This window comes from Rhinopithecus roxellana, chromosome 4 (genome assembly GCF_007565055.1).
Source record: "Rhinopithecus roxellana isolate Shanxi Qingling chromosome 4, ASM756505v1, whole genome shotgun sequence".
In the NCBI taxonomy this organism is placed as follows: Eukaryota; Metazoa; Chordata; class Mammalia; order Primates; family Cercopithecidae; genus Rhinopithecus; species Rhinopithecus roxellana.
The window spans coordinates 100,256,781-100,400,959 of record NC_044552.1 but is presented as its reverse complement, the minus strand read 5'-3'; the positions used below and the strand labels follow the sequence as shown (position 1 = coordinate 100,400,959).

The 144,179-nt window shown below is 38.4% G+C and overlaps 1 protein-coding gene and 1 pseudogene across 1 annotated transcript; one reads left to right on the top strand and one right to left on the bottom strand.

Moving 5' to 3' along the window:
* Positions 1-1,404: 1,404 nt before the first annotated feature.
* On the bottom strand, positions 1,405-2,384 carry LOC104681606 (annotated as a pseudogene).
* Positions 2,385-35,624: 33,240 nt separating this feature from the next.
* Positions 35,625-141,979, top strand: ZNF292 (zinc finger protein 292). Its single transcript, XM_010387954.2, has 9 exons — positions 35,625-36,127; positions 36,328-36,524; positions 95,366-95,520; positions 95,715-95,793; positions 98,003-98,138; positions 112,859-113,061; positions 121,558-121,694; positions 123,574-123,715; positions 132,928-141,979. The coding sequence occupies exons 2-9, from the start codon at positions 36,357-36,359 to the stop codon at positions 140,080-140,082; spliced, it is 8,175 nt and encodes a 2,724-aa protein (XP_010386256.2). The 5' UTR covers positions 35,625-36,127; positions 36,328-36,356; the 3' UTR covers positions 140,083-141,979.
* The last annotated feature ends 2,200 nt before the right edge of the window (positions 141,980-144,179 follow it).

Sequence of the window (144,179 nt, the reverse complement as noted above, 5' to 3'; positions counted from 1 at the left end):
GTCTCCATCTCCTGACGTCATGATCCGCCCACCTCGGCCTTCCAAAGTGCTGGGATTACAGGCGTGAGCCACCGCGCCCTGCCGAAATTTTCATCTGATAGATTGTGTCTGCCAATTCAGTCCATGGCTCAGAATATCACCTTGTCCTCATTCCATAGCATAAGCTGTTCTGGGGGAAGAGGCCAAGGGTCATGGATTCACTGGACTGGATGGGACATGATCCAGAACTTGACTACATTTGGCTTCCCAAGGATCCCACCACCTCCTTCTAATCAGTGATCATGGAGGAAACACATTGTATTCCTATTCACTGTTTCAAAGATCAGGCCTACCTCACTGGCATACCAAGAAAGTTTCCTCAAGTATATTTAGTGTTTATCATTTTCCTATAGTTCTTCAAATATCTGACATTCATCTTTTTCCCTACCTCTATATTCCTTTCTTTTTCACATTATCTTTCTTGATTGCTTTTTAGTAGAAAAACAAAGACATGGATTTATTGTGCATATTAGCACGTCCGTCCTGGAAAATGGATGGAAGTTTCATACACACCACTTACAGTAACAGCTCAGAGTATAAAGTCGAGAAGGAAGAATCTGAAATATTAGACTTATTCTGAAATAAGCTTACCTAGGATGATACCACTTTTGATCAGAATTTGCACTTTGCAACTAGTTAACAGTGGTGAATATATAAAATCTGGTAGTTACAATACATGGCAGTCACTTCATATTAATGCCTCCCCCAACTCACCCAACTTCTGAAGAACAGAGCTTTGTCAAGTTTTGTTCTCCTTTAAGTTTTAATGTAAAAAAATAAAAATTGAGACAAAGTCTTGCTGTGTCGCCCAGGCTGGAGTGCAGTGGCGCAATCTCGGATCACTGCAATCTCTGACTCCCAGGTTCAAGAGATTCTCTTGCCTTAGCCTCCCAAGTAGCTGGGACTACAGGTGCCTGCCACCACGCCTGGCTTTTTTTTATTTTTTTATTTTTATTTTTTGTATTTTTTTAGTAGAGACAGGGTTTCACTATGTTGGCCAGGCTGGTCTTGAACTCCTAACTTCATGATCTGCCCGCCTTGGCCTCCTAAAGTACTGGGATTACAGGCTTGAGCCAGGGCGCCCAGCCAAAAAAAAAAAAAACTTTTAAAAAGTCGTGTTGTACAAACATATCCCCAGAGAGAACTGCAATTTACCAAGGTTTTCAAGTGTTTTGAGAGAAATCTTACTGAAAGAATAGTGGTGTCCATGTTCCAGTAAATACTGAGTGAAAAACAATTTTTATACCCCAATCTGAGATATAAACTTGTTTTTTGTAGGAACACAACTGCTGTAAATTAGACAATTGAAGCAACCATCCAAGACAATAACAACGCCTATGACAGTCTGCCATATTCTGGTGTCTATCAAAGCTCATGATGATTCTTTGTGAGATCTTCCCCCATAATTGGTAGCCTGGCTTCCAACAAACATGTTCCAGTTCTCCAATATTTCCTCTTTAGCCTCTCATCCTTGTTTTTGTCTGACTCATATACCAGATGCCTGGCCTCAGCCTGTGCATGATCATAATCTTGAGGGAGGATCCAGTGACGAATCTCGTCTTTGTTCAACTTCCGGTCCTTGTTCGATCCCAGAATTTGTTAAATTGCTCCCGTTCTGATAAAACCCAGTCTGGCTCAGGGTCATTCTCCTCATGGGAAAACATATCCGCAATATATTCATCCTGATCCACAAACCCATCCCTGTTCTTGTCGATGTCCTCCAGGGTTTTCAAAACCACAATTTCCTTCATATGCTCAAACTCTTCAGGATGCAGAAAGGCAGTGAACTCCTCCCGAGTGGCTGTCAGGGCACCATCAAGGTCTGCAGAATCTTCTCTCGTCACGTGGCAGCATCTTTTTAAAAGTGTAATGATCTGAAGAATCATGAAACTCCGCGGGGTTTCCTAGGTGGTAACCATAGGTGGCTTGTTTGTATTCTTCCTAGGAAATTTTGTCATCCTTGTCCCTATCATAATCCTGCCAGACTTTGGCGACATTATCGAAGATGTGTCTTTTCTGCATCCGTTTGATCCAGGTTTTCAGCTCCTCAGTAGTGACAAAGCCGTCTCCATCATTGTCGATTCGATCAACAATCTTCCCCAGCCTCTCCTCGCTCTTGTCCGGGATGAGCTGGTCCAAGGTCTTGGAGTCCTCCTTGCCCAGGAAGGCCTCCTGGCCGTACTGGAAGCTCTGGTCGTGCCCTGGAGGCTGCTTGCCCAGCTCGGATTTGGGCCGCACCACGCGCTCCTTGCGCACTGTGGAATTGGCCCGCAGCGCCCGCGGGCCAGCAGCAGCGCCAGGAGCAGCCCCAGGACTAGCCCCAGGCGGCGGACGCCGCGCGCCATCGTCCCGAGGAGAGGGCGTCCGGGAGAGAGGCGCCGAGTGAGCGACGACAGCGGCAGCTAGGGAACGGGGGCTCGGAGTGCGGCGCCAGCCGCGGGGCTGGGGCCGGCGCGGAGGAAGGGACCGGCCAGTCCCTCCGCCACGGCCTGACCAGCGCCAGAGCAGAGGTGCGCGTCCCCCGGTCCTGGGACTGGGAAACTGCGGGCGGCCAATCTACTTCTATTCATAGTGAACCATAGATGTATGCTTGGGTAGGGCAGCAAAAATCATGGCAGTTTCGCTCAACAACCTCATCTCTTCCAACTTCTACACATGATCACAAAATGCATTATCCCTGACAATAGATTCTTCTCGAAGGAAAACAAAAGAGACTCAGACAAGTGGCAGTCCCCTATTTCATTCTGTAACAAACTCCTGCCAAAGCTTCATGACTGACATAAATATTTATCTTAGCCTTAGAATTAGGAAGGAAGATTACAATTATTGGGATGTATATTAACTCAAAAATGAAGTCTTTTTTTTTATTCTGATGGAAAGTAAGTGTGAATCTCCACACAGTGACTCATATCTGTAATCCAGCACTTTGGGAGGCTGAGGTGGAATGATCGCTTCAGTCCAGGAGTTTAAGACCAGTCTAGGTTACACTTCTAAAATGAATGAATGAATGAATGAATGAATGAATGAATGAATAAATAAATAAATGTCTGTAGTCCCAGCTACTCAGAAGGCTGAGATGGGAGGATCGCTTGAGCCTGAGAGATAAGGCTACAGTGAATTGTGATCGCACCACTTCATTCCAGCCTGGGCAACAGAGCGATACCCATTCTCAAAAAAAAAAAAAAAGAAAAAAAAGAAAAAAGAAAGTATGATTTGGCTCATTAGTTTGACAAAACGATGGTTTGGCCAATTATTTTACACTTTGGACGTTTTCCATACATTGAATGAAGTAATCCTGAAGCTCCAAGAATTTTTTTAAGATAAATAAATCACGTATCAGGTGAAATATTATATTTGCAAAGGTGAACTAACAACTTTTAGATTTTCCTAGCATTTTCTGTGTATATTGAGATGCCTCTAAGTGAAAGAGTGAGAGTTAACTAAAAATCATCTGATAACTCTTAGTGAAGCCTCTTTGGGAGACTTCCCAGAAATGAAATTACTCTAATGACCGAGCAACAAATATACTTGCAAGTTAGGTAGTTTCTAATTCCACGATTTCAACAGAATTGAAGGAGCACCTAATTGTGTTGTCAATGAGATAATTTAAAATAAAAATGTGGCCTGGTTCAGTGGCTCACGCCTATAATCCCAACACCCTGGGAGGCCGAGGTGGATAGATTGCTTGAGCCCAGGAGTTTGAGACCAGCTTGGGCAATGTGGTGAAACCCTTATCTCTACACAAAAATAAAATAAAAATTAGCCGGGCATGGTGGCATGTACCTTTAGACCCAGCTATTCAGGAAGCTGAGGTGAGGGTATTGCTTGAGCCTGAGAGTTTGAGACTGCAGTGAGCCATGATTGTGCCATTGCACCCCAGCCTGAGTAATAGAGTGAGACCCTGTCTCAAAAAAAATAAAAATAAAAAAATTAAAACTAAACAATAAATAAAATACAAATACAAATTTTTAGCATGTAACTTGAACGAAGTTTAAAAAATTGAGTAAAACTGCCACAATAAAACCTTCTATTCCCATTAGTTACTTATGGGAGTAAAGATTTCTCAGATTGTACATCATTAAAATTAAAAAATAGAATCGATACTAAAAATTCCATTTTCTTCTAGTGATAAGTAATCGTAAGTAATAGTAATCCACAGACAAACTTAAAATGTGGGTAGTAAGAGTCGCCACATCATAGTGTTGCTGTGAAGAGTAAGTAAACTAAAAGGAAAAGGGTTTAGAGAATGCCTGGCACATAATAAAATTCAATATATGTTAACCACTACTATTATTATTCTTATTATCATTATTACCACCGCAGGTGGCATAGAGGTGTTAACCACTCCTATTATTATTCCTATTATCATTATTACCACTGCAGGTGGCATAAAGGTGACAATGATATAACTAACAGCTATGTCCACATGCATTTCTAAAATGGTTTGTATTAATAATTAGTTACCAAATCGTAACATATATACCTTGTTTTGGTATATTGGTACTGAAAATCATTTTAATACCTCAATCTAGAAAAGGATTTTTAGCATACAGCCCTATAATCACAGAAAATAAAAGTGCCTTAGGTTCAGTTTTTATGCATACTTTTATGGCAGAGAAGTATAAAATTATTTATTAAAGATTTCTAAGCATTAAAATATATTACTTTAGGGTAAAATACTTTAGGGAAATATAATTGAAATGAGTTCAAGAAAAAAGCTGACGATGTGCATTTCTATGTTAAAGAAGAGTTTGTGCATGTATTTTTTAATGGTTTATGATAAATATTAAATTGGTACAGCTATTGGATTTCATATATTTAAAAGAATGATATAACCATTTTACTTTAAAATGTCAGAATATGCAGGAAATTATACACTTCGCAACCACTTAAGCCAACATTGGAAAATTTTCTTAAAAATTTTATTGACCGGGCACATGTATTTTGAAAATATTAAGAAGAACACTTCCCTGGAGCTCTGTCTTTGATTTTTCACTCAACTGTACAACCACCTGAATTGTAGAGTTAACTCACACTCATTGTTCAATTAGTCTCTTTATAATCAACTCTAACTGCTGAAGGAGTCTCTGAACAGGCATCTCTGCATGTGACCTTTCATTTAGTTTATATTCCCAAGTATCTATGAAACATCTCCAGTTATTGTTTTACTGACAACCTCAAGCATGATTTGTTGAAACCAACCTTATTTCTCTTCCAAACTCTTACTCTGTATTTGTTAGTACATTTTTTAATGACAAAGAACCCGATACAAATGAGGTTTGTTAAAGAGAATCTATTGCCTCACACAACTAAAACTTTGAGTAAGAGAGAGAGTTTGGACATGACTGGATTCAAGGCTCAAGTCTTATTTTCAGAGTTTGGCCTCTCTCCACACCCTGACTTTTTCTTCTATCGTGGTGGTAGCAGGCAAAATGTCCATGTGATAGCAAGTGGCTGCCACTACTCCAGATTTAACAGTCTCTGAGCTCTAAACTCAGCAGGCAAGAATATCAACCTCCATCTTTCATCAAAAGGGACCAGGTGCAGTGGCTCATGCGTGTAATCCCAGCACTTTGGGAGGCCAAGGTGGGTGAATTGCTTGAGACTAGGAGTTCGAGACCAGGCTGGCCAACATGGTGAAACCCCATCTCAACTAAAAATACAAAAATTAGCCAAGCGTGGTGCACGCGCCTGTAATCCCAGCTACCTGGGAGGCTGAGGTGGGAGAATCACTGGAACCTGGGAGGTGGATGTTGCAGTGAGCCGAGATGGTGCCACTGCACTCCAGCCTGGGCAACAGAGCAAGACTCCATCTCAAAAAAAAAAAAAAAAAAATCCACTAGACATTCTCACTTCTGCTCCAACCTAGTTCTACAATGAGTCTTTCTCTAGTTGGTCCCCACACTTATTTTGTCACTGGAATATGATGGTTGTTAACAGTGAAGACAGTAGAAGCTATCTGGGCTTAAATTCCACCTCCATGCTTTCCTAGCTCTGCAAAATTTGAGCAGGTTTACTGAACTACTCTGTGCTTTAGTCCCTTCGCCTATAAAATGAGGGTAGTACTAGTACCCTCTTCATAAAGTTGCTGTAGGAAGTAAATAAGCTAATTTACATAAAACACCCGGATAATATCTGGCACATAAAAACTGCCCTATGTACATTAGCTATTGCTATCAAAAAATATTATTCCCCCTACATTTATCACAGAGGTGACAAAGATTAGCAATGGGAGCATTTTAGCCCATGCACATCAGTTCACACCTAGTCTTACACTGCTTTTCCATCTTTATTTTCTGTTATGAGCCAATATTCAGTTACTCTAGGAGGCTGTCATCCATTTTTCCTCACATTCCCTGTGTTTACTAGTTTCTGTTTCTCTGTTTTGTTCAGTCTATTGATTTTTCCTGAAATGCTTCTGCTTTGTATATCTAGGATGCCGTGGTTTGGTGTCGATGTTTATGTTTCTTTTGATTTGGTTTGTGCTAAAATAATGGCAGGCTGAGTTGCTATTTTCGAACCAATAAAGGGTGAAATAGTCAAAAGCATACCTGTTCCTAGTCTGACACTTGGTAATAGCCAATGCAACCTTTTTTTCTAGCAGCAAAATTGGGAAATTGTTGAGAAAGAGAGATAGATTGAGAAAGAGATATTGAGAGAGAGATATAGAGAAAGGGAGCAATACTGAAAGAGAGAAATTGAGAGAATGCTACTGGTAAACAGATACATACACACGCGCGCGCATGCACACACACACACACACACACTTCATTATGAAACCTGAGCAGAACATGCTGTTAACTGTTTGGGAGCAAACTGGAGTTTGATGGAGTGAGTTAATATCCTGGAATGAATAGGCTAAGCATCCCATAATTGAACTACTCTGATCTCCTGACAATCTGTGGGACCAAAAGTGTGTGCTAATAGGATTACTTACTTCTTCTACTTTGTCAAAAACAAGGACACTTGAAAAAGTTGTGGAAATTTTGAGTGTGTTCCTATGACCAGCTTCACAAGACAAGATTGTCCCAATGGTTCTGTACCTAGAGTTACTCTGGGGGAATATCTACATAACTCCTTTTGGAGATACCATAACTGTTCATTTGTACTCTATATTTTGTGTAAAACAGATTGTATGACCTCAATTATAGTTGAAAAAGTATTACTTGGCACAACTCTATAATTCTTAGCCAAAACTGAGTTTTGGCATTTAAAAACAAGTAATATAGGTTTGCAATCCCACGATTCTACATCTGAAGTCTAAAACTCTCCTAAAACTGAAAGTGCGTTCATAACTCACTTGGCAGCAAAACCTGACCTGACCTGGACTCATTTAGCAGTAAATCCTGTCTGAAATTGAGATCATTTATAATGTTTATCCTGCTTTATATCAATATGTTTAGGTAAACTTGTCTAATTTTTATATATATATATCATATATATATTTTATGTATATATATCTTATATATATATATGTAGTGAAACTGAACAGATGTGAAAACGTCTATCAAATACAGTCTTCCTTTCACTGTGCATTTAATCTATTAGATAGCGGCTGAGGTTAAAGCTGGATTTTAAAACATTTCAAATGGATAATGATGAGCACCATAAATTAATTTACATTTACGTTTCCAGATTATGAGAAACTTTTTAGAATCTGCTTTCCTTGTAGTTTCAAGGAAATGCTGATAAACTTGTTAAACTTTTCTATAGGTTAATAGACATCCTAAAAGTTATTCTTTTTGTGTGCCTGCTTCTTCATTCAAATATTTAAACCTTTTCTGTGTTTGTGACCCAGTACTGCTTACTATTGGCCCCCAGAATCCCATCATAGGCCTAAAGGCAGCCCCCAGTTCACCTGCGCTTTCAGAGGTGTCTCAGTTCCTTGTTTCTAACAGATGTAGCCAGGTGATTCCCATAGTTGGATTTGTTTTCATCTTTCTTTCTCTAGCTTAATTTCTAAACTTTTCTTCTCCTAATATGCCATCAATATTTTTATCGTGTTCCTATTTTCTATTTCTAATTATCTTTTTATTTTTAATTAAATGTAATTAATTAATTAATTAATTTTTGAGATAGCGTTTCACTCTTGTCCCCCAGGCTGGAGTGCAATGGCATGATATCGGCTCACTGCAACCTCTGCCTCCCAAGTTCAAGCCATTCTCCTGCCCCAGCCTCCCAAGCAGCGGGAATTACAGGCATACACCACCACTCCCTGCCAATTTTTATACTTTTAGTAGAGACGGGGTTTCACCACGTTGGCCAGGCTGGTCCTCAAGCTCCTGACCCCAAGTGATCTGCTTGCCTCGGCCTCCCAAAGTACTGGGATTACAGATGTGAGCCACTGTGCCCAGACTATTTATTTATTTTTTTTTGAGACTCCATCTCCGTCTGTCACTTGGTTTGTAGTGCAGTGGTGCAATTATGGCTCGCTGAACCCTCAACTACCCTGGGCTCAAGTGATCCTCCTGCCTCAGTCTCCTGAGTAGCTGGGACTACAGGCATGTGCCAACATGCTTGGCTAAATTTTGTATTTTTTTGTAGAGACAGGATTTTGCCATGTTGCCCAAGCTGGTCTCGAGCTCCTGGGCTCAAGTCATCTGCCTGTCTTGACCTCCCAAAGTGCTGGGATTACAGGCCTGAGCCACCACACCAGCACTCTTTTCTTAATTGCCCCCCAAAATAGTAACCTATCTTAGAAATAAAATTTTCTTGCTTACCAAAACACATATAGAAATGAGGTTAAGTATACCAGAATTTCATATAAAGGGAACTTGTACTTGAGGAAAAATTACTGTTCTTACAAGTCTTCAAAAGTAGCTTCTAGTCATTACTTTCATGCAGACATCCCCTGATTCTGTGTATATAGCACAGTCACCATAATTTATGAGATAATGTCACTCTCCCCAAAAGGTGGGGCTGATAATTTATGTTCCTGGCTTAGGAATGGCTTAGATAACTCGAGCAGTTTCTTTCCTACACATGCCCTCATACCTGATTCAAGCCATTGAACCAACCTGGGATTCATTGAGTCATTCAGTCTGAACATCCTGAAGGTTCTCCACACTACACTTTCCAAGAAGGCATTGCTATAGAGTCTGCTATTGCAGCTCAAATCATAAGCATTAGAGTGCTTTTCGGGTTTATACTTATTCAACTAGACATACATATCAAGCAAAAACATCTTGAGCTCTGTATAGATGGTAATAAGTAAAGGTTATCATAAACAGAAAGTTTGTGATATATCCAAATTGTAAAAGCATGGCCCTTACACAGGAAGATGTGAGGCTTCCTAATCTCTGAGCTAACATTAAGGGCTTCTTTTTCATTTGTGCCTAGTTCTACTGTCTAGTAGTGTAACTACTCTCTTAAACAGTAACAGTTAGTGTCTCTTTGCCACTGGCATTTTGTAATTAGACTCAGCTCCAGCACTGACATGATGATATATAAGTTGTAAGCGGCAGTAGTTTATGTTCATGATAATGCATTCCGGTAGACTAAAAGTCAATAACCACTTGACATTCAGAAAGCATCTTCATGCTGGCAAATGCAATGCTTCTTAGTCAGTTTGGGCTGCCATAACAAAATACTGTTGTTGTGGCTTAAACAACAGAAATTCATTTTCTTGAAGTTCTGGAGGCTGGAAGTCCAAGATCAGGATGCTGGTATGATCGGGTTCCGGTAAGAACCTTTTTCCCGGCTTGCAGAAGATGCTTTCTTGCTGTATCCTCATATGGCAGGGAGAGAAAGAGCGCAAGTTATCTGGCATCTCTTCTTATAAGGGCACTAATCCCATCATGGGGCCCCAGCCCTATGACCTCATCTAAACCTAATTACTGTCCAAAGCTTCATTCCAAATACTATCATACTGAGGGTTAAGGCTTCACATAAGAATTTCAAAGGGACATAATTTATTCCATAGCAGCTTCACAATACCCTTTCAGAGTAAGTAATGAAATAGTTATGTCTTCTGGGAAAAGCATCTGCAAGAAGTAATGAAACAACAGAGGCTTAGGCAAGAGGTACAGGTGAAAGGGTTTTTCTCAAAAAACTCTCTCTCTCTTTCACACACACACACACACACACAAACACACAGACACCCACACACAATGATTTCACAATTTAGCACCCAAGAAATTCCCTCAAACTGCAGCACTTGGTCCTTAACATAAGGACTTGATTCTTTAGGGAAGTTTACTTTTCAGAATAATTTTGGTGCTTTTTAACATTGCTGCCTGAAGACTAACCAGGGAACAAAAACAAAAAGCTGTAATTCCCTTTTGCCTGCTGAAGTGAAGTCGTTTAGTATATCTACATCCACAATTAATCCTTAACAAAGAGCATTTCTTTACTCATTGTTGGATTGAACAATTCAAGAGGAACAGGAGTTGTCATTTATTATTGGTTTTCAATTCTTTTGCATTTTTATATTTTCATGCTTTGGTGATTGAGTTTAGCCTAGAGGGGATTCCAGAAATAAAAGATCATCCTTTTGAAGACCTATTCCTTCCTTGACTGCTTTTTTTTTTTTTTTTGGAGGGAGTTGTTTTATTTTTACTAAATAGGTTGCCACCTCCCACCCAAGACCTGCTTTCTCCATGAGTCTTACTTCATTCCACTCTGAATTTTTCCTTTCTACGACTCTTAAAAGATTGATTGTATGGGCTGCATATTACTCTCTCTATAGTTCTCTAAAATGATTACACATAACATTCAATAAATATTTGTTTAATTCATTGATTTTTTTTTTTTTTTTTTTTTTTTTTGAGATAGAGTTTTGCTCTTGTTGTCCAGACTGGCACGATCTCGGCTCACTGCAACCTCCACCTCCTGGGTTCAAGGGGGATTCTCCTGTCTCAGCCTCCCAAGTAGCTGGGATTACAGGTGCCTGCCACCAGGCCCTGGCTAATTTTTATATTTTTAGTAGAGACAGGGTTTCACCATGTTGAGCAGGCTGGTCTCGAACTCCTGACCTCAAGTAATCCACCTGCCTCGGCCTCCTGAAGCACTGGGATTACAAGTGTGAGCCACCGTGTCCGGCCTCATTGATATTTTTAAAAATAGCTCTAGCTCATTAATTATGTATCTGCTATGTACAGTTTTTAAAAGAGTTAAGGATGAAAGAGAGAACAAGTTGTGTGCAACTGAACTTCTTTCTGGAAGTCTCTTTATTGTTTACCCCAAACATCTCATCTGATCCATAGGGCCACCTGGCAAAACGCAGGACACTAGACACACACACTCTTGGATGCCTAAATTTATCTCAATAGTCTATCAGATCATCCCTCTCCCTATCCAGGGATTGCTTTGGACAGGTGCAGGCCTCTTTTCTAGGGGTCTCTTTTGTTTTATTTCCAATGTTCTCTCGCTCTTTCAGCACAGGAAGAGGATTTTTGGTTTTTAATTTGCTCTCAGGTAGGAATTGACAAAGATTTCTTGCTTTAGCCAGGCTCCTGAACCTTCTCTTAGGCCCATCTGTGTACTTCCTTCCAAAATCCAGTTTTAGCAAAGAACCCTAAGCCAGCTTAGCAAGAACCCTCCACTGTTGACATGTGATCACCCTTGTTATCTGATCAGTTTCTCATCTCCTATCATCACCCAGGTGATGTTGAGTCACCCTGGCCTATCTTCAGCAAGAATCTTGTTTAGGTCTATTTAGTCAGAATCCCTCTCACCACCCTGATATTTCCTCTTACAGTAATTTTTTATCCACTGACCCCATCCTGCTCTTTGGCTATAAATTCTCACTTGTCCATGCTGTCTTTACAGTTAAGACCAATCTGTCTCCAGTGCAAAATCACAGTGCCATGGTCCCAATACCTATCATCACGGTCCTGAATAACATCTTTAACATGCTTTAACAAGTGTCATTGAATAGTTTATTTCTTTAACAAAATGAAGGGAGATGGGGGCAGAGTGAAACTCACTTAGGTGTTTTGTCAAATGTTATACTGCCTATATTTTCTGTATTATACTTGGACTTGAACATTTGAACTTAAAAAGCAAGCAAGCAAGCAAACTGTATTAGACAGGGTTCTCTAGAGGGGCAGAACTAATACAATAGATATATATATAAAGGAGAGTTTATTAAGGAGTACTGACTTGGCTGGGCACGTGGCTCACACCTGTATACCTACCACTTTGGGAGGCCGAGGCGGGCAGATCACAAGGTCAGGAGATCGAGACCATCCTGGCTAACACGGTGAAGCCCCATCTCTACTAAAAATACAAAAAAATTAGCTGGGACTACAGGTTGTGGCAGGCACCTGTAGTCCCAGCTACTCGGGAGGTTGAGGCAGGAGAATGGTGTGAACCCAGGAGGCAGAGCTTGCAGTGAGCCAAGATCACACCACTGCACTCCAGCCTGGGTGACAGAGCGAGATTCCATCTCAAAAAAAAGGGAGTATTGACTCACATGATTACAATGTGAGGTCCCACAGTAGGCCATCTATAAACTGAGGAGCAAAGAAGCCAATCTGAGTCTCAAAGCTGAAGAACTTGGAGTCCAGTGTTCAAGAGCAGGAAGCATCCAGCACATGAGAAAGATGTAGGATGGAAGGCTAAGCCAGTCTAGTCTTTCACGTTCTTCTGTCTGCTTTTATGCTGATCATGCTGGCAGCTGATTAGATTGTGCCAACCCAGATTAAGGGTGGGTCTGTCTTTCCCAGTCCACTTACTCAAATGTTAATCTCCATGGCAACACCTTCACCGACACACCCAGGATCGCTATTTTGCATCCTTCAATCCAATCAAGTAGACACTCAGGATTAATACTTACACAAACAGAAACAGGCAGTCGCTACCTTGGTTCTTTGGTTCTGTTGTGATGAACTTTGGGGCAATGGTGGCCTAACTACTGGGAAGGGTTATGGGAACAAAAGAAAATGGAGAAGGACCACATCCATCAATATGGTTATGTCTCAGTATCCATGGGGTATTGGGTTCAGGACAACCCCCACCTCTGAGGATACCAAAATCCACAGATGCTTGTCCATTATATAAAATGGTGTATGCACATTGACCACTGTTCTAATAAAAAATTTTAAAATATATTTTTAATTAAAAAATAAAATAGTGTTGTATTTCCATATAACCTATGCACATCCTCCAGAATATTTTAAACTATCTTTAGATTAATTGTAATACCTAATACAATGTAAATGCTGTGTAAATGGTTGTGTTGTTACAGGAATGATAAGAAAAAATGTCTGCACATATTCAGTACAGACACAACCATTCTTTTTTAAAAAAAATATTTTCAATCCATGGTTGGTTGAATCTACAGATGTGGGATTCACAGATGCAGGGGGCTGACTGTGTTTGGAAACATCATGCAGTCACAGATTATGGCAATTTGGTTCAATATTGAAGGTAGTCTAAAAATCATTGGAGGAATTATTAAAATGATACTTCTGAGAAACAAGATTTAGCAATACATTTAAATCCTTATTTTTGAATGAGTCACAAAATTGTTTGTCCTAGATTCCTTCAGTTTTCCCTCATTCATAACTCACAACTTTTTTCTACAAAAATCCATTAACAATTTATATCTGTAAAGTGAAATTTTGATCATTTGATTGCTGTCAAAGCAGTGGTTTGCTTTCAGCAAAAGTGATATTTTGTCCTTGATCAAGTAGGAGGATAGCTGTGTAAGGAGCCTATCTTGGTGTTAAAAAGTGGAGACGGCATCTCTGACAAAGCATCCATTTGCAAGTCGTTAATCTCAGGGGTGATTTAGAGAAGGAAGTTAATATTTTCTTGCTAAATTCTCCATCATCATAATACCATGAATTAGTTGTAAATAATACAAAGGTTTGTGTGAATGAAAAGTATCTATATATGAAGAGCTGGAGGAAAGTAAATTTAGCTGCTGAAGATATATGTTATAAGGCTTTGTATTAGAAAGCGGTTAATGTTACATTCTTCTCCTAATATTTCCTACATTCATCTTATTGCTAGTCAACTATGTTACAAGAGGAATTTATTACATTCATTGTATTCTTATTAATATTTTTAAAAGAAATATTATGTTTTTCATTTTACCATTTAACACCTATTATTTTTCCACTAAGCAATGATTCTTAACATAAGGCTGAAATCAATAGACATTTAACAAAGAATATATATACGTTTATCATCAGTTGAAAACCCCGAGGACCTAATACAGCACATACTAAAATTGAGTTTCAGTTCATCCTTGATTTTGTATTTTTGGGAAATTTTTTTTAGAGGTTTTGGTTTATTTCACTGAGAAAATAACACAATTCTCAATATCAATTGACTAAAATATTTAAAATATTTAAGGAAATATAATAGAGAAAAAGGTATTTATTGCATATTGCTAGAACATGAACATTTAGAACACTTTCTCACATGTTCACTCTGCCTCTGGTATTATAGTACAGCAAGCTAATTTGGATTTTGTGTGATTTTTACACAGAAAACCTTCACTTTAAAAAGGAGTTCAAAGTAGGGAGTTTTCTTTCCTGGAAAGCAGTACCAAACTAATATCTTTACAAAAAGCTGCATGAAGCATAAAGTTGCATTCGGTTATCTGATTACAATTGCCTGCATCCAAGTCAAGAAATCAAAATGAGAAAAGGTAAAAACTTGAATGTCAAGTTATTAAATCAATTATAACGCCAGAATTAGAATATGCTACTAATTGATATTAGGAGTGCAAGGGAAAATGTATAGCTAAAATTAAGAAAAATTGAAAATATGGCTATAGATGGGCCCAAACATTAAAAGAATCTGACTATTAATTACAGATTCTGTTATGAAAATCAGGCAATTCCATGTACAGGGAATATGCAGAGATGTTAGAAATGAGCCATTGCCATACCAGGACCTCAAACTTTTTACAGATCAGCTTCTTTATTTGCAGAGTGCTTGGGAATTCCTGCTTTTTCTATATGGCATAATCCTCTTTAATATGGGTACTTATTCTGTTATCATCCCATCATAGTCCAACTGCACTACTTCTTTGGGTTCTGGAACCCATCTGACAGGAGGAATTTCATGGTTGAGTTTTAAACAAAGAATTATGCTTGCATATATTGACATGGTACCATATCAACATTGCTAGAAGCACTCTCTCTGACTTTAAAGAAACATGCAGCAATTATTTTTATACATTATCCTTGTTGAATTGAACTCAGTATTATTTGAAATTCTAGCGCTGTATATATATGCATATATGAGGTCATAAAGGAAACATTCCAGGGAATGTTTTGATAATAGGGTAAAGGAAAAGAAAAGAAGGGACTAAACAATTTGCATAGAATGAAATTTTACAGTTTAGAAAGAAATCTCTACAAGAAATTGAAAATTCTGTAGGACTAACAATAAACTTTATGGGCTCATAAACTGTAATTATTTTAACCTCTCCATAAAAGTTCTTGGAGAGCTATCCTCCCCACCCAACCCTGCTTCTCCTGTCCTTTGGTATGTAAATTAGAGTTAGAGGTATCTTGTTGAAAGACCAACAGACCAAAAGGGGATAAGGCCCACTTGAAATCTGCAGTTTATAAAAAGTCAGGGCCTCTATTCATGGCCAAGGATTACTTCTTCTTCCTTCTTCTTCATCTTCATCTTTGTCTTCTTTCTTCTCCCCCTTCTTCTTATTTCTTCTTTCTTCTTTCTTCTTCCTCTTTCTTCTTTCCTGCTCCTACTCCTCCTTCCTCTTCTTCTTCTGCTTCTTCTTACTCTCCTTCTTCTTCTCCTCCTCCTCCTCCTCCACCTCCTTCTGCTTCTTTCCTCCTCCTCCTTCTCTTCCTCCTTTTTCTCCTTCCCTTTTCCCCTCCTTCTTCCCTTCCCCTCCTTCCCCCCTTCCCCTCCTTCCCCCTTCCCTTCCTTTCCCCTCCTCCTCCCCCTCTTCCTCCCTCCTCCTCCTCCCTCCTCCCTCTTCCTTCTCCTCCTCCTCCCCTCCTCCTCCCCTCCTCCTCCTCCCCTCCTCCTCCCCTCCTCCTCCCCTTCTCCTCCCCTCCTCCTCCCCCCTCCTCCTCCCCCCTCCTCCTCCTCCTTCTTCTTCTTCTTCCTCCTCCTCCTCCTCCTCCTCCTTTTTTGAGACAGGATCTCACTCTGTTCCCCAGGCTGGAGTGCTATGGCTCAATCTCAACTCACTGCAGCTGTTACTTCCTGGGATAAAACAATCCGCTCACCTCAGCCTCCCAAGTACATGATGGACCAGAACTTCTTGACCTCTCTATGGCTAATATGACTTTTGCAGAATATGACACAACTTTAATATATGGCAATCTATAAAAAGTTAGATGCCAAATTAGGTTAAAAATCATCACGCCAAACCTTAGTTAATAGTCCCTTAAAAGAAGGTGATTTTTCAGAACCTTACATGCTTACAACTAAAAACAGCTTTCATGAATAAGAATAAGGTAGATTCTTACCAGATCAATACCTTGTTTTCAAGAGGCCAGGTTCTCATTCTATGTAACTATGGCAATCAAATTACATAGGAAGGCAGTATTCCCCAGGGGAAGCTGGTTATACAGGTGAACTTTCTGATACAGCTAGTGATATTCAAATTCTTAATACAGCTATGTTGATTGAATTTCACACACTCTGATGGGCATATACATCATTCCAGTAAGTTTTGTTTTAGTAAGGGAAACAAAGCACAAATAATTTGATACAAAGGCTTATTTGCCTTCCAACTATGACACTCAACAAATTTGGAAATATTCTCCAAATCAAGGATCTCTTGTGTATTTCATATGGCATCCTTTAATTACCTTCAGCAGTAACATATTAGCAGCTAATTTTGATAAAGTATTATATGAATCAAATTATTCTTATTTTTTTTCTTTTTTCTTGCTTTCTGTTTTTTTTTTTTGAGACAGGGTTTTGCCCTTGTTGCCCAGGCTAGAGTGCGATAGCGCAATCTCAGCTCACTGCAACCTCTGCCTCCCGGGTTCAAGTGATCCTTTTGCCTCAGCTTCCCAAGTACCTAGGATTACAGGCATGCACCACCATGCCCGGCTAATTTTGCATTTTTAGTAGAGACAGCGTTTCACCATGTTGGCCAGGCTGTTCTCGAACTCCTCACCTCAGGTGATCCACCCACCTCAGGCTCCCAAAAGTGCTAGGATTACAGATGTAAGCCACCATGCCCAGCCCAAATTATTCTTATTTTTCTAACATCTGCCTTGAATATGTCCATTTTAAAGTTTCCTAATTTTACTAAAATAAACCAGTTTAGAGAATATCTTCCTTCCTTTTATGACACTAGCACTTACTTTCCTATGACTGCTGTAACAAATTTCTCCAAACTTAGTGGCTTAAAACAATACAAGTTTATCCTATAGCTTAGGAGATCAGAAGTCCCAAATGGGTCTTACTGTGCTAAAATCAAGGTTTTGGCAGACTTGCATTCCTTCTGGAGGCTCTAGGAGAAAATTTTCTTGCATTTTCAAGTTTCTAGAGGTTGCAGTATTCCTTAATGTGTGGCCACACTTCATCTGCAAAGCCAGTAATGATTGGTCTAGTCCTTCTGATATGGAATGATTCTGACCTCCTTTACTGCCTACCTCTGCCATATTTAAAGGATACTTGCGATTACATTATACGCACACAGATATTCTGGAATAATCACCTTAATTCCACTGCAACACTAATTCTCCCTTGCCATATAAGCTAACATATTTATAGGTTCTAGGGATTAGGATATAGACATCTATGGGGACCATTAATCGGACTTCCACATAACTCCAGTATTTAGTGTAATTTATCATATCCTCCCAGGCTAATTTTTGGACTAAAATATATTTCAACTTTAAAAGATGTCATGGTAGGAAGAGCCAGAAGATAAAGACAAACATGAAGAAAACTTTCCTTAGGAGAGATCCAGAGAACTACTTGGGGTTGACACTGGGAATGGGGAAGAGAAGTAACACAAAGATTTCATTGGCAAATCTGAACAACTGATGGCATATGAAGAAAAGGAAAAGGAGTCAAAGCTGTACTTAAGACTTGGTACCTAAAACTTGGAAAGATAGCAGTGCCCTGAACAGAAACAGGAAAGTCAGGAGAAAGCTTAGCTTGAGTGAGGGCAAGGGTAGGAAGGGATTTTGATAAATTCACTGGCAAAACATCTAGGTGGAGCTGTCCAACAGGTGATTAGATATGTGAAGTTGCAGATCAGGCAAAAGTTCAGACTGGAGATCTGAGATTGAGATGTGATTTGGAGTCACAGTCATAGGAATAAAATCAAAGCCATAAAGATGGATGAAATTGCCAAAGTAGAAAGTAAAATGAGAAGATTGACAGCAGAAACTTAGAAAAACATTAACAGCCTGAAGGAGTTTATAGTGAAATCAAAGATCCAATATAATATAACCATACTGATTCCATTCCAAGATGGCCAAATAGGAACAGCTCTGGTCTGCAGCTCCCAGCGTGACGGATGCAGAAGACGGTGATTTCTGCATTTCCAACTGAGGTACCTGGTTTGTCTCATTGGGACTGGTTGGACAGTGGGTGTGGCCCACAGAGGGTGAGCCAAAGCAGTTGAGGCATCCCCTCACCCTGGAAGCGCAAGGGGTGGGGGGATTTCCCTTTCCTAGCCAAGGGAAGCTGTACCTGGAAAATCAGGACAATACTGCCCAAATACTGTGCTTTTCCAACGATCTTAGCAAACGGCACACCAGGAGATTATATCCCGCACCTGGCTTGGTGGGTCCCGCACCCACGGACCCTTGCTCATTGCTAGTGCAGCAGTCTGAGATCAACCTGCGAGGCAGCAGCTTGGCAGGGGGAGGGGCGTCCACCATTGCTGAGGCTTGAGTAGGTAAACAAAGTGGCCAGGGAAGCTCGAACTGGGCGGAGCCCACTGCAAGTCTGCAAGGCCTGCTGCCTCTGTAGACCCCACCTCTAGGGGCAGGGCATAGCTGAACAAAAGGCAGCAGAAACTTCTGCAGACTTAAACGTCCCTGTCTGACAGCTCTGAAGAGAGCAGTGGTTCTCCCAGCATGGTGTTTGAGCTCTGAGAACGGACAGACTGCCTCCTCAAGTGAGTCCCTGACCCCCATGTAGCCTAACTGGGCAACACCTCCCAGTACGGGCCGACTGACACCTCATACAGGTGGGTGCCTGTCTGGGACGAACCTTCCAGAGGAAAGATCAGGCAGCAATATTTGCTGTTCTGCAATATTTGCTATTCTGCAGCCTCCGCTGGTGATACCCAGACAAACAGGGCCTGGAGTGGACCTCCGGCAAACTCCAACAGACCTGCAGCTGAGGGACCTGACTCTTAGAAAGAAAACTAACAAAGAGAAAGGAATAGCATCAACATCAACAAAAGGGACATCCACAACAAAACCCCATCTTTATGTCACCAGCACCAAAGACCAAAGGTAGATAAAACCACAAAAATGGGGAGAAACCAGAGCAGGACAGCTGAACATTCTAAAAACCAGAGCATCTCTTCTCCTCCAAAGGCTCACAGCTCCTCGCCAGCAATGGAACAAAGCTGGACGGAGAATGAGTTTGACAAGCTGAAGTAGGCTTCAGAAGGTTGGTAATAACAAACTTCTCCGAGCTAAAGGAGGATATTCAAACCCATCGCAATGAAGCTAAAAACCTTGAAAAAAGATGAGACGAATGGTTAACTAGAATAAACACTGTAGAAAAGACCTTAAATTACCTGATGGAGCTGAAAAACATGGCACAAGAACTACGTGACACACTACAGCACTTCATACTAAAAACTCTCAATAAACTAGGTATTCATGGAATGTATCTCAAAATAATAAGAGTATTGATCACCAGCTTCAATAACTGATTTGATCAACTGGAAGAAAGGATATCAGTGATTGAAGATCAAATTAATGAAATAAAGTGAGAGGAGAAGTTTAAAGGAAAAAAAGGAAAAAGAAATGAACAAAGCCTCCAAGAAATATGCGACTACGTGAAAAAGACCAAATCTACATTTGATTGGTGTACCTGAAAGTGACGGGGAGAATGGAACCCAGTTGGAAAACACTCTTCAGGATATTACACAGGAGAACTTCCCCAATCTAGCAAGACAGGCCAGCATTCAAATTCAGGAAATACAGAGGACACCACAAAGATACTCCTCGAGAAGAGCAACCCCAAGACACATAGTTGTCAGATTCACCAAGGTTGAAATGAAGGAATAAATGTTAAGGGCAGCCAGAGAGAATGGTTGGGCTACCCACAAAGGGAAGAACATCAGACTAACAGTGGATCTCTCGGCAGAAACTCTATAAGTCAGAAGAGAGTGGGGGCCAATATTCAACATTCTTAAAGAAAAGAATTTTCAACCCAAAATTTCATATCCAGCCAAACTAAGCTTCATAAGTGAAGGAGAAATAAGATCCTTTACAGACAAGCAAATGCTGAGAGATTTTGTCACCACCAGGCCTGCCTTACAAGAGCTCCTGAAGGAAGCACTAAACATGGAAAGGAACAGCTAGTACCAGCCACTGCAAAAACATGCCAAAGTGTAAAGGCCATCGATGCTAGGAAGAAATTGCATCAACTAATGGGCAAAATAACCAGCTACCATCATAATGACAGGATCAAATTCACACATAACAATATTAACCTTAAATGTAAATGGGCTAAATGCCCCAATTAAAAGACACAAACTGGCAAATCAGATAGAATCAAGACCCATCAGTGTGCTGTGTTCAGGAGACTCATCTCACACACAGAGACCCAAATAGGCTCAAAATAAAGGGACGGAGGAAGAATTACCAAGCAAATGGAAAACAAAAAAATCAGAGGTTGCAATCCTAGTCTCTGATAAAACAGACTTTAAGCCAACAAAGATCAAAAGAGACAACAAAGGCCATTATATAATGATAATGGGATCAATTCAACAAGAAAACTATCCTAAATATATATGCACCCAATACAGGAGCACCCAGATTCATAAAGCAAGTTCTTAGAGACCTAGAAAGAGACTTAAACTCCCACATAATAACAATGGGAGACTTTAACACCCCACTGTCAATATTAGACAGATCAATGAGACAGAAGGTTAACAAGGATATCCAGAACTTGAACACAGCTCTGCACCAAGTGGCCCTAACAGACATTTACAGAACTCTTCATCCCAAATCAACAGAATATAGATTCTTCCCAGCACCACGTCACACTTATTCCAAAACTGACCGCATAGTTGGAAGTAAAGCACTCCTCAGCAAATGCAAAAGAAAAGAAATCACAACAAACTTTCTCTCAGACCACAGTGCAATCAAATTAGAACTCAGGATTAAGAAACTCACTCAAAACTGCACAACTATATGGAAGCTGAACAACCTGATCCTGAATGACTACTGGGTAAATAACGAAATGAAGGCAGAAATAAAGATGTTCTTTGAAACCAATGAGAACAAAGACAACATACTAGAATCTCTGGGATACATTTAAAGCAGTGTGTAGAGGGAAATTTACAGCACTAAATGTTCACAACAGAAAGCAGGAAAGATCTAAAATCGACACCCTAACATTACAATGAAAAGAACTAGAGAAGCAAGAGCAAACAAATTCAAAACCTAGCAAAAGGCAAGAAATAACCAAGATCAAACCAAGATCAGAGCAGAACTGAAAGAGACAGAGACACAAAAAACCCTTCAGAGAAAAAAACCAGTGAATCAGTGAATCCAGGAGCTGTTTTTTTTGAAAAGATCAACAAAATTGATAGGCCGCTAGCAAGACTAATAAAGAAAAGAGAAAGAATCAAATAGATAAAATAAAAAATGATAAAGGGGATATCACCACCAATCCCACAAAAATACAAACTACCATCAGAAAATACTATAAACGCCTCTATGCAAATAAACTAGAACATCCAGAAGAAATGGATAAATTCCTGGACACATATACCCTCCCAAGACTAAACCAGGAAAAAGGTGAATCTCTGAATAGACCAATAACAGGTTCTGAAATTCAGGCAATAATTAATAGCCTACCAACTAAAAAAAGTCCAGGACCAGAAGGATTCACAGCCGAATTCTATCAGAGGTACAAAGAGGAGCTGGTACCATTCCTTCTGAAACTATTCCAAACAATAGAGAAAGAGGGAATCCTCCCTAACTCATTTTATGAGCCCAGCATCATCCTGATACAAAAGCCTGGCAGAGAGACAACAAAAAAAGAGAATTTTAGATGAATATCCCTGATGAACATCGATGCAAAAATCCTCAGTAAAATACTGGCAAACCAAATCCAGCAGCACATCAAAAAGCTTATCCACCATGATCAAGTCAGCTCCATCCCTGGAATGCAGGGCTGGTTCAACATACACAAATCAATAAAGATATTCTGTCACACAAACAAACAATGACAAAAATCACATGATTATTTAAATAGATGTAGAAAAGGCGTTCAACAAAATTCAACAGCACTTCATACTAAAAACTCTCAATAAACTAGGTATTCATGGAATGTATCTCAAAATAATAAGAGCTATTTATGACAAACCCACAGCCAATATCATACTGAATGGGCAAAAACTGGAAGCATTCCCTTTCAAAACTGGCACAAGACAGGGATGCCCTCTCCCACCACTCCAATTCAACATATTGTTGGAAGTTCTGGCCAGGCCAATCAGGCAAGAGAAAGAAATAAAGGGTATTCAATTAGGAAAAGAGAAAAATCAGACTGTCCCTGTTTGCAGATGACATGATTGTATATTTAGAAAACCCCATCGTCTCAGCCCAAAATCTCCTTAAGCTGAGAAGCAACTTCAGCAAAGTCTCAGGATACAAAATCAATGTGCAAAAATCACAAGCATTCCTATACACCAACAAGAGAGCCAAATCATGGGTGAACTCCCATTCATAATTGCTACAAAGAGAATAAAATACCTAGGAATCCAGCTTACAAGGGATGTGAAGGACCTCTTCAAGGAGAACTACAAACCACTGCTCAATGAAATAAAAGAGGACACAAACAAATGGAAGAATATTCCATGCTCATGTATAGGAAGAATCAATATCATGAAAATGGCCAAACTGCCCAAGGTAATGTATAGATTCAATGCCATCCCCATCAAGCTACCAATGACTTTCTTCACAGAATTGGAAAAAACTGCTTTAAAGTTCATATGGAACCAAAAAAGAGCCTGCATTGCCAAGACAATCCTAAGTCAAAAGAACACAACTGGAGGCATCACACTACCTGACTTCAAACTATACTACAAGGCTACAGTAACCAAAACAGCATGGTACTGGTACCAAAACAAATATATAGACCAATGGAACAGAACAGAGTCCTCAGAAATAACACCACACATCTAAAACCATCTGATCTTTGACAAACCTGACAAAAACAAGAAATGGAGAAAGGATTCCCTATTTAATAAATGGTACTGGGAAAACTGGCTAGCCATATGTAGAAAGGTTAAACTGGATCCCTTCCTTACAGCTTATACAAAAATTAATTCAAGATGGATTAAAGACTTAAATGTTAGACCTAAAACCATAAAAACCCTAGAAGAAAACCTAGGCAATAGCATTCAGGACATAGGCATGGGCAAAGACTTCATGACTAAAACACCAAAAGCCATGACAACAAAAGTCAAAATAGACAAGTGGAATCTAATTAAACTAAAGAGCTTCTGCACAGCAAAAGAAACTACCATCAGAGTGAACAGGCAACCTACAGAATGGGAGAAAATATCTGCAAGCTACCCATCTGACAAAGGGCTAATATCCAGAATCTACAAAGAACTCAAACAAATTTACAAGAAAAAAACAAACAACCCCATCAAAAAGTGGACAAAGGATATGAATAGACACTTCTCAAAAGAAGACATTTATGCAGCCATCAGACACACGAAAACATGCTAATCATCACTGGCCATCAGAGAAATGCAAGTCAAAACCACAATGAGATACCATCTCACACCAGTTAGAATGCCAATCATTAAGAAGTCAGGAAACAACAGGTGCTGGAGAGAATGTGGAGAAATAGGAACACTTTTACACTGTTGGGGGGACTGTAAACTAGTTCAACCATTGGGGAAGACAGTGTGGTAATTCCTCAAGGATCTAGAACTAGAAATACTATTTGACCCAGTGACTGCATTACTGAGTATATACCCAAAGGATTATAAATCATGCTGCTATAAAGACACATGCACATGTATGTTTATTGTGGCACTATTCACTGCAGGAAAAACTTGAAACCAACCCAAATGTCCATCAATGATAGACTGGATTAACAAAATGTAGCACCTATACACCATGGAATACTATGAGGCCATATAAAAGGATGAGTTCATGTCCATTGCAAGAACATGGATGCAGCTGGAAACCATCATTCTGAGCAAACTATCACAAGGACAGAAAGCCAAACACAGCATGTTCTCACGCATACGTAGGAATTGAACAATGAGAACACTTGGACACAGGGCAGGGAACATCACACATGGGGCCTGCGTGGGGTGGGGGACAGGGAGAGGGATAGCTTTAGGAGAAATTTCTAATGTAAATGACGAGTTAACGGGTGCAGCAAACCAACATGGCACATGTATACCTATGTAACAAACCTGCACATTGTGCACACATACACCAGAACTTAAGGTATAACAAAAAATAGAACCATATCATGGTACTACAGACAAAAACAAGGAAAAAATCACTCAGTATCTTTAGCAACCAAGACACAAATTCAGGTCTTAAGAGTCTTAGAAGACATACCCCCCAAATAGAAACTTAACACTTCTACAACGCAATAGTAAATGTTTCACCAAGAAGTTATTTTCCAAAGTAATTGTACAGAAAACGGTCTTATGAAATCAGAGGTACAAATGACGAGCCTGGGCTTCAATTCATGAAAGCACTCACTGCAAACTTTCAGGCATCCTGCACAGCACACCTCAAACCCAAATGTATTAACACATAGATCTCTTTAACACAATGATGTGCTTTGTTTTTATTATGCTTTGCAGGCAGCGTATTTGGAGTAATCGTGAAAGTTCACAGTGCAAAAAACTTATACACAGAAGTAACGGTAGTCAGTTACTCTTTTTAAAAACAGTCTTTTGGCCGGGCGCGGTGGCTCAAGCCTGTAATCCCAGCACTTTGGGAGGCTGAGACGGGCGGATCACGAGGTCAGGAGATCGAGACTATCCTGGCTAACACGGTGAAACCCCGTCTCTACTAAAAAAATACAAAAAGCTAGCTGGGCGAGGTGGCGGCGTCTGTAGTCCTAGCTACTCAGGAGGCTGAGGCAGGAGAATGGCGTAAAACCGGGAGGCGGAGCTTGCAGTGAGCTGAGATCCGGCCACTGCACTCCAGCCCAGGGGACAGAGCGAGACTCCGTCTCAAAAAAAAAAAAAAAAAGTCTTGCTTTCCATAAAAATAGTTTAACTGAATGAAAGATGCAAAATTCTCCAAAAGGCTGAGTTCATCATAAAACTAGTTTTCACAGTCATGTCTCTGGATTCGTGGGTTCTTGGTCTCGCTGACTTCAAGAACGAAGCCATGGACCCTCACGGTGAGTGTTACAGCTCTTAAAAATGATGCGTCTGAAGTTGTTCTTTCTTCCCGGTGCGTTCGTGATGTTCCCGGCTGTAGAAATGAAGCTGCAGACCTTTGGAGTGAATGTTACAGCTCTTAAAGGTGGCATCAACCCAAAGAGTGAGCCGCCGCAAAAATCTGTTTTAAAGAAAGAAAGAACAAAACTTCCTCAGGATGGAATCGCACTCGACTGAGTTGCTGCTGTGTGGCTCAGGCAGCCTGCTTTGATTTTCTTAACTGGTACCCCCCCACCTCCTGCTGATTGGTCCATTTTACAGAGAGCTGATTGGTCTATTTTACAGAGAGCTGATTGGTCCATTTTACAGAGAGCTGATTGGTCCGTTTTGACAGAGTGCTGATTGGTGCGTTTACAATCCTTGAGCTAGACACAGAGTGCTAGACAGTAAAGTTCTCCAAGTCCACACTAAGTTAGCTAGATACAGAGTACCAATTAGTGTATTTACAAACCTTGAGCTAGACACAGAGTACTGATTGGTGTATTTTACAAACCCTGAGCTAGACACAGAGTGCTGACTGGTGTATTTACAATCCCTTAGCTAGATATAAAGGGTTCCAAGTGCCCACTAGACTCCGAAGCCCAGCTGGGTTCACCTAGTGGATCCTGCACCAGGGCTGCAGGCAGAGCTGCCCGCCAGTCCCCAGCCGCGCCTGCACTCCTCAGCCCTTGGGCGGTGGATGGGACCCTGCGCCACGGAACAGCGGGTGTTACCTGTCCTCGGGCCACACAGTAGCCCACCGTGGAGTGAGGACTTCAACATGGCGGGCTACAGGTCCGGAGCCCTGTCCCACGGGGAGGCGGCTGAGGCCTGGTGAGAATTCGAGCGTGGTGCACGCGGGCCATCAGTGCTGGGGTATCCTGCACAACCTCCGCAGCTGCTGGCCCAGGTGCTAAGCCCCTCACTGCCTTGGGCTGGGGGCGCCGGCAGGCCGCTCCCTGTGCGGGGCCGCCAAGCCCGCGCCCGCGCCCGCGGGAACTTGCGCTGGCCCGCCAGCGCCAGGCGCAGCCTTGGTTCCCGCCAGGGCCTCTCCCTCCACACCTCCCCTCAAGCAGTGGGAGGCGGCTCCGGCCTCAGCCAGCCCAGAGCGGGGCTCACACAGTGCGTGGCGGGCTGAAAGGCTCCTCAAGCGCCACCAAAGTGGATGCCAGGTCGAGGAGGCACCAAGAGTGAGGGCTGCTAGCACGTTGTCACTTCTGTTATAGCCTTACAACTTTAAATAAATATGTACAGAGCAGTTTCTAATCATTCTGTGAGGAGCAACATATACTGATCTTTGCAAGTTACAAAAAGTTTTGATTTTAATCTTGAAAATTCATTTGAAGCACATGTGGTTCATTTTGAAGTCCTAGTTTTATGCATTTCACAGAAAAGGGAAACATAAATTTCTCATGGCTTCTCCGTTCAGCTTTACACCCCTGCTGTGTGGTGCCAGTCAGTGCTTGGCAAAAAATGATTTTTGCTTTTTAAATGACATACCAATGTTACAGACAGTTGAGTGCTTATAAGTGTTCTGCTCCTTTCTACGACTTGAAATAGTGCAAAGCACCAAAGAAAGAAATCTTACAGTAGAATGAAAATGACAGCAAGATATGGGCATCCTAAAGCAGAAGTAAAAGAAATTGCCTCCTTGTTTCACTGTTTATTTTCTGTATAAAATAAGTACCCCATTTTACCTTTTGTCACTAATTTATATGGAGAAAAATATACCCAAAGGCTATTTTATTGGTGGAAATATTTAAAAAGGAAAGAAACATTAGCCCTATCTTCATATTCCTCTATTGACTTAGGTCAATAAGTTATCTAGGCCAGACATGGTGTCTCATGCTTGTAATCCCAGCACTTTGGGAGGCTAAGGCGGGAGGATCACCTGAGGTCAGCAGTTTGAGACCAGCCTGGTCAACATGGCGAAACCCTGTCTCTACTTAAAAAGGAATACAGAAATTAGCCAGGCATGGTGGTACACGTCTGTAATCCCAGCTACTCAGGAAGCTGAGGCACAAGAATCGCTTGGACCCAGAAGGTGGAGGTTGTGATGAGCTGAGATTCTGCCACTGCACTACAACCTGGGCGACAGAGTGAAACTGTGTTTCAGAAAGAAGAAGAAGAAGGAGGAGAAGGAAGAGAGGGAGAAAGAAGGAGGAGGAGGAGAGGAAGAAGTTCTCCTTTTAAAGATACATTTTAACATCAAAGGTAATAAACAATTTCAAGCACAGTATATTCATGTAATTTTATATTAATGTTAACAGTTACTTAAAATAGTATCTGATTTTAATTATGTATACATTTCAAAAATTAGTAGTAGCAGTGAACAAGTCAAAAGATGCTCAATTTGGTCCAAAATTTGAGAAACATTCATCAAAATGTGATATTTTAAAACTGAAATTATTTTTAAAGTTGATAAGTCACAGTTTTATTAAGGGTTTCTGGAAAAATCAGCTCTCTTAATATAGGTTGGTGCAACATTTTGGAAGGGCAATTTGGCCATCTAACAATTAAAATCACACCTTGCAACTGGGAGAGGTGGCTCACACCTATAAACCCAGCACACTGGGAGACCAAGGAGGGAAGATCCTTGAGCACAGGAGTTCAGACCAGTCTGGGTAACATAGTGAGACCCTGCCTCTAGAAAAAAATAAACAAAATTAGCCAGGCATGGTGACACACATCTGTAGTCCCAGCTACTCAGGAGACTGAGGTGGAAGATTGCTTGAGCCTGGCAGATCCAGGCTGTAGTGAGCTGTGATCATGATATTGCACTCCAGCCTGGGTGACAGAGCAGGACCTTGTATCAAAAAAAAAAAAAAAAAAAAAAAATTACACACTGCTCTTGATCTAACAACTCCTCTTTAGGGAATTTGTTCCATGGATATAATCACGTATGTGCACAAGGAAGGTCACTGCATCTACATCCTTTTTAATAGTTAAAAAAAATGAAATTAACCTAATTGCTCACCAATAAAATAATTAAATTATCTTGCGTTATACTGTGGAATACTACACAGCCATTAGAAAGAATACTGACATGAAAAGATTTCTTTTTTTTTTTTTGAGACGGAGTCTCGCTCTGTCGCCCAGGCTGGAGTGCAATGGCCGGATCTCAGCTCACTGCAAGCTCCGCCTCCCGGGTTTACGCCATTCTCCTGCCTCAGCCACCGGGTAGCTGGGACTACAGGCGCCCGCCACCGCGCCTGACTAGTTTTTTGTATTTTTTTTAGTAGAGAAGGGGTTTCACCATGTTAGCCAGAATGGTCTTGATCTCCTGACCTCATGATCCGCCCGTCTCGGCCTCTCAAAGTGCTGGGATTACAGGCTTGAGCCACCGCGCCCGGCCGAAAAGATTTCTAAATTAACTATTAAGGGAAAAAAGAAAGGTGAAGAGCTGCCCAAAGGGGATGTATGAGCTGATTTGTTTCAGAAAGTGAGAAGCTGATATAACCATAAATGTTTATATATGAAGAAAAAAATTATTAAAGGACAAGGAAGCAACTGTTAATATTCCTGAGTGTAGTGAATGGGATGGAACTAGAGGTCAGAAATGGAGGAAGAAAATCTTTACTTTTTATTTTATGTCTTCCTTTGCTGCTTGAAATTTTTACCACAAATAGAGATTATGTTTATAATTTAAAAAGTAATAGCACCTGATTCTCAATCATAGGGACTATTGAAACCATGGACATTTGAAACTCACAGATGAAAATTTTAAATGGCTCTCTTCCCTCTCCATTTACCCTTACATGTATAAAACGAAAAATGCCTTTTGTCATAGCAGATAAATACAGGAAAAGTTTTGAACCGTCTTCCTTCTATCCCTGCATACCTCTTCTGATACAGCTGTTAATAAGTAATTATCCTCAGCAAGTAATCTTGCTAGAGTATGCACAAGGAAGGGATTGGAAAATGCACATTTGTTGAAAACATAACCACTATGTGCCAGGCATTGAACTAGGGTTTAGGGTCCAAATGATTCACAAAACAAATGCTTGGGATAATTGGGATGATGTGAAGAAATTATGAAGAGTTAGCTCTAATTGTTTTAAAGTTGTGTATGCCCATTGCTGGATGGAGCCAGAAGGAAGCTATTCAGGCATTTTTTATGAAGTTGGTGAAAGAGACATAAGTTGAAGAAAAAAAGAGAAGACAGAATTAGACAACCACAGGTCTAGAACTGTATAATCTGAAGGGCCCTGGAGTGATAGTTAGAAATTCAGGTTTCCAATGCTCAACCTCAGTCTACTGAATAAGACTTTCTAGAGGTGTGTCCTGAGAATCTGCATTGAAGTCAGATTGTCTAAGTACACTTTATAAGACTAAGTTTGAGAAACTCTGCTCTAAGGTTATTTCCACTCTGAAGAATAAGTCCTATCTGGAGATACTCTCCTTGTGTTTATTTTCTCCTTAGATTTCTAGGACGGTGTTAGGGCCCATATTAGGGAGTGAGCTAGATGTTAGGGAAAAAACTCAATCTGTGCTTTTTAAAATTTTGCCATCTCTCTTACATTTTGTCACAATATAGATTTTTAAAATCATCTCAAAGGATTCTAAATTTCCATCCAATTGGTTCCTTAACATGATTATTTTCTCAGTAGCTTCATCATGAGTTTTTCCCTTAAGTTTGTGAAAGAGAAAGCTAGAGACCATGTATTTGCAGTTCATCTGTTATAATGTAATAACTGAGCATACATCTTGTCTTCTTTTGATTTTACTTGTGTTATAACTTTGATTATAGATAATTTTGTTGATAAATCACAGGTCTCCTAAAATATTTGAAAGACCATTATGAATAAGGTCCTAAAGTTTAGAAGGCATCTGATCTCTCTGTAGAGTCTAGAATATTTTAGATAATAATGAGGATAAGTATAAATCAATATATGACTGCCAAGTATAAACAGAATTGAATCTAGTTCAATGTGCATTTATCAATTACTTATTATACTGCAATTTGCCAAAGGGTATTAGAGGAGGTAAGCTGGTTATAAGATACAGTTCTACCCTCAAAGGGCTTACAGGATGATGAACAAGGCTCATCCATAGACTAACTTTAATAAAAGGCAAAATGACAGATTCCAAATAATAATGCAGTAAGTAGTAAATCTAAACAATAGGAACTTTGGAGAGTGACTATTTGTGGTAACCTAAGGAAAAGCAGAACAAATAAGTCAAATCTACTCTGTTTAGAGGTGTTGCATCCAGATTTTACTCCACCAGAGCACACCAAGCACACCAGAGAAGACTTCACAGAGGAGCCTGGTTACAGAGAAATTCACAAGGATGAGGATTTGATGAGAGGAACAATGAGTAAGACAATATTTTTGTAAGGCTGGGGGCAGTGGCTCACGCCTGTAATCCCAGCACTTTGGGAGGCCGAGTGGGGTGGATCACCTGAGTTCAAGAGTTTCAGGCCAGCCTGATCAACATGGTGAAACCCGATCTCTACTAAAAATACAAAAATTAGCCCAGCTTGGTGGTGGGCGCCTGTAGTCCCAGTTACTCGGGAGGCTGGGGCAGGAGAATTGCTTGAACCTGGGAGGCAGAGATTGCAGTGAGCCGAGATGGAGCCACTGCACTCCAGCCTGGGTGACAGAGCGAGACTCCGTCTCAAAAAAAAAAAAAGAAAGAAAGAATATTTTTGTAAAGATGTGATAATGTGATAGAGGGTAAGCACTTGGTGGGAACAACAATTCTGGCCTGATACATGAGTAGAATACTACTCAAAATGATATTATTTACATTATTATTATTGTTGTTATATTGAAGAACGTACCTATAAGAATCACAGAAACCAGCAAAACTAAGAAGGTGATGTCCTAAAATGGGAAGAGACCTGGGAATTTCCAAGTTTGTCACATCTGCACAGTATTATTTCTTTAAAAAGCCAAATGCCACAAAAGTTGTATCCTCTAATTTTTTAAATAACCTTGAATTTCTGATGAGGTAAATGAAACACAGTGATTAAAATTTAGAAATATAGGAAAAGAAAGGCACTTTAAAATATTTCTCTTTGAATCTTCGGAGAAATGCTGTGAACCAACTCCAGTATTCTCTACAGAAACAGGCTGGGCATGGTGGCTCATGCCTGTAATCCCAACACTTTGGGAGGCTGAGGCGGGCTGATCATTTGAGGTCAGGAGTTTGAAACTAGCCTGGTCAACATGGTGAAACCCTGTCTCTACTAAAAATACAAAAATTAGCCTGGTATGATGGTGGGTGCCTGTAATCCCAGCTACTTGGGAGGCTGAGGCAGGAGAATCGCTTGAGCCTGGAAGACAGAAGTTGCAGTGAGCAGAGATCAGGCCACTGCACTCCAGCCTAGGGAGACAGAGTGAGACTCCATCTCAAAGAAGAAAAAAAAAAAAAAAGAAAAAAAAAAAAGTATACCACATTTATGCTTCCAAGATTTTATTTTGCTTTATTTCACAATTATTTTCATCTTGGTTAAATTAGAAGTTAGGATAATTGAGGCTCTATTAAAAGCATTTTCTTTAAATGTTATTCTCCTTATTTGCATTTGGCTTTTCCTCAAATGGAAAGGAAAAAGACACTCAAATAGACAATTTTTAAAAATCCTTCCTTATTTAATTAACTGTTCATATAAATATATATAAATATATATGCTATCCTTTTTTGTTTTCTGGGAAAAACTCAAGGGCTACAACTAATTCTCTTAAATGTGAGTCCCATGTTTTCTCTGCTTTTGGAATCTCTTCAACACGTGGCACAGCACCTGCCTTAATGTTTTTAACATTATATTGACTCCTTTTGCTGTTCCTCTGGAAGAAAATGTCTTCCATGGAAAAGTGTGGTATCTAACCTATCCCAATAGCGCTTTAACCCATGCTCTTTCTCTTTGCATCTGTGGGCACAGCACTGGTTCCCAGACTCTGGGGATGGGGGTGGGGGGTTTCTACTGGACCAAACCAAGGATAGACTCCGTCCCCCACTTCTGAGATCCAGAGGCTGCTTGTCTGTGGCTGGGCTGCCCAGACCTTTGGAAGAGAGTAGGTTCATGGAGCCTCCTGGAAATCAGGCAGCAGTGCCCGTGCCACGGCCTCTGCAGGACAGACTCCAGCATCCCCGGGGTGGGTTTCCGGAGCCCTGCGCCCCGCAGCGCCCTGGAGAGGCTCCAAAATCTCCCGGCCCGGAGGCCCCACGCGGCCTCTGCTCACAAGCGGGGAGTCGCAGCCACGCTACAGCTGGCTTGATCTTCAGTGCTGGGTAGAAAAATCGCGGTGGCAAACGCCGGGCCTGCAGCTGCTGGGTGTCGGCGTTGCTGGCTCGCGGGCGGCGGCGGCTCCCGGACAACAGAGGACGCGAGCAACCCGCGCAGCGCCCAGCAGGGCCTTGGCAGGGTGGAGAGGCGCAGGCTGGGTTAGCGAAGCAGAGCGGACCGATCCGGTGCCCTCCGTGGCCCCAGGCCTGCGGACCTTCTCTGTTCTCCGGCCCAGGGCGAGAGCGGGGGAAGAGACAAACAGCACCCCGATAGTGGCGCGCGCTCTCCGCCATCCCGGGCCTCACGCTTTCACCTCGCGTGCTGGGGCGAGGGCGGGGCTGCGTGGTCTACTGGGTCAGGGGTACGAAGGACCTGCCAGGCCTTAGCCCTGACCTATCGGTCATCCGCTAACGCCGCGCCTCCTGCATCCCTGGCTTGGACCCTAGGCTCTGCGCCGCTTGTCTGTAGCAGACACAACCCAGCTCCCTTACTGTTCTCAGGCCCTGCTATTTCAAGAATTCCAGAAAAAGAGTGCACCGGCGTGTGCGGGCCGGTGCTGCCCGGAAAACCCGTGAAGCAGGCACGCACGGCCCGGATGCAAGCACATCTGTCCCCTCCCCCAAAGGTCTCCCCAGCTTTATTGATCGCGTGGGTGGGGGGTAGGGATCTAAATTTGTCTCCCAGATTTTCTCTGAAATCGAGTCTCTTGGGAGTGAAGGTCCATATGATTATACCACGTCCATAGCAGTCGCGTTGTGTTCAAAATGGGCATGGGTGCTCGCGGCGCGGATACTGAGTTCCCCAGAGACGCGGAGTCTTTTGCCCCAGGGGCTTATTCTTGTTTTCTCAATGGAACAGGTCTTCGAATTTCCCCAGGAACATCTCAGTAAGTAGGGGTGTGCGTGTTTGTGTGTGTCAGTGTGTGTGTGTGTAAATGGTTCCTATGAGCTGACAGTTTGGTATTTAAAGAACAAATGGACATAGGCACAGAAGTCATGCCTTTTCCATGGATAAGATTGAGATTTCTGAGATTTCCAAGACAAGGTTGACCTGTCACGGGATAGTATTTTCAATCCTTCTCATTTAATTAAAAAAAAAAAAAAAAAAAAGCCTGCACTTCTGTAGATTTTTGTTGGACATTCTTGTTAGTATCTTAGATTACTATGATGTTCTAGGTTGAATATAGGCATGAATTTTCATAATAGAACACTTGTTATATCGTATGTATTCCCATTGCAGGTCATTTTCCCACAAAACTGTAAGCTTCAAGGCAGGAAGACCTTTTATTCGCCTCTGACTTGTCCCAAACCAAGTAGTGCCTGCAAATATCAAGTACCCAATAAATGAGTGTTAATTACACCACTCACCCCCAATCCTTTCATTTCCTGTAGGCTCTAAATATTTCTGTGTGTGCAAAGGAGTAGCAATGGAGGAATGTGGAGACAGGGTTCACAGATACCAAATAAAAGTAAAAGACATGGCCATCAATGCTGATGGATATTTACCAGATAGTAATGGTGCTCAGAATCAGTTTGCTAATCAAGTCTCCTTAGTTTTAGGGTTGTTATGTGGAAGAGGTAGGAATGACCTACATTATCAGGCAATTCTCTTAAAAATCAATATCTGGATATATATCTCTCCCACCCCTCAACCACCATTTTTCATTCCTTTCTATAGATTAGGTGTGGTGTAAGCCATTATACTTGCAGTGGAAATGAGCTTGCTAGCCTGTGATACCTTACCAGTCCTTGGATTTACTGGTACATTTGGCTAATCTCATATTTCCCTTTTTACATTTTTCACTGGAATCCTAAGATAACAAACTGGTGAAACCTGGTTTAGGCATCTAAAATACTTAACTTGGGAAAGTGAGCTGCAAATATTAAAAATCATTAGCTGCCTTAATTGTTGCTTTTTCAACTCAGTGATACTATTATATCCTGCCTCCTCAGCCTTTGAACGTACTTCCTAGTCTCTTCCATGAGTAAACATTTGAAGATTAAACATTTGAAGATTCTACCTTGTTAATATGTAATATTAACTGATACTGTTTTTCATAAGGGGTTTAGCTGTGCCTGGTCACCTTATATAATGCTGCTTTAAAAACATCACCATCACTGATGCGTTATAAAACATTTATTCTGGACAACATAGTATGTAGAACACTTTCCATTAATTACTAGAAATCTCTTGAAGAGGACACTGCCCACAATGGGAATTATTTTTTAGATGCTTGTACTAGAAAAATATACTTCACTCAGAGTAAATGATAAGACTGGGTGCTTCATCAATATCATTGTTTCTAAATTTCTGTAGACCATTCAGTTGTGACAGGTCTAATGCTCTAACGGTAATAAAATATTAGTTTTATTAAGAACTTTAGGATTAAGCTCTTGGATTTTTGTAGCACTTCTTCTACTCTTTTGTTCGAGTGCCAAGTATTAATTCCTTTCAGCTTGTAAGTAAAATGTGGTTCAGAATGCTACCTGTATTTGTAGCATTAGGAAAAAATGCTGTAGATATTTATAATAATTCTCCACAACATTGGTTTATTTTAGCATCAATTTCCTCTCCTCCGTTATGATTTTTAATGGAGTCCTTATCGGTGTTTTTTTCTTGACCTACTTTCTTTTCAATAGCTTTCATATATAGCCTGTTTTCATTGTTGGTGATTTCTGTAGAGTCTAGTAGAGTCTAAATCACGGTGAAACAGAGTAGTTATCACTTATTCTAGAAATGTTTTCATGGTTTAAAAATCATCTGGTCTGTTCATATTCTGACTTCTTTTAAACTATGCTTTTCATGAATTTGCTCCATTCTCCAGACTGAGGATTGAACCTCATTCTGCTCTGACCCAATTGTTCTTTTCCTTTGTTGCCTCCACCCCCTAGAGAATGTGTTTCCAGGGGACAGGCGTTCTTGGGGCTGAAGAGGAGGAGAGTCAAGTGAGACGAGATCTGGTACCTCACGCACTAGATCCCTCCTCTCCGGCCTGGTGAGAAGTCAGAGACAATTTTGACAGTTCATAGTCCTGCCTCGGCTCTCACGCTTGCGGTCCATGGGCGGGTTTTACCTTCTCTCTCTTCCTCTGCTTCTGGCCTGCTTACAGGCCAACAGCAAATGCAGCCATTGCCCGAGGCCACTCAGAACTCTCCCTGTGCCATCCTCTTGGGGAACAGGAGGATATGCCCGTAGAAGACTTCGGGGACTGGGGAAAGCCACGCCGGGATCGGGACGCCGGAGAGGGTCGCCCCTCCCTAGGCTTTTTCCCGTCGCGGCGCCCACGTGACCGAGAGCTGGCCTTCACCAGCCCGCCCCTTTCGGCCGCTACTGCCCACTTCCCGCTCGGGGTAAGTAACCGCGGTTTTCCGCACCGCCCCAACCCCGCCCTTCTCCTTTCCCCTTGCCTTCACCTCCCTCGGGCTCTCTCGCGCCTCTCTCCCCACCCCCCTATCTTCCCCATCGGGCCCTTTGTACGTGCTCGGCGGCGTGCAAGCGCGCCTGGCACGTGACCCCGCCGAACGTGGCATTGTGTTATCACGTGACCCAGGTGCGTACGCGACGGAGCGGGGTGTGAAGATGGCGGACGAAGAGGCCGAGCAGGAGAGGTTGAGTCGCGGCGAAGGCGGCTGCGTCGCGGAGCTGCAGCGCCTGGGCGAGCAGCTCCAGGAGCTGGAGCGACAGCTGCGGGAGAGCCGGGTACCGGCCGTGGAAGCGGCCACCGACTACTGTCAGCAGCTGTGCCAGGTGAGGGCGCCCGGTGGTCCCCTCCCCCTTTACCCAGCTAGAAGGGGAAGAGGGCGAGCGAGCGCCAGGCGGCCGAGAGGTGGTCGCGGCTTCCTTGGCATCATCGGCGCCTCCGCCCGGGTGGGAGCGGTAGTAGAAGGAAGGCGCCTTTGTGTGGCTGCAGTTGTGGCGGTTGTTGTCGTCTGCAGCTCCTGGCTGGGGGAAGGGAGTTGTGGTCAAGGCGGAAAATCCCCCCTCCCCTCTCCTTCCCTGAACTCGGGACTGCGCGGTCCCCGCGGCTGAGGAAATGTAGACGGTGCGGATTGGAGAGAGTAGGAGGAGAATGGAGGCCAGGTTCTCTTCCTCCTCCTCTTATTGTGCACTGGGGATTACCGCGCCTCCCGCCTCTGCGCCTCTGCTTCCCACTCCGACGGGCCTCCGCCCCCACTGGTTTGATTCCTTTGCCTTCCCCTGCTTTCATCCGTCCCGCCCCCAGCCCCGGCCCTGTCCTGGCTGTCTCCGGGCCTTTGTTGTTCGAATTTCGCCTTAGGACTGAAGGGGCCTTTGTTGATGTTCGGAGGAGCAGTCCCCGCCGACCCCTTCTAGTTGAGCTAGACGTTCGGGAGGGGGTGCTTGGCGGAGGTTGTCCCCTCCTGCCCATACTTGCTTGCTTGGTGCACCACTTCCATGGTAAAGCTTGATCTCCTTAGTGTGGAGGAGCTGTCCCTGTACATCTGTCTCAGATTGAATGGCTCTTTGGGGCGGCTTTTCCAGAGTCCGTTTCTCATTTGCTTTCACCCTTCGAGGAGTATGATTTCCACTATCCTTTCTCTACCGATCACCCCTTCACCCCTGTTTCTTGGAGTTCTCCCTGATTGGCTTCCTGATGAAGTGGGAGAAGACAGGTTCATGTGGATCTGTGCTTTGGGTAGTTTCAAATCTTTTCTTTGCTTGCCCAAGGACGCTTCTCACCAGTGACTGCATTCTAATCAGAATTTGGAATGTTAATAACACTGTTTACTAGTGATGAAAATAATTTCATCCTTGATGAAAATCGGAGAGTTTGGGACTACATTTGGACTTCATTACGAGCCTTACACTTAGGTTTGAAATTTCAAGGTAGTGTTGCTGGCTCTGGTGAAGACTTTGATTGGATTGTCTTGAGGAGGAAAAAGAAGACACAATTTACACAGGTCATATTTAGAGTTAACTTGTGAATGTATCTTTACAGAGAATTCGTTTTGGAAAAATATTGATCTTAACGTAGAACAATGGTTGACCATTTTAGCTGAGTAGATTACATTTTCACTTACTTTTTAGCCTCCAAATATTGAAATCTTTCCTTTGTAATGTCGGGGATACGTGATCATATACAAAAGAATCTCCGCCGCTGTATGCACTTTATTGTCACAAATTATTTGATGGCTGTTCATAATCTTAAAAACAAAAATTGTGAGATCAAGTGGTGACTTGTCTAGGAGGATGTGCAATGTGAAAGCTCCCTACTTAGGTAAATAGGTCTGGTGAATACCTGTGGCAAAATTAGAGGCTCATTCCTTTGAATTCTAATATTAAAAAATTGTTGAAATTTCTCAGTTTCTCTACCTTGCAGTACCCACTCATTCTTAATTGGTCTTTAAAGATTTATTTTAGAGAGAAAAAAATTTCTCTAAGATACCCATAATAGGAAGTATTTCATTAGTAAGTCGAGTCAGTTTTTATATAATAATCAGTGAGAACTATTAAAGTCTAGCTTTGCTGAAAGACATTTTTTCCCTAATAGCGTCCACTGATAGTTTTAAGGCTAATTACTGTTAATTCTTTTTTGTCAGCAGTATTTTTAAGCAGGATTAATAATTCTGGGAAAATAGAATCTCATGCAAGCTAGACACCCCCCCTTTTTGTGGGTGTGTGACGTTGTAAAGTTATCACTTAAAGATTATTTATTTATTTTTGAGAGACGGAGTCTTGCACTGTCACCCGGGCTGGAGTGCAGTGGTGCGATCTCAGCTCACTGCAACCTCCGTCTCCCGGGTTCAAGGGATTCTCCTGTCTCAGCTTCCCAAGTAGCTGGGACTACAGGTGTGCGCTACCATGCCCAGCTAATTTTTGTATTTTTCTTAGAGATGGGGTTTAGGGTTTCCCTATATGTTGGCCAGGCTGGTCTTGAACTCCTGACCTCAAGTGATCCACCTGCCTCCATCTCCGAAAGTGCTGGGATTTCAGGTGTGAGCCACCTCGCCCCGCCAGACTTAAAAGAGTTTTTAAATGAGTGAAACAGCATTTTAAAAATCAGAATGAAAATAATGTCCTACATTAGTTTCATTAAATGATTAGTCTTACCACATAAATTGTTATTGATGCTACTGACAAAAAACATCAAACAGTAATGAAACAAAGGCTGGATTTGTGGATTTCAAAAATTATAAAATATTTCATACACTGTAATCTCAGAATAATTTAAGTACACTTAAAAGCAATCTCCATTTGAAACAATACAGAGTGTGTCTAATTTCCTCTGGAACATTTTCTGGGGTGGGGTTTTTTGTTTTGTTTTTCAGGTAACCTATTTATGTTAGTGATCTTGTCAAATGGAGGTAACTTGAAACCATTGTTTTATTTATGTTTATTTACAGGGTTGGAAGTGGCTCACGCCTTGAATCCCAGCAGTTTGGGAGGCCAAGTTGGGCGGATTGCTTGAGGCTGGGCAACATGATGTGGCCCCTTCTCTACAAAAAATACAGAAAACAAAACAAAACAATTAACCAGTCTCCATGGCGAGTGCCTGTAGTCCCAGCTACTCGGGAGGCTGAGGTGGGAGGATCATTTGAACCAGGGAGGCAGAGGTTGCAGTGTGCAGAGATGGTGCACTGTGCACCTCCAGCCCAGGTGACAGAGCAAGATTCTGGCTCAGAAAAATAAAAAATAAAAATACAATTGTATCTTAGCAATTACTACCTAGCATTTTGATATGAAGTTGAGTGAAGCAATGTTTAACAATTGTAGAATTTATTGGCACAATCTAAATATAGTGCCAGGGATACTAGGAGCTAGAAATTATCTGTTAGTTTCTAACCTTGAGATTATTATTTAACTTTTTCTATTTAAGCTTTTCCTGTAAAACTGGGATAGTCACATGCTTCAAGAAGGCAAAGATGAATAAACGTTTGTCAAAGTTAATGGGCTTCAGAATTAATATTCTGCCAGTGTTGATGCTTAGTGCTTGTGTAACCCTTATTTTTGCATTTACTTTAAAAAATGAATTAGTTTACTGTCTATGTAATGTTTATGAACAAAAGTTAAGTTTCTGGAGAATGTGGTGAAACCCACAGAAATAGGAGTAGCTTATTATAGAGTTTTATTTTTGAGTGAGGTAGGAGATTAATAGATTTTTTGAATTCTGAGTAGCAGAATAGAAATGAAAGGCATTAAATGTTTTTCTTAACAGTGTTGTTTTGCTCTTTCTGGAAATAAGACCCCCCCCTTTGCTTATTTAAATGAGAATTTGCTTAAAGCTTAAGTGGGAGGAGGGAAGAGTAAGTGGAGGATGGGCATGGTAGAGTGCCTGTCATAAATCTTAAATTTTCCTTATTTTATTTTTTTTTTTTTGAGAAATGGGGTCTTGCTACATTGCCCAGGTATGATCACAACCTCAAACTCTTAGGCTCAAGTGATCTTCCTGTCTCAGCCTTCTTCTTTTTTTTTTTTTTTTTGGAGTTAGAGTTTAACTCTGTCACCCAGGCTGGTGTACAGTGGCGCAATTTGGCCCCACCACAACCTCCGCCTCCTGGCGAAGAATTCAAGCAATTCTCCTGCCTCAGCCTCCCGAGTAGCTGGGATTACAGGCATGTGCCACCATGCCCGACTAATTTTGTATTTTTACTAGAGACAGGGTTTATCCTTGTTGGTCAGGCTGGTTCCGCCCCCGTCAGCCTCCCAAAGTGCTGGGATTACAGACATGAACCACCATGCCCGGCCCTTTCTCAGCCTTCTAAGTAGCTGAGACCTCATACACCACCACACCCAGCTCTTAAATTTCCTTGTATCTTTTCAAAGTTAGCTTTAATATGGGCAATATAACTAACTCATTTTCTTAAAATTGACTTAGAATAAGTATATAGAATAACCAGAAGTAATTTGCATTTACTTGTTTTAGGATTATTACTGTATTTATTATATAAAAAATTGGTTATAATTGGAACCTTTTGGACTAGTTAATTGTATTAGACTGGGCCAGTAGTCAGTCATTCAACCTTTCTGTTGAACATCTACTGTATACAGGCTAGGCAAGCATGATCATGGTCCCTGGCTTCAAAGAGTTTGTAGTCTCTGGAGCAAGGTAGACAGAAAATCATAAACTGTGATTTATATATTTTGTTGCAGAGATGAGTACAGTAAAGAGGAAGGTTATTTGGGAGTTTTAAAAAGAAGCATTCCAACAGAGGAGTTGTTCTAAAGAGATTTTAAAATAATGGTTGGAAAAATTGGCCATTGTAATGGTTGATTTGTTGGAGTATGATATTTACTGACAGCACTATATACTGGACTGACTGACTGGTTGGTTGTAACTGTTGTTGACCATTGATCAGTAGTGATCTGGTGGCTGACAGTTGTTTTAAAAGATTGAATTGCAGTCTACATGTGTGTGTATACGTATGTGCAAGGACCTAGGTGGTTTAGATGTTACAGAGGATATAAGATACAGGAGACTCTAATAAAAAAAAAATGTGTGTGTGGGTGTGTGTGTATATACATATGTACGATGTGTGTGTGTATACATATATACGATGTGTGTGTATATATACATATATATGAAGTGTGTGTATATATATATAATTTTCTTAGTTCATATAAGCAGTGCTTCTCAACTGGGCATAGTACTTTCCCTACCTCCAGTTCTCTCTTCAAGGGCACTTAGAAATATGTGGGATCAGGCTTTTGGATGTTGCTATGACTTGGGATGTGGTACTGGCATTTGGTGCCCATGACCCTGAATGCTAAATTTTCTGAAGTGATCAGGACAGTCCCAACAAATGGAAACATAATTCCTCTGTCTGAATACCTGCAGTGCCCTTTTCAGAAACATTGAACAGAAAGAAAAATAATATATTTAGAAGATTTTTTTTTGTTTTAGTCCTTATACTCTATTCATATTGAGATAGTTAAACTCCAGAAATATGGTTACTTTGGAACAGGTTCAGGTAAATGATATTCAACTATATTTAAGTATAATTTGTACTGACCATGAGAGGTCAAGAAGCTTTCTACTTTCTTAGCAGAAATTACAAGCAATTACTTAAACAGTAAAACAACTCTTACTAGGTTAAAGAAGGTAGCAACTTCAGCGTAATTACTCTGATTAAAGCAAAGATTTGACATTTTGGTGTAACAAATTCCGTACTTTTAAGAAAGCATTTATATGCAAGGACCTAGATTTAGATGTTACAGGAAATAAAAGATATGGGCGACTAGTGGGATATAAATTAGTAAGATATTATTTAAATATCACTTCAAAATGACAGCTGAAAAGATGTCAAAAGGCAGTGTATTAACTAACAAATTCATTTTGCTTTATTTTTAATTTTTTTTTTTTCTGAGACAGAGTCTCCACTCTATCACCCAGGCAGGAGTGCAGTGACACAGTCACGGCTCACTGCATCCTTAACCAACTGGGCTTCAGTGATCCTCCTGCCTCAGCGTGCCGGGTAGCTGGGACTACAGGTGCACGTCAACATGCCTGACTGACTTTAACATTTTTTGTGGAGACAAGATCTCCCTACGTTGCCCAGGTTGATCTCAAACTCCTGGGCTCAAGCCGTCCTCCCACGTTGGTCTCCCAGAGTGCTGAGACTGTAGGCACGAGCCTCTGCACCCAGCCTGGTTTTGCTTTTTTGTTGTTTGTTTTGTTTTGTTTTAAATTGAAAATGTACTAATTGAAATGGTTTTTAAAAATTCACCCTGAGAAAGGGCATACAATGAAAACTTGATCTTTTTCCCATTCTAGAGTTCTGGTCTCATTTCCATGAAGACAAATCCCCTAATAGTTTCCAGAACTAGTTTGCTCTTTTTAAGAAAATAAAGATAACTACACTGCATCTTGCTTTCCCTCCCCCTAGAGGCATCTTCTAGCTCATTCCATAGCTGCTCATGTAAGTTTATGGCTTTCTGTTGTATAGTGTATAGTAATTCTAGTCTATGACTGTGTCTGATTAATCAGTTCATTATCAGTGGATATTTGGAAGGGTAAGTTAATTTTATGTATAGTAACTTAAAGAGTTCAAAGTAGGTAGTAAGCACTTCAGGCTGGGGTATCAGGGAAGGCTTTAACCAAGGAGGTACTATTTGAGCTAGTCTTCATTACCTTTATTAGCCTTTAGTGGTGCCTGATTGATAAAAGAAATAAAAACCAAATTAACACTGTTAGAGCTACAGAATGTGTAAGTTACATATTTAGACATTTCTTTGTATATTTTATGTCTCATCAGTTTGATACAAGTTGATTCTTTTGTTTATATACATGTTTTGCTTAGCTTAATTATAACTGCAAGATCTTTGAAGCTAAGCATTTTCCTTAAAAATTAGACTCTTCTTTTTGACTATTAGAGGCTATCTTAATTTGTAGGACACTTCAAATCAGAAGAAAAGATAGCTTGCTTGTTAATTAGTGATAATTACTTCAGGTATTGAGGGAGCAATAAGTCATTTAAAGTTTTAGAAGTTTAGATAATGCTCAGGGGAAATAATGTTTTAAATGTTCATAATTAGTATGATTGCATGTTAGAGATAATAAATTCTACTTTGCAGAATATGCTTATATCAATTTTAGCAAAGGGGAAAACTTTACTAAGCTTTGCTTGTCCCCTTCTTATCCTTTTTGGTCCTAAATTAAAGTGAGGGAAGAGAACATTCATTCTGCAGATGTACTTCATAACATATAATAACCTGCCAAACAGGATTTTCATAGGTTTTTATCTGTAAAACTGCTTCTGTACTTATTTGCTTGAGATTCTGTCAAAGATGAGAGGTTACATTATTTTTCCCAACTCCTACAGATAAATTCAGTTTATAAAATTAACCAATCAATGTGAGTATCCTCTTATAGTTGTAAAATGGAAAGTTTGCTTTCATTAATATGTTTGTCAGCATACACTGCAACTTTTAACAATGTATTGTTTTCCAGGAGAGCCTCTTGATTCATTGTTTTTCTGTTGGCATTGGCAGTTGCACAATGTATCTCAAAAGAAAAAATGTTACCTTTTCCCCTTTGACTTACATTTTAAAAAGAAAGATTAAAGGTCTCTAAGTAAATATGTTCAGCTAAGAAGATTTGTTAAAATTCAGTTACATACATAAGGCCTGGCACAGGGGCTCACGCCTGTAATCCCAGCACTCTGGGAGCCGAGGTGGGTGGATCATGAGGTCAGGAGATCTAGACCATCCTGGCTAACACGGTGAAACCCCATCTCTACTAAAAATACAAAAAATTAGCCGGGTGTGGTGGTGGGCACCTGTATATCAGCTACTCTGGAGGCTGAGGCAGGAGAATGGTGTGAACCTGGGAGGCAGAGCTTGCAGTGAGCCTAGGTCATGCCACTGCACTCCAGCCTGGGCGACAGATCGAGACTCTGCCTTAAAAAAAAAACAAAAAACCCACACATACATTTCAGTTATATATATCTTTTCTTGATTTATTCTAATCAGATGTTTAAATTACTCTTATGTGGGAACACTAAGGTAGCTATGGAGAATTATGGAGTGGACCTCTACCCTAAAGAGCTTACAAAATCAACAGTGTGTATTAATTGTTAAGTGACAGTATTAGATAGTAAGGCATCTAGCGGTGTAATAAGTATGGATTAAGAGAAGTAGAGCATCTTGAAATTATTGTAGCCAAAAATTGAGCAGGAAAGGAAAACACTATTTACATTGGATCTTGAAGGATTTTGGATAACCAAAGAGAAGTGGGAGGGTTGAGAATAAAAGCTCAGATAAATGGACCAACTATTCAAACTGGCATTTTTGGAGAAAAATGTCAAGTGATAGGATTGAAAGGATAGATTAAAACCAGACTAAGAGTTTAGGATGCCAAGCCAAGAAGTTTTGATAAATCTTGTAAGTGTAGATTTATGGTTACATGGCCTAAAGACTCATCCTTCTGTGTTGGAGGCATTGAAATAAAAGTTAAATTCAGAATGTTACAACCCTTCTTTCCCCCACCCCACCCCCCCAAGTATCCTGTTTCAGTTACTGCCATGTTACAGACTATCCAAAAACTTATTGCCTTTAAAAGAACAGCCATTTTTATTACTGTTCACAAGTCAGTGGGTCGGCTGAGTGGTTCTGCTGTCAGCTCTCAGGTTATCTGGGGCTGAATGGTCCCAGATGGTTTCATTCATATGTCTGGTGGTTGTCAGACAGGCTGGTCTAAAGGCTTCCCTTGGGCTAGCTTATTTCTCTATTCTTAGCCTTCTCTAGTAAGGTAGCCTGGATTTCTTTACATGGCATCAAGAGAGTAAGTTCTTTTCCACACATGCTTTACTTTGTATGCCCCTCCTGGTGTCATATTTATACTGATGTCCCGTTGGCTACTGCCAATTAAGTGGTCAAACTCAGCCTCTTTGTGGGAAGGGCACCACACATGCTATGGGTACAGGGAGATGTGATTCTTTAGGGACCGTTTCTGTAACACTCTACCACATGTCCCATTTCCCTTTATTCCCTACTGCAGTGTGAGGCACTTTTATAGGACAAATTTAATTTTTTACTCTCAATTGCTATTGCCTCTGCTTTCTTTCTTGTCACTCATCTTCTCTAACCACATCTGTGTCCATCTGATTGGCAAAAGTCATTCCCATTCCTGCTTTCTGATCTCAGTCTCTAAATAGAAGAGAGGCATCCTCACCCCATCACTGAGACTTTAGAAGATTTGTGGAATGACCTCTTTTTTTTTTTGATACGGAGTCTCACTCTGTCGCCCAGGCTGGAGTGCAATGGGGTCATCTCGACTCACTGCAACCTCCGCCTCCCAGATTCAAGTGATTCTTTTGCCTCCACCTCCCAAGTAGCTGGGACTACAGGCATGTGCCACCATGCCCATCTAATTTTTTTTTTTTTTTTTTTTTTTTGGTATTACTAGAGATGGGGTTTCACCATGTTAGCCAGGCTGGTCTCGATCTCCTGACCTCTTGATCCGCCTCCCAAAGTGCTGGGATTACAGGCGTGAGCCACCTTGCGTGGCTAGAATGACCTCTTTATTTATCATGGTTCTTTACCTTGATATTAAACCTGGTCTGAATTTGTTGTGTTGCATTATCTCTACCTTGTATAGTCTGATAATGACATCCTAGTTCTTGTCCCAGTGAACTTGCTTTTAACATTCCTTTCAGTTTGTGAAATTCTCCAAAGTCCTGCTTTTGTCTTTCTCAGTGGCAGACTACGTCTTGTAACAGTGTTTCTCAAATTTCAGTTTGCAGAAATCAAAGAGAGTAAGTCTATAGATCTCAGAGTTACAAGTTATTCACCTCAGCTTATCCGGGTTCAGCATTCCAAATCTGAAATGGTAAACACTCTGGTCCCAAGCATTTTCAGATTAGGGATACTCAACCTGGAGTAAGATGTAACTTTATTTTACTTCACCATTTAGTTGTCACACTGAAACAAAATGACCACAAAACAATACTTATCCTTACTATGTGTGACAAATTCTGTTTTTATTTATTTTAAAATGTTGCTCTTGATTTTATAATCCACCAATAGGTCATAACCCACAGTTTGAAAAATACTCTTTTAGAGGGTCAGTGGCATTCAATTCAGTAGTAAGTAAAAAAGTAGGCAGTCCCTATGTTTAAGCTAGTCTTTTAGTCTAGTTGGCCCCGAACATTCTTTTATTTAGAAGCATCAAAATTAAAATACAGTTTTACATTTCTTTTCTTTTCTTTTCTTTCTTTTTTTTTTTTTTTTTTTGAGGTAGAGTTTCTCTCTTGTCTCCCAGGCTGGAGTGCAATGGCATGATCTCAGCTCACTGCAACCTCTGCCTCCCTGTTTAAGCGATTCTCCTGCCTCAGCTTCCCGAGTAGCTGGGACTACAGGCAGGCATCACCAAGTCCGGCTAGTTTTTGTATTTTTAGTAGAGACGGGGTTTCGCCATGTTGCCCAGGCTGGTCTCAAACTGCTGACCTCAGGTGATCTGCCTGCCTTGGCCTCCCAAACTGTTGGGATTACAGGCATGAGCCCTGTCACCTGGCCAGTTTTACATTTCTTAAAGTGAATGCTAGAAACCCAACATTATGTTCACAGAACCCAATTTGAGAAATACTGATGCGTAGGAAAAAACCTACATTTAAGCATGAACCCAGTGCTCTCCCTCCTCCATTGTTTACTGTTTTCAGCATTACTTCTTATTATTCTACAGGAACTTTCTGCTCCAAGTTTATTAATTCCTCGCAAGCATACCTGTTCATTTTACTGCCTTTGTGACTGCTTAGATAACTTTGCAATGTTACAATAGTGGAAAGTCAAATGGCTTTGAGTTCAACTATGAGCTCCCCCACAATCTGGGAGAACTATTCAGCTCCGTAAGTCATGCTTTCTTTGAAAAAATAAGGCTGAGGTGTAAGGGATGATAAATGCCTACCCATAGAGGGTAGGAGACACTGGTGAAGGCTCCCAGCACAGTGTCTGGCATAAGGAAGACATCATAAACAAGCAGTTTTTGAGTCATTCTCAACTCTACTTGTACCTTAAAGCCCAGGATGATTACGTGTTTTCCGAGTATACCCTTCTCTGGTCTGTCTGCACTTGCTCTGAGAGTTACTTCTGACTTCTGTCATTGACTATGTTATGTTGCTTGTATAGCATGGATTTTTCAGTATGATTTAACTTTATTTTCAATGTTTGAAAATTTGTTCAAACTTTTTCAGTTTTGGTTAGGAAAATATACATGAGTCATAAATATCTGTGCATTTGTTGCCTTTTGTTTCTTTGTTGCATGCTCTATGTCCTCAGTAGATTTTGGATTCCTTCATTGGACATACAATGCTTTGATGTAGTAAGTTCTCCTTCAGTATTTCTTTGAGATTTTTTCTCAGAGCTTTACTTGTCCTCAAATATTAACACTTTTGAGTTTTGATTTGCCCAAGGTGCCAGAGTTAGGATATGGTTAGAATCCAGGTTCAAATTAAATATATTTTGCTGCCTGTGTCTCCCGTGTTCTTTTGTTAAAAGAGTTACTTGACTCTTCCTGAAATAGGTTATACTGTTTTATTGTAGTAGTGTTAAAAAACTACTTTAATAGTAAAAATACTACTATTTATTTCCATAAACTAGGAAATGAACTGCAGGAAGAATCATTTATTTATTCCATTAGCAACTACGTGGTGCTTAATTTGTGGCAGACACTGTACTATTGGTATAGGAAAAATTGGCTGTCACTTTAGCAAAAAACTTGCAAAAGTTAAAGTTCTGAAGTCAATCCTGAAATCTTTTTTCCCTCAGTACTTTTCGTTTTCAGTCAAAGTAAAACTGACTCTTGAATCTTCTGTTTTAGGCCGGGCGCAGTGGCTCATGCCTGTAATCCCAGCACTTTGGGAGGATGAGATGGATGGATCACCTCAGGTCAGGAGTTTTAGACCAGCCTGACCAACACGGTGTGATCCTGTCTCTACTAAAAATACACAAATTAGCTGGGCTTGGTGGCACATGCCTGTAATCCCAGCTACTTGGGAGGCTGAGCCGGGAGAATCGCTTGAACTAGGGAGGCGGTGGTTGCAGTGAGCCAAGATCGCACCATTGCATTCCTGTCTGGTCAACAAGAGTGAAGTGAAACGCCATCTCAGAAACAAAAAACAAAAAACTTCTGTTTTAAGGACAACCTTGCTGTTTGTACATTTAGTTTTCCTGTAATACTTTTGAGATTATGAGATTGAGGAGAGCTATGTTTGTTAGATATATTTTGCTGTCTTTATGTGGTTGAGAAAGTAATTTGAACTAAGATTGTGTAGGAATTCTTGGCTGATTCAGAAAATGCCACCTAACTGGCATTCAAAGTTAAAGCAAATGTGATTATCCAGAGTGTAGTCCTTTCTTTACCTATAAAGGCAGAACCAAAAGGACTCTTAGTGAAGCTTCTCCATTGTCTTGGACTGAAGGCACCCATCCTCACCCAGACTGTCATTGTCCAAAATCAGTAACGTTGTTTTACTTACAAGTTAGGAAATTCAATTACCTAATTTCCAAAATCTGCAAATGGGTGGAACCTTGGAGTTAGAGGCAAGTCCAACCAGATTGAAGAGAAAGGAAATCAGTATTCAGAACAGGCACTGTTAGATGCTTTACTAACGATGAATTGTTTAATCTGAAGGCCTATGAGATCATAGGATTCAAGAACCATTTAGTTTGTTTTAGTGTCCAAGTTAATTTAAATTGCCTCCTACGACCTCACCATTACTAAACTACTATATAATACTTGCTCAGTATGACCCAGTGTCATCAAAAATTATTAAGTGATTATTTAGGAAGACTGAGGCATAGGGTTAAATGGCTAAAACTAAGCAGTGCTGTAAAAAATAAAATTTCAAATACCTGGAAAATGTCTTCATGTGGAACATTTGGCATCCTTATTGATGCCTGATATAGGAGGTGATATTATATATTAGCTTCATAATAGTTTTTTTTTTTTTTTTTTTTTAGGTAGAGTTTTGCTCTTGTCACCTAGGCTGGAGTGCAGTGGCACGATCTCAGCTCACTGCAACCTCTGCCTCCTGGGTTCAAGTGATTCTCCTTCCTCAGCCTCCCGAGTAACTGGGATTACAGGCACGCACCACCATGCCTGGCTAATTTTTCTATTTTTATTAGAGACAGGGTTTCACTGTGTTGGCCAGGGTGGTCCCGAACTCCTGACCTCAGGTGATCCGCCCATCTCAGCCTCCCAAATTGCTGGGATTACAGGTGTCAGCCACCGTGCCCGGCTGATAACAGGTTTTATATTTAGAAAGAGGTAATTAAGTTTAAAGATAGTACAGTAATCCCTCGGTATTCATAGACGATTGGCTCCAGGACCCCCCTTGGATTCCAAAATCCCCAGATGCTCAAGTCCCTTAAATGAAATGGCATAGTGTTTGCATATAGCCTAGCATATCCTCCCAAATGCTTTCTCTGTAGATGTATGTATGTAAATGGTTGTTATACGGTTTTGGTTTTTTATGTGTATTTTTATTGTTGTATTGTTACTTTTTATTGCTTTTTTTTTAAATTTTTATTTTTTTGAGGCAAAATCTTGCTCTGTCGCCCAGGCTGCAGTGCAGTGGCACTATCTCGGTTCACTGCAGCCCCCGCCTCCCGGGTTCAAGTGATTCTCATGACTCAGCCTGCCAAGTAGCTGCAGTTACAGGCATGCCACCGTGCCCGGCTAATTTTTGTATTTTTGGTAAAGACGGGGTTTCACCACGTTGGCCAGGCTAGTCTTGAACTCCTGACCTGAAGTGATCCGCTCACCTCAGCCTCCCAAATTGCTGGGATTACAAGTATGAGCCACTGCGCCCGGCCTGCTTTTTTTTTTTTTTTTTTAATGTATTTTCCAACAAGGATTGTTGAATCCGTGGGTATGGAACCCACGGATACTGAGGGCCCCCTGTAATTAACAGTTGGCTCGGCTCCTCATTGCAGACAGTGTTATACAGATATCAGAAAACTATTTGATATGAATAATCTAAATTAAGTCTAGCACTAATTTTGATTTACCAAAGTTAATTGAAGTAGTTATTCGTGATATTGAGAAAATTATTTCCAGTAAATAGGAATGATTATGCTACTTTTAAAAGATGAGCCATTAGCATTTAGTTGTTTTTTGTTTGTTTGTTTGTTTGTTTTGAGACAGGGTCTCACTGTCACCCAGGCTGGAATGCAGTGACGCCATCAGATCTCACTTCAGCGTCCACCTCCCGGGCTCAAGCGATCCTCCCACCTCAGCCCTCTTGGATAGCTGGGACTACAAATGTGCGCTACCATGCCCCACTAATTTTTAGTATTTTTAGTGGAGACAGCGTTTTGCCATGTTGCCCAGGTTTGTCTTGATCTCCTGGGCTCAAGCAATTTGCCCATCTCAGACTCCCAGAGTGCTGGGATTATAGGCATGAGCCACCGTGCCCAGGCTAGAATTTGTATATACTCAAAATAGTTTACATTTTGCGTTTTTCTATATGAACATGTGCATGTATTGCTAATCTTTCCCTACTTTTTGCGAATCTGATAGATTTCACTATATATAAAACTTAAAACATCACTATACGTTAACTCAAAAAGCATTAACATTGTATTATGAAATAATGCATATTTTTATTTTTTAAAAAACAACTTCTACAAGATTATTATTTTAAAAGACTAAGACATAAAAGACTGATACTTAAGTAGTTTGAATCTGGTGATTTATTCCATGACTTAACCTATTCATATTTGTATAATCTTATTTTAAACCTTGGTTTGGGAATTTTTTTAATTGCCTCCCTAAAATAGGATAGTGCACATTGCATAAAATGACATTGTCAATAAAATTTATATCCTCAAACAAACTGACCATGAAGTTCATCAGCATAAAGATATTTTATAGAAAGCATTTCTGAATGCATGTATTATAAAACTGCTTCTTTAGCAATTAAGAATTAACCCTAGTAAGTGAAGTTGAATATGTTGGCAATAAATTGATCAGTATATCCAGTGTTGTGACTCATTTATGAAGTATTTTTGAAAAGGTTACCTGATGTTGCACATTTTGCCTAAGGAGAAATTATCTTCAACACCAAAAGACCTTTGAGGATTTACCTATAATTGAATGAAAATATTTGTGGTGTGGATTTTTTCCTCCATGAAAACCATCCTTTATAGATCTTGTTTTATTTGACCAAAAGAAACTATATCCTAGATTTTGTCTTCAATGTATAGTTTGCTTGATAGCCCATTAGATACTGTGAATTAAAATCTTGGGATTCTAAGGATGTTGGTTTTATACATACTGTTTATTGTGACCTTGGCATGCCACTTACAGCTTTTATTTGTTTCTTTATCCTTGAAATGGGAACCTTTTGTGATTGTTATTAGAACTGATGAAAGCCATAAATATTTTAAATGATTGTTGTAATATAAAGTAACATTTTCATTTACACTTAGACTACTTTGGAAACACTTTGGATGTTTTATGTATGATATGACCTAGCATAATTTTAAAACAATAATTCCACTGTTTTCAAAGTTATCCATGATTATTACTTTTAAAAATAATGTTAAATTACTGATTTATTAATTTGTTTGAAGCCTGCATTTTGAAGAGAGTAGGATTAGACTTTATAGTAATTTATAAAAGATGCTTTTGCGTGTATGTGGTGGAGGGTTTGGAGTTAGTTGATGGGAGTGAATGTGCTAGGAGAAGATTAGTGGCTTTATAGTTGAAACTTTTCCTTTGTCCAAAATTTTAAACTAGAATTTGAGAGCCTGGGGATGAGAGAGAAGCTGGGATTATACAGTAACTAAAAGAATAGATTTTGAACTATGATTTGAATTCCAACTCTGGCACTTCCTGAAGGACTTCAGGGTTGTGTGTGTGTGTGTGTGTGTGTGTGTGTGTTTAAATCTCTGTTCTTACTTATAGACTGGAGGTAATAATAATAATAATACCTGCTTAAAGCTGTTGTGATTAAGGCATAATGTTTGCTGAGTGCTTTGCTTATTATGGTGCTGGAATTACAGAGTAATTGTTAGCTATTAATACATTTAAGAGGAGTAGATCCAAAATGTTCCCTCATAAAAGGATATTAGTTTTAAAAAATTATTTAACCCACTATACCAAAAATGTTGTAATTTCACCAACATAAAAATGGACAGTTTACAGTCTTTTTTTGTACATCTTCAAAGTCTGGTATGTATTTTATACTGATGACATATGTCAGCTTGGACTAGTTACATTTCAAGGGCTGTGTACTCACATGAATCTCAATTGTAGTGAAATATACTGGTTTGCACTCTTTCATTGTCAGCACATCTACTTGCAAACCAGTGTGAATGTCTGCCACTCTCCAACCTCTATATCCTATCATCTAGATTTTAATAAAGATATACCACTAGCGGAACATACTTATTATTGAACATTAAACTATGAGATTAGCACTATGTCTGGTACTAGTTAAATGGCAACAAAAATGCCTGACATGGAGAGTTCAAATTCAACCATTTATGTGTTTGCAAATACTAACAAAGGTAACTGTGAATGGGTAATTTCTTTTTCTTCATAGCACCTAGCACAGTTACTAATTTTCTGTAGTCTTTTATACTGTGTACTATTTCCCCTATGACACCCAATGAGGAAAGGAACTGCATCCGCCTTGTTTGCTACATTTTCTCAGTGAAAGCAGTGAACAGCTGTTTTCTCTTTAGAACAATTTATGATAGCCTACCCCAATCATTAAAAAGTAATCAGGAAATTTCCCAGTAGTCAGAATCACATTTATCCTGCCTTCATCCGACTCCTCCTCCAAGACACACCGGAATCAGAATGGTTGAGGCACAAATGGACAAGTAACAAGAGAACAGCTCTTTTCATCAACCTCTTAAAGAAAAAAGAAAACAATACATATGCACCTGATGGGAAACAATAGTGAGTATCGTTCCCCAGGAGTCAGTCAGAGGCATGGTTCATTAGCACCCTGGAGACTAATTAAGCATTCTTTAGAATGTTTAACCATTCTACGTTAAACAATAGAAGTACTATAGTAGTCATGATAAAGGAAAACCTAATACCAATAAATGTCCTGAGTTTTTCAAAATGCAGACTAAAATAGGACCAGGCATGCTGGCTTATACCTGTAATCACAGCACTTTGGGAGACCAAGGCGGGTGGCTTACTTGATCCCAGGTGTTTGAGACCAGCCTGGGCAACATGGCAAAACCTCATCTCTATAAAAAATACAAAATACTAGCTGGGCGTGGTGGTACACACCTGTAGTCCCGGCTACTCAGGAGGCTGAGATGAGTGGATCACCTGAGCCTGGGAAGTCAAGGTTGCAGTGATCCAAGATTGCACCACTGCATTCTAGCCTGAGTGACAGAATGAGACTCTGTCTCAAAAAAGAAAAAAAAATTTTAAATTAAAAAATGAAATGGCATTTAATGATTAAAGGTGAAATCTGTTACAAATAAAATTAAAAACCTGTACTTAACTCATTCTTTAATACGAATAATATTGTATTATAATGTCCTTTTGGTAGTCTTAAGGTTATAGAAATAACTTTATGTAGCATAAAACCTGGAAAGATGGAAGACTTGAGAGTGACAGCAGCTCTTTTTCTATATACAATAAAATGGCACTTTAATAATATTGGAATTCTCCAGATTAATTTATTGTCAGCTTTGTAATTTTGGCCCCCCCCAAAAAAATCCAACTCCTTATCAGGCATTCCCTGTGTCGTAAACTGCTGATGTACACTGGCATTCCATGTCATTCAAAACATTCATCTATTGTGTAAGTCAATCTTTTGAAAACTGAATCATATTTAAAATTCCCTGAAGAAGATTACTTTTTTCTTTTCTGTTTAGGCGAGCATTCCAAAAGTGGAGTAAATTTAGCTTCTTCACTGTGTTTCTTTCTTTTTTTTTTTCTTCTTTTTATGGTCACTTTGATAACCGCTGGAGTCACTACCTTGGAAAACAGGGTCCTAGTCCTGATGCTTTTTCTTTTTCTTCTTCTTTAGCTTATCTTCCCCGAGGTTATTCTCATTAGCAATAATTCTGTGAGTCTGACTTCCTTTGGGGTGACATCTGCAAAATTTGCTAGCTTGTGGTACCATCGTCCACTTCATTCATCTCTAGGTGTTTCTGGTTTCTCTTTTTCTTCTTTGGAAGTTTTTCAAAAGCTTCTTCAGTGCTGGTTTATCAGAAACTTCAGAGCTCTTGGATTGTAAACTAGTGGTGGTTTTCCCTAAATGCAGAATATTTCAACAGCTTCTTAATCTACATGAAACACTTCAGATTCTGCTTCATCACTCACATTTATCTCCAGGGCCTGCCACTGGTCAGCTAACATCTCAGGTTTAGGGATGGACATACTAAAATACTTTTGTACAAAATAGCCAGTCTGACTATAAGATACTTTGTTAACTGTACTATAACCTTTTGCCCTGGTTCAGGGCAGAAAATAACAAAATTTACTTCAATGTTAAGATTAATGTGTTCTTGATCATCATAAATATCTCCCAGTTCACCACAACTTTGATGTTACATGCAATGGGGACACCCAAAAGGCTCTCAGAATAGTGCAGGAGCTTCACATTGACCTTCTCTGCAATGCCGGTGTATTTCCTCTTAAGGTAGCAGAGGGATGTGCTTTTGGCTGGGCCACCAGGCAGGAATAGCGACTATTCAATTCACCAGCACCCAAGCAGCAGGATAGGTCGGCAGCTCTAGGAAAGGAAGGATATCTTCAGCCACAGCACCTCTGAGCAACCTGCAGCCATGTGGCTTGTCCAAGAACATTAATCTTAGTGTTAATAAAATACTGTTTAGTTTCTTGTCATCTAGATAGTGGTTTTACAGTCAAAAAAAAGGGAAACTCCCTTTTCTCCCCAGTCTTACCTGGTACCTTGATGTATAAAATAGAAAAGTTACTGCTGCAGAACAGTTTGACAAGTAGTACTCTAGAATATAACAGCATAATTGGCAGGGGTCGTGAAGGGAGTTAAAGTGTAGTTCTCTTCTGACAGTATTTTCTTCCTAAACTGGTGTTTTTTCCTCCTATTTCCTCTTTCTACTGCTTTCTTCTCTGTACTAACATAGTGAATGTTCTTGTCTTAGAGACATAAAAAAGCCATTACTGAAGAGTTTCATACCTTTGATTTAGTTTTTAAAGACTTATTCTTTAAAATAAGTCTTATTTTAAAGACTTATTTTAAATAAAGTCTTATTTTAAAGACTGCTTATTCTTGTCTTACCTACTAAGGCACATTAAACTCATTTTTTTAGTACCTAAGATTTTAAATACATTTCTCTGGAATCAGGGCACTGATGTGTATATAGTATGAATAGGGGAATTGTACTTTATCAGAGGAACAATAATATCAAACAGTGCAATTTATACAACTATACTCAGTGCTAATGTTTCTAAAAATTTATTGAGAAGACTGAGGTTATCTTACACGTTTCCCCAAGTCGTCTTCTCAAATTTTCTCTGGACTTTTCATTTCCTTCCTTGGAAACCTAAGGAAGAAGTGGCTGTTCCCTTTCCAAAGTGCATCTTTTCATATGTGTACTTGATCCCCACTGCTTCAGAGAACCATCCCACTCTTTTGAATCTTAATCACTTTTCACGCTTCTGTCTTTTAGCCTATAGATGTATACATATCTTTCTCATCTTTTTGTTTCACTGGTCATCTCTCTTCAGATTTTGCCCCTTCCTCTGACTTCTTCTCTCCTTATGTGAAACTTCTTCTTCCTAAAAAAGGTTTTCCTTAATTCTTTTTTTCACCTCATCGTTATTGCCAGACTTCTTGGAAAAGTATTGTTTTTATTGCCTTCATTTCTTTACCTTTCATTGCAGTTTGGATTTTACTCCTCACCGCACAAAAGAAAATGTTCTCTTTTTTTGAGTTGGGGTCTCACTCTTGCCCAGAAGTGCAGTGGTGCAATCATGGCTCCCTGCAGCCTTGAACTCCTGGACTCAAGTGATTCTCCTATCTCAGCTTCGTGAGTAGCTAGGACTACAGGCCCACACCACCATGCCTGGCTAATTTTTAATAACTTTTTTGTAGAGACAGTGTCTCACTATGTTGCCCAGGCTGGTCTTGAACTCCTGGGCTCAGGCAATCCTCGTGCCTTGGCTTCCTGGAGTGCTAGGAGTACAGATATGAGCCACCACTCTTGGCCAAGAAAATGTTCTTTTAATGGTCACTTGGCTTGGCATATCTGTAGTACTTGTAGACCTGCATAGCAACCTAGCAGCTCAAAGACTATTTCATGTGCCTCTACATCATTTTAAAGAAAATTTGTCAGCATTTAAAAAATCATAAACTCATATTGAAATGAGGGTTTAGGGCTTTTGGAAAATCAGAAGATCTGGCAATATTGAACTAATGCCTGGCTCTGGACTGAAATGGCTTGCTGGCCAACCCCTCTTGGCCGTTTAAAATGTTTGTGACACCACCTAGACTTACCTTCAGTTTATTTACACTAGGCTCCTGGTTCTACATTTGTGACTGTTTATTGTCTTCACTCACTTTTCCTTTCACCTTCTGGAAGGTAAATGGTAGCTATTATTATATTTAAGAGGACTAGATCCAAAAGTTTATAGTATGTGTGTGGTGGGGGGCTTTCCCTCATAGGGAAGAAAAAGTATTTTTTCCCACCTGTCACTAGGTTCGTGGCTGAGTCACCTTTAACAGAATACAGATTAACAAGAGAAAAGAACACAAATTTATTTAATAAAAGTTTTGCATGACATGGAAGTTTTCAGAAATGAAGACCCAAAGATAAAGGGAAACCTGTGTATTTCAATGCTTAGATTTGATGAAGAATAGACAGTGGTGGGGAAATATGATTGGACAAAGCAGGTAGTATCTAATGGTAGTAAACTGGAGAGGAACTTCGCAAGGCCTGTTTGTGCAGATCCTTAATGTTCCTGTGTTTTCAGAGATAAGGACATTCCTTTCCTCAGGGAATAGTCAGGGCACCTCTGAAATGAAGGTCTTATGACCTAGTTTAGAGGAAGGTCAGAAAATTGTTTTATGGCCTGTTTCAGGGGAGAAGGGTGGGAGGAGATCAGAAACCTTCCTGTTTCTGCTACTTTCTCAAATGCCAAGGTGCCATATTTTGGGGTAGCGTTTCCTGAACCCTATCACCCTCAATGTTTTCTTCCTTTCACTCTTCACTGGCAACAGTCAAGCATTTTTTCCCGACTCATCATTATGTCTGAGGCAGGACTTTCTCCTCAGAAAGTGGTTCCTGATGGCCCGGTTGATAATCCATGCTTTACATAATCGTCTTCAGTAGTCATCCACTCTGACAGTATCTCCTGGTCGCTCACTCTGGATGGGATTTCCAGGTGTCCATTATTTTTATAGACTTTTAGCTCTTGGCTTCCATTTTCAGTCACCTGTGGAACTCCTCCTCATGGATGTTCAGTAAGTACTTCTAATTAAATATGTCTGAAATGGAACTCATCCACTTTTCCCTCCATCCTCCCACCAATAAGAAAGCCTGTTGCTGCTATTCCTAATGCACCGCCTCCCCACCCCGCACTCCCTGCCCGCCCCCCACACACACTTAAGTTTTTAATCCTGTTTAATCCTGGCCAGGCACAGTGGCTCACGCCTGCAGTCCCAGCACTTTGTGAGGCTGAGGCTGGTGGATCACTTGAGGTCAGGAGTTCGAGACCATCCTGCCCAACATGGTGAAACCCTGCCTTTACTAAAAATACAGAATTATCAGCACATGCCTATAATCCCAGCTACTCAGGAGGCTGAGACAGGAGAATCTCTTGAACCTCGGAGGCGGAGGTTGCAGTGAGTTGAGATTACGCCACTGTACTCCAGCCTGGGCGACAAGAGCGAAACTCCATCTCAAAATAAAAAAAAATGTTTTGAATCCTTGAGTCATTTTTAGCTCCTCCTCTCATTTCCACAGGCCAGTTACCAAGTTTTGTCAATTTTATTCCTGTACTATTTCCTGTATCCCTTGCTGCTTAAATTTAGTAAGTCATTACTGGCTATGTAGTTTCTTGCCATACGAAAATGTAACAAATATTTATTTTTTCATGAAGATACTTTTCTGTCCTCCATTCACTTCTTTTTAAATCTGTCTTCTATACTGTCACTAAGATTATTATCTTTCCAAAGCACAGATACCATATTTGTTCCTTAAAGATTTTAAAAGACTACGTGATGTTGAAGAATTCAAATTCTGAGTTGAACACCATGAGTTAAAATCCCAACTTCACCATCTACTACTTGTGGGCTCATTTGCTTAATTTCTTTAATAAGGATAATAGTCATATCTACTGCATAGATTTGTAAGGATTAAGTGAGGCATCAGTACAGTGCACATCACATTAACAAGCACCATTTAAAATGCTGTTGTTCCATGAAAACGAAAATTCAAGCTCATTAACCTTACGTTCAGGAATCTTTCATGCTTCCAGTGCCCCATCCTGACTGATTGGCACCATATCTCTAATTTTTTTGTAGTCTTAGGCCTTTGTAGTCTATTCTTATGCTACGGCTTATGTATTCTCCCTCACTTCTGTGCATTTCCCTTAGCTTTGTCCTTTAGTGTTTTCTTTTTTTAATTGACTTGGTTTTTCCACATCTCTTTGCTTTAGTCTATGGTAAGGCTATTCAAATTCTACATTTTTCATTAGGCCTTCCTATGCTACTAAATGGATTTAATTATGTATTCCTTATTCTTTTTATTGAACTGTGTATGTTTTTCATAGTTTCTTTGTATTATGATTGTGTTTCTTTCTTCTACCTCCCAAGTTGGTGTTCCTTAAAAAGAGGGACCTTGCCTAGTTTGCTGAATTGTAAGTAATTAAATCTTGTTGAATGGTTTTCTTCTTGGATAGGTGGTTTCAGTTTTTGGAAGAAAGGTGAATTTTGTGCCTTTAAGAAGCTGTTCTTTACTGAAATTATGTTACTTTTGACTATTCTTATTTCATCTCATTTCTGAATTGGATATCTATATTCAGGGCAAGGATTCAGTTTGATCAAACAGTTCTTATAAAGCAAATGTGAGTGTATGAAAAGTAGTAGTACTCTTATTAGCTTACATTTATTAAAGTTATGTGCCAGGAACTGTTACATTTCTGTGTTGTGTATGTCTGCCTGTGTGTATAAGAGAGAGGGAAATAATTCATTTAGTCCTCAGCACCTCTCTGAAATAGGTGTTACTATCCCTATTTATTGATGAGACCACTAAGGCACAGAGATGTAAAATAACTTGCCCAAGTCAAGTAACTAGGAGTTTTTAACAACGCAAGAAAATCAGAACCCAAACTAAGTAAAACATTTGATTTGTTTTTTTAGGGACAGTGTGTAGGTGTGATTGTTGAATTTTGCTTTAGGGTACTAAAGGAATTTGTAAAAGAAAACTTTAATCTTTTGAAACTAAGTTTCAGGAAAGCAGAATGTGAACATTTTACCCTTGTGGAGTCTGAGTAATACCCTTATTTAACAATGTGCTAATTAGGTATTATCTTTTAGTCAAATTTAATTTACTGTGTATTTCTAGTTTGTTTCTTCTGTCATGTTTTATTCTTTATGAAGATCCCCGAGTATTGAGTGTGCGAGTTATCAGATTCCCTCCCAGCTCTAAATGACCTCTTCATTACTTGATCTGCAATATTGAAGCCTAACCCTTTAGGCCAGGGGTGTCCAATGTCTTGGCTTCCCTGGGCCACATTGAAAGAATTGTCTTGGGCCACACATAACATACACTTAACAATAGCTTATGAACTGAATCACAAAAAAAAAAAAAAAAAAAAAAAAAAAAAACACCACACAGAAACCTCATAATGTTTTAAGAAAGTTTTACAAATTTGTATTGGCCCGCATTCAAAGCCATCCAGGGCCACATTTTGAACAGGCTTGCCTTAAGCATTTCTTCTTTGTATGTTAATTTTGTGAGTAGAGAGTGCTGGAAGGACAGTGCACAAGGGTGGGCTTGTGGTTTTGTTTCTTCTTACTGTGAATGCACGGCTGCCGATAGTGTGGCTATGGATATCCAGGGGTCCTCTGCCCCAGGTCTGTGCCAAGAGCAGACAGACCCTTGTCTAGCTCGCAGCCCCAGCCTCAGCTTAGTGACCTCCTCTCTGTAGTTTTCCCAGCATGAGGCTGCACACCCTAGACCTCATGCCTGCCTTCTGGAGAACCAGCTGCCAATATTCCAACTTCCCCTGCATGTCTGCTTACACTCAGGAGGGCTTTCCTTTTGCAGGCCCTGCTGTTAATCAGATTCTCAATCGTCCCAACTGACTGTGTGTGCTCAACGCCCAGCCCCTTAAGCCCTAGCAACCATACTTCCAATAAGGCCTGAACCCTAGTTTTGGGGAGGGGACCCTCTTCTAAGTTTGTTCCTTCCGTGGATACCCTCACTCAGCCCTTGGGTATTCTTCAGAGTTTTCATTACACATTGATAGTTATTTTCCTATTACAGTTAATAGTTTTAACGAGTTCCCTGATTTCCCTTGCAGGATGTGTGACAGGGGTGTGGCTTACCTTCTTGGTTCCCCGCAGCTCAGGCCCCTAGGGGGAGCATCCAGACTGGTAGGTGCAGAGACTAGGATGAATGCTTTGGGCTCTTGGCCCTATGGTAGTGTCTAGGGGTGAGTGCCTGCACCCACACTGTTCCAAAGCTCTTTGTTTCAACTTTGCCATCTGCAGACGGCTTTGAGTGTTAATCAGCTCAATGGACCCTCTGCCTTATTGCAAGGAAGAAGGCCATTGTGACAGCCTTCTGTATCCCAAGCTCTTCCCCAGTGTCCCAGGTCATACGCAGGCTCGAAAGATGTGTGCAAGGTTTTATTGAATGGTGAAGGTGGCTCTCAGCGAAATGGATGGGGAGCCAGAAGATGGAGGGATGGGGGATATAGTCTTCCCCTGGAGTTCAGCTGTGCTCAGCCGAACTCCTTTCAGCATTCAGGTGCTTCTTCCCTCCTTCTCTGCCTTGCCGCCCTGCTGCTCTCTGCCGCTCTCCACCATTCCTGTTGAGATTCAGCAGTTTGTGTGTGTGCCCTCTAAGGTCTTGGGTTAAGTGGGGGCAAGATGGGAGAAGTGGCGGGCCAAAAGGCAACTTTCTGGGCGCAAAAACAGGCCTGCCCTCTTTTAGCGCCACTGGTGTTCAGACTTGAGGGTGGGGCATTTGCTGGGGATCTGTCCTCTTCTACCCAATATTTCCCTGTCTCCTGTTCATATCATGTATATGAAACTTTCCCTGTTCAAATTAGGGGGTGGTTCTCTTTTTTCTTTTGAGATGAAGTATCACTCTGTAGCCCAGGCTGGAGTGCAGTGGCACTGTGTAGGCTCACTGCAACCTCTGCCTCCTGGGTTCAAGGATTCTCCTGCCTCAGCCTCCTAAGTGGCTGGGATTACAGGCACGCACCACCACACCCAGCTAGTTTTTTGGTATTTTTAGTAGAGACGGGGTTTCGCCATGTTGGCCAGGCTGGTCTCAAACTCCTGACCTCAGGTGATCCGCCCGTCTCGGCCTCCCCAAGTGCTGAGATTACAGGTACCCGGTGGTTCTCATTTTTTAAGTTGGATCCTACCAGGTGCAGTGGGCTAAAGTGAGTTAAATTACATATTATCCTTGTGCTTGAAAACTGAAGATTAGTACCAATGCTTCCTCCTCCCCCACTGCTCATATACAGGGCATATTTGGGTCACTGCTAGTCCATGGTGACTAGCTTTGTTATTAAAAAATACCATGGTTGTAAATGCAGTTATTCACTCTAGTGGGATATTTACTATGCAGGAGTAGCCCTTAAAAGTCATTTTGATCCCAAAAATGGTTGAGTTGAGAGAATGGAATAATTGTGTGAGTGTGTTTCCATAGTAAAAAGTCTATTATATTTTAATTTAAACAATTAAGAAACATCAAATGAGAACTTTTCAATTCTATTACTTTATTGTCATGCTTGGTAGCTTAAAAATTTTCCACCTGGTTATTTCCTTTTGAGTAAATTAGCAAATGGCAGTCATGTAAATTATCTTTTAAAAATTTCCCCAAGTAGAAGGCTGGGTTAAAAGAAAACGACTCCTACACTTTCAGAGGATGTGGGGTTGGTGAGGCAGAGAGACAGAAGATGAGCTATTGTGACTAATTTATTAGTGCTAACTTGTTACTAATAGATGGTTCATTTGTAGACATCTAAATATGATTGTGTTCGTTTTCATATTTGACTTTTTCTTTGAAGTTATATGTGTAAAAATAGTTGGTGATGATATGTTTCTGGAAATTGAAGGAGGAAAGAATAAAAGCAAATTAACAATCATATTATTGATTCCATAGCATCGTGTTAAATTTGCTGTATCCAGTAGCCTTTACATTAGTATAGAAGTAATGAGCCTGCATTTTGTATTAAGTAAATTACATTATTTTTAATAAATCAGTAAAACAGCAGGACACCAGAATCTTTTTGAGAGATTTTCTACTTCCTGGTCCTACTGCTTTAACTTCACTGTTTGTGACAACTTTGTGTACAGAGATATTATTGAAGATAAAACTGATGGCCCTGACTCTGTAGGTGATCTTCCCAATGAAACACTCATGAAGATAGTATTTTACATAAATTTTTAAAAGCAGTGATGACTTCTGTGAAGGAGTCAGTTTTTTTAAACTTAGGCTATAAATGACTGTGTTTACGGTGATTGTTGCTGAAAAAGAAAAAATGCTTGCAATAAAGTTACAAATAGTCATTTCCCCCTGCAAGTGAAAGAATGATGCCTCATTCCAGTCTTTGACACCTTAGAGTCAGTAAGGGTGTTAAGTACTAGAGGAAGTTTATAATTACAAAGAGCTGCATCTAATAATATTAAAGGCAAACAGAGTGCTTTGCAACAGTTACAGTAACAGGGAGTAAAATAATTTAAAATACATATTGCTATCAAATACTTTCTTCTTGCAGGCTGGCCCCTGTAGGAAAATGTAACATGAAATTCAAGCATATTGTATCTAAGAAGTTACTGTTTAAAAAAATAAAATGGTCCCTTCAGTTGGGGTTGGATCATAATTCTAAAAGACACAATCCTGAACACCATAATCCCAAATGTTGAAATCCTGAAAGATTGAAATCCCTAATGTCTAAAATCCCAGAGGATTGAAATTCCATTAATTCTGGAAAAAATAATTTTTAAAAACATTTAAAAAGAGTTTATTTACATTTTTAAAGGGGATTTGAGAATCATAAATTACCACAGAACATAAACCACTTTACACCATAAAATAGGCAGTAATGACATACATATTTTTGCAAGTATAAATAGATATACTAAGGATAGTCATATGGGTATAACAGTTATGAGCAGATAAGCCATATTCATAAAGAAATAGGTCACAAAGTGAAATGTGTAAATACATATCACTATTGTTGGTAACTGTATACACCCATATTATAACTTACATAGTATATAAAGTATATAACTTATAATTTAGATGATCACAGTCATCTAAAATACCATGATTGACAGCTAAGTCTTTTGATGAGGTCAGCAAAAAACCATAATGATTCACCACCACATATGCAGTTGCCCAGAGAGCCAAGATCTCAAGAGATTTTGTCTTTCACAAATACAGATGTGAAAAAAAGGACATTTCTATTTATTGTGGAAATTTCAACGTTTTCACATGTACACACGGTGCTTACACACAAAGTTAATGTTGTGATAATACACTTTTGTACAAGAGTCATATTTACTAAAATGCATATGACAAATTAAAACTCTCTAAACCTTTATTCAATTTATACCTCCAGTATTGGAAATGATGTGAAGATGAAAGATAGCATAGCAAATTGGCACAATGTGTGAAGGGGCAGAAGTAATTCATGATTGAATAATTTGGCATGAGAGATTTCTCCTTTTTGCCTGCATTTTCACTTCTGTGAACTTTTGGAGAGTGGTGTATTCTACACATTTTGTAAGTATATGTTGTCCATTTGGAAGTCTGGTTATTGTTTGGCCATCGCAATTAAGCGTTTTTCTGCTTTCACATCACCAATAATAATTAGCTTTTAAACTTCTGTCTTTCACCATTAAGGAGCTTAGTGTGCTCAACTTACCATAGCTTTTTTTTGGGGGGGGTGGGGGGGACAAACAATTCCATAGGTGTCTTCCATTGTGTTGTAAGAAATACCATAAGAAGGAATGATTGGCTTCTCCAATACTAGGTCTGTATTAGTGTTCTCCAGAGAGAGAACCAATAGGATATGTATATAGGTATGTGAGAAGAGATTTATTAGGAGAATTGACTTAAGAGATTCTGGTGGCTGAGGAGTTCCACAACAGGCCATCTGCAGGCCAGAGACTCTGGGGTTGCAGTAGCAAAGCTCAGTCCAGTTCCTAAGACCTCAACCAAGGAAGCTGGTGGTATAACTCAGTGGGAGGTTGAAAGCTTCAAGGACCCTAAGGGGCTACTAGTGTATGCCCTGGAGTACAAAGGCCAGTGAGCCTGAAGTTCTCATATCCAAGGAAGCTGAAGAAAAGTATTTTCCTAACTCTCAGAGACCAATCCATTTTCTGTATTTGCTCTCTTGGCTTTTGGCCAATTGATGGTGCTCATCCACAGTGAGGTCGTATCTTCCCTACCTAGTCCACCCAGACTCACACACTAATGTCCTCTGAAAACATCCTCCCAGACACACCCAAAATAGTGCTTTAATGGGTTTTTAGGTATTCCTTAATCCAGTCAAGTTGACACCTAAAATTAAGTCCATAAGTCTACCCCTTGACCATGTACCCATATGCATTTCCTTGAACTAATACTTAGTTTCCAAATAAAGACATTAACAAAGTAATAGTTCCACCTAACATGATACAACTCATATGATGCAAATATCCTGTGTATAACCGAAAAATGCACTAAACTTTTCCCCAGAATTCGACTTTCAGGATTTTGACATTTCAAGATTTTAATCTTTCAGAATTACGATTTTCAGGATTTTAGATTTCTGGGAGTTTGATGTTTTGGATTTCAACATTTAGGATTGTGTGTTTTGGGATTCTCATGAGCACTGCTTTAGTTACCAGTGTCACAATTTAATTAATACAGTAATTTAATTCTGTTGGTTTACCATTTGTATTCTAGAACTTTAAGCATATTTTTTTCTTTCTTTGAGATGAGGTCTCGCTCTGTAACCCAGGCTGGAGTGCAGTGGCACAAACTTACTGCAACCTCCACCTCCTGGGCTCAAGTGATTCCTCCTATTTCAGCTGGGACTACAGGTGCATGCCACCACACCCAGCTAATTTCTTGTATTTTTGATGAGACAGGGTTTTACCATGTTGCCCAGGCTGATCTTGAACTCCTGAGCTCAAGCGATCTACCCACCCAAGGGTAGATTACAAAGGTGGTGGGATTACAGGCATGAGCCACCACGCCTGGCCCTCTGTATTTTTCTTATTTAAAAAAATTTTTTTTTAACATTTGCTAGTTTCTTATAAAGGAGTTTACAAAGGATTGACAGGAACAGATGTATGTATAGGACAAGATATGGGGGAAAGGGGCTCAGGGACCTTCCACACCCTGCCCGGGTGCACCTCCCTCCAGAAACCTCATGCACATTTGGCTATCCAGAAATTCCTGAACCCAGTCCTTTTGGGTTTTTATGGAGGTTTCATTACCTAAGGCATGATCGATTAAATAATTGGCCATTGGTGATCAACTTAGTTTTCAGCCCCTCTCCCCTCTCCAGAGGTTGGGGGGCAGGTGGGGATAAAAGTCTCAACCCTCTAGTCATGCTTTGGCCTTTCTGGTGTCCAACCCCTGTCCTGAAGTTACCTATGGGCTGCCAGCCATCAGTCAACTCAGTAATATACAAGGAAGCCTTCAGGCATATTTTTCTAGGCTATTAATGGAGGTGAAATTCCCAGACTAGTTACAAAAAGTATTTTTAAAATTCACAGTAAAATTGTAATGTTACTTTATATTCTAGGAACAGGATACTGTGCAGGAAAGACCGCTGTCAAATTCAGCGTTTTGTTTTGGGAATGCCTTGTCACTTCATTTTCATTCCCTGTTACTTCCCCGGTCCTCTTTCTCAAGTAGCCAGTGTTCTCATATTTCTGTGAGTACACTTTGCATCTTCACTCAAACCTATTCCTTCAGTATAGGAGAGCTCAGTTAGCTGCTAAAGAAAATAATATGAACTAATTTATGATACTGTATGAATGTGCCTTAAATAGTTAAGATTTCAGGTAGATAATAAGTATGGGAAAATGGCCAGGTACAGTGGCTCATGCCTGTAATCCCGGCATTTTGGAACACTGAGGTGGGAGGATCACTTGAGCCCAGGAGATTGAGGCTGCAGTGACCCGTGACCATGCCACGGCATTACAGCCTGGGCAACAGAACAAGACCTGGTCTCAAAAAACAGGCAGGGAAGTACAGGTGATTTGGAGGAAGGATAATTTGGAGTGGAAGGATCTCCAAAGAGGCAAGCCTCCTAATTGCTGCTGTGTCCAGTCTTTTGTTATAGTTGTTCCTGTATTCCAGAACTTAAAGTTTCTCTGAACGCGTGAACTGAAAATTTTTCTTCCAACTACTTATATTACATTAGCAGCAAGGGTTCATGGGATAAATGAGGAGAGTAAGACTAGAGCCTTTGGTGCGTATGATTTTCTCAGTTCAGGACTATAGTTGTATATCATCATTCTAGTCTTTTTTAGTTATTAATATGTGAGCTAGTAAATTTTTTCCTCACTTCAGTGGCATTATGTTTAATTTCTAATCTTAAGACAAATAGTAATCCAAATTTTTAGAAAAAAGAAATTTCTGCAGTAATTAGAAAATGTTGTCAGTCTTCTCTGATTTAAATGTATATCAAGTACTATTACTTATGGGTCCAGGTCAATCATGATAAACATCAGTAAAGTTTAAAAGAAAATCTTGTTCAGTAACTCACTTTACTAAATCTCTGTACTCATGATAAATATCAGTAAAGTTTAAAAGAAAATCTTGTTCAGTAACTCACTTTACTAAATCTTAATGCTTGAAAACATACGTATTTACAGCCAGATCTTAAACTGGAGAGTGGCTGGATGAACCCATTCTGTGGTCAAATATTACAGGTGTGGCCAGGTACAGTGGCTCACACCTGTAATCCTAGCACTTTGGGAGGCCAAGGTGGGCGGATCACCTGAGGTCAGGAGTTTGAGACCAGCCTGGCCAACATAGTGAAACCCATCTCTACCAAAAATACAAAAATTAGCCAGGTATGGTGGCGCATGCCTGTAGTCCCAGTTACTCAGGAGACTGAGGTGGGAGGATCACTTGAACCCAGGTGTCGGAGGTTGCAGTGAGCCAAGATTGTGCCATTGCACTCCACCCTGGGCAACAGAGTGAGACTCTGTCTCAAAAAAAAAAAAAAAAAAAAAGTTTGATATTTACTGTTGACTTAATGTAGTTTGATGCTCTTAGATTAAAAGCTGTGTTTACTACTTAGCTGTTTCCCTATGTGAGTAGTTGCAACATTAAATGCCTATAGACACCATGCCTATAGGCATGCAAATTAATGACTTGGATAGAGAAAGGACAGTGGGGAACAAGAGAGCTCTCACCCTACGTAATTCACCAACTGCTACCTATCTGCTTATTACTGCTGTATGGGAATGCTGGCTGGTGTTTGCTGAGTCTTTTGATTTTTCAGTGAGAACTAGGTCCAGTTGCTTGTGTATAATGTCTCAATTATGAAATATTGGCAATGATTTCAAAATATCTGGGGAAAAAGACCCCAAAAGACTGTATGAGCCAAATAAAACGTGCCTGGGGAATTTATTCTTAGAGATTTTGAGCATTCTATAGTTTGCCAGTTGTACATGAAAAACAACTCTCCCATAGTGAGTTTTGATTTTTTTTTTTTTTTTTTTTTTTGGGAGACGGAGTCTCGCTCTGCCGCCCAGGCTGGAGTGCAGTGGCCGGATCTCAGCTCACTGCAAGCTCCGCCTCCCGGGTTCACGTCATTCTCCTGCCTGAGCCTCCCGAGTAGCTGGGACTACAGGCGCCCGCCAGGTCGCCTGGCTAGTTTTTTGTATTTTTAGTAGAGGTGGGGTTTCACCATGTTAGCCAGGATGGTCTTGATCTCCTGACCTCGTGATCCGCCCATCTCGGCCTCCCAAAGTGCTGGGATTACAGGCTTGAGCCACCGCGCCCGGCCAAGATGCTTATGTTAAAATTAGTTTTGAGAATATCAGTTTTCTTGTTTAATTTTCTACATTGTATTGTACTTTTTATTGTAATTTTCTAATTGTAATTTTTTTATTAAACAGTTTAATTCACTGTTGTTTTGGCTATTTTTACTTGAAAAACAACAGTGAATTAAGCTTTAATTAAAAAATTACTATGGCTGGTTATATATTCATCTAAATAAGACTTTAAAAATACAGTGCAGATAAATTATTAGAGGTTTGAAAATGAACATAATAATGAAGGCTTTTAAAAAGTCTTTTTCAGGCCGGGCGCTGTGGCTCATGCCTGTAATCCTAGCACTTTGGGAGGCCAAGGCGGGCCAGTCACCTAAGGTCTGGAATTCGGGACCAGCCTGGACAACATGGCAAAACTCCGTCTCTACTAAAAATACAAAAATTAGCCAGGCGTGGTGGCGGGCACTTGTAATCGTAGCTACCGGGGAGGCTAAGGCATGAGAATTGTTTGAACCTGGAGACAGAGGTTGCTGAGCTGCGATCTCACCACTGCACTCCAGCCTGGGCGACAGACTGAAACTCCGACCCAAAAATAAGTAAATATAAATAAAATAAAAAATAAGTCTTTCTCAAAATAAATTTTTTATTAGAATAGTTTTAAATTTGCAGAGCATGGGGAAGATAGTATAGTGAGTTCATATATAGCCACAGTTTCCAATTAGTCAGATCCTATATTCACATAGTATGTGTCACAATTAATGATCCAACGTACATATATAATTATTGTTAACTAGGTCCATACTTGGTTCAGATCTCATTAGGTTTTTCTTAATTTTTTTTTTTTCTGTTTCAGGATCCCATCTAGGATACACATTACATTTGTAATGTCTACTTAGGCTGCTCTGAGCATGATTATTTTCCAAACTTTTCTTTTAGGAGTAATGGCCATGTAGTATGTAGAATATATTGAATTTGTCTAATGTTTTTCTCATTATTAGACTGGGATTATGTTTTTTTTTTTATAGGGGTGGGGAGAGGGGAAGAAGACCACAGAGATAAAGTGCCATCATCAAAGATGTATATTCTCAACATGACTTAGCACAGTTGATGGGCTGGTTTAATACTGTTTGTCAGAGTCTACACTGTAAAATTATTCTTCACCCTTCCCCTTCCATACTGCACTTGGAAGGAAGGAAGCCACTATTTGTAGCCCACACTTAAGAGGTTAGGCTCTGTCTCCTTGAGGGCAGAATCTAGGTAAACTATTTGGGATTCTTCTACATGGGAAATTTTTCTTCTACCACATTATATTTATTCAGTCATTTATTTATGTCAGTATAGACTCATGGATATTTGTTTTATACTTTGGTTAATAATCCAACACCACTTTATTTTGTTGCTCAAATTGTTCCAACTTTGGCCACAGGAACTCTTTTACTTGTATATCCCTTTGATATATTCCCTAACCTTTGTGTGTGTATGCATGTATGCATATGTGTGTATTAGAGGGATATTCTAGTCTTTTGAGAAGAAAATTTGTAAGACGTAAGTCTGGTATACAGACAACCTTCCATTTTTATATCCTTGCTAACCATAATACCACCTATCGAACAAAATGTATTATGTTTATGCTTTACTGCTAGCTTTCTTCATTCAAGTACTTCAGAAGTATTAGGGAACGTTGTCTTAGAAGTGAAACTCGTTAAGAAAGATCCTAGGAGATTTTTTAAGTTATTAGAGCAGTGAAGATTACCTATGCTTGCTTACAGGGAAATTTATCAGGAAATGGAGTTCTTAGGCCAGTGAATATGTATTTTCATTTTTAATTTTATATTTATATTTATTTATTTTTGAGATGCAGTGTTACTGTGTCACCCAGGCTGGAGTGCAGTGGTGCGATCTTGGCTCACTGCAACCTCTGCCTCCTGGGTTTAAGTGATTCTCCTGCCTCAGCCTCTCAAGTAGCTGGGACTACAGATGCGTGCCACCATGCCCACCTAAGTTTTGTATTTTTAGTAGAGATGAGGTTTCGTCATGTTGGCCAGGCTGGTCTGGAACTCTTGACCTCAGGTGATTTGTCCGCCTTAGCCTCCCAGGATATGTATTTTCAAGAAGACTGGAGAAAAATTTCTCCAAAGGAATAAATAGTTAATAAACATCTTTGAAGCTACCTCTCCAGTACAGAGTATTAATAGGCTTTTTTCCATTTTTTTCTTTACTATTTCTTCTGAAGTTATGAATGTAACATTCTTCTTTAAAAATGAAGCAATACAAATATTATCTTCCTTAAATTGTTCCACTCTTCGGAGGTAACTATACAAAACTGAGTATTCTTTCTAGACAGTTTACTATGCATTCACACAGATATAATTCATTTGTATTTATGTGTTTATATTTAAATAGTGGGATCATATAATACATAATATTCTATACCATACTTTTTTTTTTAACCTAATGATAAATCTTGGTCATGATTCCATATCAGTGTATTCAAAGCTACTACATTCTTAAATATAATGTTTCACAATACAGACATTCCATAATGTATTAAACCAGGAGTGTTCAATGTTTTGACTTCCTAGGCCCACACTGGAAGAAGAATTGTCTTGGACCACACATAAAATCCACTAACAGTAACGATAGCTGATGAGATTTAAAAAAAAAAAAATCACAAAAAACTCATAATTTTAAGAAAGTTTACAAATTTCTGTTGGGCCACATTCAAAGTCATCCTAGGCCACGGGTTGGACAAGCTTTTATTAAACAGTCTTCTATTAGTGACACTTAGATCGTTAACAGTGTTTTGGTTAGAGTTTGTGTCAAGATACCCTTATATTAATATCAATATCTTTACATGTATGTGGCAATACTTGGTTAGAATTGTTTTCTGGAACCAGTATTTTGCATTCCCAAATTGACCTCCAAAAGCCTGCACTGATGAACATTCTACAATGCTTGTTTTTGAAGCTGTATAATTTTTGCCATTTTCTAGGGTGAAATCATGTCTTCTTGTTGCTTTTATTTATTTATTTATTTTGAGATGGAGTCTCACTTTGTCGCCCAGGCTGGAGTACAGTGGCGCAATCTCGACTCACTGCAACATCTGCCTCCCGGGTTTAAGCGATTCTGGCACAACCTCCCAAGTAGCTGGGGTTACAGGGGTGCTCCCCACGCCCAGCTGATTTTTGTATTTTAATACAGACGGAGTTTAACCATGTTGGCCAGGCTGGTCTCAAACTCCTGACCTCAAATGATCCACACCCCGCTTGGCCTCCCAAAGTGGTGGGATTACAGGTGTGAGCCACCATGCCTGGCACTTTTAATCTTTATGTGCCTGATACTGGGGAAGTTTGAGAATTTGTTTCTCATAGACGTCTGCTTTGTGATGGAAAAGCCTTTCTAAGGGTAACATAAACTTAGAAATGATTGAAGATTCACTGACAGGTTTGACTATAAAAACGTTTATAACCTCTTTATGGTGGGAACCACAAAAGGCAAACAACAGACGGGGAGAAAATGCTTTTAACAGAGAACTTTGTTTTTATGGTTCACGGGTTAATTTATCAGAGATTGAGTTGCAATTTCTCATTGGAACTTTTGTTGTATGTAAGAAGGTCCAATAAAATATCTCAACAGTCTTTCTAGAGCTACTGGAACAATTCTGTTATTTTAAAAAGTGAATTAAATCTAGATGCACTGTTTAGGGTGAGGGTGGATTTTTATTTTAACCCTAGTGAAAATAACTTTTTTGGTAAGTTTCTTAGAATTCCACCATTATTTGATAAGTCAGTTATTGTGCTTTCATGCATGTTGCACATTCCAATATACATGTTAATTTTGCACAAGAAGGATGATTTTACATGTTTTTTTTTTATCATGGACACTCTTCCACATACCCAAACCCCTCTAGGAAACCCTTATTCACTTAGGTTTGTGCCCTTCCATAATTTTTTAAGGCTCCTGTAATTCTGTACACACACATAGATACATGCACACACATAGAAATTCCTTTGTCAGTCCTGATTTTTCGAAAATGGAATTATATACTTCATTGCATTTAATTATTAAATAATGGCTCATGTGAATGTTTCCATGAGAATCACAGAGTAACTGTATCACAGTTTATTCATTAATTCTCTACTGATGAACGTTCACTTTTTTGTGAAATCTTGACCATCAGGAACAGGATTGCATTGCACGTCCCTGTATTTTAAGTTCATACATACTGGTACTTTTATTTCAGTGGGCCGGATTTCCAGGGATCTTAATGGATAAGGAATAGATTTGACCAGGAATGAGTTCAGTTACTGTTATATAAAGACTCTTGAAGCAAAAAACATTAAATATAAGGAAATTATTTTCAAAAGACAGGATTTCATTCCTGTTGCCCCAGCTGGAGTGCGATGGCAACTCGGCTCACTGCAGCCTCCACCTTTGGGCTCAAGCAGTTCTCCTGTCCTAGTCTCCAAGTATCGGGGATGAGGGTAATTTTAAGTACAGGTTGAGCTTGCCTAATCTGAGAACCCTAAATTAGAAATGCTCCAAAATCTTAAAATTTTTTAACACCGACATCATGCCACAAGTGGAAAACATACCTGAGCTTATGTGACAGGTCTCAGTTAAAATGTGGCCACACAGCAGGGAGCTTATGTGACAGGTCTCAGTTAAAATGCCTGCAATCCTAGCACTTTGGGAGGCGGAGGCAGACAGATCGCTTGAGCTCAGGAGTTTGAGACCAGCCTGGGAAATATGGCGAAAAATATTTCTATCAAAAATGCAAAAATTAACCAGGCAGTGGCACGCCTGTAGTTCCAGCTACTCGGGAGGCTGAGATGGGAGGATTACTTGAGCCTGAGAAATTGAGGCTAGAGTGAACCAAGATCGCACCACTGAACTTCAGCCTGAATGACAAAGTGAGAGAGACCCTCCCTCCAAAACAAAAAACAAAAAAACGCAGGCACAACACAGTTTATTCAGTGTCCCCAAGGGAAAAAACAAGCTGTGCCCTTCAACTGTGATGTATCTTTTCTGCACATACATGCTCAGATTCTCACACAAGCGCGCCCTCCAAGAGTAATAACAGTGTGCACAATCTTTGTTTCATGCACAAAGTTATTTTAAAACATTATATAAAATTACCTTCAGGCTAAGTGTAGAGTTTACATGGAACATAAATGAATTTTATGTTTAGACTTGGGTCTCACTCATACTGAAGATATCTCGTTAATGTGTATGTAGATATTCCAGAATTTGAAAAAATCTGAAACACTTCTGATCTCAAGCATTTTATATAAAGGATACTCAGCCTGTACTAATTTAACTTAACAAAATCTAGGAACTAAGATGAGGAGAGATAGAGGAGGGAGAAAAAAATATTAAAGGTCTAATGGAGGAAGAGGAAAAACAAGAACAGGGGAAATAGAAGTATTCTAACCCTAGAACCTAAAGGTCTCATCCTTTAGATGGGTAACTGGGGAGAACTGGAGCATGGGAAATTCAGTGTGGAAACTTATTCGTGTCATATATCTAGAAAAGGCACAGCATTCATTATCAGAATGAATTTAGAACTTCTAAATAAGTGTGGAAAACAGAATAAAAACAAACTTGGTAGCACAAATAGGGAAAAGGAAAGGGGAGATTAAATGATAAATATGGAAGGAATAAAATTAAATGTGAATAATTTCAGTTCACTCTTAGACATAAAAATGCTGTTTACAAGGACTTTTTAGTTTAAAAGCGTGAAAAATGAAATTAAATATTTATGTTAAATCAGAAAAAAAAAGTTGAAATTAATGAAGCAGAAAAAATAGAATTAAAAATAAATGAATTCTTTGAAAAAGATTACTCTTTTTTCATAAGTAAGTTTAACTTGCACATCTGACCAAGTGAAAAAAAAGACAGCAGAAGTAGACAAAATCAGGAATAAGGAAACAACTGTGGATCTAAGGGGGAAGAACTAAGTTCGCTGCTCTATAGCACCAAATTTGAAAACAAGAAGAAATGGTGGACTTCCATTTAAAATACAAACTACTGAAACCGAATCAAGAAAAGTCTGAATGAATACAAGTTCTATTGTTAAAACTGTTATAGGCAATAAATTACTCTTTTCTCAGTTTAACTGAAAAGAGTAATTTATGGCCTATAAATCGAAAGCTTCCGAATTTATTTTACAAAGTACTTTAATATCAAAACCTAATAAATAATGTTAAAAAAGAAAACTGTAGGCCAATTTCACATATGAAAGAATATATATGCAAAAGTTTAAAATATTAGGAAATAGAATCCAGCAATATATACAAAAAATAAAACAGATGATATTGCAGGAATTCAGTGCTGGTTCTGTACCTGAAAATATCATTATACTATATTAAATTGAAAAGCTAATTTGAAAGAAAAAAAAAAACCTGTGTTCAGTAGATGCTACAAATGACCTTCGTTAAAATCACCATTCCCAATAAAAACTCTGTAAAATAGGAATACACGGAAATTATTTAATGTAATAGGGACTAAGTTTTAGAAACTAATGACATAATTTTAAATGATAAAGACACAAAAATCTTCTCCATTGTAAACAGGTTACAGATAGGAATCCCTTTTAGTACAATTTTTATTTAACATAGTGTTAGTAGTTTAAGAAAAGTAGAATGTTGAAGAATAGATTAAAATAACTGTGCAAAAGATAGTGAAAGGAGGATTTGCCTTTTCACATTTAGATTATAGCAATACATAAACATTTAAGGAATAGAAAAGTATATTAGTAGAACAAGTAGAGAGTGAAAAAATTCTGGTACAAATTGTGAAGTTAGTGTATAACAACACAGTGTTGAATTTAATGGGAAAAGTTTAATATGAGGATTTTGGTATCAACTGGCTGTCCAAAGATAAAAATGGACCCTCACATCACATACAAAATTGTTTTTTAGATAAAGATTTAAGTACAGGTACTCCTTCATTTGCATGGTGCACTTTGAGGTGTTGCAGAAGTGATGATGAGAGCTGAAACTGCAAAGCAATTTTAATACTTTATCAGTTGGAAATTTTATAGTTTTCCTGTGACCATTAAAATTTTCATTAAACTATTAAAAATACCCATCACTGGTCATAAATGTATTGGGAAATGGAGGAAAAGAATTAAAATAATACACTAAAAATACAAAAAATAGAAAACAATTATTTAAAATTATCTAAAAATTTGAAACATTAGAAAAATTGAGAACTAGGCAGGATGCGGTGGCTCACGCCTGTAATTTCACCACTTTTGGGAGGCCAAAGCAGGTGGATTGCCCGAGGTCAGGAGTTTGAGACCAGCCTGGCCAACATGGGGAAACCCCGTCTCTACTAAAAATACAAAAATTAACTGGGCATGGTGGCACATGCCTGTAATCCTTGCTACTCGGGAGGCTGAGGCAGGAGAATCGCTTGAACCTGGGAGGTAGAGGTTGCAGTGAGCCAGTATAGCATCACTGCACTCCAGCCTGGACAACAGAGTGAGACTCCGTCTCGAAAAAAAAAAAAAAAAGAAAAAAAAAATTGAGAGGATGTTCTATTTGTAAAAAGCTTATCGAGAATGGTTTCAATGGTGCTTGCCTTCTAATTGTATAACTTAAGATATGGAGCAAGCATCTCTTCTGTGCCTTGCCGAATTATCATTTTCTTTTCTAAATTTGTATTAATTTTCAACATTTTATATAGTACTTGGCATTTCCAAAGTCATGAAATATTTCAGAGACTTCTTTTAATGTGAAGTTTTTTTCCTCTGGGATATCTTCATCTTTTGGTTATAACCAGTTTCCAGTTCCACTTTCAGCATTGCCACTTTTTGTTTCCTTGCTGCACTTCCGTTTTTGTTGGTCAGTCCTCCCTTTTGACTGTTTACTTTTGTAAAATATCAAGTCAGTGTATCACTGGGAGACAGGAAGACAACACAGTTACACACTTTGCTGTTTGTGCATATACTGAGTATATGCATATACTGAGTATACATATAGTGTATACTATATGATCATGATGCACATCTCTTATTTAGTTAGTGATTTGTGGACCAGACATCCAGAAACTGTGCACTTACTCAAAGTTAATACACTGTGGTAACTAAGAGTTGAACCAGATTGTTGGGGACTGTTATTTAAACAGTGATGACTGGTACCTGTGTATTTCAGAACTGTGCAGAAGCAAAGACTGCTTGCATACATGACACACAGACACAAAAAAATCTTGAAATATAATCTGAGAGACTACATATTTAATCCTTCCTAATGAAGACTTTCTAGTCTTTATATTATTCCCAGAAAGTGTAAAAAGATGGACGTATTTCATAACATAAAAATGAATTTTTGTGGTAAAAGTAACAAAGCCAACAGGGAAAGCAGTAGATCCAGAAAATTATTTCTAAAACTCGTGATGAACAGAAGGTGAATTTCTGTAACATATAAAATTATTGTGGTGTGACAAGAAAAGAGACCATCAGTGTGATAGAGCAACAGACAAAACAAATCCAAATGTACAACAAATGAGAAAGGAGGTCAGATTCATTATTATTTAAAGAAGTGCAGATTAGAGAAACTGTAGAATTTAATGGGTTGTATATGATTTCTTGCTAGAGGTAATATAGAGAAAGGCACTCTCAAACTTTGGAGGAAATGAGAAAACAACCTTTTGGGAAAGCAATCTGGCCAGTAAATCTGTCAGTAAAACAGCATATCTGTTTGCTTTATCCTAGCAGTTGCTCTTCTGGAAATCCATCCCATAGTAGAAAATGTAGTATTTCATTTAATTGCAGTAGGTTAGATAGTACCATAAATGTTTTTGAAACCAGAGTACAATTTTAGAATATCAGATTTTTAACATTTGGGTTTTTTTTTTTTTTTTTTTTTAAAGAAAAAGCATTAAGTAAGTGGGCACAGTGGCTCACGCCTGTAGTCCCAGCACTCTGGGAGGCCAAGGCGGGTGGATTACCTGAGGTCAGGAGTTCGAGACCAGCCTGGCCAACAGGGTGAAACCCTGTCTCTACTAAAAATACAAAAAAATTAACCGAGCCTGGTGGTGGACACCTGTAATCCCAGCTACTCAGAAGACTGAGGCAGGAGAATTGCTTGAACCCCAGAGGCGGAGGTCACGCCACTGCACTCCAGCCTGGGGAACAGAGTGAGACTGTTTCAAAAAAATGAGCATTAAGTAGAGCTGGAGTTAGTTTCAATTTTTTATCTAAGATGTATGCATTTTAGTTGAAAGATGTACCTTCATTTCTAGCTTTCAACAGTATGTGTTTTCAATCTTTGATTCTGGGTTATGAGGGTGCTAGAGTTAAAGGGATTTTTAGATCATTTCTGTTTCAAGAGCATTTATGTATCTTAAGAACAGGTCCCTCTGAAATGTAGTTAACTTTTCCTGAAGATAAAAGTAATATGATTTGAATCATTGCTGTTTTAAGCAATGTTTAATAGATACTGATTGGTATTTTCTTTTTCATCAGTTTCAAATTGATTCTATAAATTTGATAAGTTGGAGAGAAAATGCATATAGCTAGAGGTCTGTGTAACAATGACACCAATTAGCTTAAAATTTAAATCCTGACATAACCAAGTCACCATTGCATGTTTATGTGTTCCATGTTAGTGATTTTAGAAAATATTAACATTAGAACTACTTTGTAGTTGGGAAATGGATGAGACTTAAAATAGGTTTTATAAAATATGAAGTACTTAAATATATTAGACTAGGGGAAGTTATTAATTCTCTGTGAACTTTGCAATCTTTATCTGAAACTTTGAGCCAGATGTGAATCAGAATTCAGAAATGTTCCGCATTCAAAAAAGAATATGGTGCATATACTGTATTGCACAATTACTTCAGAGGGTCCTTGGGTTGCATCTCATAAACACAGCAGAATACATGAATATTCTCACTAAATGGGACAAAACCTATCAAACATTTCATTCCTTTTTATTGTTGAAAAATATTCAGCCATATGGATTTATTACATTTTGCTTATCCATTCAAACTATTGATGGACATTTGGCTTGTTCCTAGTTTTAGGCTCTTTTGGCCAACATGCTTATATTTGTTTTGGGTGGATTGCTAAGAGTTGAATTGCTGGTTTGAATAGTAAATTTATGTTTAACTTTTTAAGAAACTGACTATCCAAAGTGACTACCATTTTACATTCTCCTTAGCAATGTATGAGAGTTCCAGTTTCCCTGTATACTCACCAACACTTGGTATTGTCTTTTTAAAATTATACCTATTCTAGTGGATGTGGTATCTCATAGTTAAATTCATATTTCCCTAATGGTTAATAATATTGAACATCTTTTCATGTGTATTGTCAGCCATTTGTTATCTTCTCTGGTGAACTGTCCATTTAAATCTTTTGCCCATTTTTAAAAACAAGGTTGTCTTTTTATTATAGAGTTGTAGTAGTTCTTTCTGTATTCTGGATATGAGCCCTTTGTTAGATATATCATTTGTAAACATTTTTTTCTCAACCTATGGCTTGGCTCTTCATTTTTTAATGGAGTCTTTTGAAGTGCAGAAGTGTTTTATTTTGATGAGTTGAAGTCCAATTTATGAACTTTATAAAAATAGATCATATTTGGTGTTCTAAGAACTCTTCAAGAAGTTTTATAGGTTTAGCTCTTCATTTAAGTATGGTCCATTTTGGGTTTTGTGTATGATGTAAGGTAAGCATCTCATTTCATTTTTATGCATGTGGATATTCAGTTGTTTCAGTACCATTTCCTGTGCTGAGAATGGATCACATGCCCTCTGGTTCAGCCTGTGTTAGCATTTGTTTCTAGGAAAATGTTTTTAATTTCTTTTTTATCAAAAAGTCACTTATACAATGAGTATAAATTACTAAGGGAAAACCTATTTCTGTTGAATTTTGTTTCTATTCAGAGCAGTTACTAGAGAATATAGAAATTAAAGGAATCAATCACCTTTAAAGCTGGGTTTCCTACCATTGTATTTCAAGTCCTAAAGTAAGGATGTATTGTATGTGCCAATTGGCCCATGATAGACATACACAGTAGACTGTGGCACCCTTTCTGGCTTATCCCCAGCAAGTTGAGATTGAGACTCATGCTATAATTATTTATGGCAGCTAGACTCTGCTTCTTTGAATCTGATTATGTACATACTGAGCTTGTAGGTCTCTGAAGTTACTAGGGGTTACATTCTATGTAGGGGGTTTACTCTTAAGGATTTTGGACCTCCCACGTGATATTTAGCTCTTTGTTGGGCTAAAGTCTTCACTTCAGATTTGAGCCATGTATTTACCTTCATTATGACTGCTTGACTGTGGGAGTCAAAATGTAAAGGTACAGATCAACCAGACATACTATGTTAGCATTTTTGGAAAGTAAGTTCAAAGCCAGAAATTCTGTGGAGACTAAGCTGAAGTCAGAAGTGTCCTTTTTAGAGTGTTTTTTACGGAGAAACAGTTACATAGCATTGTGAGAATTAATTCAGTGGATGAAACCTAAAAACATTCCATTTCTATGTTATGTACCAAACATTAAAAAAAAAAAAAACCTCTTCTCCCATTAATGTCAGGTTTCTTAGGAATTAGGTTAGCATCAAACATGCTCATGTTTTTCCAAGATTGAAACCTTTTGTGCCAAGGCATCAATGTGGTTGCTTCTGTAAGCCTAGCTTATAGCAAAGAATATACAAGAACAGAGAAATTACGGGGCATACCATGTCAGGCTAGGGAATAGGGAAGTTTTGGGATTATAATTGGTTCATGCCATCAAAATGCTACAAAGAGAGTAGGCCCTGGAGCCGGAAGTTTTAGAATTCTCGGAAAGTCTGGAGATTGTGTTACGGCATCCATATTGGAGATTATTTAGGGATTCAAAGCTATCAGAAACTCAGTTTTGTGAATGGTTATTTCACATCCTAGCATTGAGTATATGGGAATGTGAATCATGTTAAATTCATAATTGATTTTCTTTGAAAATGCTCAACTACTACTAAAATAACTACTGCAGTGGGCCATTTGCCAGGGATGGTATACTGAGATATGGGGAAACAAGTGTCTCAACCAGAACAATGGAGAAGTAGGATTATTGGATTTCATCACAAGTAAGAGAGAGTCTCCTGAATTCTTACAATTTGGGAGAGAGATGATATAAGGCACATACTCAGAAGAAAAAATGGTGGTGGACAAGCTCAACCCTGAGATTCCGAGGTAGACTTATTTTTATGTTATGAAATTTGTGTTATGCATATGGCACTATGTATTATTTGTAAATATGAGATACAAAATGTCGTCCCAGTTTGTAGCCTTTTATTTGATTTTCTGTGGGGTTTTGGTGAACACAAGTTTTTAATTCTGTTGTAGCTGCAGTTATTGTCTTCCGTTATGGTGTGTATTTTCTGTCTTGTTAAGAAAACCTTCTTTGCCCTAAGGTCTTAAGGTGTTCTCCTATGTTTTCATTCTGAAGTTTGTTGTTGTTGTTGTTGTTGTTGTTTTTCTCTTGTGACGGAGTTTCACTCTTATTGCCCAGACTGGAATCCTATGGCGCGATCTCGGCTCTCCGCAACCTCTGCCTCCCGGGTTCAAGCGATTCTCCTGCCTCAGCTTCCCAAGTAGCTGGGATTACAAGCATGCACCATCACGCTTAGCTAATTTTTGTATTTTTAGTAGAGATGGGTTTCTCCATGTTGGTCAGGCTGGTCTTGAACTCCCAACCTCAAGTGATCTGCCTACCTCAGCCTCCCAAAGTGCTGAGATTACAGGCGTAAGCCACCACGCCCAGCCTCATCCTAAAGTTTTAAAGTATTGCTTTTCACATTCAGTTATTTGTCCATATAGTGTATAGTTTTGTTGTATGCTGGGAATAGTTATGATTTTTCTTTCCCGTTTAGATGGTTGTTTCAGGTTATTTATGGAATAGTCTGTACTTTCCTCACTGGTTTCTAATGGGACTTTTTTGTATACCATGCTCTCATATATATGTAGTTCTATTTTAAAGCTCTTTCGTTTCTGTCATCTACGCCTATAACAAAATCACACTGTCTTAATTTCTATAGCTTTGGGATAAGTCTTGCTATCTGATTAGGGCAGATAATCTTCCAAATTCAAAAGCCTGGTTCTTCAAAATTGATTTGGCCTTTTGTATGATTTTTAGAATCAACGTGTCAAGTTCTGTAAATAATCCTCTGGAGAATTTCATTGGCACTGCTTTACCTTTTTAAATTTGGCTCATATTGTCATCTTTAACTTGTCTTCCAATATCTATGTATGTGGTATTTCCATTTATGCACCCTTCCTTTTATTCTTTAAATGAAGTTTTATACTTTTTTTCTTTTTGAAAAGATCTTATGAATATTTTGTTAGATTCATTCCTAGGTACTTCACGAGTTTTGTTATTATGAATGTTATCTTTTTAAAAATTATAGTTTCTAATTGCTTTTTAAAAAAATAGAATTGCAGTTGATTTTGCGTATTGATCTTATATCTAGCTACTATACTGAATTCTTCTGAAGTTCTTACGTGTGCATTGTCTACAATGGTGGCATTGTCTTTCTAGTTCTTACTGCTTTTATTTCTTTTTCAAATTGTGCTGATTAGCCCTACAGTTTTGAAAAGAAGCAGTGATAGGCATTTTTGTTTTGTTTTCTGACTTTAAAGGGAAATGCTTCTAACATTTCATACTACAAGAATAGTTTGCTATGCGTTTTTCTGGATACCCTCTATCACGTTAAAGAACTTTCCTTCTGTTCCTTGTCGTAAAGAGATACTGATTCTTCTTTACCTCAAGTTGGATTTTGATTACAGTAGTTTCTTCCCCCTCCCCCTGCCCCATCCATGGTTTTGTTTTCTGTGGTTTTAGTTACCGTGGTACAAAAGTGTTACATACAGTAAGGGGGGGAGAGAAAGAGACCATATTCACATAACTTTTATTAATACAGTATATTAACAATTGTTCTGTTATTTTTGTTAATCTCTTACCATGCCTAACTTAAAAATTAAACTTTATCTTAGGCATGCATATATAGGGAAAAAATAGTTTAAGTAGAGTTCACTACTATCCATGGTTTCAGGCATCCACTGGGAGTCCTGGAATTTATCCCCCATGAATAAGTAGGGGACTACTGTATATCTTTTTAATGATTTTGAGATAGTCATATAATTTCTCCCCTTAAAATCTTGATTAGAGTAAATTATATTAATATATTTTCCTTTTTTTTTTTTTTTTAAGTGAGACAGGGTCTCACTCTGTTGGCCAGGCTGGAGTGCAGTAGCATGATGATGGCTCACTGCAACCTTGACCTCCAAGATTAAGGTGATCCTCCCACCTCAGCGCCCCAGAGTAGCTGGGACCACAGGCACATGTCACCATACCTGACTAACTTTCTGTATTTTTAGTAGAGACAGGGTTTTGCCATGTTGCCCAGGCTGATCTTGAACTTCTGAGCGTTAAGTCATCAGCCCGCCTCAGCCTACCAAAGTGCTGGGATTACAAGTGAGCCATTGTGCTCAGCGATTTTCCTAACTTTATCCTCACATTTCTAGGATAACACCTACTAGGCCCAAATTACATTTAAAATGTATATTGCAACCCTTTCTCTTCCCTTCCTGAATAATTCAGTCCCAAAGCCATTATGTGGGGCAAAGCAAGGTATGTATCTGAAATCGTGGATGGGGTGCTGCAATGGGCCAGAGTGAAATGTCAAAGCCCAGATTGAGTAGTAGCTTCATGATGGCAGAAGGCAGCAGAGCCCACTCACGATAAGGAGGGCACCATAGGGAGGTGGCTGGGGTGGCTGTGTGTGGGGATTTAGGGCCCAGGTGAGATGGGTTGGACATCCATGAGTAGGGAAGGAGCCATCCGGTATGGGGAGTCAGAGCCAGAGCAGGGTGAGCAGGCATAGGGGCATCCTGGCGTAGTATATGAGAGCCTAAGCAGAACAGGAAGGGACAACTACCTAGAGAGGCGGCTAGTTCCAGCATGCTGAGTCAAAGCCTAAGCAGAGTGAGGAGGGCAGACACTTCTTTAATCAGGGGATCAAAATGAACATCATCATCCATAATATGTACCACCTGAAAGGATAAATGAGAAGAAATGACCATTACTTCTGTGATATTCTCACTAAAAATGCATAGCATACATCTAATCAAGAGAAAATACTAAAGCCAAATTGAGGGACATTCTACAACATGAGTGGCCTATAATAATCTCCGATGGTACCAGGGTCCTGAGTCTTTCAAGTCTTATTTAGGATTTAAGGAGACCAGGACATGACAAATGCAAACTGTACTACTACTGTATCTTTTTCTATAAAAGACGTCATTGGGATAATTTGACATACGTGAATGTCTGCAGATTAAATAGTAGTAATGTATCAGTGTTTATTGCCTGATTCTGATGGTCATACTGTGGTTATGTGGGAGAATGTACTTCTCTGTAGGAAATACATACTCTTTGAAGGTAATGAGGCATTAGGTTGGCCACTAACTATCAAATAGCTTAGGCAAAAAATTTCTTTGTACTGTATCTCCAACTTTTCCGTAACTTTGTGATTGTTTCAAAATATTTTTTTAAAAATTTAAAGTTTATTTATTGTAGGATTTGGTTGGTAACATTTAGGATTTTTTTTTTTTTTTTTTTTTGGAGACTAAGTCTCAGTCTTATCGCCCAGGCTGGAGTGCAATGGCACAATCTTGGTTCACTGCAACCTCCGCCTCCGGGTTCAACCGATTCTCCTGTCTCAGCCTCCCGAGTAGCTGGGATTATAGGCACCTTCCACCATGCCCAGCTAATTTTTGTGTTTTTGGTAGAGACGGGATTTCGCCATGTTGACCAGGCTGGTCTCGAACTCCTAACCTCAGGTGATCTGCCTTCCTTGGCCTCCCAGAGTGTTGGGATTACAGGCGTGAGCCACTGCGCCTGGCCACATTTAGGCTTTTTAAATTGCTGTTTATGTCTGAGATTGGCCTGTGATTATTCCTTTCTCATACCATATGTACCCAGTTTTATTCTCAAGTTTATAGTAGCCTCAAACAATGAATTAGTGAATTTTCCCACTCTTCCGTTCATCCAAAAGCTTCTGTAATAAAGAGATTATCTGTTTCCTAAAGGATTGTTTGCTGGGGGTTTTCCCCCCTCCCCACTGGCTCCAGACACAATATATCTCTCTGTCTTCAGGCTGTAGTGCACTGACAAGATTATAGCTCACTACAGCCTCGAACTCCTGGGCTCAAGTGATCCTCCAGCTTTAGCCTCCCAAGTAGCTGGGATTACAGGCATGTACCACCATACCTGGCTAATTTTTTCAATCATTGGTAGAGATGAAGTCTCACTGTGTTGCTCTGGCTGGTCTCTAACTCCTGGCCTCATATTATCCCCCCACCTTGACTTCCCCAAGTGCTAGCATTACAGACAGGAGACACCATGCCCAGCCTGTTTGCTGGACTTTTCTATAAAAATTGTCTGATAATTCTTTTTTTTTTTTTCTTAACCTGGATTCAGTTTCTTAATAGGTAAAGGACTATTTTTTTCTATTTCTTTGTGAGATCATTTTAGTAATGTTCTAACCATTCCCATTTTATTCAGATTTTTAAGTTATTTTCAGATAACATGATTCTTAATAATCTTATTTCAAATAAGATTATTCAATATATTTTGATTTTAAAACATCTTTATTGCTTCTGTAGTTATGACTCCTTTCTCATTTCCAGTACTGTTGATTTGTGCTCTTTTTTTCTTGACCAGCTTTGCCAGATGACTAGGTTTAGTTTTATTGACCCTCTCTGTGTGTTTTCTTATTTTTTTCTTTTTTTAAACCTCCTCACCACAATCTGTGCCTTTATTTTTTATGTCATTTATTTCTCATCTTAGTTTTATTACTTTTACGTTTTTATACTCTTTGACTTTATCCTGTTCTTTTTCCAATTTAAGTTGGCTACTTAGTTATTTTCACCAAATGTTGCATAATAAACTGCAAAAACCTTAATAGCATTTAACATAAGCACTATTGCTTACTCATCTGAGGTCTGGTTAAGTATCTGTTGATCTTGGCTGGACTGATAGATATGTTTCAGATTTTCTGTTACCTGATACGTGTTGGACTCAACTGGAGCAACAGGATGACATCTGCCTCTCATTACCCTGCTGGGAACAGCAGGCTAATCTGGATGTATCTTCTCATTGTGAGGGCAGAAGCATAAGAGAAAGCAAGATGCTTAAACTTACAGCCGTCCTACTATCGCTTCTGCCCCATTCTCTTGGTCAGAACAAGTCACATGGGTTAGGAAAATATTTTCTACCATTATGAGAAATTAAATGTGACGAACGACATGGAAACAAGGAGAGGTGAAGAATTCAATCTACCACACTTCCCACCCTCAATACTTTGCTTTTCCAAACTCTTTATAACAGAAAAGTTACAAGAATAGTACCATGAATACCCCCATAGCTTTCACCAAGATTCCCCCTTCATTCACATTTTGCCGTATTTGCTTTATCTCACACTTTATTTTCTTTGTCTGAATCTTTTAAGAGTTAGCCAGTATTATGACATTGCCCCCCTTATATACTTTAAGCATTTATCTCCTAAGGCCAAAGACATTTTTCTGTGTACTCACAACACAGTCATCACACTCAGGAAATGTAATATTGGCACACCACTATTATCTAATTACGATATATATTTAAATTTCTCCATTTGTCCCAATAATATCCTCTTTGGCTATTCTTTATTTTCTCTTTTTTAAATACAGCCATTTATCAAACAAATATCACAAAACAAATGTGATATTTGTTTTATCACAATATATGAATTCCTAACACTCTCTTTGTCATGCAAAATTGCACATTAAAGATCCCAGGGCTTATCGAAAAAAATGTACTTAAGAGACACAGCATGCAAAAACGTCATCACACACACACAACCTTATTGAAACAGTAGCTCAGTTTTATACCTATTAAGTAGTTAAGAAATGCATAGGTACTTTACCTTGAAAAAGATCTGAAATTTTTTTGTGGAAGTGAGCACCAGAAGGAAAGTGGGTGTCAGAAGGGATGTAGTTTGTGAGTTAATGTGAATTAGCAGAAGGAGAGTTCTCTGAAATTGGATAGAAAGTTGTAACACCACGTGTGATTGGTTATCACTAATAACACTTATGGTGAACTAAGGTAGCTGGTACATGTCTGATTTGCGTGCGTGTGTGCATTTTTGCATATTCTAACAGCTCAGTTCATCTGGGTACAATTCTCTGCTTTCACCTAATGTTTCCCACCAAAAAATAGTATTATAAGCAAATGAGAAATTCATGTTTTGCTAATGTTGTGTCGGAACAAATGTGTATATATGTATTTTTTAAAGCTGTAACAGAAGTGACAGTATAAACATTTGCATCTAAAACTGCCCCTCTTAAGATTGCTTTAGCTGCATCCTACGAATTTTGATAAGTTGTTTTGCTATAATTCAAGTCTAAGTATTTTTTGATTTCTATTATGGTTTCTTTTACCCCAGACTGAGAAGTACACTTTAAAATTTCAAGTTTGTGGTTTTCTTTGTTAGGGTATTCTTTTGTTAAGTGTTTAACTTTATTGCATTATATTCAAAGAATGTGGAAAAATGTGGAAAAAAATATAACATATTCTTTATTTCATGTGACTGTCTATGTGGCCTAGTTTGTGTTCAGTTTTTGTAACTGTTTTACCTGTGTTTGTGAAGAGTGTGCATTTTCTAGAGTCCTGTTTCTCTAGACGTAAATTATTGTGTTTTTTTCTTAGCTTAATTTTCTGTGTGTTTATCACTAATTCAATCCAAATTCTCCCTCAATTGTTTAAATCTCCTCTTAAGCTTATTCAAGCACGTTGGGTTCTCTATCAATTTCATCTTGAAGAAATTTATCCAAAATCCATCTAAGATGCTATAATTATTTTCCAGGTCCGTTGCACAACTATCTTCTTGGAATCTTACTTCATTCATCTCTCTCATGTTAGAGCTCCCTTTCTTCTGTGTATCATTCTGACTCCTTTCCTGGTTTATTTTTCATTTTGGTGAAATTCCTTCTTCGGTAACATCCTGAAAAAATGTGCCTAGAAGGTAAAAAATTTTAGACCACATATGTCCAAAAATGGCTTTTCTATTTTAATAGTTACAATCATTGGATAGAAATAGTTCCCCCATAGCTTTCAATACAGTACTTCATTTTCTTTTTGCTTCAGTGTTGCTGTTGAGAAGTCTGCTGCCTCCTCCCCTACCAATCTTATTTTGATCCTATCTTTGTTTTTGAGTTCTGAAATTTTATGAGAAAGTACTTTGGTATAGTTCTGTTTTCAGTAATTGTGCTGGACATTCAGTGGGCCTTTTCATTCTTAGAATTCATGTTCTTAGGTTCTAGAAAATTAATTTGAATTAAGTATTTTATTTATTCCCCTTAATTTCTCTATTCTGACTTCCCGGAACTCCTGTTGTTAATTATGGGACCTCTAGCATTATTCTTTAAATTTTAAAATCTTTTTTGTCCTACCCGTAATTTTTATTAGTCTTTTTTTCCATAACTGTTTATTACAACATGGTGTGTTTATTCATAGATGTAATGTGTTTTCTCATATATCCAAGAATATTAATGGTAGTTTCTTGAAATTTTATTTTCTCCCTGCATAGTTTCTGTTTATTCAAAATTGCTTTTTTCCTCCTTGTTTTGATTTCTCTCAACGTTAGAAGCTTTTTAAAAATGTCTACTGGTCTTTAAATACCATATTTAAGGGTATACTGCTAAAAACGTGATTGAGAGCTCCAAGTTCATGTATGACATTTGTTGTGATTCTCACAAATAAGGGATCTAGTTTGTTTCATTCCCTGATGAAGGCTTGGTGTCAGAATCTTGGATCTTTTCTTTTTGATTTCCCAGAAAAAGACTCAGCTAGGGACCTGGAAGTTCAGGCAGTGAGTTGGAAAAAAGGGGCTTGCTGTCTATAGGGAGTATGTAAAGTTGACTTATTGCCCTGAAAAGTAAGATACTTCTTCTCGACTGTGTCCAGACACCTCTTTTTAAACTTCTTTACTGAGGAAGAATGTCAGTACCTCGCTTGGATTTTCTAGCTGTGGAGAGTGAGGAGGAAATCAGGGAGGCTTAACACCTAAAATAGACTTTGCAACCAGTTTTCTCTTTTTTAGCCCCACTTTCACCCCCCATTTTCAGAGGCATCTGATGCTCCCAGTTCCTGAGCCCTTTGGTGATTTGGAGTTAGTGGGTTTTGCTTGTTTGTTTTTGTTGTTTTTTACCTAAAGCCTATTTAGGAGTCACTTTTCTTGGAGTGTCAATCTTACATATGCTTTCCAGCTTTTAAGATTTTATTTCTGTTTGTTCCATTCCCATGTTCCTATTCTTATGGGTTTATGCCACTTTAAAAAAATTACTGTAGTTTCAGTGAGGTTTGGGGAGGGGAGAGTAAGGTGCAAAATAAATGTGTCCAGTCTACCATTCTACACAGAACCTTAAAATACATTTTAATAACTTAGAAATTTTAAGTAGTATTTCACATTCATCAAAGGCTCTTCAGGGTAAAAGGTCAAAACTGTAAGACATTATTTGCTACCTTTCAGTTGTGTACAGGGAGTTTTCCAAAGATTACCTAATATGTGGTATTGCAGCAGATTAAGTGTATAAACCAATATGAGAAACCCACTCTTTTCTCTTGTCAGACTTTGAAGAGATTTGAAAAATGTAAAACAATGCGTCTTTTCACTTTTTTCAGGAAATGCATTTTTATTAAAAAAATATCTTATGGTAATGTGATGGGTTTATTATTTTAAACTTGTTTATAAATATGTAAAAGTCTCAGTTTTCATATTGAATATGGTAAATGTCAGTAGTTGTAACTCACATAAACAACTCTTTGGGTTCCTCAGTCATTTTTAAGAGGGTAAAGAATCATGAGATCAAAATGTTTGACAACTTCTGTTCTGGAGAACCCTAGATGTACATTGGAAGTGAAACATGAATGTAATAATATAAACATAACCAACTAGGACAGTAATGTAATTTAATCCCCATGTTTATTAAATGTAACACCCCTGTGGTTTTATTTCTCTTTTATTTTTCCTTCCTAGTAATCCTTAGGGCAACTAAAGGAAGCTACCAGAAGTTAATCTATACTCTTTCTCCCTAAAGCATATATGTTCTAGACTCTGCTGATTTATGTAATGAGAAATCAACTTAAGAGCCAAATGTTAAAGTGTGCATTTTTGTTCTCAAGGGAGTAAAAATTGGCTCTTAAAGAAAAAAGTTGTTTTTTTAATTGTTTGTTACATGTAAACAAATATATAGTTTAATCTGTGGTATCAAAATTTCATTGGGGATGATGAACAATTAGGAAAAAAAGTCAAAGGTCTCTGTAACAGGGGACAACAATGAAAACCACCGCAAGAAACACTGTGTTAGAGATCCTTTAACCTCTTGCTTATTTATTCTATCCTAGGTTTGCCCCATAACACACACTATAGAGCAGATGCAGTAGCCACAAATAACTTTGTAGGGATCTAGTAGCTCCCTTAAAGAAGGAGGTGAGGCATGTAGCAACCACAGAGCTTGTGTCTGATCTCAGTGGGAGATCTTGGGTCATCCCTCAGCCCTAGCTAGTTGCCATGCTGGAATGTGGGCCCAAAGTTGCCAATTTTTTTTTTTTTTTTTTTTAAAGAAAAGCCAGAAACCCAATTTTGTTGTTGTTGTTGTTGTTGTTGTTGTTGTTGTTTTTTGAGACGGAGTCTCGCTCTGCTGCCCAGGCTGGAGTGCAGTGGCCGGATCTCAGCTCACTGCAAGCTCCGCCTCCTGGGTTTACGCCATTCTCCTGCCTCAGCCTCCCGAGTAGCTGGGACTACAGGCGCCCGCCACCTTGCCCGGCTAGTTTTTTGTATTTTTTAGTAGAGACGGAGTTTCACCGGGTTAGCCAGAATGGTCTCGATCTCCTGACCTCGTGATCCGCCCGTCTCGGCCTCCCAAAGTGCTGGGATTACAGGCTTGAGCCACCGCGCCCGGCCGAAACCCAAGTTTTTATGTAAAATATATGACTTCTAAATATTAGAAACTAATTCAAATATTTTTTGAACAATGTGCACATCAAAACATCCATGAGCCACTAGTTTATGAACAGACACACATACTAGTGTAGTCTCTTCTGGTATAGTGGAGTGTGTCTTTAATATATGACTCCTTTCAGCATCCTCAGCTCTGAATCATCTTGCTCCTCCTTGAAAAACTTCAGTTGATGGGCCACCACCTGTCTCAGGAGACCAACTTGTTCTGTTTTTGGTTTACTCTGATGGTTTGGTAGTTCTGTCTTATCAGAAACAGGAGTGTCTCTTTTAAACTTCAACCTAGTGGTCCTAGTATGACCTGTGAGACACACAGAATAAAATTAACTCCTCTCTTATGTGACAAGCCTCTAGATTTGTGAATTTGGCTAATTTAATCTAAAATTTAATCGAAATTTTAAAAATTGGATTTACAAGTTAATTTTTATTTCTTCAGAAATGTATCGCTTAGTAGTTAAGAATGAACACTCTGAAGTCAGACTGTGAGGGTTTGAATACCTTCTCTGCCTTTTCCTAGCTCTGTGATCTTATGGCTTGTTATTTCACTACTTTATGTCTTGGTTTGTTAATTTTTAATATAAGCATATTACTGTAATTTACCTAATTACTGAATAGGTAGTACATGTAAAGCTCTTAGAACAACACCTAGCCATGTGGTAAGTATTCAGTAAATATTATTTAGTATCCAGATTAAACATCCCTAGTTCCATCAGTCATTCATCAAAAAACAGTTTTAAATTTTCTCACCCTATTTTGCTTACAGGTTACTCATTAATGGAAGCAATATGGTGCGTTGCAGGAAGACGTTTAGGTTTTGTTCCCTGTCTTTTCCCCTCTGTGCCATCTCCCCCTGAACTCACCTTCAAACCAGATTACAGTGACTTTTATTTTTGTTCATATGTGTATAAATATAAATATATGTGTATAGACAAATTCATTCATTCTTGAAAGAGTGTGGGAACAAAAACCATTGGTTTAATGGGGGAAAAAGTGTAGGACTTTGGTCAGATGCCAGTCGCAAGTACCAGGTCCCCAAGTCTGTCCAACTTCAACTTGGCTACAAAGTTAGGGGTTCTCACAACCCCCTCCTCAGGGTCAGTAATTTGCTGGAATAACTCACAGAACTCAGGAAAATGCTATACTTATTATTGTAAGGTATTATAAAGGATACAAATGAACAGCCAGACGAAGAAGTACCTAGGGTGAGATCTGAAAGGGTTCCAAGCACCAGAGCCTGTCTCTGTGGAGTTGTGATGTGCCACCTTCCCAGCACATGGATGTGTTTTCCAACTCAAAAGCTGTTAGACTACTATTGTTTAGGAGGTCCTGTGGAGTACATAGACATGATTGATCAAATCATTGGCCATTGGCGATTGGGTTCAATCTCTATGACCTTTTATCTCCTCCAAGACTGGGGGTGGGGCTGCAAGTTCTGTCTCTCTAATCATGGCATGGTCTTTCTAGTGACCAGTCCCTATCTTAAAGCTATCTAGAAGCTCCTCAGCCTAATGTTATCTCATTAACATGAAAAAGACACTTATGTAGATTTCAAAGGTCTCAGGAGCTCTGTGCTAGGAACCTAGGACAAAGATCAGTTATTTTTATTATACCATACTTGTATACTTGCCAGTGGCACAAACTGAATTCGAAGACTGATCATGAATCTTAACATCCCTTTTGATTGAATGGTTGCATCATCGAATTCCAAATTTTCTTTTTCATGTTGGTTCCTAGTTCATGTTGGTTCAACCAGGAACTAATCCCAGGTTTTAATTGCTCTAATCAAAATCACCATGTAAGAGAATGTTTTCATTTCTAGCAGTCCATAGTTCTCTGTCATTGTCCTCTGAATCATCTAGCTGGTCAAAAGAGGAGAGTATAACCATTTCAGATCCGTAAGAAATATAAATTCTTCTTTATTTGATGGATATTTAGAAGAAAGTTAAGAATTCTCCTGGGTAGGGGCCTAAAGAAAACTTCCCCTTCATCCTCTGAAGGTTCACTGAAAATCAACTGACAAACAGCAGATTTGAAATGGCATACAAATTTATAATGAAAGGGGGATGGAGAAATGTGGATGATTTTAGAGGAGGGTTGTAAATTATTTTTAGGGGAAGTCAGTGGGCTTGAAGAAGATACAGTGGCCTGGGACAAAGTCTGTTGAGCCTGCAAAGCACTCAGTGGTTTGTGACAGAAGTCTGGTTAGATGTGTTGACAGACTTCTGTCTTTCTGCCCTATGAGTTCAGTTAATAAAAACTCAGGGAGGGAACTGTTAGAAATGCTTGTTCCCAGTGCCACAAAGAAATAGCACTCAAACATAAATTTAATTTTCACAGCAAGGCAATTTTTACTTTCTGCAGAAAGAGTGCTCCTTGCAGATGGAACAATGGACAGGCGAGGGGAAGGAGTTCTTGTTCCTGATGCAGGTAGTGCCTGGTGCTGTGTCGTTCTCATATTGGCTAGGGTTGGCCCGCACAGTCTGAGCTAATTCCGATTGGCTATTTTAAAAAGAGCAGGGGGTATGAGCCAGAGTGGTAGGGTGAGTAGTTTGGTGGGAAGGATGGTTAGGAACAGGTAACTAAAGGTGACTTAGGTCAGAGCAGGTGACCAGGGGTGACTCAGATAAAGCAGGTGACCGGGATGAGTCAGGACCAACCAGGAGACCAGGGAACAAATGTGAACTATTGATTAGGACTGGCGAGAAAGTTGTTTACTGAAACTTAAAAGCAAGGGGGTGAAGAGAACCAGGGAGTTAAACTTTAAAATGGAGAATCAAAGAATAAGAGAGGTGAACATACTGACATACTGATTCTTTGAAGAGAAACTTGGGGTTCACTGTATTTAACAGGATCAAAGGTAATTTTATTCTTCTTTGGTGGATCTGGACTTTAGACAGATAAGGGAACTTCACAGAACAACTTCATACTGTGCTTTGGGAGAAAGAAGATCAAGAGATGGGAAGGAACAGGGGAAGGTCAGAGAGACTCTGAGGCTTCTTCCTCAGCATGTCAGAGTGCCACAGTTTGGGGTATCAGTTTCTGAGCCCTGACACCTGCAAAAGTGAGTCTCTGATTGGGATTATATGTATAATAGTGACATGATTAGGCAAATAAAAGGCTTTAATTTCTGTGTTTACATCGAAGCTGAATCATCTTGGGTATAATGTAGGCAGCTTCATCTCATGTTCCATGTTGACCAGCTACAATGTCATTTGTTCATCATTACATTTAACAATGCCAAGAGGGTACAGAAACACGGATTCCCCTCTTCTCCAGCATCTCTATCCCTGCTTGGAACTTAAAAGATCAGGAATAGCTTTACCTTTGGGCTTCATGTGGATTGAGCTAGGGAACTTATCTCTGATTGTTTTTATCCTCACATAGAATCTATTTTGTATCATGGAGGTTTGGGATATAATGGGATTGTGAGGTGAGGTGAAAGTGTGGATGAGAGCAGATTTGTTTCGGGGTTCATCTGGGAAAGATTGGGGTGTTTTTTCCTGGATATCTGAGAAATAAGTTTTTCCACCTCAACTTTACTGGGAAATTTTGCTGTGGAGTTGGTTTTGAACCTAATTGAGTATCCCCTGACACCCCACCCTACGTCCTGCACTGTGGCTGCAGGTTTTCTGTCCTTTCTCTCCCTAGGAATCAGTATTTGCCCTCACTTCTTAGGGGGAAAGGAAAGGAAAGGAAAGGATTAGTGAGAGCCAAGGTCTGTGAGTATGTGGCTACTCAGTAGGTGAGTAGTTGTTTTGTTGCCCTTTAGTTTTACCAGCTTACTTTTTCTATTGCTTTTGTCTGATCACTTACTAATTCTGTTAGTTGAAAGTTAGTAGAGAGGACAAGGTAGTAAGTGCTTTGGTAGTAGAATGCAATCCCCACCCTCTCCCTCCTCCCTCCTCCCTCTCTCCAGTTTTTAAATCTGCTTCTGTATGCCAGAGGATACAGGCCCTCAGGAAATTTTTTTTTCTTCAATGCCCTATTTTCTAGGAAAAGACACCTGAATTTCCATATGTTTGATTAAATGAGTCTTAAACCCTGAAGTGTGGAGAGGACTAATTGTGGCTTCTGTGTTATAAAAACATTTAATTAGAATCTCTCTTCATTTAGCATAACTATAGAACCTTTTAGATAAGAGTCTTAACGTGTGTATTTCTGTGTAACTTCTCTTTCCATTATCTCCCATCTCTTATTCAGTAAGATAAATAGTATCTTTTAAAGAAATTCTGATGAGGTAAATTTAAAATATTTACGTAATTGAAAGATGAGAAATATTTTTAATTAAAAAACTATTACAGAAATTACTTAACCTTATAATAATTATTTAATATCTTTAATGTTGATTTTATATGTTGAAAGTCTTTGGATGACTTTTTAAATGCTAGCGCTTGTCAAAAAGTTATTAATTTGTATGTACTGTTATTTTTTTATGGACTGAAAAAGGACATGTCTTTGCTTACCGTACATGATTCATTTTGTTTTTCAGTATTGAATTTTCTGCTGCTTGACGAAAAATAGAAAACAGATATTATTTGAAATTCTTCACTGCATGCCTGGTCAAGTATTACTTGCCCAGATGTCTTTTTAAAATAACTTTTAAAACTTAACTAGGGAATAGAGGAGATAACTCTTGCACTATTTAAAACTAGCCTTGATGAAATGATGCTATTGCTGGATGAATTAATACTAATCTTTTCTCCTACGGAGAGCTGCCAAAAATATGACTATATTTCATTTAATATTTTAATAAGAGCTGCCAAAAATATGACTATATTTCATTTAATATTTTAATAAATATAAACTACTTTTTGTTTTTATAAATAAAAGTCTGTATTTTTCAAATTTTTTCAGAAACACAGCCGGTGAGTCAATGTATATTTTGATTTACGTTTTGAATACTTTTTATTATTCCTTCCAAAACAGACACTCCTAGAATATGCAGAGAAATGGAAAACTTCAGAAGATCCTTTACCTTTATTGGAGGTATACACAGTGGCTATCCAAAGTTACGTTAAAGCCCGACCTTACCTTACCTCTGAATGTGAAAATGTAGCCTTGGTTCTGGAACGCTTGGCATTGTGAGTAGACCTTTGAGTAAATAAACTAGATTTAGCTTTAAAAAAGAACACAAAAACATTAAATCTCAAGTCTTATAGTTTAATTTTAAATAGATTAGTTATGGGGAGTCTGCTTATGATATTAGAATTACTGGTTCTATTTTCCTTTGAATTTTAATAATTATTCCTCTCCTTACCAACTTTTTGTTTTTTAGAAGCTGTGTTGAACTTTTACTGTGTCTGCCTGTTGAGTTATCTGATAAACAGTGGGAACAATTTCAGTCACTGGTGCAGGTGAGAATCTTTATCTTTAGATTTAATATAGGTATATCTTATGTCAGTTTTCCTTACTCTTAAAAAAATTATTCAGTTAAGCTTTAAGACATCTCAATAATGACAGACATTAATTACTGATCTTATTAACACTAGTGTCTTACATATAGTAGATCTCAACAAGTGTTTGCTAAATAAGATAGATTGAATAATCTTTATGATCAGATAATTAGGGCCTTGTAAGAGCGGCAAGGGAACACAAAAGAAAGTGCCCTCATTGGGATTTAGAAGCAGTTAAACTGGTTTGTGAAAGTCTTCAATGTGCTTAATTCTTATAAGAATTTCACATATATCATTTAATCCTCATGAAAATTTGTATGGGTAGGTATGGTTTCCCCATTTTAAAGGTGAGGAAACTGAGGCTCATACTCTAAAATAATTATCTGCCCAAACTTGTATAGCTAATATCACATAGTAGTTATTCGATCTAAGGTTCTTTATTCCAAAGCCCATGCTTTTTCTCCTGCCTGAAAACACATGCTTTGTCTCTTTTATTTAGTGTTGTTATTCTGCTTACATGCAATACTACACAATTTAGCAGTTAGTTGTCTTGGAGTATTTTCAAGAATGTTAAATTTTGTTTCAAGCACTAGAGCTGAATGTATTATGGCTTCAATTAAATTTTGATTAATTGGTTAGTTAAAAAGAATGCTCCTGCCAGCTAGTTTCAAAGCTATAGCTCTCTTTCTCCCCATTTCTCTATCCAGAGTTCTTAAAATATCTTTAGGCCTTAAGATTTTCTGTAAGAAATTTGTTAAAGAGGTATAGCCTTAAATTTTAGAAGCATGTAAAATAAGCTATAGTTAAGCAGAGAAATAAACTTTCCTGTTTTAATATTAAACGTTAAAATCTATATCAAGTGCAGCAGGCCCTTGAAGGTGGAATTCATCTTATTTAATGTCATAGGATTCCGCATAATGTCTTACATATAACAAATGCTTCATAACTGTTTGTTGAAATGAAAGTGTCTTGTCCTGTTTGTCACATTGCAACTAACTTTTTGATCATGCATATTCTACTTCAGATATCCGTAACTTGTATCTTAGGTTTTTTTTTTCCAGAAATATTTTCAGGTAAATTATTTTGAAACTTACCGTTTGCCATTCAGATACACCCTACTACAGACTTAATATGCTTAACCAGAATTCTAAATGCTACTGATTTTGTTTGCCAACATAAGATAAAATTTTACACTTTCCTTTTTGAAACAAAAGGACTAGTTAATACCTTTTTAGATGGATTATGAAGGAAATAACTCTTTCCATCCCTCTACATTCAGTTACTTAAAACTTAATAAAGCACCTGAACTTGTTGGAATGGGAATATTTGTATGGCTTTGAGGATTAGACTTTTTGTTTGAACATAGCATGCAACTTTGAGTTTCTACAACACTTTGTTCCCATTTCTGAGCTTCCTCAAGGTTAGTTTATACCTAACAGCATTTATTTTCCCTGTGTTTTAAGTATTTAAACATTTCTTTACCCCACTAGAGGACAAACCCCGTAAAGTCAGGGACTAGTTGCTCTCTTCTCTAGAACTTTGTTCATAGAAATTTTCAATAAACAGTTTCTGAATTGAATAAAAACTATTGGTCTTCTGTGGACTGAAGACTATGCCCCTTTCATGAACACTTGGAAACAACTAGCAGGCAAGGTTCATCATCAGCTTTAATGTGAAACTGCCACAACTATACAATGAATAAATGAAAAAAATCGTGCATTTAGTTATTTTCTTTTCGTAATTCCCTTTTATTGGAATATGCATAAGTTGTCACTTAGTTCGTTATGTGAATCTTTTTATTAATGGTAGACTTGGGGGAAAACTTTTTTAAACACAGAGGATATAAAATGTGTAAGTTCTTTTATGCGTATGGATATTCTGATTGCTTCCTTGAGGAATAACGTTACTCCTGGCTTAGATTTTGGGGAAGAGAAAATACAGACTTATTCTGTAAATACATTATATTTATTTAAGATTTGTAAATGATTTATTTCTTATCCTTGAAATTCATCTTTAAATATTAGAAGTAAAGGAATTGAGTACTTTGTAATGTGATGTGAAAGTTTTAAGATAAAAGTCTTTTCAGAAGTTTAGTATTATATTTAAAGCCTGATAAGCTTGCTTTTAAAAATCTGTTGTAATTCTTTGGATGTTTATTTAATATTTATAGGTAGCTCATGAAAAGCTGATGGAGAATGGCAGCTGTGAATTGCATTTTTTAGCTACTCTAGCTCAAGAGACTGGGGTGTGGAAAAACCCGGTACTGTGCACTATTCTTTCCCAGGAACCATTGGATAAGGATAAAGGTAAATTTTTGAGAGAGAGAGAAAGAGAGAGAGAGAGAGAGAGAGAAAAGAATAATTAGACTAGAAAAAATAAGTGTTAAAGTTGTTTTGATATAATTTATCTCAAGATATTCCAAAGAAGGACCGTTTAATTAAATATCTTCTGAGGTGTGCTTGAGGCCCTGCGCCTTTATTTTATTTTGGGGAAGATGTATTTATATGATTATAGAATCATAGAATAACAGATAAACTAGAATTTTTTCCCAATATCTTTTTAACAGAGGAATTCCTTCTCTAACTTCTGACAGGTGGCAGTCCATTTTATATTTGATAATTTATTTGATAATTGGAGAAACAGAAATAGGGTGATTAAATGCCCTTCCTCAAAATAGAATAAGAAATCAGTGCTAGAACTCTTTAAGTCTTTTGTCTCTGAGATTAATATGCTTTCTCAGTTTATTGCTCAGTCTTATTCTATCCCTTGTGTTTTTCTTATATGAGCTCAGCCTGGTTTCCTATTGAAAGTAGGTGGCTAAATTACTTTTATGTATAGCGCTTAATGTTTTTTAGAGTTTAAAATTTGTATAGACCCTGAAGAAAAGTATAGTTGTCTTCTAGATACTTTTCTTGAGATTATTTAGGAAAGTGTGCCCAAATATCATCCTAACCTTTCCCAAGGTGTTTGAAGAAGTAAATTTTTTAAAACAATTGTAATATATCTAATGAAAAAATCATATATTTACCACTGTAAGCTTCTTCCGTCATTTATTGCTGCTTTTCTTGTTGATCAGTGGCAAATTCTAGGAAATTTTGCTATGTAATAGCAAGTTATGAAGGCCATGAGAAGGGATTGTTAAGTCTATTGCTTGTGAGCTCTTCTGGTACTTTGATATTTACCCAAAGCCTTCCCAGCCAATCTTCAGACTTCTCTTTAGGTTGGTTATTCCTACTTGATTTCCATCTCCACCATTTTCTCTATGTTTTCTTGATTGTTCTAGTAGTGTACCTGTTTCTTAGCTTTCACAAGAGGTTTATCTTTATCCCCTGTCTTCATGGATATCCAAAAATTAGCTACAGTTTTCTCAAGACCTTGGAAGGAGATCCTTTCATTACTTAATAATAGTAATTGATTTATTTATTTACTTATTTATCGAGACAGGATCTTGCTCTGTGGCCCAGGCTAGAGTTAAGTGGTGTGATCATGGCTCACCGCAGACTCAGCCTTCCACGCTCAAGTGATCCTCTCAGCCTCCTGAGTAGCGGGGACTACAGGCATATGCCACCACACTCAGCTAATTTTTGTATTTTTATTTTTTGTAGAGACATGGTCTCCCTGTGTTACCCAGGCTGGTCTGGAACTCCTGGGCTCAAGCCATCCTCCAACCTCAGCCTTTCAAAGTGTTGGGATTATAGCCATGACCGACCATACCCAGCCTAACAATAAATTTAAAAGTTGAGAATCGTAGATTTTTTTTTTTTGCCTTGCCGTATTAACTATTCCCAATAGATTAATACCAGTATGCTTTACTTCTAGCACCAACTTATACTTTCTCATCTTGTCAGCTTTTAGAAATATTAGATGTGATATATTAGTAATAATATCAAATTACAAGTTCCTCACAGTTTGGAAAGTGCTTTTATATGCATGGTTTTATTTAACCATCATAGTGAATGCTGTGAAAAAAGTAGGATCTTTATTGTCCCTGTTTTTCAGATGAGAAAATAGAGGCTCAGAAAGATGAGTATTTTTTCCATACCACATTACCAGTGATGAGAGGCAGAGCCAGGAATTAAAATCAGACCTCAGCCTCTCCCTATTATGCCCTGTTGTCCCATTGTCAATTTCTGAACAGCATGTTGCTAAATTCACATACTATGCTAAAGTGGGAAAAAGGAACCTTTATCCTAGCAGAGATGTCAACTTTATTTGAAAAGATAATGTGCCTGATTTCTTTACTTGTTTGAATGTGCCTAACATTGTATCTGTTAACCAATGTCTCTGCCCATCTCTGTGGTGCTTTATTTCTTGACCTTCATCTGTCATGCCACTGGAATAATTAGGACTATGCAGCCAGGAGGAGTTTCCACAAATTAGGTGGATTGTAGGTAGCCAAACTAATACAATACAGCTCATGAAGCAACCAGAGAGATGTTACATGATTGAGAGATTTGCAGCCATAATCTAGCCTGCAGCAAGTTTGAAGAGAAGAATAAGAGCTCAGAAAATGAGTATACCTCTATAGGTTATACTCATTAGTTTGTTTATAGTGAAGCCTTTTGAAGTTTTGATGTAGTATTTGAACAGTGAATAATCTGATTAATTCTGAGTTATTTTGGTTTATTTTTTTCAGTTGACTGATTTTGGAGCTACTAAAGCCCAGCTCAACCAAGAAATACTCTTTAATTTGGGAGAGTAAGGGTGGACAGGACTCAGAGATAGTGGTTTCACTTCAACGTTTGAGTATCCTAGAGTGAGGTAGCTCTAATAACTAAACCAATACAAGTCAAGTAGATGGTTTTGAATATCAAAGGAACTTTAGGCATACTTAAATATTGCTTATGCCTCTCTTTGGTCATAATCTTGGGATTGGAAAGGTATTTAATGCTCAATTATTTGTTACTCAATTTTAATTCCCCTCTAAAACATCACCGATAAATTAGCTTTTGCTCAAACACTCTAGAGTATGATACTTATGTAGTTCAGTCTATTCTTAGCCTGCAGTTAGAAAATCTTCATTTTGAAAATTGTGAAAACTAATTTTTGGAGTTTCCTTCTTTTGGACCTGGTGCTGCCTCAAGCCATAGTAAAGTATAAATCTCTCTTTCACTTGGTAGCAATTGAGACTTTTAAAGATTGCCATCATGTCTACACTTAGTCTTCTTTTCTTTTCTTTAATTTTTAATTTTTGTGGATATATAGCAGGTGTATATATTTATGGGAGTCTTCTTTTGTAGACTAAAAACCTTGATGTGGCTTGATTATAAATCTACAATCGTTATTCCTCCTTTTTGAGTGCATTTTATGTTTTTGTAGTTCTCTTAAATGTGTAAATCTCAGCACTTCATCTGTACTCTAAATGTGATCTGGCCAGTTTAGAGGTCACAGGTATCCTCTTTCTCTTCATGCTAACAATTTATACTTAAGTTAGTGTAACCTAAGATGACATTACCTTTTTGGGCAGCCATGTATTTCTCACAACTCAATGAGGTTACTAAAATCATTTAAAATTTTTAAAAAATAAATACTAGCTTCTAATTATGTCTTCTCAATCTACATTTGTATACTTTTTCTTTTGGTGTACAAGTGTATTACCTTTTTCTTCCTGTTTAATTTTACCGTATTAAATCCATTCTATCTCCCCAACTTGTCAAGATTCTTTTTAATCCTGATTTTGTTATTCAAGGATTTTGTCCTTCCCAATTTCCTCTCATTTTGCAGACTTCATTTTCATATACCGTATTGGCATCCAGGTTCTTCATCATAACCGTAAAAAGGTCATGTCCAGAAATCAAGCTTCTGGGATACTTACAAAAATCTTTCTGCTTGTCTTTAGTTCTTACATCCATATCCGTTGATTATTATTGTTTTATCAAATATACCTATTTTCCCATAATACTGGCCCGTGATTCTCCTTTTCTATCTATAAGGATTTGGTGAAAGACCATAACAAGTGTTTGTGACTGTGAAAAACTGGCTGTGACAGTTTTTCAGACTTTCATTGTTTTTGACAAGTGTTTGCCTAAAGTTCTCTTACGTAAGATTATTCAATACTGAGGTTAGTCTGACCTAATTTGTTTTTTACATAAAATTTTTTATTTTAGAATAGTTTTAAATTTATAGAAAAATTGTGAAGAGTTTCCATATACCCTACACCCAGTTTTCATTATCATTAATATCTTTCATTAGTTTGGTACGTTTGTCACAATTAATAAACTAGTATTTATATAAATTTATACTTTATACTTTTGTTATTAATTAATTAATCCATACTTTACTCACACTTCCTTAGTTTTTACCTAATGTCCTTTTTCTATTCCAGGATCCCATCCAGGATACCACATTACATTTAGTCGTCATGTCTCCTTAGGCTCCTCTTGGCTGTGACAGTTTTTCAGACTTTCCTTGTTTTTGATGACCTTGACAGTTTTGAGGAGTACTGGTCAGGTATTTTGTAGAGTGTCCCTCATTTGAGATTTGTCTGATGTTGTTCTCATGATTAGACTGGGGTTATGGGTTTTGAGAAGGAAGACCAGAAAGGTAAAGTACCATTGTCATCACATCATATAAAGCGTATGTATTGTCAACATGACTTATCACTGTTTTGAGGTTTTTGGGTTTTGGGGGATGTTTTTGATTTTTGAGAAAGGGTCTCACTCCATCACTCAGGCTGGAGTGCAGTGGCACAATCCCAGCTCACTGCAACCTCCAATTCCTGGGTTCAAGCGATTCTCACACCTCAGCCTCCCGAGTAGCTGGGACCACAAGCATGTGCCACCATGCCTAGCCAAACTTCTTTGTATTTTTTGGTAGATACGGGGTTTCACCTTGTTGGCCAGGCTGGTCTCACCCCCCTGACCTCAAGTGATCCACCTGCCTCCGCCTCCCGAAATGCTGGGATTACAGGCATGAGCCACTACACCCAGCCGACTTATCACTGTTTGTATGAACCTAGACCACCTAGCTATGGTAGCGTGTGTCAGGTTTCTCCACTATGAAGTTATTCTTTCCTCCCTTTCCATGCTGTATTCTTTAGAATGAAATTACTATGTGCAACCCATACTTGAAGTGGGAATATGCTGCACCTCCTTGAGGAAGCAGTATCTACATGTTATTTGGAATTCTACACAGGAGATTTGTCTCCTCCCTATTTATTTTTTTTAAACCAGTCTTTTATATTAGTATGGCCTTATATATATTTATTTTATACTTTGGTCATAATCTGATGCAGTTTATTTTGTTGCTCAATTTCTTCCAGCTTTGGCATGGGAGCTCTTTCCTTTGACTCTTGTGTACCTCGTCATGGGTTTTGTTTTTTGTGTGATCACTTCCTTGCTTTCTGGCACCATAATATGCTCCGGGTTCATCTGGTGTATTTCCTGCCTGAGTCCTGGAATCACCCATTTCTCTAGAGAGGACTTGCTCCTTTTATTGGAGAATGGTGTTAGAAACCAAGAACTATATTAAACTAAATATGAATTCTTATTAATGTCTCCAAGTCTAATTCATTAACACAAGGATCATTCTAGCCTCCTTCCCTTGCTAATCTGTAACTCCCCACTTCAACAAAATGTCATATAATTGGAATCATACAGTATGTAGCCTTTCAGACTAACTTCTTCCACCATTGGCCATCCATTTACTTACTCCTATTATACCCCTATAGGGAAAAGCTTTATTTATTACAGTACAGTGCTTTTGTACAGTTCTTTTTTACTTTATTCTTACATTCTCCACTCATTTCCAAAGTTAGTTAGGTTAGCACCTTATTTCTCCATTCCTTCCAGTGAGGTTGTTTTCATACATTTGTAATATAGTTATTTTGTTACATTCTGTATTCCATCTTGGGCTTCCTGAACCTTCTAAATAATTTTTTTTCAATTTGCATACCTTAAGATTACCTGTTTGTGTCGTATGGTTTTATAGGTTTTGACAAATGAATAGTGTCATGTGTCCACCATTACAGTATTATACATAATAGTTTCACTCCCTAAAAAAAAAAAATCAACTGTGCTTCACCTATCCAGCCTTCTCCCAAACACCTGACAACTACTGATCTGTTTGCCATCTCTATAGTTTTGCCTTTTTCAGAATGTCATGTAATTAAAGCTTTTCATTCAAGCTTCTTTCACATAGCATTGTATATTTAACATTCATCCAGGGCTTTACGTGTCTGTTAAACCAATGAACTGTTAGCTCATTCCTTTTTATCAGTAAATAATTCTCCATTATATGGCTGTACCACAGTATCCATTCACCTGTTAAAGGTGAATGGCTAAACAAACTGTGGTACAGCCATGTAATGGATGCTAGTTTTTGATGTATGTGCTGCCAGTTTTTGGTGATTTGAATAAAGCCATTATAAACATTTGCATGCAGGTTTTTGTGTGAATGTCAGTTTTCAGATCAGTTGGGTGAAAATACCTAGGAGTATGATGGCTATGTCATATGGTAAGACTGTGTTTAACTTTGAAAAAATAACTGTCTTCTAAAGTGCCTGTACCATTTTGTATTCTCATCAGCAATGAATAATTCCTTTTGCCCCATACCCTTACCAGCAATTGGTATTGTCTGTTTTTGGAATTTTAGCCATTCTAATAGGCATGTGGTGATATCACATTGTTATTTTAATTTGCATTTCTGTAGTGACAAATGATTCTGAACATCTTTTCATATGCATATTTGCCATCTGTATATCTTGGGTGAGGCATCTGTTCAGATCTCTTGCCTATTTCTTAATTGGGTTGTTTGTTTTCTTATTGTTGAGTTTTAACAGTTCTTTGTATATTTTGGGTACAAGTTCTTTTTCAGATACGTGTTTTGCAAATCTTTTCTTTCCCTCTTGTGAAAGAATTCTCTTGTGGCTTGTCCATTCTCTTAAGACCAACTTACAGAGCAGAAGTTTTACATTTTCATAAAGTCCAACTTCCCAGTTTTTTCTTCCATGGATCATGCTTTTGGTATTTTCTCTAAAATCTCATCGCCAAATCCAAGGCCATATAGATTTTTCTATGGTCTTTTCTAGAAATTTTATAATTTCCCATTTTACATATGGGTATATGATCCATTTTGAGATGAATTTCTGTGAAAAGTGTAACTTAATTTATGTTTAGTGAATTCATCTTGGCTCTTACTAGTCACACTTCTTTTTCTGAACAATCACAACCCATCTTTTTAATATAATTAATTTTTAAACTCTTATTCAGGATTACATCTGTTGCTGTTTCTACAGTTTTGCAAGAAGTACCATCAGCCCCGTTTTGAAAATTACATTTTGCCATCTGTTTTCACTTATTCTATGGTTTGTTCTACTCTGAAATCTTAAGCTTATCAAAGAAGGAGTAGAGTTAAGAGTAGAGGAAATATACTTTTCTCTGGTATCATAAATAGTACATAATCAGACCCAAGCAGCAGACTTTCCCAAGAAGGTCCCACCATGCTCGGTTGTATTGTTCTCAGCATTTTTGGTGAGTTAGGTATCATCTTGGGTTTTAGCTTTATTAACATTTTGCATAGGTTGTTAGCACTAGGTGTCTGACACTCATGATGCATCCTTTGTCTTAAACTTGTGTTTCCTTCTTTTGTATGTATTATCTTAAAATCTAAGCTCTGAGACAACTCCCTATTATAGTCACACTGAATTTTTTAGGCACTTTCCCTCTACTTCTATATTGGGTTAATTTGCAATTGCATAAATTGCATTTTTGTCAGCTTGCCAGTCCTTTCTTGCATCTTGAGCACTGCAGTTCTCTTCTCCCCCCGCCGAACTCTTTTGTTTTCAAAGGAAATTTCTAAAACTTAAGATTTGCCGTGATACTCATAAATCATTCATGGTTTTGTCGGAAATAAGCCCTTATTTTAGTAATAAACTTTGCATTTTAAAGTGAACATGGAGAAATTGCTCTTTGCTAGATATTAGCATACCTAAGATGCAGTAATATTTTAGCAGGAGAGGGGATGGGAGGAGAGAGCTAACGATAACTAATGTTGCCCAGGTAAATAGGGTGAGGTCAGATCTGATTACATGCAGATTATACCCTACTATTTTATAATTATAAGTAATTAATTATATGACCCAAATTTTTCATTTTTACTAAAAAGGATTTTTAAACACATTCTTTGGTTTCTTAAACATCCCAGACAAGTACATTATTTTTTAAATACATATATATACATTTCTTTGAGATAGAGTCTCCCTCTGTCACCCAGGCTGGAGTGCAGTGGTGTGATCTTGGCTCACTGCAACCTCTGTCTCCTGGGTTCAAGCGATCCTCCTCCTTCAGCCTCCCAAGTAGCTGGGACTACAGGCATGCGCCACCATGCCCAGCTAATTTTTTATATTTTTAGTAGAGACTGGGTTTCACCATGTTGGCCAGGCTAGTCTCGAACTCCTGACCTCAGGTGATCCACCTGCCTTGGCCTCCCAGAGTGCTGGGATTACAGGCGTGTGCCACCATGCCCGGCCTTAATGGGTGTATTTTATAATGTCATGTGGAAAAATCTGTCAGATTTTAGTTAAATCTGGCACTCATAATTAAATCTCATTTTGTGAAAAAATTGTGGCATACTGAGTAGGTTCATCTATGATATGAAATACTTTGTAATCTTTAAAAGTTAATTCTATTTCCTGAAAATGTAACATCCTTCTTCAGGAAAGGGTAAGAGGTGGGGTCAAGGTTGATTATCCCTAATTGGTCATTTGGAAGTTACCATGAGCAGTAGTTTCAATCCTGGCTATAATTAGAATTAACTGGGGAGGTTTTAGATAGACCAGTGCCAGGGCCCTACCTCATACCAATTAAATTAGACTCTCTGGGCAACCAGTATAGATTCTAGAGCTTGAAGCATTGTGTTTTATTAAATGTCTTAATTTGGATTTTTTTGGATTAATTAAATGTCTTAATTTGGATTCCAACGATGCTGAATTGTGTTTTTTTAATATATTTTTAATTGTGGTAAAAAAACACAAGATAAAATGTACCATCTTAACTATTCTTAAGTTTGGTAATGTCAAATATATTCACGTTGCTGTAAACATATTTCAAAACTTTTTTATCTTGAACCCCAAGGTGTAAACTATACCCATTAAACAACAATTCCCCTTTTCCCTTACCCCTCAGCCCCTGGTAACCACTATTCTACTTTTTGTTTCTGTAATTTTGAGTACTTTAGATCCCATATATAAATGTTACACCATGTTTTTTTTTTTTTTTTTTCTCCTTTTTTTTTTTTTTAAATTATACTTTAAGTTCTAGGGTACATGTGCATAACGTGCAGGTTTGTTACATATGTATACTTGTGCCATGTTGGTGTGCTGCACCCATCAACTCGTCAGCACCCATCAATTTGTCATTTATATCAGGTATAACTCCCAGTGCAATCCCTCCCCCCTCCCCCCTCCCCATGATAGGCCCCGATGTGTGATGTTCCCCTTCCCGAGTCCAAGTGATGTCATTGTTCAGTTCCCACCTATGAGTGAGAACATGCAGTGTTTGGTTTTCTGTTCTTGTGATAGTTTGCTAAGAATGATGGTTTCCAGCTGCATCCATGTCCCTACAAAGGACGCAAACTCATCCTTTTTTATGGCTGCATAATATTCCATGGTGTATATGTGCCACATTTTCTTAATCCAGTCTGTCACAGATGGACATTTGGGTTGATTCCAAGTCTTTGCTATTGTGAATAGTGCTGCAGTAAACATACGTGTGCATGTGTCTTTATAGCAGCATGATTTATAATCCTTTGGGTATATACCCAGTAGTGGGATGGCTGGGTCATATGGTACATCTAGTTCTAGATCCTTGAGGAATCGCCATACTGTTTTCCATAATGGTTGAACTAGTTTACAATCCCACCAACAGTGTAAAAGTGTTCCTATTTCTCCACATCCTCTTATGACTGACTTTTTTCACTTAGTATAATGTCCTCAAGATTCATCCGTGTGGTAGCATGTGAAAGGATTTCCTTCTTTTTTAAGGCCAAATAATATTCCATTGTATGTTTATACCATATTTTGCTTATTCATTTATCTGCTGTAGTTGGACATTTGGATTGCTTCCACCTCTTGGTTATTGTGAGTAGTGCTACTATAAACATGGGTGTATAAACACTTCTGCAAGACCCTGCTTTCAATTCTTTTGGGTTTATACTCAGAAGTGGGATAGCTGGATCATATGGTAGCTGTATTTTAAATATTTTGAGGAACTTCTGTACTGTTTTCCATAGAGGGTACATCATTTTACAATCCTAATAGTATTGTATGAAGGTTCCAGTTAATTCACATCTTCACCAACACTTGTTTTCTGTTTTTTTCATGGTAGTCATCCTAATGGGTGTGAGGTGATATCTCATTGTGGTTTTCATTTGCAGTTCTCTGATGATTTGTGATGTTTCATATGCTTGTTGACCATTTGTATGTTATCTTTTGAGAAATATCTATTCAAGTTACTAGTCCATATTTTAATTGGATTGTTTTTTGTCGTTGTTGAGTTAAAGGAGTTCTTTATACATTCTTGATATTAATCCCTCATCAGAGATATGATTTGCAGATATTTTCTCTCATTCCTTTTCACTCTGGTGAAAAGGTTGCCTTTTTACTCTGTTGATTGTGTCCTTTGCATAAAAGTTTTTGAAGTGTGATGTAGTTTTATTTTTGCTTTTGTTGCCTATGACATGTTTGGTGTCATAGCCAGGAAATCATTGCCTGTCCGTTGTCATGAAGCTTTTCCCTATGGTTTCTTCTGGGAGTTCTGTAATTTTGAATTTTCTCATTTACGTCTTTAATCCATTTTGAGTTAATGTTTGTATATGGCGCAGGAATAGGGTCCAGCTACATTCTTTTGCATCTAGGTATCTAATTTTCCAGTACCATTTGTTGAAGAGACTATTCTTTCCCCATTGAGTCACCTTGGCACCCTTGTCAAAGATCATTTGACCATATATGATAGGGTTTATTTCTGGACTCTTTTCTATTGCATTGGTCCACATGTCTGTCTTTATGCCAGTATCATCAGTGTTTGATTACTTGAGCTCTGTAATATATCTTGAATCAGGAAGTGTGAGACCTTCAACTTTGTTGTTGTCAGTTATTTTGACTTAAAGATTCTGTATGAATTTTAGGATGCATTTTTCTATTTCTGCAAAAAAAAAAAAAAATGCCATTGAGATTTTTTTTTTTTTTTTTTTTTTTTTTTTTTTTTTTTGAGACGGAGTCTGGCTCTGTCGCCCAGGCTGGAGTGCGGTGGCCGGATCTCAGCTCACTGCAAGCTCCGCCTCCCAGGTTTACGCCATTCTCCTGCCTCCGCCTCCCAAGTAGCTGGGACTACAGGCGCCCGCCTCGTCGCCCGGCTAGTTTTTTGTATTCTTTAGTAGAGATGGGGTTTCACGGTGTTAGCCAGGATGGTCTCGATCTCCTGACCTTGTGATCCGCCCGTCTCGGCCTCCCAAAGTGCTGGGATTACAGGCTTGAGCCACCGCGCCCGGCCGCCATTGAGATTTTTTATAGAGATTGTGTTAAGTCTATAGATTGCTTTGCCTAGTTTGGACATCTTAATAATATTAAGTCTCATCATCCATGAACACAAGATAACTTTCCAGTTATTTATGCATTTCATTTCTTTTAGCAGTGTTTTATAATCTTTAGTCTACAGGTCTTTCGCCTCCTCCTTGGTTAGCTTTATTCCTATTTTATTGTTTTTGTTGGAATTGTAAATGGAATTATTTTCTTAATTTCCTTTTTTAATTGTTCATTGTTAGTGTATAGATGCAGCTGATATTTATGTGTGAATTTTTACATCTTGCAACTTTGCCAAACTTGTTTATTAGTTGCAGTAGTTTTTAAATGGGATCTTTAGGACTTTCTACATATAAGATCATGTCATCTGCTAACAGATGATTTTACTTCTTTTCAATCTTGATGTCTTTTATTTTTCTTGCCTAATTGCTGAATTGTTTCTTTTTTTGAGACTGAGTTTTTGCACTTGTTGCCTAGGCTGGAGTGCAATGGCACAATCTCGGCTCGCTGCAACCTCCGCTTCCCAGGTTCAAGCAATTCTTCTCCCTCAGCCTCCCAAGTAGCTAGGATTACAGGCATGTGCCTCCACGCCCAGCTAATTTTGTGTTTTTAGCAGAGACAGGGTTTCTCCATGTTGGTCAGGATGGTCTCGAACTCTTAACCAGCACTTTGGGAGGCCGAGGCGGGCGGATCACGGGGTCAGGAGATCAAGACCATCCTGGCAAACACGCTGAAACCCCGTCTCTACTAAAAGTACAAAAAAATTAGCTGGGCGTGGTGGCGGGCGCCTGTAGTCCCAGCTACTCGGGAGGCTGAGGCAGGAGAATGGCATGAACCGGGGAGACAGAGCTTGCAGTGAGCTGAGATCGTGCCACTGCACTCCAACCTGGGTGACAGAGCGAGACTCTGTACCAAAAAAAAAAAGAGAAAGTGGCATAAAGAAGGCTCTTTTACATTTTTAATCAAATTGGCTAAATATCATTTATTTACATTGCCATGTGAAGTAGCGTTATCTATGTCACATAGCTCTCTTGATAGGCCCAAATATAGTACAGCCTGCTTTTCTGTTGAAGTCTGTGAATATGGAGAAAACATGAAAAGGCGACACATGAGTAAAATTACAAATATTTTATACTTTTGTGGGATGCCAGTGGGAAAAGCAGGCTAGGGAGTGAAATTTGATATGCTGGCTACCTAGAGATAAGTCTGAGAAGCTTGAAAACAGTCTTTGTTGCAATGTTGTAACATTATAAGGAAAAACATCTTGGATTGCAGAGAAATAGAGAAAGATGCAGGGAAGTAGGGGAAAAAGTAGTGAAGAAGTAGAGGGATAGAAGTGAGCTTTCAATAGGACTGAATTGAGTGTAATCCACTTTCGATCCATTTGAATCATGAACTTCAGAATGTATAATTATCTTCCTTTAAAGGCTGATGCTACTTCAGAGGTTTTTACTGCTGAAAGCTGCCATTCTAATGAGAAGTAGACCCAGTAGTCAAATAGAAAAAAAAAAAAATTATTTTTCGTATCTCACACTGTATAAAGCTAGAAGTCAGAAGACTCATTCTACTCCTAGTTATGTCATTAACTGGCTTTATGTCCCTAGGAAGTCGCTTGCCTTCTCTGAGCCTCAGTTTACTCATCTGCCAAATGATGAAACAGACAAAATGATTTGTAAATTTCCTTCTACTCAAATATTCTGTGTATTTTTGAAATCCATTTTGCCGTAAGTGTGGCAGTGGTTTCCCATCATTAAGAGACAAACAAAAGCCTATGGTTTTGAAATTTGCAATATTAATATTTTTTTACATTGATTTAATGCAGGAATTACACAATATGTCATTCTAACTTAAATGCTGCTATTTGAGAATGTAGGGCCTATTTGAGATTGGGACCATCGGTTTTGTTAAATACTTCCCTCCTTTAAGTTATTTATTCACCATGATCTTTTAGAGTCTGTTGATTATGACTTTTTTGTGGGAATATTTGCAGTAATTCCCATTGCAGTAATTCCCAGACTTTATATCTCTAGAGTTTCCTTTGGAGAAAATTGTTGAATTAGGAAAGTAAAGCTGTTTATAGCCAGAATAACTTTATTATAACTTTGTTTTTTTTAATCTTACATTTAGCATCTTTTGCTTTGTCAGTGAACTAAACTGTAACTGCAATATAATTGTCCTAATAGGATAATGCAACTTTAAAAAAGAAAAGTAATGCCCTTTATCTCATAAAGACATAATAGTCAGAGGCACCAGAAACATATGCTTTATCTGTGCTTATGCTTTATACCTTTTGATTTAGTGTAATATAAAGAATAGAGGGTAGCAGGTAAAAATGTCTAGACTTCAAGAAAAGGATTAGATTTGAGATCTTGTATTAAATTGCTTATATGTTTATGGTTTTAATACCGAGGAGCCATGATCATAGCATTTTATAGAAGAATCTTTTCATAGTAGAGTGGAGTACAGTTAGATCTAAAAATAAAAGTACTAGAGGGAAACAAAGGATATTACAAGAAGGAAAGAACATCTCTCATTTTCTGTCCTCTAACCTGCAAATTACTTACCAGACGTATCTTTCAGTCTGTTAACAAGCACAGAAGATAGTGTGTTTTATTCATAGGGCATTTTAAATTTTATTACTAAAAGCCTTCCCAAGGTTTCAGGCTAGCCATTGCCAAATAAATTTTTAAACATGATTTCTATTCTGGTAAAGAACACTTAGGGAAAAATTTAAACTTGCACTTGTTAAAACTTAAATTCTCCTTCATAAATACGAAAAATAAAAATATTAATTCTTATTTGTAGATGACCAAACTAGCACTAGGGGATAGTCAGAGGTTTGAACAAAGTAGAAGTGTTTTATAAATAAGTGACTGTTTTGTTTATTGACGTGTTAAAAATAACAACAATAAAACCCACAGAAGTTTTATCCTTTGGCAAACTTTTCTCCCATCTTATTTATTTTTCTATAGATATTTTGATTCATTCTAAAACATCTGTTTTTAAAAGTTAGATTTCAGCTTTGTAAAAATGAAAAATATACCATCAATATTAAACAAAATATTAGTTGAATCTCTTCTTCTGGAATATTCCAATAGCTTTTTGTGGTTACTCATCATGTAAGGTTGTAATGCCCTAGCATTACAGATTTTAGGGATGCTAGCTGCTGGTGTTGAAGAATAACTGCTGTAGGAAAAAAATTTAGTGTAGTTTTAATAACATTGACTATTAGAATTTAACACAGAATTATTTTCATCATCAAGTTTATTCAGCTCATTCTAAATGGTCCCTTATGTAAGGACCAAAAGTACTTAACTTTTCAAAGTTAGCAATATAATCTCTTCTTGCTTATAACGTCAAGTCTTTTGTGATAGCCTTACTAGCAATAATAGAAAATTGAAAAAAAGAAGCATTTTAGTTCCTATGTTTAAAAACATTTCTTATAAGTGTTTGTATTGCAAATGAATTATTACCAAATGTTAATAATCTATTATGTCTTGTTTTTTAAAGTGAATGAATTTTTAGCTTTTGAGGGTCCCATCTTGTTGGATATGAGAATTAAACACCTAATCAAAACACATCAGTTAAGTCAAGCAACTGCTCTAGCAAAGCTGTGTTCTGACCATCCAGAGATTGGTTCAAAAGGTAGTTTTAAGCAAACTTACCTTGTCTGTCTTTGTACATCATCACCAAATGAAAAGTTAATCGAAGAGGTGAGTATGTTTTCTTTCATTAGTAATTATTTTTTAAGTTGAGAAATTAATTTTTAATTAGAATGTCTTTGATTTCCTTTTCTCTTAGATAGTGAAGAGATCATTGTCAATCTTACATTTTTGGTGTGTTCCTGAGTGGTGGCAACATGATTCTAAGCAACTTTTAGAATTATATGTCAACTGATTGCACCTAGTTTCTGTTTTAAATAATATACACCTGTTAAATGCTTTGGCTAAATTGTGGGAAAGATAGTGGTGGCTTTAACAGTTTAGTAGAATATCTAGATTTGTCAGCTTTGGGCCTTAACTTCAATCTTGTCTGACTTCAAGATACTTGAAGATCTTTTAAACTGGCTAATTTAAGTAACTTTATAGAATTTTTATGACTTATCTCTGGGAATACTTGGAGATGAGTCATATAAATTTTATATAGTATATGCACATCTATGCTATATATAATTTCGAGTACATATTTATTTGCATATTTAAAACCTTATTTTCTCTCTGAGATACTGTGTTCTCGCTTCTAGTTTGGTATAAAGCATAGTGTTCGCATATTTGTATAGTTTATGACTACAAAATTCTGAGAGTGGAATCGTGATCCAAATGGGAATTTTGCATTTTGGGGGACTCACAATTTCAAAAGGAAGTTGGAGACAGGGTAGGAGAATTAAAAGTTGTTGATCAAGAAACAGGGCATGTATATTTTAAAAATTTAGATAAAACTATGGTAGATCTGCCGGGTGTTGTGGCATGCCTGTAATCCAAGCACTTTGGGAGGCCGAGGCAGGCAAATCACAAGGTCAGGAGTTTGAGACCAGCCTAGCCAACATAGTGAAACTCCATCTCTACTAAAAATACAAAAAATTACCTGGGCATGGTGGTGGGCGCCTGTAATCCCAGCTACTTGGTAGGCTGCGGCAGGAAAATTGCTTGAACCTGGGAGGCGGAGGTTGCAGTGAGCCGAGATCACGCCACTGCATTCCAGCCTGGGCGACAATGTGAGACTCTGTCTGGAAAAAAAAAAAAAAAACCTATAGTAGGTTGATCAGTGTTCAGTGGGCACTGATTGTGTATAAGTGTCTTATATCTCTAATATACATACCCTTTGACTCCAGAGCAATAGAGAGGAAAACAAAGCGATTGTAGGTAAAACATAAGGATATGTTAAGGGAAAAGTTGAGATATAAGACAGAGAAGTAAACTAATAGAGCTTGCATGATCCTCTTAGACCGAGAGGTATTGTCATCAGTCTCAAAGCAGAATAGCTCATACAGAAAGCTCAGTGCCACATGAAGTTTGTAATGACAATTGTGTAATATTTTTTTCCTTGAGAATAGACAAGTAGAAAGGCAAGTGGTAGGCTTGGACCAAGATTAGAAATAAACCTGTTGGGTTTCTTATCTGAGGATATTGAGGATACAGACAGTTTGTAGGCTAGATGGAGTAGAACCATGGCTGTAGCGTAGGATATTATATCATTATTAGTTTGGACTTCGACTAGTCTATATATTTTTTATTTATTATTTCTTTTATTACATGTAATTGACCTTTTAATTGATATATATGAGAGCAAAATAGAAGACTGACATTTTCTTATTAGTTCAAAATAACTAGATAAATTAATTTGCAGATGCATAAAATTTATTGAAATCACCTTTGACATGTGTGTAACTTTTTAAAAAGAAATCATTAGTTATTGTGCTGCTACATCTCATATTTTTCAGTGCCATGAAAGCTTTTATTATCAGTTCAGTCCCTGCCCTTAAAGTCTATCTGTCCTCCCTTCCCCTTCCACAGATTTGTATTAAGTGAATGATTTTTTCTGTGTAAGCATTGGCGGGGAGTTGACGGGAGGTGGGATTTAAAGGTGAATAAGGCATAGGCCCTTCACTAAAGAAGCATATCTCCTATTAGGAAACTTTACTGTCTAAACATAGAGTTGTTGGGTTAGCTTTGAAGTTGAAGACTATGAATTTGTGTCTCAAGTAAAAATCCATTAAAAAAAAAAAATCTGTATTTCTAGCTCTCTGAATAATCCAGTCTTGCAATACTGAGCCTAAGTTCCTTCTTGATTTAGTTATCCAGAGTTGAGTAATAGCAGTCCAGCCTGCTCTGGGATATGATCGGGAAAATTCTCTGTGAAGACCCTGGGTACCTCTAATGTCATGTGAAACTATTTCCCTCCCCCCACTTCTCATGTTAAGCAGGTAGAATTAAGACTTTTCATGTTCATAAGCAGGGTTCACTAAGGCCTGTATACTCTATCCCAGGAAAAAACTAGATCATGTACTGCAGAACAGGACAGATAGGTGTAAGTCTACACATATATAGTAACATTACTTTGTTTAAAGTCCCTTGTTACAAAGTAACAACATTACTTTGTTAAAAGTCCTTTTTTGCTTAGAGATTGCTTGCTCTTTTGTTTCTGTTATAAACACATTAGAAACTTGTTCATTGTTCCATATGAGGTGAGTGAATTAAGATTTACTGATTTATTGTCCCCAACCAGAGACATTGTCCCCTTTAGAAGAGGTGTGCACTATGTCCTGTCTCACTTGCCCACCCTACTCTTTGTCCGCTTCATTAATGTACGTTACTTGCCTGGTTCTTACAAGTATTTGAGATTTGGTTTTGTTTACGTGTTCCTTAAAGGATAGTGGGAATAGACTTTGTTAGAAGGAGTCAGCAATGGCCTGGATTGGTAGTGATCTTTCTGAGATCTTTGTCCAAGTGAGGCAAGGTATTGACTGTTTCCCAGGACCCTTTCAGTGTGATAGAAATAGGAGCTAGTTGATACCCCATAGGTTGTTTTAAAAAAAGAAAAAGAAATAGCAGCTAGCCTTGGTAGATGGCAGAGGAATGGGGCTGGGAGAGATGAGTGTTTATCTGGCCTTTCTGGAAGGAATGAACTGGATTATTGGAATAGTAGTAAAAAATAAAGTTAGCAGTGGCTAGATCCAATATTTCTATTCATTTTATCATTAAACTAAATATAGAAGTTTAAAAACAAACTTTCTATCTTGTATCTCTGTAGCTGTCTCATTTCCCCATTTAACACTCCACTAGGTAGTTATCATTAAGATTAAAATTTGATATATAATCTTTCTGACTTTTTTCTATGCAGATACATGTATTTTTAATACTTAAAATCACATACACACTCCCTGGTTGCTGGCCACTTTTCCCGCTATTATTGTGGACATGTTTCCATATCATTCCATATAGATCAACCTTATTTCTCATGGCTACATAATTCCATAGTATGGATTTGTAATATCTTTAACCAGATTGGTGGACACTTACTTATATTGTTGCTTTTTGCATACATCCATGTATCCTTGTGGGGAGCGTACTGGTAGGGTAAATTTCTGGAAGTGAAATTGCTGGATCAAAGAATCAGCACATTTTAAATTGATAGGTTCAAACTATCCTCCAGAAACGATTATGGCAATTTATGTTTCCAAAAACAATATGTGAAATATCTTCTTAGAGATTATTAGTCTTAAATATTTGCTAGCCCAAAAGTTAATTTTGATTAACTCTTGATTTTATATTTTCTTAGTTATGACAGGTTTAACATTTATTTTCTATATGGAAAGCAATATTATTTTGATAAGCAAATCAGTTATTTTTTAAACTTTTTGTTTGTTTGTTCATTTGTTTATTTGTTTTGGGAGACAGAGTCTTGCTCTGTTGCCCAGGCTGTAGTGCAGTGGTGTGATCTCAGCTCATGGCAACCTCTGCCTCCTGGGTTCAATTAATTTTCCTCAGCCTCCCAAGTAGCTGGGACTACAGGCGCGCGCTGCCGTGCCTGGCTAATTTTTTGTATTTTAGTAGAGACAGGGTTTCACTGTGTTGCCCAGGCTGGTCTCAAACTCCTGGGTTCAGGCAATCCTCCCGCCTTGGCCTACCAAAGTTGCTAGGATTATACACATGAGCCACCACACCCAACCGAAACTGTTTTTGAAATGTGATTACAGCCAATACTTTTTAAAAGCATACTTTGTAAATTCATATAAAATGTTGATAGTGTTCTATATTTTTTGATTGTTTGGCATAAAGAGCCATGTTAAAACATACAAATTATTATTTACATCTTTGAAATAATTGTTATGCTGTACAAAGGGACTTTATTCAGCATAATGTGTCTTTAGCAAACAGATCATCCTAATTGGTTTTAAGTATTTTATTAAGAGTTCTAAATTTTCTGGTATTTAAATTTTTGCTCATTTGTCAAAGCAATAGAGAATAGTCCCTATATAGGTAATATACTGATAATCTCTGAACTTTGCTTCTTTGGATTTTTAAATAATTCTTGTTCATTGTTGGCTATGCTTCACTTTTCATAATTTTAATTCAGTCATTTACTACTTTATATATGACTTCCTTATTCCTACATTCTATTTAATGTCATATTTTTTCAAGACAGCCATCTAGTGGCAAATCAGAGAAATAAAGGATCCCAAGTACACCATAAAAATTGTTTCATTAGTATGCCTATGAAAAATGAAGTTTGCTCTGTTAGTGAATATAGCAAATGTTCCGTTGGTACGTTGCATGTATATGAAAAAATACACACAGGCAGTCACACATTTATATTTTTAAATATTAAGAGTAAGCCGAGCGGGTGCAATGGCTCACACCTGTAATCCCAGCACTTTGGGAGGCCGAAGCGGGTGTATCACATGAGGTCAGGAGTTTGAGACCAGCCTGGGCAACATGGTGAAACCCCGTCTCTACCAAAATACAAAAATTAGCCAGGCGTGGTGGCACTTGCCTGTAATCCCAGCTACTCGGGAGGCTGAGGCATGAAAATGGCTTCAACCTGGGAGGCAGAGGTTGCAGTGAACCGAGATCACACCATTGCCCTCCAGCCTGGGTGATTGAGTGAGTCTCCGTCTCAAAAAAAAAAAAAAGAGTAAGCTAATGATAGTAATAATATTGGGGAAGTAAATTTCTTTCCTTATGCATAATAGATAAATTTGGTACCATATGAGCACTCAGCAAGAGTGGCTTAGGTTTTATTTTTTATTTTATTTTTTATTTTTTACTTTTCTTGAGACAGAGTTTCGCTCTTATTGCCCAGCCTGGAATGCAGTGGCACCATCTCAGCTCGCTGCAACCTCCACCTCCCGGGTTCAAACAATTCTCCTGCCTCAGCCTCCCAAGTAGCTGAGATTACAGGCACCTGCTACCACGCCTGGCTAATTTTGTATTTTTAGTAGAGACAGGCTTTCACTATGTTGGTTAGGCTGGTCTCGAGCTCCTGACCTCAGGTGATCCATACCCCTTGACCTCCCAAAGAGCTGGGATTTCAGGTGTGAGCCACCGAGCCAAGCCTAAGGGTGGCTTAGGTTTTAGAAGAACAACAAAAATGATAACAAAAATAAATCAGACTTTCAAGAAATAAGGATTTTTATTAAACCTGAACAAGTAAAAATCCATATTTAGCAGCATACGAATATGTGGCCTTAGTATGCCTGTGCACGTGGAATTCTGGAAAGAGCACAGACTCTGAAGCTAAACTTAGGTTGACATCTTGACTTTGCCACTAAGTGCGTAACTTTGAGCAAGCAACTTAATCTCTTAGACCTTCTTTCTTTATTTTTTTTTTTTTTTTTTTTTTTTTTTTTTTGAGACGGAGTCTTGCTCTGTCGCCCGGGCTGGAGTGCAGTGGCCGGATCTCAGCTCACTGCAAGCTCCGCTTCCCGGGTTTACGCCATTCTCCTGCCTCAGCCTCCCGAGTAGCTGGGACTACAGGCGCCCGCCACCTCGCCCGGCTAGTTTTTTTGTATTTTTAGTAGAGACGGGGTTTCACCGTGTTAGCCAGGATGGTCTCGATCTCCTGACCTCGTGATCCGCCCGTCTCGGCCTCCCAAAGTGCTGGGATTACAGGCTTGAGCCACCGCGCCCGGCCTAGACCTTCTTTCTTTAAAAGAAGTATTAGCATTGGCTGAGCATGGTGGCTCATGCCTGTAATCCCAGCACATTGGGAGGCCGAGGCGGGTGGATCACGAGATCAGGAGATCGAGACCATCCTGGCTAACACGGTGAAACCCCATCTCTACTAAAAATACAAAACGTTAGCTGGGCATGGTGGCACGCACCTGTAGTCCCAGCTACTCGAGAGGCTGAGGCAGTAGAGTCGCTTGAATCCAGGAGGCAGAGGTTGCAGTGAGCCAAGATCACACCACTGCACCCCAGTCTGGACAACAGAGTGAGACTCCATCTCATAAATAAATAAAATAAATAAATAAAGTAGTAGGTAGCATCTACCAGCAAGCTGTTTGTCTGGAGGCAATGCAGTTTGTCTGCATGAGTGTGACAGGGTAATTGTTTAAAACTAACATAACTTTGAATAAAATATATTGTGATGAAGTGGAAAGAGCTTGTTTTTTTTGTTGTTGTTTTTTGGGGTTTTTTTTTTTTCTCTGTCACCTAGGCTGGAGTGCAGTGGTGCAATTTCAGCTTACTGCTGCCACCTCTGCCTCCCAGATTTAAGTGATTCTCCCACCTCAGCCTCTTGAGTAGCTGGGACTACAGACATGCGTCACCATGTCCAGCTAGTTTTGTTATGTTTTAGTAGAGATGGGATTTCACCATGTTGGCCAGGCTGGTCTCGTACTCCTGACCTCAGGTGATCCACCCACCTTGGCCTTCCAAAGTGCTTGGATTACAGGGGTGAGCCACCGTGTCTGGCCAGAGCTTGGATCTTTGATGTCAGCCAGACGTGATTTGATTTGTGGCTCAGCCACTCAACTAGCACATTCATCATACAGATGGTCCCCCAGTTTATGATGGTTCAACTTAGTATTTTTCAGCTCTACAATGGTGTGAAAGTGTACATATTCAGTAAGTTTCTGGACATATGATGGGGTTACATCTAGATAAACTTACTCTGAATTGAAAATATCTTAAGTCAAAAATGCACTTTCAACTTACATTATTTTCAACTTAGGATAGGTGTATTGGGATGTAGCCCCATCATAAGTCACAGAGCATCTGTATATAGAATGTTAGTGATAATACCTACCTAGTGGGAAAGTTATGGTTAATAATATACATAAAATGTCTGACCATGTGTTTAACATATTGTAGATATTTTTAAATCTTTACTTTATATATATCCTTCAGTCTTTTTTTTAATTTGCTTAAATCAAGCTGCTTATAAAGATTTGTTGAAAAAGAGTCAGACAGAGGAGTAGTGGAAAGAACACTATACCGGGTAGTACAACACGAGATTGCAGTCTTAAGTCTTCCACTAACTTCATAATTGCTTTAGGTAGTCATTTATGTTGAACACACGATGTTTTTTTTGTTTGTTTGTTTCTCTCTTAGTGTTTTCTAAGAAGGCCTGATTTAATGTGTAAAATAGAACCTGTGAATCTACTGCCCCACAGTGCTTATTATCCTTATTATCAAAGATTGACCTCAGGATTACCACCATTCTCCATTTACATACTTGTTGAATCCTAAACACATTACATTTTACACATATGCACATTTTTGCTTACTCAATATTTTATGAAAGAGAGAAAATCAACTAGGAGAGGCATAGTCTCCTCTGTGGTACGTGAGCGCTAATGGTCTGTTTTGTCTTTAGTTCTTTTTGCCATCTGTCAGTTGTACCATGTTGGAATTAATCTTTCTATTCTTTGGAACACTGGTAATTTGTGATTGTATGCTGTTTGTCACATCCCTTGTCTTATAGCAGATGCTTGTAGCAATCACAGGTAAAGTCTCTTCGTTTTATGTAGTACATCATTGTGATGAGGTAATAAATTTTAATTTTTTAAAAAAAATCATAGATGTAAGTGCATCATTAAATGAAGCAAGTTGCCTTCGTCTAGGTTATATGTACACATGCATGACTTTTGGCAAGCTTTGAGATGGAGTATATTTATATGAAAAGAAAAATAGTGGAGATTTATAGAAAGTTGAGTGAGCTTATTTTAAAAGTCGTAGTTACATAAAATGCTTAACACTATATTTTTCCCTCATGAATAGATATGTAGTTTATTAGTCTATACGCAGTGTACCTCTCTGTGTCTCTCTGTTGATTCTAATGCTTGTTTAAATCAGTGGATAAAAGGGGAAAAAATAAAAGTACTGTAGGTTTTTTTTCATGATCAGATCTGATTGAATGGGTAGAGAGTGCTTATAGTTATCAGTTGTTACATATAAATGCTTGTAAATTCTTAAATAGTGTTTCTTAATATTCTTAATATTTCTCCGGTGTTTCTTAATATTCTCAGAATTACTGTGTAAATTTCTACTGGCTATAAAGAAAGGTATTTTGTTTTTTTTTTTTTTAACTGCAGCCAATCTTTGTCCCATAATGACAAATTTTGACTGACTTGATAGTTTATGAATTAATGGTATTTTATTCATGAAAACGATCTGTAAATATCTAATGAAAAAACCGAAGGTATATTGCTCTGTATCCTAATATAAAACCGTTTCGTGGCATATTTCTGTTGGCTTTTTCTTTAGATTTCAGAAGTTGATTGCAAAGATGCACTGGAAATGATCTGTAACTTAGAATCTGAGGGTGATGAAAAAAGTGCTCTTGTCTTATGTACTGCATTTTTGTCACGTCAGCTCCAACAAGGAGATATGTACTGCGCTTGGTGAGTTGATTTTATTTTTTAAGAAACCTTTGTTAAATAAGAATACAAAATAGGCTGTGAGAATTCATATGACTTAGGAACATAATTTTAAAATCTTTTTAAGACAAAAGGCTTATATTTAGATATTACGTGCTGGGCAAACTTATTATCAAGTAGTTGTTACAACTCTAAAAACTTTGTGTATTAAAGGCCACACAATTCCTTAGCATGCATACCAGTAATTATCTTTGGTCAGGAAAATTTTAAGTGTTAGAAAGCAAAAGAAAGACTTGTTTTGTCCAATGCCACCATAACATTTTTTAGATATGTAAGCAGTACATTTCTTCTTATGGTACATTTTCAACTGGGCATAGCTTGTTATATGTAATCCTTTGGGAGGCTACAAGAAACAGAGATGTTGATTTCAGTTAATGAAAAAAACTGAAGATCATCTGCCTTAAATTAGCTTTCGCTAACACTGACAATTTATCTGGTCAGTCAAGAGCACTGTAATTATTCAGTGTTGTGTTCATATTATGGGAACACATAAGAAAATTTGGTTTATAAAATTCCAACGTTTAAGAATATTTACCAAATGACAGCATACAAATGAATGATAGAACAGCAAGGTAAATCAATGATTGTGTAATCAATAAAGATCGGAGCTTATAAAAGATTTCTAAGCATTGAGCCTTGTTATGAAGGAAAAGTAGTATATGCAATACAGAGGATTGGTATGAAAGGCAGAAAGATTCTGAAGGGAGAATAAGTAAGATATATTTATCCAGGACAAGTGTAATAGGTTTTCTAGTTATACTACCAGAAAATCAGTGATGACTAAAAAATTAGTATGTTATGTTGGTTTTTACAAAGGCATCAAAAGCTGAGTTTCATATGCTAAGCAAAAGCAGTCCATTATAAGCTCTTGAAGTGCAACACAGAAATTTATGTTCAAGAAACACTTTAAGATAAGCAGTTGTGAGTTGATTGATGACTCAATAGTGAGGGCAGAGTTGGACAAGGAAGTAACAGTACAGACTTTAGACAGAAAATCAACTGGAAAGGCAGTAAATCAACTGGGAAATTACTGTGGCATAGATTAGTGTCTTTTGGGTTTTTTGTCAGCATTGGTTTTTATATTCATCTGGTAATAATAACCTTATTATCAATTTTAAATTTGTTAGGAGATAAAAGAGAAATGCTGTTTAAAAATCATGTCATTGATATGTTTTATATATATACACACACACACACATACACACACACACACACACATATCTTGAGCTTTCTTATTACATAAAGTTCACATGTCACTCAAAGTTATCATCTATATAACTTGTTTAAATGTTAAATGCTGGCCGGGCACGGTGGCTCATACCTGTAATCCCAGTACTTTGGAAGGCTGAAGTGGGCAGATCACCTGAGGTCAGGAGTTTGAGAACAACCTGGCCAACATGGTGAAACCCCATCTCTACTAAAAATAAAAAATTAGCCAGGCATGGTGGTGTGCACCTGTAATCCCAGCTACTCAGGAGCCTGAGGCACAAGAATCTGTTGAACCTGGGAGGCAGAGGTTGCAGTGAGTGGAGATTGCGCCACTGCACTCCAGCCTGGGTGACAGTGAGACTGCCTCCGAAAAAAAATGTTAGATGCTTTCCTAGTAAAAGGTAATGCTTCTCTGGGACTGAAAAATATTAATAAAATGATAAATCATATCCTGATTTTATTTGGTATTTAGATAGTTGGGATCTGTTTTCTTGCATTTAAACTTAAGCATGCATGTAGGATTGGAATATAAAACCAGTTTTAATTTCAAATGTAATGACTGGACTGATGTGGTCCATGATTATTACATTACTGCTCCAACTTTTCTTACTATAACTTTTTTTTTTTTTTTAAGGGAACTTACTCTCTTTTGGAGTAAATTACAACAAAGAGTAGAACCATCTATACAAGTGTACCTTGAGAGGTGTCGTCAACTTTCTTTGTTAACGAAAACAGTATATCACATTTTCTTCCTGATTAAAGTTATTAATTCAGAGGTAAGAATAATCAGAATATTTTTAAGATTAAAATGTATACATTATCATTAATAAAAGACTATAACTTTTATGATTTTGGCACCCTTTTCAGTGATTTTTAAAATGTTTCATTTAATCCTTTGAACATTTTCTTGTTAGTCCTTTAAGATACTTGATACAGAAAGACCTAAAAATGCAGTTGAGATCCAGGAGCTTGTTCTTACTTACCCAAAAGAAAAGTAATATATGTAATACTTAAATTATATCATTCTTCTGTTTTGGTTCTAGGTGTTATACTACTTACTTTGATAATTTGACTATAGAAATTTAAAAAGTAGGCTGGGCACAGTGGCTCACGCCTGTAATCCCAACACTTTGGGAGGCCGAAGCGGGCAGATCACAAGATCAGGAGTTCGAGACCAACCTGACCAATATGGTGAAACCCTGTCTCTACTAAAAATACAAAAATTAGCCAGGTGTGGTGGCGTGCACCTGTAATCCCAGCTACTCAGGAGGCTAAGGCAGTAGTAGAATTGCTTGAACCCAGGAGGCGGAGGTTGCAGTGAGCCAAGATCACGCCACTGCACTCGAGTCTGGGCGACAGAGCGAGACTCCATCTCAAACAAACAAAAAGAAATTTAAAAAGTATAAAGAAGAATATATAGCACTAGGTTCCTTTGTTAGCAGAAGAGAAGATTACATTATCTAAAATTCTACAAACAGCCACAAATACGTGATAAAACAAACATCTCTTTTATTGTGTAGCAGCTGAGATTGCAGGAATATTTGGGCTCAAAAGGTGAAACCTAAAAACAGGAACAGAAAGCTTGAACTGATACTGAGCCTCACCTAACCTGGAGATTGGGATATGTTGCTACTTGCAGTAACTAAGTAGTTGGAAGTTTGATATTTACACAGGGACGGGAGATAGCTATATGGAGATAAGATCTTGGGCCAGGCCAGGGTGCTCATTCCCATAGTCCCAGTACTTTGGGAGGCCAAGGTGGGTAGATCACCTGAGGTCAGAAGTTTGAGATCAGTCTGGCCAACATGGTGAAACCCCATCTCTACTAAAGTAAGTGGCGCCTGCCTGTAGTCCCTGCTGAGGTGGGAGGATGGCTTGAGCCTGAGAGACAGAGGTTACAGTGAGCCGAGATTGCACCACTGCACTCCAGCCTGGACGACAAGCAAGACCCTGTCTCAAAAACAAAAAATAGTCCGGACGTGGTGGCTCACGCCTGTAATCCCAGCATTTTAGGAGGCCAAGCTGGGTGGATCGCTTAAGCCTAGAAGTTCAAGACCAGCCTGGCCAACATGGCAAAACCATGCTCTACTAAAATTACAGAAAATTGGCTGGGCATGGTGGCAGGTGCCTGTAGTCCCAGCTACTCTGGAAGTTGAGACACAAGAATCGCTTGAGCCTAGGAGGTGGAGGTTACAGTGAGCCGAGATTGCACCACTGCACTCCAGCCTGGGAGACAGAGTGAGACATGATCTTTAAGAAAAAAAAAAGATCTTGAGCCAGCTCTACTTGTCTGCTTGGGTAGGTAGATCTGAAACAGCCACCCCCTCACCACATACACACACACACGCGCACGCATGCATACACAAGCACTACACAAAGCTGGAACCTGTGAAGTTCTATAATTTTATTGAAAAGGTAGACTAGAAAAATAATACTGTCTAACACAGCTGGATGGTAGGGAATTTTAGGTATGTCCAACTGGACTCTGGGTCAGAGGAGGAAATTCTTTAGGAAGTTATAACTACAAGTCTACCCTCATACAGATTTGGGAGCCACATTTACCCTAGCTGTATAGTTCAGAAATCCCTATGCCAAGTAAGTTAATGTTTAAGAACGTGAGGATGAATACCTAAGATTCCTGCAGAAGGAAATGCCGAACTGCTTTGGGAGGGACATATTGTCAACTCAGGTGTCTCATAAAGCCCCTGCTTAACATGAGTTCACCATTAAGATTTATAAAGATACAAAACTATCTGACCTGAGTGATTTTTAGCAAAGGAATAATAGGATTACTTGCCTAATACTTTAAATAATATAATTATGGAAAAATCTGGGAAGTATTTATATTTAAAAACTTAAAATAAGGAATTAAAGTATGAGAAAGACAGTATCAAAATGACCAAGCATTGTAAAAAGAATCAAAAGAACGTTTGTAAATAAACATATGTAGTTATTGAAATGAAAATTTTAACAGATGGATTTATATAGATTAGACACAAGAGTGAGTTGATGAGTAGAGGTTGCATATGTGTTTCCGTTTATTTATTACTATTAAGTATTAATAAATCGGAATTCCAGTTTCGTAAAGTTACTGATTTTCTTATAGTAACCTTTGTAGAAATGCAGTTGGTTTCCATTTAAATGTACACAGAAAACACCTTCCAAAGGTGCTACCATTGTGTAGAATCTAAAAACTGAGATGCAGCATGAGTAAGAAGTATTTTTAAATGAATGTATAATTGTTTTTGAAAGGAAGGACCAAAAGATACTCCCCTATTCCTCTTTATAAGTACCTTTTAAAATCTGTCATTGGTCAGTAAGTCTTAGATGTGTCTTCATTTTCCTCTCCTAAAAATAATTTCTCTTCATTTTCAGGAGGAAAGAATATGAATGAATCCTGCTTTCCAGTTTTTCCTCTGTCACCCTTGTTAACTTGTCCTGATTTTTCATTTATATATTGCGGTGCTGCAGTTAAAAAATAAAGTAGCTGGGCATAGTCACTTGAGCCCCAGATTTCAAGACCAGCCTGGGCAACATAGCAAGACCCTGTCTCCAAAACAAAACCAACAAAAACCTGAAAGGGACCAATAATAAATTTCTTATGAAACTACTATGCAGTTTTAAATTATAGGTTGTGCCACTAACTAAAAGACAGCACGACAGAGTAGAGTAGAAAGAAGTTGAAACTAGAATCCAAACTGGGTATAAATCTTGACTTGGAATTGACCTTAATCACTGAAGGTTTCATTACTACTAAATCAGATAAATTGAGGAGGTTAGGTAAAAGTGACCATCCTTCTTCAGTCTTACTCCCTACTCATAAAGAGACCATGGTGGGCCAGAGGATGGGGTGTAAAATACTAGACAAGAGCTGCGCTGTCCATTATGGTAGTCACATTTTAGTTGCTGAGTAGCTCCATGTTGCTAGTGGCTATGCCAGGTATAGAACTGTGCTAGTGGACAGCACAGATATAGAACATTCCCGTTATCATTAATAGTTCTGTCGGGTAACACTATTCCAGAGAATTTGGGTTCAGAATTAGAGTATGTAAAAAAGCAGTTAAAAGTATGAATAGCTTTAGAAGTTGGCAGTGGCAGCAGCCGCCTTTTCTGTTGTTGCTTTTGTTGGTTGGTTGGTTGGTTGGTTGGTTGGTTGGTTGGTTGGTTGGTTGGTTGGTTTTTGAGAGAGTCTTCCTCTGTCATCCAGACTGGAGTGCAGTGCTGCAAATCACAGCTCACTGCAGCCTCAACTTCCCAGACTTGAGCAGTGCTCTCACCTCAGCCCCCTAAGTAGCTGGGACTGCAGGTGTGTACCATCACACTTGGCTAATTTTTTTATTTTTTGTAGAGATGGGGTCTCACGATATTGCCCAGATTTGTCTCCAACTCCTGGGCTCAAGCAATTCTCCCTGCCTTGGCCTTCCAAAGTGGTAGGATTACAGATAATGAGCCACCACACGTGACCTTCACAGCAGCCTTCTTGACAGGGATAGTATGCACCATGGTAATTGCTCTTTGCCCAAAAACCTTGCTTCTTGTTGCAAGAAATTTTTTTCCTTTTGTTTTTTTACTTTCTGAAACCTGATCAAGCAGAGGTTTTATCTTAAAACTAGAATCATAGGTTATTATTATTTTAGGACTGAAGAGACCTTAAAGTTAAGCTATAGTGATTAGATTTTGGTGTAATAACTCTCTTCATTTTCCACATAGAGGTTAACCTCGATGTAGTGATTTGGATTAACTGGTAACCCCTTTTTTTCTCTTTTTGATATGGAGCCTCCCTCTGTTGCTCAGGCTGGAGTGCAGTGGTGCAATCTCGGCTCACTGCAACCTCCATCTCCTAGGTTCAAGCGATTCTCGTGCTTCAGCCTCTCGACTGGCCGGGATTACAGGTTGACACCACCATGCCCAGCTAATTTTTGTATTTTTAGTAAAGACGGGGTTTTACCATGTTGGCCAGGCTGGTCTCGAACTCCTGACCTCAGGTGATCTGCCCACCTCAGCCTCCCAAAGTGCTAGGATTACAGGCGTGAGCCACTACACCCAGCCAACTGGTAACCCTAAAAAAAAAAAAAAAAACTCCAGGAATTGAAGACTATCAGCCAGCTACTCATATGTTAATTTAAAATACAGTTGGCCCTCCACATTCATGGGTTCCACATCAGTGGATTCAACCACCTACGGATTGAAAATATTTAGGGGTCAGATATGATGGCTCACATGAAATCCCAGCACTTTGGAAGACTTAAACCTGGGAGTTTGAGGCCAGCCTGGGTAAAACAGTGAAACCCGATCTCTACCAAAAAAAAAAAAAAAAAAATTAGCCAAACATAGTGGTGTGCCTGTAATCCCAGCTACTTAGGAGGCTGAGATGGGAGGATCACTTGAGCCTGGGAGGCAGAAATTGCAGTGAGCCAAGATCATGCCACTGAACCAGGTTCACTCCACTGCACTCCAACCTGGGTGACAAAGTGAGACCCTGTGTCAAAAAAGAAAAGGAAACAACTCTATAGAGTTCCAAAAAGCAAAACCTGAATTTGCCACAAGCGTACTATGTTGAATCTATGCAAATGAAGTAATATGTAGCCATTTATTAGGTATTATAAGTAATACAGAGATGATTTAAGTTATATGAGAGGATGTCCATAGTTTGTATGCAAATACTATGCCATTTTATATAAGGGACTTGAGCATTGTGGATTTTGGTATCCACAGGAATCCTGGAACCAGTGCCCCCAGATTCTGAAGGACAACTGTAATTAACATCTTAAATCCTAATTGAGATCTACAAAGGAATTGCAGCAGATAGCTTGGAATCTTTTTATTCATATAGTATACTCTTCCCTAGACTCCTTGAGGTTAAAGAGTTAAAAAATACATCCCTGCCTTTAAGGATTTTGTAGTCTGTTGATGGAAACTCAAAACCAATAGCAATATTATATGGGTCTTTCTACTAGAGTGGAATCTTGAATATCCGGTGAGGGTACATTACTTAGTGCAGTGCCTGGTATAAAAGTAAGTTCTGAATGAATAAAAGAAGTGGGCCATAATAACCCACTTGTCTATTTTCGCTACTCAATTAGTAATGGCTAAAGAGGGAGGAGAGAGTGTTCCTAGTCACAGAAAAAACACATAAAGTCTTATCAAGACAAATGAGAGAATGGAATATTTGGGTAGCTACAGGTAGCTCAGTTGTTTGAGTGGAGGGAAAGATAAAAGAGGAAACTAGAACAGATGAGGCAGTGGTCAGACTGTGAAGTCCTTTTTGTATTCCACACTAAGGTTTGTATTTTATTCTGAAATACATGGTAATTATTCAAAGAGTTTTAAAACCGGGTAAAACGTGATGTTAAGAGTGGGTAGGGAAGGACTGGATGGGATGTTACATGGGAAACTAAAAGCAACATGTAAGCCTTGGATGGCTTTAGGTCAAGGATACTAGGCAGCCAGAGGAAAGGAACAGAAAAGGCAATGGGAAGAAGGTAGAAAAGACAAACCTTTCTGTTTTCCAGAACTTGTCTGGTGCTGTTCTTTTCCTGGAAAGGGGTTGAGTGTTTGTTCCTCCTCTGAATTCATGTCACTTAGCTTTCTGTTCCTGTGACTCATAAATTTAAGCTTGTGCTGTTAGTATTTATGATTAACTTATGAATTAAGTAGATTTTTCTGGGCAAATCACTTAATTACATTGTCTTTATAGAAAATTATTGTGAATTCAAATTCAACTTTTAAAACGTACCTGCTCTATAGCCAGTTTATGACTTGAATGTTGCCTATTCACTTATTTTCAAGTACACACATGAAAGGTCACAAGAAAAAAATTGTAAAATATAGTTTATTTTGTTTCTTTGACATTATGTAAAGGTTTCAGGTTTAATTACAACATGAAAATGTTTTTAAAGCAAATTTATTGAGGCTCCTCACTGTTAATGAATGGAAATGAACCTTCAAATTTAGTCACAGACTGGATTGGAATAGAATGTCAGTGGAATTCCCCTTTTAAATATTTTAGATGTGTCTTGTGAGCAGTAAGTAGAATTCTTTTTTGTTGTTGTTGTTGTTGTTGTTGTTGTTGTTGTTGTTTTTGTTTTGAGATGGAGTCTTGCTCTGTCACCCAGGCTGGAGTGCAGTGGCGCAATCTCAGCTCACTGCAAGCTCCCCCTCCTGGGTTCATGCCGTTCTCCTGCCTCAGCCTCCTGAGTAGCTGGGACTACAGGCGCCCACCACCACACCCGGCTAATTTTTTTTGTATTTTTAGTAGACACCGGGTTTCACTGTGTTAGCCAGGATGGTCTCGATCTCCTGACCTCATGATCCGCCCGATCTCCTGACCTCATGATCCGCCCGTCTCAGCCTCCCAAAGTGCTGGGATTGCAGACGTGAGCCAGTGCACCCTGCCAATAAGTAGAATTCTTACCAGCTTTTGCCATTCCTGGAGAAGAGGCTCAACATTCATATGATACAAATAGTTATCTTCTGCAAGACAGATACCCTTCATCCAGAAATCCTTCATTCTCTGAATCTTTTTTTTTTTTTTTTTGGAGACAGAGTTTCGCTCTTGTTGCCCAGGCTGGAGTGCAGTGGCACAGTCTCAGCTCACAGCAACCTCCACCTTCTGTGTTCAAGTGATTCTCCTGCCTTAGCCTCCTCAGTAGCTGGGATTACAGGTGCCTGCCACAACACCCAGCTAATTTTTTGTATTTTTAGTAAAGACTGGGTTTCATCATGTTGGCCAGGCTGGTCTCGAACTTCTGATATCAGGTGATCCACCCGCCTCAGCCTCCCAAAGTGCAGGGATTACAGGCATGAGCCACCACGCCAGGCCTCTCTGAATCCTTTTTTAAATTCATTTATTTCTCCGTCATTTCCTGAATTTCTGAATAATCACACCCCTTCTCAGAACTTTCACCAGTAAGAACTTGTACCAGTTCTTCTGACATTATTGTATGTGCCTTCAGTATTACTTTTAATCATCTTTATGGTTTACTTGGCCATTAAGTCCTCCCAGACTTATTTGTGCCTTTCCGTGTGTAGAATGCAGCTTCACAGACCACCGGTAATTTTTTTCTTTCTTGCATATCGTAGTAGAGGAGTGACCTAATTGTTCACCCTTAGCAGCCCCATAAGGCATGTAACAGAGATGCAGATGTTTTACTGTACAAGTTTTAAGGCACAGATCTATCTAGGAATAGTATAACATATACAAGTTTATATGAAATCTAGAGACACCCATATGGTCCCACTTTCTTCCCAGTTTTCATCTTCCCTGTCATTTTTTTAAAATTATTTTTCTTTTTAAGAGACAGGGTCTTGCTCTGTTGCCCAGGCTGGAGTGCAGTGTGCAGTCGTAGCTTACTGCAGCCTCGAATTCCCAATTTCAAGCAATCCTCCTGCCTCAGCCTTCTGAGTAACTAGGATTACAGGCACATGCTACCATGCCCAGCTAATTTTTTGTTTGTTTTGGTAGAGATGGGGTCTTTCTGTATTGCCCAGGCTGGTCTCAAACTCTTGGCCTCAATCAGTCCTTGCCACCTTGCCTTCCCAAAGCACTGGGATTACAGGCATAAGTGGTGAGCCACTATGCCCAGCCTTTTTGTTTTTTTGGAGACAGGGTCTCACTTTGTCACCCAGGCTGGATTGCAGTGGTGCGATCTCTGCCCACTGCAGCCTCAGCCTTCCAGGTTCAAGTGATCCTCCTTTCTCACCCCCACAGGTAGCTGGGACTACAGCTGCATACCACCACACCTGGCTAATTTTTGTACTTTTTGTGGAGATGGGGGGGTCTCCCTATGTTGCCCAGGCTGGTCTCGAACTCCTGAGCTCAAGTGATCCTCCTGCCTCAAAGCCTTCCAAAGTGCTTGGATTATAAGCATGTGCCACCGCCCCCAGCCTAGCCTATCATTTTAAGAATAGGTCTCTTCATGCTATTCTTTCTATTCATTTTCTTTTTGGTCATTGTGCTCTTGCTGTTTCTAAAATCAAGGCCAATTCAGTATCCCAGGATCCTTTTCCTTTTAAGTAAAAATACGTTTACCCTACAAGTTTAAGCTTGTTTTGGTATAATGTTTACTTCTTAACTTATGATAATACAGGCCCTATCAGTTCTCTCTACCTATTTTCTTTGTTGCCTTTTGATCCTGTATCATACATATTTTATTCCAATGAATGTGGCCACATCCTGTGGCTATCTTATTTCTCATTTATCTTTGTTCCCTTGTCTTTAAAACCCATTTTTATCTCTTTACCCTATGTGTCTTTCAAATGACTCTTACCTTTGTCATTGCTATCTAATAATAATAGTTTAAGATGCTAATTCAAAAGAAAAAGTATGTTGGGCTATGTCTACCCCTACTTCTAATTCTTAAGCTGGTCCTGCCATGAGGTAGGTAATTTGACATTCGCTTTTATGATAGCGCTAGAATCTCCACTATTAGGGATTAGTACCTTATTTTATAGAAGCAAACTATTTCAGTACTGATAAGTTTGGAAATATGGGGATGTTCTCAGTTTTATAATTAGATTAGGAGGGTTTTGTTTCAGAAAGATTGCTTATGCAAACAGGAAGAGTTACAATAAGGATGACATTTATTGATCATTTACTATGTGCCAGACGTTATACTAAACTATAACACATACTTAATCTCCTTTAATACAGCAATTTAATGAAGTTTAAGTGCTGTTTTGACCTCTATTTTATAAGTGGGATATGAAAGGTCAAAACAGTTAAATTAACTTCCATTAAATTAACCTAGCCATTAAATAATTTCATACCCAGGTCTTAGCTTCTAATACTTATGCATTTTCTGCCATTCTATGTAGTTCATTTTACATACACACATAACAGACTGAGCTGCAGTGCTTTAGAAGGGGAATCCTTTCATAAGCTGCTATTGCAAGATTTGAGAAAAATCTCAATCTTAACTAAATTCTGAAATAAATTAGTGTTGATTAATGTAGCTTAAATTAACATTTCCTATTTGCTTTTTCACAGACTGAAGGGGCTGGACTTGCTACCTGTATAGAACTGTGTGTAAAAGCTCTTCGCTTGGAGTCTACAGAAAATACTGAAGTGAAAATATCTATTTGCAAGACCATTTCATGTTTGTTGCCTGATGATCTGGAAGTAAAACGTGCTTGTCAACTGAGTGAATTTCTTATTGAGCCTACAGTAGATGCGTATTATGCTGTGGAAATGTTATATAATCAGCCAGACCAGAAATATGATGAAGAGAATCTTCCAATACCAAATTCTCTACGCTGTGAGCTGTTACTTGTATTGAAAACTCAGTGGCCCTTTGATCCAGAATTCTGGGATTGGAAAACCTTGAAACGACAATGCCTTGCATTAATGGGAGAAGAAGCATCCATTGTGTCTTCAATAGATGAACTAAATGACAGTGAAGTATATGAAAAAGTAGACTACCAAGAAGAGAGTAAAGAAACTTCTATGAATGGACTTTCTGGTGGAGTTGGTGCTAATTCTGGCCTTCTTAAAGACATTGGTGATGAAAAGCAGAAGAAGAGAGAGATAAAACAGTTAAGAGAGAGGGGATTTATATCTGCTAGGTTTAGGAATTGGCAAGCCTACATGCAGTATTGTGTGTTGTGTGACAAAGAATTCCTTGGTCACAGAATAGTACGACATGCTCAGAAACATTACAAAGATGGAATTTATAGTTGCCCCATATGTGCAAAGAACTTTAATTCTAAAGAAACTTTTGTCCCTCATGTCACACTGCATGTTAAACAATCTAGTAAAGAGAGACTAGCAGCTATGAAACCATTAAGAAGATTGGGAAGGCCTCCAAAGATCACAACTGCCAATGAAAATCAGAAGACTAATACTGTGGCTAAACAGGAGCAGCGACCTATAAAAAAGAATAGTCTCTATTCAACAGATTTTATAGTGTTTAATGACAATGATGGTTCAGACGATGAGAATGATGACAAAGATAAATCCTATGAGCCAGAAGTGATTCCAGTCCAGAAACCAGTACCTGTTAATGAATTTAATTGCCCTGTAACTTTTTGTAAAAAGGGCTTTAAGTACTTTAAAAATTTAATTGCTCATGTAAAGGGGCATAAAGATAATGAAGATGCTAAGCGCTTTCTTGAAATGCAGAGCAAAAAAGTTATTTGCCAGTACTGTAGGCGGCATTTTGTGAGTGTTACTCATCTCAATGATCACTTACAGATGCACTGTGGCAGTAAACCATATATCTGTATACAGATGAAATGTAAAGCTGGTTTTAATAGTTATGCTGAGCTTTTAACCCACCGAAAGGAGCATCAAGTCTTTAGAGCAAAATGTATGTTTCCTAAATGTGGAAGAATTTTTTCGGAAGCTTATTTACTGTATGATCATGAAGCACAACATTATAATACGTACACTTGCAAGTTCACAGGTTGTGGTAAAGTTTATCGTTCTCAGGGTGAGCTGGAAAAGCATCTGGATGATCACAGTACTCCTCCTGAAAAAGTGCTGCCTCCTGAAGCCCAACTTAATTCATCTGGAGGTTCCATTCAGCCTTCTGAAATGAATCAGAACACAGCAGAGAATACTGAGAAAGAAAGATCTGTGCTTCCTTCAGAAAATAACATTGAAAACAGCTTACTAGCAGATAGAAGTGATGCTTGGGATAAAAGCAAAGCAGAATCAACTGTGACCAAACAAGACCAGATTTCTGCCTCTGAGCTCAGGCAAGTTAATGGACCATTGTCAAATGGTTTGGAAAACTCTGCTACTACTCCTCTACTTCAATCCAGTGAAGTAGCTGTGTCCATTAAGGTGTCTCTCAATCAGGGGATTGAGGATAACTTTGGAAAGCAAGAAAACTCAACTGTGGAAGGCAATGGTGAATCTCTGGTCACAGACTTACATACACCAGTTGAAGATACTTGTAATGATTTATGTCATGCAGGTTTCCAGGAGAGAAAAGAACAAGATTGCTTTAATGAAGCCCAGGTTACTCAGAATTCTTTAGTAAATTCAGAAACTCTCAAAATAGGTGACCTTACCCCACAAAACTTAGAAAGACAAGTGAACAACTTGATGACCTTTTCTGTGCAAAATCAGGCAGGATTTCAAAACAATTTACCAACTTCCAAATTTGAATGTAGAGATAATGTTAAAACATCATCCAATCTTTATAATTTACCTCTTAAGACTTTAGAAAGTATTGCATTTGTTCCACCACAGCCCAATCTAAGTAATTCATTAGGAACCCCATCAGTGCCTCCAAAAGCTCCAGTTCAGAAATTCAGCTGCCAGGTCGAGGGATGTACTCGAACCTATAACTCTTCACAGAGTATTGGGAAACACATGAAGACAGCACACCCTGACCAATATGCTGCATTTAAAATGCAGCGCAAAAATAAAAAAGGTCAGAAAGCTAACAACTTAAATACACCAAATAATGGAAAATTTGTTTATTTTTTGCCATCACCGGTGAACAGCTCAAATAATGCATTTTTTACATCACAGACCAAAGCCAATGGGAATCCTACTTGTTCGGCCCAGTTGCAGCATGTCTCGCCTCCCATTTTTCCAGCTCATTTAGCAAGTGTGTCAACTCCATTGTTGTCCTCAATGGAAAGTGTCATAAATCCAAATATAACTTCTCAGGATAAAAATGAACAAGGTGGTATGTTATGTTCCCAAATGGAAAATTTACCTAATACTGCCTTGCCAGCACAAATGGAAGATCTAACCAAAACAGTTCTGCCTTTGAATATTGACAGTGGCTCAGATCCTTTCCTTCCTTTACCTGCAGAAAGTAGTTCAATGTCTCTCTTCCCTTCACCAGCAGATAGTGGGACTAATTCTGTTTTTTCCCAACTGGAAAATAATACAAATCATTATTCCTCACAGATGGAAGGAAACACTAATTCCTCCTTTCTAAAGGGGGGTAATGGTGAAAATGCAGTTTTTCCTTCACAAGTGAATGTTGCAGATAACTTCAGTAGCCCCAATGACCAACAGTCTGCACCTGAAAAAGTTAAAAAAGACCGTGGGCGGGGCCCAAATGGGAAAGAAAGAAAACCTAAGCACAACAAAAGGGCTAAATGGCCTGCAATTATCAGAGATGGGAAATTTATCTGTAGCAGGTGTTACAGGGCTTTTACTAATCCCAGATCACTGGGTGGGCACTTATCCAAGCGATCTTACTGTAAACCACTGGATGGAGCCGAAATTGCTCAAGAACTTCTACAGAGTAATGGACAGCCTTCTCTTCTTGCCAGCATGATTCTTTCCACAAATGCAGTAAATTTGCAGCAGCCACAACAATCTACCTTCAATCCAGAAGCATGTTTTAAAGATCCATCATTTCTACAGCTTCTTGCTGCTGAAAATCGCTCGCCAACATTTTTACCAAATACATTTCCTCGACCTGGCGTGACTAACTTTAATACCAGTGTCAGTCAAGAAGGTAGTGAAATTATTAAACAGGCTTTGGAAACTGCTGGCATTCCCAGTACATTTGAGGGTGCCGAGATGCTTTCTCATGTTTCAACAAGTTGTGTCTCTGATACACCACAAGTAAATGCAACAGTGATTCCAAATCCAGCTGTACCACCCCTGTTGCAAACTGTATGCCATCCAAACACCTTGCTGACCAACCAGAATAGGACATCAAACTCTAAAACTTCCTCCATTGAGGAATGTAGCACCTTGCCTGTTTTTCCAACGAATGACTTACTACTGAAGACTGTTGAAAATGGTTTGTGCTCTAGTTCATTTCCTAATTCTGGTGGGCCATCACAAAATTTTACCAGTAACAGTTCTCGTGTTTCTGTTATAAGTGGTCCTCAGAACACAAGATCCAGTCATTTAAATAAAAAGGGAAACAGTGCTTCTAAGAGAAGAAAGAAAGTTGCTCCTCCACTAATCGCACCTAATTCTTCCCAAAACTTGGTAACAAGTGACTTAACAACAATGGGACTCATAGCAAAGAGTGTTGAAATCCCAACTACTAACCTTCACTCAAATGTAATTCCAGGTTGTGAACCTCAGACTTTGGTGGAAAATCTAACACAGAAATTAAATAATGTTAACAATCAGTTATTTGTGACTGATGTAAAAGAGAATTTTAAAACCAATGTTGAGTCCCATACAGTGTTAGCCCCTTTAACATTAAAAACTGAAAATGGTGATTCCCAAATGATGGCTTTGAATTCATGCACAACTTCAATAAATTCTGATTTGCAGATTTCTGAAGACAATGTTATACAAAACTTTGAGAAGACTCTTGAAATTATTAAAACTGCTATGAATTCTCAAATACTTGAGGTAAAAAGTGGATCTCAGGGTGCTGGTGAAACATCACAAAATGCTCAAATAAATTATAACATTCAGCTTCCTTCAGTAAACACTGTGCAAAATAACAAATTACCTGATTCTTCTCAGTTTTCCTCCTTTATAAGTGTCATGCCAACAAAAAGTAACATTCCTCAGTCTGAAGTATCACATAAGGAGGATCAAATACAGGAGATTTTAGAAGGCTTACAGAAACTAAAATTAGAAAATGACCTGTCCCCTCCAGCATCCCAGTGTGTACTGATAAATACATCAGTAACACTGACTCCCACGCCTGTTAAATCAACTGCAGATGTCACAGTTGTTCAGCCAGTTTCTGAAATGATAAACATTCAGTTTAATGACAAAGTTAATAAACCCTTTGTGTGTCAAAACCAAGGCTGTAACTACAGTGCTATGACAAAGGATGCACTATTTAAGCACTATGGTAAAATTCATCAGTACACTCCAGAAATGATTCTTGAAATTAAGAAGAATCAATTGAAATTTGCTCCCTTTAAATGTGTAGTACCTACATGTACAAAAACATTTACAAGAAATTCTAACCTCCGGGCACACTGTCAATTGGTGCATCATTTTACAACTGAAGAAATGGTAAAGTTAAAAATTAAAAGGCCTTACGGAAGAAAATCTCAGAGTGAAAATTTGTCGGCCCCACGAAGTACACAAGTGAAAAAACAGCTAGCTATGACAGAGGAAAATAAAAAGGAATCTCAGCCTGCTTTAGAATTGAGAGAAGAGACCCAAACTCCCCACAGTAATGTAGCAGTGATCCCAGAAAAACAACTTGTAGAAAAAAAAAGCCCTGACAAAACAGAAAGTTCTTTACAAGTGATTACAGTTACTTCAGAACAATGTAATACAAATGCACTCACAAACATACAAACCAAAGGACGGAAAATTAGGAGGCATAAAAAAGAAAAGGAGGAGAAAAAACGAAAGAAGCCAGTTTCCCAATCCCTTGAGTTTCCAACAATATACAGTCCTTACAGACCATATCGATGTGTTCACCAGGGATGCTTTGCTGCCTTTACAATACAGCAAAACTTGATTCTCCATTACCAGGCTGTACACAAATCAGATCTACCTGCATTTTCAGCAGAGGTCGAAGAGGAAAGTGAAGCTGGTAAAGAAAGTGAAGAAACTGAAACTAAACAAACTTTGAAAGAATTTCGATGTCAGGTAAGTGACTGTTCTCGAATTTTCCAAGCAATTACTGGCCTAATACAACACTACATGAAACTTCATGAAATGACTCCTGAAGAAATTGAAAGTATGACTGCTTCAGTGGATGTTGGGAAATTTCCGTGTGACCAGTTAGAGTGTAAATCTTCATTTACTACGTATTTGAACTATGTTGTTCATCTAGAGGCAGACCATGGAATTGGACTAAGGGCAAGTAAAACCGAAGAAGATGGTGTATACAAATGTGATTGTGAAGGCTGTGACCGTATATATGCAACCCGGTCAAATCTCCTCCGACACATTTTTAATAAGCATAATGACAAACATAAGGCTCATTTGATTCGCCCAAGAAGATTAACACCTGGCCAGGAAAATATGTCAAGCAAAGCAAACCAGGAAAAATCGAAGTCTAAACATCGGGGGATGAAACACAGCAGATGTGGAAAGGAAGGAATAAAAATGCTTAAGACCAAACGAAAGAAAAAAAACAATTTAGAAAACAAGAATGCAAAGATTGTGCAGATTGAAGAAAATAAGCCTTATTCTCTGAAACGTGGGAAGCATGTATATTCTATAAAGGCTAGAAATGATGCCCTGTCTGAGTGTACAAGCAGATTTGTAACCCAGTATCCATGTATGATAAAGGGATGTACTTCGGTTGTTACAAGTGAAAGCAATATAATTAGACATTATAAGTGCCATAAATTATCTAAGGCATTTACATCACAACACCGAAATCTTCTTATTGTATTCAAACAGTGTTGCAACTCACAAGTAAAGGAAACGTCTGAGCAAGAAGGTGCTAAGAATGATGTGAAAGATTCTGACACGTGTGTATCAGAGAGCAATGATAATTCAAGAACAACAGCTACAGTTTCACAAAAGGAAGTTGAAAAAAATGAAAAAGATGAAATGGATGAACTAACAGAATTGTTTATTACAAAATTAATAAATGAAGATAGCACAAGTGTAGAGACGCAGGCTATTACTTCTTCAAATGTGAGTAACGATTTTCAGGAAGATAACCCCTGCCAGTCAGAAAGACAAAAAGCAAGTAATTTGAAGAGAGTTAATAAAGAAAAAAATGTCTCACAAAATAAAAAAAGGAAAGTTGAAAAAGCTGAACCAGCATCGGCAGCTGAGTTAAGTAGCGTGCGTAAAGAAGAAGAAACTGCTGTTGCCATTCAAACCACTGAGGAGCATCCTGCGTCTTTTGACTGGAGCTCTTTTAAGCCAATGGGATTTGAAGTATCATTTCTGAAGTTTCTTGAGGAGTCTGCAGTGAAGCAGAAGAAAAATATTGACAAAGACCATCCAAATACTGGAAACAAAAAAGGATCCCATTCAAATTCAAGAAAAAATATTGATAAGACTGCTGTGACTAGTGGAAATCATGTATGTCCTTGTAAAGAAAGCGAAACGTTTGTACAGTTTGCCAATCCATCACAGCTTCAGTGCAGTGATAATGTAAAAATTGTTTTAGACAAGAATCTTAAAGATTGCACTGAGCTTGTCTTAAAGCAGCTTCAGGAAATGAAACCTACCGTCAGTCTGAAAAAACTTGAAGTACATTCAAATGATCCAGATATGTCTGTTGTGAAAGATATCAGTATAGGTAAAGCCACAGGCAGAGGTCAGTACTGATAATTAATGTATAAATACATCATTTACCATTTTATTTTAAATAGGAAGCCATCAAGCATGCTAGAATTGTGGAACTTTCATTATATTTTTTGTTGTTGTCATGAATTAACCTGGCAAAAAAAAACAAAACAACAACAAAAAAAACATGACATTGTCATGTAAAACTTTTTTTTTTTATCCCTATGGGACTTGAGGAACAGAATCAGTACTTCAGTTATTGTAAATAGCTAAACCTCAAATTTCTATCACCCAATTGCCCTTTTCATGAACTAAACAATTATCTGTGTGATTGGTATGTTTCACCAGGTCACTGCTCATGTATAACAGTACTCTTTATTTGTAGATACCTTTTTTGTATATATTTATTATTGTAAATCATGTGCTGCCACCAGCAGTCTGTAAGTCTAAACTATTAAATGACACATTTATATTTGGAATTTTAATTTTTAACTAAGCGATCAAGTTTTTTAAATTGTTCTTTTATTGTTTTAAATTAAGAACTTTTTGAACTAAAACCAGAAACTCTGCCATAGTTCATTGATTTTTACATGAAACATTTATTTACAAGATGATATCAAGATTACTTTTCACAAAATAGGCACATTATATCAACACTTTGCTCTGCTTTGTAAATTTGCCATCCAGGATTTTGGGGTGGTATTCATGTGAAATTAAAGCAGATTCTTTAGCAGTTTCCTATAGCTACAGTTTTGGGGTTTTTTTTTTTTTTTCTCATTGCTTCTAATTGGATATAGTTACTATGAGTCCATGAAATATAATGGAAATGTGAATAAAGAATTTACTACATTGAAGATTTTAAACATTTGGTATTAAAAAAAAAATCCTTTGTGAATGTGATAGAAAACTAGTAGTGTGGAGCAGTGTAAATATTTGAGGTGGTGATTTGTGAAGTAGCCCAGTATTGCCTTAAATAAAATCACATTTCATTTCTTGTTTTATACATGTGATCTTATAAAGATTTTTTGTTTTGTTTTCCATTTTCTGAGATTTATAGATTGGTGTATAGCTTTAAACTGTATAAAGTTTTGTGGAAAGATTTTTTTAAACATTTTTATAAATCTTAAAATTGATATCATCAAAGTGAGCCCATCTTGTGTTTATAAAATACAAGAGTCCTTAACATTTATAATTACATAGATAAAACACTTTCTATAAGGAAGTTGGATGTTTTGATTTTACTGTTTATAGATGTTAGATTGTACAGATTTGTCTGTATTTCTCACCATATCTAATGATGCTTTTTTCATTAGATTGGTCTTCAAGAGCAGTATTAGTTATAATTATTTTGGTTATTCAGTATATAGTTAGCTCTTACAGTTTAGCTTTATTCACCATATTTATACTGTGGATTCACAGCCAGAGGTAGAGGTTATTCCAGGAGAGTTGATGACCTTCATTTAAAGTCCAACTAAAATCAGTACTAGAAACAAAAGAAAACATCCTTGCAATATTTACTTTTGTTTCTGTTTGCCATAAATAGTAACATTGGTTTTTTAATTTTGTGTTTGTTATACAACAGTTGCATTCACAATACTATTGGCCTGAGATATATTGATGATATTGTGATGGTATGAAAATGTGTACATTCCCTGTGCAACATCAGATTTGCAGGAAAAATGAAGCACTTACTGAAATCGCTGGTACTCTGAATAAATAAGCATGGTCAAGGAGTGAACTATTTTCTTTTGGAAATTTCTTTTTAATTTTTATTAAAGTATCATTTTATTTTTAGGGCCTTTTGGGTTTTATTGACTAGTTCATTTCACCTCTTTAAGACTTACTACCAATAAGCATAAAACTTGACACGTTAAAATCCCTGCCCTTTGGTAAGCCCACTGTTATTTATTAAAATAAAAGTTATTTTATGGGTGATTAATACATGGGTTTTCTTTTTCCTAAATTAACAATAAATAACTGAGTAATTTTAATACTGAATTTTTGTTAACAACTGAATGTTTCCATACAGTTTTCCTAGAAGTTGACCTAGCTCTTAAAGGTGGGCACTTGACAAAACTACTCTATATAGCACAGTAGCAAGTAGGTTTATTTCTGGTCATTGTAACTATGAGCCACTGTTAAGTGAAAATGCCAGTGTATTGGGGCTTTTCTTTTGCTCATTAGCTTAAGAAAATTTATAACTAGACATTTCTGTAATTGTTCTACATGTCATGGGGAAGAGTTTGCCAACATTTAATGAAATTTTTATATTCCAGGTAATGTATGCTAAAGGTAGTTATGAGAGAGTGGGCTTCTTAGCATGAAACAGAAAAATCAAATTATGGTTAAAAAAAAAAAAAAAGATATGAATTTATAGAACAGCATGTTGATAAATTTTGATATGGAATGTAATGTCTAAGTATTAAAAAAGAATCATAAAATTTATTTTTTTCATGGTATACTTTTCCCCACCTATTGTCTTGAGATATCTTCTGCAGCCTAAATTTGCTAAAATGTCATCATTAAAAAGTAGGAGTTTTTCCTCTTCTGAACCCCCAAAGTTTGCATATTACAGGTCAGAATTGTGTTATTCAAAATACATCGTCTTAAGTGAAATGTGACGGTTTTTGAAATTTTCAACAGTGTTAAATTTAACATACATATATTATTATTTTAAAGGGCTAGACAGATTTTTAAGGCAAGTTTTTATCAAGCAGTCACAGTGGCTATAGATAATACGATGAAAGGACAATAATACAATACCTAGGGACATCAGAAAGAATGCCCTATTTTTCTGGAAAAGGTGGTAGGTAGGTGTGAAAGTGTTTGTAAAAAATAGGAGTTTTGAAAGATGAGTGAATGCTCATTGGTTCAGGGGGACAAGAGAATTTCAGGCTTGGAGGTAAAGCATAATTGCAGTATTGCCAGTGGGCCACTTGTTAAGATAGGAAGTTGAAGAAGGTGAAGCTGAGGAGGCAGATGGGTGGCGGGTTCAGGAATGTTCTTGTGTGCTGTATGAAGTCTTTATTTTCGTTTTTGAAAATTGTTACTGGATGCATGCAGACTGAACAATTTAATCAGTATCAATTTTAGATAATTGTCATGGTATAGTGGATAAATTGAGTAACTTGGAGATTACTTAGGGTAACCTAAAATAGTCCAGGAAAAAAATGATGGGAGCCAGAAGAAAGGCTAATGAAGTTGGGAAAGAGACTAATGGATAAGAGAAATACTAATAAGTAATGGCTAACGCAGCCTGTTTCAGCATGTTTATTATAGTGAGAGTATTGCTGTGATGAAGTTTTCTAAATTGTGTTCTGTAGTTTTTTTTCTCTCTCTCTCTCTGTCTCTTCTTTTTTCGGAGACAGAGTCGCGCTCTGTTGCCCAGGCTTGGTGCAGTGTGGTGTGATCTTGGCTCACTGCAACCTCTGCCTCCCAGGTTCAAGTGATTCTCCTGCCTCAGCCTCCCCAGTAGCTGGGACTACAGATACGTGCCACCACACCCAGCTAATTTTGTCGTTTTGGCACAATCTCGGCTCAGTGCAACTTCCACCTCCCAGGTTCAAGTGATGCTCCTATCTCAGCCACCCAAGTGGGCGCCCACCACCACAGCCGGCTAATTTTTGTATTTTTAGTGGAGACGGTTTCACCATGTTGGCCAGGCTGGACTTGAACTCCTCACCTCAAGTGATCCACCCGCCTCCACCTCCCAAAGTGTGGGTATCACAAGCATGAGCCACCACACCTGGCCTCTCTTAAAGAATTTAATGTGTGTTTGCATATTAAAGATAAAAGTTCTGTGAATATGTAAAAAGTTAAAAGTGGGAATTTTCCAGACTTAATTGACCGTGAGAACATTTTTCTTCTTTTAATGTTAATGCTTAGTTATATCCCACTGAACTAGCATTCTAAAGAACACACTTTGAGAAATGCTGATCTCAAACAGCATTTATTCAACCAGAACTGATAATCAACATGTCTACACCAATTCAATTGTACCAGCTGTTTGCAAATGGTGATTTTTCTGATTGTTCAATTTATATATCCCAATTGGTTGATTCCTTTGCTGTTTTGGTTGTTAATGTTTTGAATATTTCCCGGTATTCAAGTAATATTCATTGAGTTTCAAGTAATTATGA

Excerpts from the sequence above, each read along its gene's own strand:
- ZNF292 (XM_010387954.2), top strand. The coding sequence starts at position 36,357 with ATGGCGGACGAAGAGGCCGAGCAGGAGAGGTTGAGTCGCGGCGAAGGC. Across the intron at positions 95,794-98,002 it reads AATTTCAGTCACTGGTGCAG|GTAGCTCATGAAAAGCTGAT; the intron begins GTGAGAATCTTT and ends TAATATTTATAG. Across the intron at positions 113,062-121,557 it reads ATGAAAAGTTAATCGAAGAG|ATTTCAGAAGTTGATTGCAA; the intron begins GTGAGTATGTTT and ends CTTTTTCTTTAG.